Source organism: Bufo bufo, chromosome 1, assembly GCF_905171765.1.
Source record: "Bufo bufo chromosome 1, aBufBuf1.1, whole genome shotgun sequence".
Classification (NCBI taxonomy): Eukaryota; Metazoa; Chordata; class Amphibia; order Anura; family Bufonidae; genus Bufo; species Bufo bufo.
The window spans coordinates 83,249,772-83,393,950 of record NC_053389.1 but is presented as its reverse complement, the minus strand read 5'-3'; the positions used below and the strand labels follow the sequence as shown (position 1 = coordinate 83,393,950).

The following is a 144,179-nucleotide window of genomic DNA, read 5'->3' as shown; positions in this document are numbered from 1 at the left end:
CTATTCGGGCCATCTCTAATAACGACATGGAGTCCTCTATGTAGATGGTCATGTTGGTACCCAGGGTAGGATTGCCAGAGTGGTGTAGAGTGGCCTACAATCTCTGTAGTTGTTGTATACACGTGTCACGGTGTTCCTAGCTGGATATCCTTGGATCCCAAACGTGAAGTGGTCCGAAGCAGTGCAAAAAGGGGTAGTTGAACTTGGAAGGTGGATGAGTAGAATAAATGGAGTCCAGACTTTGTAGTAACGTTGAACACAGCTTTACTTGGCATAAACGGCAATCCAAACAGTTTCCAAACTGTATCTTGGTCATCAGCAGGTATTGGCTTAATCTGGCAGGCAAATACTTCTCTGCTACTATCTCAGCTCTGCTATGCTAGCTGGAGTAAATAGGAACTTTTTCTCTTCTGCTGGAACTTAGTTTAGCTGTAGTCTGTCTCTTACTTTAATCCTAGGAACATCTTGTCCTGGCTTTGGAGTACCTCAAGCTCTAGCTTCAGCTTGGATGAAGGCAATGCAAGCCCAGGAGGGGATAGGCAACCATGTAGACTTCAGAGGCAGGGCCTATCGCTGCTCAGATTTGCTGCCACCTGCTGGTCAACCAGGCACATTACATGTTAACATAACATTTGCAAGGAAATATATATAACTAGACATTAAGCCCATTACAATAATGGGCGCTAGAACAGTAGTGCATAAACATTATGGTGGCTGTGGCTGGTGGCCAAGACTGTTGGCTGTGGCTGAGACTGCTGGCACTGTGACTGGTGGCACTGACTGGTGGCTGAGACTGCTGGCACTGACTGGTGGCTGAGACGGCTGGCACTGACTGGTGGTTCTGAGACTGCTGGCAGCGACTGGTGGCTGAGACTGCTGGCAGCGGCTGCTGACTGTGACTGGTGGCTGAGACTGCTCGCACTGTGACTGGTGGCTGAGACTTCTCGCACTGTGGCTGGTGGCACTTACTGATGGCTGAGACTGCTGGCACTGACTGGTGGCTGAGACGGCTGGCACTGACTGGTGGTTCTGAGACTGCTGGCAGCGACTGGTGGCTGAGACTGCTGGCAGCGGCTGCTGTCTGTGGCTGAGAGTGCTGGGACTGTGCGGCTGTGTGCACGAACAGTAATGGCGGCGCTCCGACGTGGAGAGCACACCATAACCTGCAATCGGCGGCGGTGATTGACCAACGCGCGGGGTGAGCGGTGCATGGTGCCCCGTGTGATAATTTGGCGGTGCGCTGGTGTGGGCGGCGTGTCGAGCGTCGTGTGTTGATTGGATGCCGCGCATGCGCAGTTCAATTATCGTCATGGACGCGCAGCCCTGAGCACTCACACAGGGCTTCTATATTATATACCTCCCTCCTTTCCCATAGTATATTATATATCCTTTCTGTTATATACCCCCTCCTTCTCTACAGTATATCATATAACCCTGTACCACCTCCTTCTCTACAGTATATCATATATCCCTGTATCCCTCTCTATAATATGATCATACATCCCTGTAACGCCTCCTTCTCTACAGTATATTATATACCTCTGTACCCCCCTCCCTCTATAATATATAACTGTATCCCCCCTCCCTTTCTATAATATATCATATATCCCTGTATACCCCTCCCTCTCTATAATATATTCCTGTATCTCCCTCCCTCTCTATAATATATCATATATTCCTGTATCCCCTCCCTGTCTACAGTATATCGCATACCTCCTCCCTCTCTATGGTATAATCATACATCCCTGAATCCCCCTCCATCTCTATAATATATCCCCTGTACCCCCCTCCCTAGCTCTCTCTAATGTCATGGCCAGAGTGTACAGATGTAGTCAGAGTAATGGGGGGGGGGGCAGGGAAGTTGCACTATTGTTTCCCCGCGTCAGCTGCCTGCAGCTCGGGATGACAGAGGGGTGGATGTGGCCTCTCACCTCTCACCGCCACTCACAAAGAGACTGCAGCGAGCAGGAGAGATCATTAGCTCCAGAGCTGGGTACTGGAGGATCCCTGACAGACTGTGCAGCCCTTTATTTCCAGACAGCTCTACACGCCGGGCGCTGTCCCCCTGTACAAGCCGAGCGTGCAGGTACGGGTGGTGCAGGCAGTGACCGTGCAATTGGCCGCCACATCGCTACTTAGGCTACTTTGCGACAAATTACTTGAAGTGCATTTCACTGTAAATAGCAGGCGCAATGGCGCCCCCCCATGTCATTGAACCCCTTAGGCATCTGAGAATAAAGCTACATTCACACGAACGGTGTGTTTTGCGGATCCACAAAACACGGATACCGACCCATGCGCGTTCCGCAATTTGCGGACCACACATGCCGCGGCTATCATAGGAAATGCCTATTCTTGTCCGCAATTGCGGACAAGAATAGGACATGTTCTATTTTTTTTTTGTGGGGCCTTTGCATGGAGCTGTCCGCATCTTTTGCGGCCCCATAGAAATAAATGGGTCCACACCAGTTCTGCAAAATTGCGGAACGGATGCAGACCCATTCATACGTTTGTGTGAATGTAGCCTAAGGCCGTATGTGTTTTGCGGTCCGCAAATTGTGGATGCGCCCAAAAAAACAGATGACATCCGTATGCCATTTTTTTTTTTTTTTGCGGATCCATTGTAACAATGCCTAAAACGGACAAGAATAGGACATCTTATATTTTTTTTGCGGGGCTACGGAACGGACATACGGATGCGGATAGCACACGGTGTGCTGTCTGCATTTTTTGCATCTGCATCCTATCCGCAATAAAAACAGAATGGACACGGAAACAAAATACATTTGTGTGCATGAGGGCTAATAGTAAAGGCTTTCAGGGGTTAAAAAAATAAAATAATACTCACCTCATCTGTTTGAGCATGAAGAGGCTTCTGCGGCCATATTTATTGAAAATCTTGCGAGATGTATGATGACGTCATCACGCTGGCCGGCCTAGTGACATCATACGTCACCGCGTTTGGGATCTTCAATCAATCAGTATGTATTTTTTTTACTGCCATTTCAGGGAAAATTGATTTGTTACCACGAAGCACGAGGAAATTCAAAATCAAATTTTCCCTGAAATTTGGATCGAAGTCCACTCCGGATACTTCGATTTGCTAAATGCTACTCCCTGGATTCTACCCGTGGCAGGGACATTTTATATGACCGCCTGTACCATCTCTTATGTGCCCCCATCAAACCCACCGTCTGCATCCCCTCACATGCAGGAGGCGAGTGGCGCAGAATAGCAATCGATTTATAACTGGCAATGTTTCCTGCATTCCTAATATCCTCCTGCCTAACAATGAGGATGGATGAGTGGAGGCTTACAGCGCTAATCCCCTATAAAGATGAATTTCCGAGAGCTCCCATTTATACCGCCTTTGTGTTTCTGAGCAGACAGATGGGAAATCTGCCACACAAAGCCATCCTGCACGAGTGGCGGCCAGATCCTCTCTCATCATACAAAGGGGCAAGTCACATTTTAAGGTGAAAAGATTAAGCGATGCAAGTGACTTTTGGCAGCTCGGGGACTACATTTCCCATGATGCTGAGTGGTAAAGTGAGAGAGCCCTGGTTGATGGATGGAATGGGATTTGTATTTTTCTGATACATCTATGGCTACCTTCACACTAGCGGCAGCCTCCGCCGGTGGGTGAACAGCCTGCCGGATGCGTGCTGTTGATAGCGCAGGCGTGCCAATGAGGGCGGGCCGGAGTTCCGGCGGCAGCGCAGCAAATATGCGAGAGGCGGCCACAAAGAAATATTGTGGCAAATGTTATTCTTTTCCTCAGCCCTAGGAGGCTCCACTATTGTACAGCACAGAATTTGAGTTCTGCTACTACTACACTCATCCGTCACCTCCCCTCCCCACCTGTTACTCTGAATTGCTGCAAAAAAACTGAAGAATTGTGGGGGTCATTTATTAAGACTGTCATGTCTTTTTTGTTTCTTATTCACCGTTGTTGCTGCCGCAAGATGCGCCTAGGATATGACAGGACTTGCACCTCATCATAAATTAGGCGCATCTTTGTTGTAGGCCTTGTGCCTGCCAGAAAATCTATACCAGCCCCTGGCCGGCGTCGTTTTTCAGCAATTTTTGCACCTTTTTTCCCATGTAAAATTAATAAATTCGCCCACCACTCCCTAGACACTCCTGTGTGTGTTGAATGTGGCCCATGCCACAAATATTGTCGCACAGATGTGCAATGAGCAGGACACTGGGTCAGTGGGGTTGCTATGCAGTGGGTCAGATTTAGGTGTGTATAAGTTCGTGACGCCAGTTGCAGCTTGCGCAGGTACTATAGCTGGGCCCTTTAAGATGGTATGAGCTCATGTACCAGGTGAGGAATGCCAGAGGGGGATATTGTCTCTGTATAGTGTCAACGGTGTCTCATACCTGTAGTACGGCTGGACTCATGTATCCTGGCTCACATGCAACAAAATTGAGTGCTGTTAATAGGAGTAATTCAGGAATAATGGGATTCCACACAGATAATAGGGTCCAACTTGTCTTTACTTGATGTTATAATATGCAGCTTTTGATCCATACAATGTACAGCAATAGTCTAGAGTCCCAGCAGGTATTGGCAATATGTGGCAGGAATTTACATATATTCTGCATCTGGTACATACGCCTATTAGAATCTGGCAGGTATCTATCTTCTGCTATGTCTGTGGTCTGCTTGATATGGGCCTGACTAGCTGTGGAGGTACTTATCTTCTCCTTGTCTTGTAATCTTTACTGTCTTGGAATCTTGCTCACAGGGAATGGTGGTTTCGTCCTGGAGATCTGATAGTTCTGTAGATGGCTGCTTCCTTGGTCACCAGCTGAGGTAAGGGACTCAGGCTGGGAAGGTTGATCTGGGGCCTCAGCAGAGGCTTGGATCCTTGGTTGGGGTCCCTGTTTCTGGGAGCTCCTATTCACACAGCCTACCCCAAAACGGGGTGGCTGGCACACCGCCTAGAACTTTCTTTCCTCCCTCTGAAGTAGGATGTGGGAACATTCCACTCCTCCTCAGATAGGGGGGAGCTAGCCTGGAATGGTCTATTCCAGTCTAGATCTATTAACTAGCTATGGTCCACTTACATATTGCTGCCATCTGCTGGTGTACATGGAGAATTACAGCAAATATATAAAATACAGTCATAGCAATACATAAGTTGATAATGCACAGCCATATTACACTAGTTGACAATACAGGGAGTGCAGAATTATTAGGCAAATGAGTATTTTGACCACATCATCCTCTTTATGCATGTTGTCTTACTCCAAGCTGTATAGGCTCAAAAGCCTACTACCAATTAAGCATATTAGGTGATGTGCATCTCTGTAATGAGAAGGGGTGTGGTCTAATGACATCAACACCCTATATTAGGTGTGCATAATTATAAGGCAACTTCCTTTCCTTTGGCAAAATGGGTCAAAAGAAGGACTTGACAGGCTCAGAAAAGTCAAAAATAGTGAGATATCTTGCAGAGGGATGCAGCACTCTTAAAATTGCAAAGCTTCTGAAGCGTGATCATCGAACAATCAAGCGTTTCATTCAAAATAGTCAACAGGGTCGCAAGAAGCGTGTGGAAAAACCAAGGCGCAAAATAACTGCCAATGAACTGAGAAAAGTCAAGCGGGCAGCTGCCAAGATGCCACTTGCCACCAGTTTGGCCATATTTCAGAGCTGCAACATCACTGGAGTGCCCAAAAGCACAAGGTGTGCAATACTCAGAGACATGGCCAAGGTAAGAAAGGCTGAAAGACGACCACCACTGAACAAGACACACAAGCTGAAACGTCAAGACTGGGCCAAGAAATATCTCAAGACTGATTTTTCTAAGGTTTTATGGACTGATGAAATGAGAGTGAGTCTTGATGGGCCAGATGGATGGGCCTGTGGCTGGATTGGTAAAGGGCAGAGAGCTCCAGTCCGACTCAGACGCCAGCAAGGTGGAGGTGGAGTACTGGTTTGGGCTGGTATCATCAAAGATGAGCTTGTGGGGCCTTTTCGGGTTGAGGATGGAGTCAAGCTCAACTCCCAGTCCTACTGACAGTTTCTGGAAGACACCTTCTTCAAGCAGTGGTACAGGAAGAAGTCTGCATCCTTCAAGAAAAACATGATTTTCATGCAGGACAATGCTCCATCACACGCGTCCAAGTACTCCACAGCGTGGCTGGCAAGAAAGGGTATAAAAGAAGAAAATCTAATGACATGGCCTCCTTGTTCTCCTGATCTAAACCCCATTGAGAACCTGTGGTCCATCATCAAATGTGAGATTTACAAGGAGGGAAAACAGTACACCTCTCTGAACAGTGTCTGGGAGGCTGTGGTTGCTGCTGCACGCAATGTTGATGGTGAACAGATCAAAACACTGACAGAATCCATGGATGGCAGGCTTTTGAGTGTCCTTGCAAAGAAAGGTGGCTATATTGGTCACTGATTTGTTTTTGTTTTGTTTTTGAATGTCAGAAATGTATATTTGTGAATGTTGAGATGTTATATTGGTTTCACTGGTAAAAATAAATAATTGAAATGGGTATATATTTGTTTTTTGTTAAGTTGCCTAATAATTATGCACAGTAATACTCACCTGCACACACAGATATCCCCCTAAAATAGCTAAAACTAAAAACAAACTAAAAACTACTTCCAAAAATATTCAGCTTTGATATTAATGAGTTTTTTGGGTTCATTGAGAACATGGTTGTTGTTCAATAATAAAACGAATCCTCAAAAATACAACTTGCCTAATAATTCTGCACTCCCTGGCATTAACACTTGACATTATTGTAGCAGGGATACAGAGGTTTAGTGACATAGTTCAGGATGTTACAGATGTTTAAAAAGTCCCAAAAATGGGTTGTGTTACAATTCTATGCCAAAAAGAGGCATAAAACTGTTAGTAAATGACCTCTGTAAGTTATCTCATAACTGTTTGGGGTTAGTTCACACAGGTTAGGAATTGCAACCGCTGCCTCCCCTAGGGCCCTCTATATATAGAACGCGCGTCCCAGATGTAGGAATGCCGAGTGGTATAGAGCGGCCTAAAATGTCTCTTTATGTATGTCATGGTGCTTCTACCTGGATACCGCTGGACCCTAGACCTTCGCTCCAAAGCAATAAATAGGGGGAATAATTGAGGCATAATAGAATAACTTGAGTCCAGACTTTGTTTGTAGTTGAATAGCAGCTTTACTTTGCATAAATGTTCTCAAAACAATCTTCAAGCTTTGTCTTGGTCCCAGCAGGCTTGGTCCCAACTCAACTCTGCTACATTTGTTTCTCTCTGGCTCTGCTGTACGCTGTACTTACAAGCTGGCTATATAACTTTTCTTCTTCTTGTATGCTGCACTTAACTTTGTAGTGTCTGTCTCTAGATTAGGCCAGGGAACTTTCCTCCTGGCTCCTAAGGCTCTAAGCTTTGGCCTCCATGGCCAGGAGAGCTGAGGGTGCTCTGGTTGGCTTGGGCACGTCCAGCAGAGATGTGCCTCTGCACACCTGTCCCCTAGCACGGGATAAGCTAGACTCGACCTAACTGGAACTTCTGCCCCACCCTTCCTGCAGGAAATAGGACTCGCCCACTTCTCTTCAGAGGGGGGTTAGAATGGAATGGAAGGTTCCATTCTATCTAAGATAGTTCTGCCATATTTGCTGCTACCTGCTGGTCAACCAGGCACATTATATGAACATAACAGTTGCAAACAGATTAGGAATGCACAGTGTATAGGACCTGGAATAAATACACAAGATGACATGAGGTTAGACCAATAAAGACAGTAGCAAGCTGCAGAAGTGGTAACACCACTCTGGGGTGTTACAGAATCGTGCACACAGTAGGTATGGATCCACGTGTGGATTCCTAATACAATATTGTACCTTCACATACAGTGGCATGAAAAAGTTTGGACACCCCTGGTCCAAATTACTGTTACTGTGAACAGTTAAGCAAGGCTTGTTCACAATCATCGTTAGGAAAGGCCAGGTGATGCAAACTTAAAAGCTTTATAAATAACCAGACGACTCTAACCTAGTTCCAAAAAACATCAGCCATGGGTTCTTCTAAGCAGCTGAAAATGGTTGAGGCCCACAAACCAGAAGAAGGCTATTAGAAGATAACAAAGCGTTTTCAGGTTGCTATTTCCTCAGTTTAAAATGTAATTTAACCGCCTCCGGACCGCCTAATGCAGGATTGCGTTCCGGAGGCGGTCGATTCATTGCTCCTGGACGCGCCGGCGCGTCATCTCGCGAGACGCGAGATTTCCTGTGAACACGCGCACACAGGAGCGAGCGTTCACAGGAGCCGAAGGTAAACTAGTGGAACTGCAGCCTGCCAGCGGCGATCGTTCGCTGGCAGGCTGGAGATGCGATTTTTTTAACCCCTTAAAGGTATATTAGACGCTGTTTTGATAACAGCGTCTAATATACCTGCTACCTGGTCCTCTGGTGGTCCCTTTTGCTTGGATCGACCACCAGAGGACACAGGCAGCTCTGTAAGTAGCACCAATCACCACTACACTACACCCCCCCACTGTCACTTATTAACCCCTTATTAACCCCTGATCACCCCATATAGACTCCCTGATCACCACCCTGTCATTGATCACCCCCCTGTAAGGCTCCATTCAGACGTCAGTATGTGTTTTGCGGGTCCGCGGACCACGGATCCGCGGATCCATGGATCCGTGGATCCGCAAAACACTTACGGACGTCTGAATGGAGTCTTACAGGGGGGTGATCAATGACAGGGGGGTGATCACCCCATATTAGACTCCCTGATCACCGCCCTGTAAGGCTCCATTCAGACGTCAGTATGTGTTTTGCGGATCCGCAAAACACATACGGACGTCTGAATGGAGACTTACAGGGGGGTGATCACCCCATATAGACTCCATGATCACCCCCTGTCATTGATCACCCCCCTGTAAGGCTCCATTCAGACGTCAGTATGTGTTTTGCGGATCCGCGGATCCACAAAACACATACGGACGTCTGAATGGAGCCTTACAGGGGGGTCATCACCCCATATAGACTCCCTGATCACCCCCCTGTAAGGCTCCATTCAGACGTCTGTATGTGTTTTGCGGATCCACGGATCCGCAAAACACGGACACCGGCAATGTGCTTTCTGCATTTTGCGGATCCGCACATTGCCAGAACTATATAGAAAATGCCTTTTCTTGTCCGCAATTGCGGACAAGAATAGGACATGTTCTATAGGCTCAACAAAAAACCCAGTGTTCGCCCGATCAGGCCTGATCTTGTGCGCACACTTGCGTTCAGTCCGCCCCACAGCAGTGACAGAATTTTTTTTTTCTGATCACTGCAAAAACACAGTAAAATCGCTGCGGCGCTATAAGAAGATCACTTTTGAGGGGCATGGCGAGTTCATAGAAGATTTTTTTTTTTTGTCACAAGTTAGCGGAAATTTTTTTTTTTTTTTTCTTACAAAGTCTCATATTGCACTTACTTGTGACAAAAAATAAAATCTCACATGAACTCACCATACCCCTCATGGAATTTAAATGCGTAAAATTTTTGTGAGGGGCATGGCGAGTTCATGTAAAATTTTATTTTTTGTCACAAGTTAGTGGAATATGAGACTTTGTAAGAGAAAAAAAAAAAAAATAAATTTCCGCTAACTTGTGCTAAAAAAAAAAATATATTCTAGGAATTTGCCATGCCCCTCACGGAATACCTTGGGGTGTCTTCTTTCCAAAATGGGGTCTTTTGTGGAGTATTTATACTGCCCTGGCACTTTAGGGGACCTAAAGCGTGAGAAGTAGTTTGGAATCCAAATGCGTAAAAAATGCCCTGTGAAATCGTAAAGATTCTCATTGGAATTTTGGCCCCTTTGCACACCTAGGCTGCAAAAAAGTGTCACACATGTGGTATCGCCGTACTCAGGAGAAGTAGGGCAATGTGTGTTGGGGTGTATTTTTACATATACCCATGCTGGGTGAGAGGAATATCTCTGTAAATTGACAACTTTGTATAATTTTTTTTTAAAGTTGTCATTTACAGAGATATTTCTCTCACCCAGAATGGGTATATGTAAAAATACACACCAAAACACATTGCCCTACTTCTCCTGAGTACGGCGATACCACATGTGTGACACTTTTTTGCAGCCTAGGTGCGTAAAGGGGCCGAAAGTCCAACGAGTACCTTTAGGCTTTACAGGGTTGCTTACAATTTAGCCTTGCCCAAAATGCCAGAACAGTAAACACACCCCACAAATGACCCCATTTCGGAAAGAAGACACCCCAAGGTATTCGCTGAGGGGCATATTGAGTCCATGAAAGATTGAACTTTTTGTCACAAGTTAGCGGAAAGGGAGACTTTGTGTGAAAAAAAAATAAAAAATCAATTTCCGCTAACTTGTGCCAAAAAAAATAATTTATATGAACTCGCCATGCCCCTCACAGAATACCTTGGGGTGTCTTCTTTCCAAAATGGGGTCACATGTTGGGTATTTATACTGCCCTGGCATTTTAGGGGCCCTAAAGCGTGAGAAGAAGTCTGGAATCCAAATGTCTAAAAATGCCCTCCTAAAAGGAATTTGGGCCCCTTTGCGCACCTAGGCTGCAAAAAAGTGTCACACATGTGGTATCGCCGTACTCAGGAGAAGTAGGGCAATGTGTTTTGGGGTGTCTTTTTACATATACCCATGCTGGGTGAGATAAATATCTCTGTCAAATGACAACCATGTATAAAAAAATTGGAAAAGTTGTCTTTTAGAGAGATATTTCTCTCACCCAGCATGGGTATATGTAAAAAGACACCCCAAAACACATTGCCCAACTTCTCCTGAGTACGGCAATACCACATGTGTGACACTTTTTTGCAGCCTAGGTGGGCAAAGGGGCCCAAATTCTAAAGAGCACCTTTAGGATTTCACAGGACATTATTTACACATTTGAATTTCAAACTACTTCTCACGCATTAGGGCCCCTAAAATAACAGGGCAGTATAACTACCCCACAAGTGACCCCATTTTGGAAAGAAGACACCCCAAGGTATTTCGTGATGGGCATAGTGAGTTCATGGAAGTTTTTATTTTTTGTCACAAGTTAGTGGAATATGAGACTTTGTAAGGAAAAAAAATAAATAAATAAAAATCATAATTTTCCGCTAACTTGCGCCAAAAAAAAATAATTCTAGGAACTCGCCATGCCCCTCACGGAATACCTTGGGGTGTCTTCTTTCCAAAATGGGGTCACTTGTGGGGTAGTTATACTGCCCTGGCATTTTAGGGGCCCTAATGCGTGAGAAGTAGTTTGAAATCCAAATGTGTTAAAAATGCCCTGTGTATTTCGTGATGGGCATAGTGAGTTCATGGAAGTTTTTATTTCTTGTCACAAGTTAGTTTAATATGAGACTTTGTAAGAAAAAAAAAATTATCATTTTCCACTAACTTGTGACAAAAAATAAAAGTTCTATGAACTCACTATGCCCAACAGCGAATACCTTAGGGTGTCTACTTTCCGAAATGTGGTCATTTGTGGGGGTTTTCTACTGTCTGGGCATTGTAGAACCTCAGGAAACATGACAGGTGCTCAGAAAGTCAGAGCTGCTTCAAAATGCTGAAATTCACATTTTTGTACCATAGTTTGTAAACGCTATAACTTTTACCCAAACCAATAAATATACACTTATTGCATTTTTTTTTATCAAAGACATGTAGAACAATAAATTTAGAGAAAAATTTATATAGAAATGTATTTTTTTTGAAAAATGTTACAACTGAAAGTGAAAAATGTCATTTTTTTGCAAAAATTTAGGTAAATTTCAATTAATAACAAAAAAAGTAAAAATGTCAGCAGCAATAAAATACCACCAAATGAAAGCTCTATTAGTGAGAAGAAAAGGAGGTAAAATTCATTTGGGTGGTAAGTTGTATGACCGAGCAATAAACCGTGAAAGTAGTGTAGTGCAGAATTGTAAAAAGTGGTCTGGTCATTAAGGGTGTTTAAGCTAGGGGAGCTGAGGTGGTTAAGGGGTTGTCCCATGAAAAATATTGTACAGTTTTCAAAGCAGCATGTAGGTCTGAATACTTTTTTAATTGCATGTAATTAAAAATGGAGCATAGCCACTGAGTTATTCAATAAAATGTATCTGTATAGCTGCACCTGCTATTTGGTTTTTTTCTTATTTCTTTTTCTGGCTCACTGAGATGGCCGCACATGCTCAGTTTCATCCTTCAACTGCCTCCTGAGCTGTGATAGGGAGGCTGGGACACACCTCCTCAGTTGCAGCAGAAAAGACACTCCCCTCGAGCTGTCAGCTTGATATTAATGAATGTGGAAATCTCTGGATCCATGTAAGGTACAGGGTTGGTTCTAGCTTTGTTAGAAAGAGATTGTCATATACCATATGATGTCTGATTTTCATTTTTCACATTATTCACTGGATAGCCGCTTTAAGAAATGGCAGCTAACAGGAACAGTGGAGGTCAACAGAAGGTCTAGAAGGCCAAGAAAAACATAATAGACAGCAGCTCATAGGATAGATAGAAATGAAAATCAGAACCCCCACTTGACTGCAAAAGACCTTCAGGTAGAATTATCAGATTCTGAAATATTGGTACATTGTTCTTCTCTTCAGCAACACCTGCACAAATATGGCTTTTAAGGAAAAGTTATCAGAAGAAAACCTCTCCTGTGTCCTCACCACAAAATTCAGTGTCAGAAGTTTGCAAAAGAACATCTAAACAAGCCTGTGTATTTTGGAAACAAGTCCTATAAAACAGATGAGGTTAACCACCTCAGCCCCCATAGCTTAAAAACCCTTAATGACTAGGCCACTTTTTACACTTCTGCACTACACTACTTTCACTGTTTATTGCTCGGTCATGCAACTTACCACCCAAATGAATTTTACCTCTTTTTCTTCTCACTAATAGAGCTTTCATTTGGTGGTATTTCATAGCTGCTGACATTTTTACTTTTTTTGTTATTAATCGAAATTTAACCATTTTTTGGCAAAAAAATGACATTTTTCACTTTCAGTTGTAAAATTTTGCAAAAAAAACGACATCCATATATAAATTTTTCTCTAAATTTATTGTTCTACATGTCTTTGATAAAAAAAAAATGGGTAAAAAAAATGGTTTGGGTAAAAGTTATAGCGTTTACAAACTATGGTACAAAAATGTGAATTTCCGCTTTTTGAAGCAGCTCTGACTTTCTGAGCACCTGTCATGTTTCCTGAGGTTCTACAATGGGCAGACAGTACAAACACCCCACAAATGACCCCATTTCGGAAAGTAGACACCCTAAGGTATTCGCTGATGGGCATAGTGAGTTCATAGAACTTTTTATGTTTTGTCACAAGTTAGCGGAAAATGATGATTTTTTTTTTTTCTTACAAAGTCTCATATTCCACTAACTTGTGACAAAAAATAAAAACTTCCATGAACTCACTATGCCCATCACGAAATACCTTGGGGTGTCTTCTTTCCAAAATGGGGTCACTTGTGGGGTAGTTATACTGCCCTGGCATTTTAGGGGCCCAAATGCATGCGAAGTAGTTTGAAATCAAAATCTGTAAAAAATGGCCGATGAAATCAGAAAGGTGCTCTTTGGAATGTGGGCCCCTTTGCCCACCTAGGCTGCAAAAAAGTGTCACACATGTGGTATTGCCGTACTCAGGAGAAGTTGGGCAATGTTTTTTGGGGTGTCATTTTACATATACCCATGCTGGGTGAGAGAAATATCTTGGCAAAAGACAACTTTTCCCATTTTTTTTATACAAAGTTGGCATTTGACCAAGATATTTATCTCACCCAGCATGGGTATATGTAAAATGACACCCCAAAACACATTGCCCAACTTCTCCTGAGTACGGCAATACCACATGTGTGACACTTTTTTGCAGCCTAGGTGGGCAAAGGGGCCCACATTCCAAAGAGCACCTTTAGGATTTCACAAGTCATTTTTTACACATTTTGATTTCAAACTACTTACCACACATTAGGGCCCCTAGAATGCCAGGGCAGTATAACTACCCCACAAGTGACCCCATTTTGGAAAGAAGACACCCCAAGGTATTTCGTGAGGGGCATGGCGAGTTACTAGAATTTTTTAATTTTTGTCACAAGTTAGCGGAAAATTATGATTTTTTATTTTTTAATTTTTTTCTTACAAAGTCTCATATTCCACTAACAAAAAATAAAAACTTCCATGAACTCACTATGCCCATCACGAAATACCTGGGGGTGTCTTCTTTCCAAAATGGGGTCACTTGTGGGGTAGTTATACTGCCCTGGCATTTTAGGGGCCCGAATGCGTGAGAAGTAGTTTGAAATCAAAATCTGTAAAAAATGGCCGGTGAAATCCGAAAGGTGCTCTTTGGAATGTGGGCCCCTTTGCCCACCTAGGCTGCAAAAAAGTGTCACACATCTGGTATTGCCGTACTCAGGAGAAGTTGGGCAATGTGTTTTGGGGTGTCATTTTACATATACCCATGCTGGGTGAGATAAATATCTCGGTCAAATGCCAACTTTGTATAAAAAAATGGGAAAAGTTGTCTTTTGCCAAGATATTTCTCTCACCCAGCATGGGTATATGTAAAAAGACACCCCAAAACACATTGCCCAACTTCTCCTGAGTACGGTGATACCAGATGTATGACACTTTTTTGCAGCCTAGATGGGCAAAGGGGCCCACATTCCAAAGAGCACCTTTCCGATTTCACCGGAAATTTTTTACAGATTTTGATTCCAAACCACTTCTCACGCATTAGGGCCCCTAAAATGCCAGGGCAGTATAACTACCCCACAAGTGAACCCATTTTGGAAAGAAGACACCCCAAGGTATTTCGTGATGGGCATAGTGAGTTCATGGAAGTTTTTATTTTTTGTCACAAGTTAGTGGAATATGAGACTTTGTAAGAAAAAAAAAAAGAAAAAAATCATCATTTTCCGCTAACTTGTGACAAAAAATAAAAAATTCTAGGAACTCGCCATGCCCCTCACGGAATACCTTGGAGTGTCTTCTTTCCAAAATGGGGTCACTTGTGGGGTAGTTATACTGCCCTGGCATTCTAGGGGCCCTAATCTATGGTAAGTAGTTTGAAATCAAAATGTGTAAAAAATGACCTGTGAAATCCTAAAGGTGCTCTTTGGAATGTGGGCCCCTTTGCCCACCTAGGCTGCAAAAAAGTGTCACACATGTGGTATCGCCGTATACAGGAGAAGTTGGGCAATGTGTTTTGGGGTGTCTTTTTACATATACTCATGCTGGGTGAGAGAAATATCTCGGCAAAAGACAACTTTTCCCATTTTTTATACAAAGTTGGCATTTGACCAAGATATTTATCTCACCCAGTATGGGTATATGTAAAATGACAACCCAAAACACATTGCCCAACTTCTCCTGAGTACGGCGATACCAGATGTGTGACACTTTTTTGCAGCCTAGATGCGCAAAGGGGCCCACATTCCTTTTATGAGGGCATTTTTAGACATTTGGATCCCAGACTTCTTCTCACGCTTTAGGGCTCCTAAAATGCCAGGGCAGTATAAATACCCCACATGTGACCCAATTTTGGAAAGAAGACACCCCAAGGTATTCAATGAGGGGCATGGCGCGTTCATAGAATTTATTTATTTTTGGCACAAGTTAGCGGAAATAGATTTTTATTTATTTTTCTCACAAAGTCTCCCTTTCCGCTAACTTGGGACAAAGATTTCAATCTATCATGGACTCAATATGCCCCTCACGGAATACCTTGGGGTGTATTCTTTCCGAAATGGGGTCACATGTGGGGTATTTATACTGCCCTGGCATTCTAGGGGCCCTAAAGCATGAGAAGAAGTCTGGAATATAAATGTCTAAAAAAATTTATGCATTTGGATTCCGTGAGGGGTATGGTGAGTTCATGTGAGATTTTATTTTTTGACACAAGTTAGTGGAATATGAGACTTTGTAAGAAAAAAAAAAAAAAAATCCGCTAACTTGGGCCAAAAAAATGTCTGAATGGAGCCTTACAGGGGGTGATCAATAACAGGGGGGTGATCAGGGAGTCTGTATGGGGTGATCACCCCCCTGTCATTGATCACTCCCCTATAAGGCTCCATTCAGATGTCCGTATGTGTTTTGCGGATCCGATCCATGTATCCGTGGATCCGTAAAAAACATATGGACATCTGAATGGAGCCTTACAGGGGGGTGATCAATGACAGGGGGGTGATCAATGACAGGGGGGTGATCAGGGAGTCTATATGGAGTGATCACCCCCCTGTCATTGATCACCCCCCTATAAGGCTCCATTCAGATGTCCGTATGTGTTTTGCGGATCCGATCCATGTATCCGTGGATCCGTAAAAAACATACGGACATCTGAATGGAGCCTTACAGGGGGGTGATCAATGACAGGGGAGTGATCAATGACAGGGGGGTGATCAGGGAGTCTATATGGGGTGATCACCCCCCTGTCATTGATCACCCCCCTATAAGGCTCCATTCAGATGTCCGTATGTGTTTTGCGGATCCGATCCATGTATCCGTGGATCCGTAAAAAACATACGGACATCTGAATGCAGCCTTACAGGGGGGTGATCAATGACAGGGGGGTGATCAGGGAGTCTATATTGGGTGATCACCCCCCTGTCATTGATCACCCCCTATAAGGCTCCATTCAGATGTCCGTATGTGTTTTGCGGATCCGTAAAAAAAATACGGACATCTGAATGGAGCCTTACAGGGGGGTGATCAATTACAGGGGGGTGATCAGGGAGTCTATATGGGGTGATCACCCCCCTGTCATTGATCACCCTCCTATAAGGCTCCATTCAGATGTCCGTATGTGTTTTGCGGATCCGATCCATGTATCCGTGGATCCGTAAAAAACATACGGACATCTGAATGGAGCCTTACAGGGGGGTGATCAATGACAGGGGAGTGATCAATGACAGGGGGGTGATCAGGAAGTCTATATGGGGTGATCACCCCCCTGTCATTGATCACCCCCCTATAAGGCTCCATTCAGATGTCCGTATGTGTTTTGCGGATCCGATCCATGTATCCGTGGATCCGTAAAAAACATACAGACATCTGAATGCAGCCTTACAGGGGGGTGATCAATGACAGGGGGGTGATCAGGGAGTCTATATGGGGTGATCACCCCCCTGTCATTGATCACCCCCTATAAGGCTCCTTTCAGATGTCCGTATGTGTTTTGCGGATCCGTAAAAAAAATACGGACATCTGAATGCAGCCTTACAGGGGGGTGATCAATGACAGGGGGGTGATCAGGGAGTCTATATGGGGTGATCACCCCCCTGTCATTGATCACCCCCCTATAAGGCTCCATTCAGATGTCCGTATGTGTTTTGCGGATCCGATCCATGTATCCGTGGATCCGTAAAAAACATACGGACGTCTGAATGGAGCCTTACGGGGGGTGATCAATGACAGGGGGGTGATCAATGACAGGGGGGTGATTAGGGAGTCTATATGGGGTGATCACCCCCCTGTCATTGATCACCCCCCTGTAAGGCTCCATTCAGATGTCCGTATGTGTTTTGCGGATCCGATCCGTGGATCCGTAAAAATCTAAAATCATACGGACGTCTGAATGGAGCCTTACAAGGGGGTGATCAATGACAGGGGGTGATCAATGACAGGGGGGTGATCAGGGAGTCTATATGGGGTGATCAGGGGTTAATAAGAGGTTAATAAGTGACAGGGGGGGGTGTAGTGTAGTGGTGTTTGGTGCTACATATTACTGAGCTGCCTGTGTCCTCTGGTGGTCGATCCAAACAAAAGGGACCACCAGAGGACCAGGTAGCAGGTATATTAGACGCTGTTATCAAAACAGCGTCTAATATACCTGTTAGGGGTTAAAAAAATCGCATCTCCAGCCTGCCAGCGAACGATCGCCGCTGGCAGGCTGTAGATCCACTCGCTTACCTTCCGATCCTGTGAACGTGCGCTCCTGTGTGCGTGCGTTTACAGGAAATCTCGCGTCTCGCGAGATGACGCATATATGCGTGACTGTGCGCAGGGCTGCCGCCTCCGGAACGCGATCCTGCGTTAGGTGGTCCGGAGGCGGTTAAAGGGCTTCTGTCACCCCACTAAACTCATTTTTTTTTTTTGTACTTATAATCCCTATCCTGCCATATTGCCATACATTATGTTATTAATAATTTTCGTTCAGTAGATTTAGCAAAAAACGTACTTTTATGATATGCTAATTACCTGTCTACCAGCAAGTAGGGCGTCTACTTGCTGGTAGCAGCCGCAGAAAACCGCCCCCTCCTTCTGTTGATTGACAGGGCCAGCCGGGATCTCCTCCCCCGGCCAGCCCTGTCAGCATTTCAAAAATCGCGCGCCTGTGTTGATTCGGCGCAGGCGCTCTGAGATAAGGAGGCTCACCTCCTCAGCACTCCCTCAGTGCGCCTGCGCCGATGACATCACCGAAAGAGAAGACGTCATCGGCGCAGGCGCACGATTTTTGAAATGCTGACAGGGCTGGCCGGAGGAGGAGATCGCGGCTGGCCCTGTCAATCAACAGAAGGAGGGGGTGGTTTTCTGCGGCTGCTACCAGCAAGTAGACGCCCTACTTGCTGGTAGAAAGGTAATTAGCATATCATAAAAGTACGTTTTTTGCTAAATCTACTGAACGAAAATGATTAATAACATAATGTATGGCAATATGGCAAGATAGGGATTATAAGTACACATACAAAAAAAAAGAAGAGTTTAGTGGGGTGACAGAAGCCCTTTAAAGTAGAACTCTGAGGCCACAACAAACTTGGAGAAAAAAGGGCACAGAATTTCATAAAAAGAACACCTCTCCAACCATTAAGCATAGGGGTGGATCAATCATGCTTTGGGGTTTTGTTTCAGCCAATGGCATGGGGAACATTTCACGGGTAGAGGGAAGAATAAATTCAATGAAATTCCAGCAAATTTCAGAAGCAAACATAACACCAACTGTCAGGGCCGATCCTAGGGTCACAGGCGCCTGGGTGCAGAAATATTTCTGGCGCCCCCACATGGGCGTGGTTATCTTACTAACTCCTCCCCTTTACAATGTTTCTATGGCAACAACTTCAGCCCCCAACTTCAGCCCCACCAATTTGCTTTGACAATAACTTAGTCAACGGCTTTGACAAGTCAAAATAAATGTCATGTGCCAGTAGCCAGAGCCCCCCCATATCATGTGCCAGTAGCCAGAGCCCCCCATATCATGTGCCAGTAGCCCCCCTTATGTGCCAGTAGCCCCCCTTATCATGTGCCAGTAGACCCCCTTATCATGTGCCAGTAGCCCCCTTATCATGTGCCAGTAGCCCCCCTTATCATGTGCCAGTAGCCCCCCATATCATGTGCCAGTAGCCAGAGCCCCCCCCTTATCATGTGCAAGTAGCCAGAGCCCCCCCCCATATCATGTGCCAGTAGCCAGATCCCCCCCATTATCATGTGCCAGTAGCCAGAGTGCCCCCATATCATGTGCCAGTAGCCAGAGCCCCCCCCTTATCATGTGCCAGTAGCCAGAGCCCCCCCCCCATATCATGTGCCAGTAGCCAGATCCCCCCCATTATCATGTGCCAGTAGCCAGAGTGCCCCCATATCATGTGCCAGTAGCCAGAGTGCCCCCATATCATGTGCCAGTAGCCCCCTATATCATGTGCCAGTAGCCCCCCTTATCATGTGCCAGCCCAGTAGTCCCCCCTTATCATGTGCCAGCCCAGTAGTCCCCCCTTATCATGTGCCAGCCCAGTAGTCCCCCCTTATCATGTGCCAGCCCAGTAGTCCCCCCTTATCATGTGCCAGCCCAGTAGCCCCCCTTATCATGTGCCAGCCCAGTATTGTACCTATATAAAAAAATATAAAAAAATAATACACTTATACTTACCTCCAGCAATGCGATGCGATGCAGGCCGCCTCTTCCGTCTGTGTCCCTCGCTATACGGCTCAGGCGACGCGATGACGTCATCGCGCCGCCTGCACCGGCCTCTGATAGGCTGCCAGCACTAAGCCGGCAGCCTATCAGAGGAACAGGAGGGGACACACCTCTCCCTCCTCTGCCGCAGCACAGGCATCTGTATTGCCGTCCTGAGGACGGCAATACAGATGACTATGGAGATGAGCGCTTCCGCAATGGAAGCGCTCATCTCCTGCTCTGCCCTGCCGCCGGCCGCGGCCGCCCCCACTTGTCACCAGGGCCGCGGCCTTGCGGCACTCAGGCTTGCCGGCCCACCGGGAAATTTCCCGCTATCCCGGCAGGCCAGTCCGGCCCTGCGCTCGGCGCCTTTCGGGTGACAGCGCTGGGGTGCGGGGCACCCACTGCACCCCGTGTGGGATCGGCCCTGCCAACTGTAAAAAAGCTGAAGTTGAAAAGAGGATGACTTCTACAAATGGACAATGATCCTAAACACACCTCAAGATCCACAATAGACTCCCTCAAAAAGGGCAAACTGAAGGTTTTATCATGGCCCTCACCAGGCTCGGACTGGCCCACAGGGGTACAGGGGAATCCCCCGGTGGGTCCCTGAGCAAAGTGGGCCCCTAGACTCCCACCCCCTGCACAAGTGGCACATGACACAGTAGACTCACTGCACTACATACATATATTCAATGTACAGGACCTCAATCAGCCGATGTTTATATCAAAAACTTGTTAGATTATTTATTATATTTAAATGTATCCATATGGTCGCCCCCAAAATAAATTTTACTGGTGGGCCCTAGGTACAGTCCCCTGATCTGAACCTCAAAAGAGCAGTGTATGCAAGACAGCCCAAGAATCTCACAGAACTAGAAGATTTTCGCAAGGAAGAATGGAGGAAAATCCATCAAACAAGAATTGAAAGACTACAAAAATCGCTTACAAGCTGATACTTATCATAGGGGGTGCTACTTGGTACTAACCATGCAGGGTGCCCAAAGTTTTGCTTCAAACCCTTTTCCTTTTTTGTTTTGAAAATGTAAAAGATGAAAATAAAAAATTGTTTTTTGCTTAAAATACAAAGGGATAGTGTCATCTATAACTTTATGACTTTTGGAGACCATTTCATCTTCAACTTGCTTGACTGTTCACAATAACAGTAATTTTGACCAGGGGTACCCAAACATGCATGATTTGACATCACACGTGAGTTTTCTCACAGATTTTTATTTAAACTGATGAGAAATAGGTGGCATGCAACACCACGTGCCGTATTATAGAGGTATTAATCTCTACCTCAAGAAAGTATTTTCCTCAAGATCTGCACATTTTTACACGAGTAGTATTCTCTGCAAAACGTTTTTTTTAACATTTTATATCATTTTTGGATAGAGTAGATGGGGCTTAGTGGGATGGGCATGGCCTTCCACAACCTGAAACTGGCATAAAATATAGTGTAAATGTAGTGCCACCATACAGCGTGTTCATAAAACAGATCCATAGGGACTCCCTGTATAAATGTATAAAGTCTGTACTCACATCTTTAGTTCATCTTATATATATGTAGAGAAATAATTTTCTGACTTATGAGAAACTAAAATAATGAAAAAATAAATCAGACAATTCTTTAAAAACAGTAATGGACAATAATACCAGTGACCTGCTTTTCACACTTTGGCCACCAGATGGCAGCATTCTATCAGTTTCTATAGATGATGCATTAGAGACCAGTCTACCAGAAACTTTCTTTATGATGGACTTATGGAGCAGTTCTTGATAAATCAGTCATTCGGACATAAAATGCATTTCGTTTTCTGTCTCGGATATTCTGTTCTGTGAAACAGAAGAATTGATGTGCGGCCTGATTCCTTGTCAGTTTATATTGTCCATAGGAAAAAAGTATAAGCGATTTTTGGTTAGATACATAAAATACTGATACGGATACTTTGGAAATGAAATGAGGCCTAATAACAAGCAATGATTATTACGGTGGAGGCCATACTAGACAGTTGTCCTGGAATCTGTATCATTAGATCACTTCATAGAGGTTGATGGTTATGGCGGATTTACACAGCACAACTGTTGGGCAGAATATCGCCAATGAACACTCGTTCCCGATAATCTGCACTTGTAAATGTGCCGCCGATCACCCGATGAACCAGCAGAGCGCTCATTTATCTGGTGAAATGACTTTTTGTGCAGCACATTAAATCAATCGCCCTGTCTATACTGCGATCTGCTGCCCAGAAACGATATTTTGGGTATCTGCACGAACGGCAGGATCACCCAGTGAACGAGCGTTTCTCGGCTTCGTTAGTGAGGCACGAAGTTGAGTCCGAGATAATAATTTAGTACAGTAATTGATGCGAATAAACAACGTGACACGTGATAGAGGCGAGACGAAGTTAGTCTTGCAATTTCTGCTGAAACTTCGGAAAGACCACCGCGGAGACCATACATTTTACAGTAGGATGGAGCCCATGTTATTACCAACGTTTTTAAAAGTATCCGAACCCGGTTCGCTCAACCCTATTTATTGATACTCACCTAGTGTACCCTGATGTACTTCCGGTGTCATGATTGTGACATCAGTCCACGTGGGTATAAAGGTTTGGGTATCACTGAAGAAGGCTAAGGCGTAAGCGAAATGTGGCATGTACTTGGAGTGCCATTATATGGATTAAAAGAACAGAACGCTCCCATTTGCACCCATTTCCCTTTCTGGATTTTCAAAGGGGTGCTGTATTTAGTTATCCTTGTCACTCAAGGGTGAGGGATGGAAATAATAACAAACGTGGCTTTTGGTGCAAAAGTGACGCCCTTGTTGCACCGAGCAGTTAATTTGCGTATCAGAAAAACAAGAATTTCTCTGGAATGAGGGAAATAATTGGGATATGCAAAAGAGCGTTTTACTCAGTGTTTTACTCACATCTATAAGTTCATCTTGACTGATAGGCAGGTGCGCGGTCAGAGATTACCTTTAAAGGTGTATTTCCATCACAATGATCACTGTTAAATATCTTAATGATTTGACAGTGATCATTTTTCTAAATACATTTTATTACCCAATTCCCACCCTTTTTGAGAAAATAAGTCCCCTCTTACCTGATTGTTGTCTTTCGTCTCCCCTGGTTACGGCCACCTCTCCTGTCAAATCCCGCCGGGCCGCGCTTGTGCAGAAGACTGAAGATTCTCTCTTGTCCGGGCAATGTCCTGAACACGCACGCGCCATGATGACTTCTTCCTGGCCAGTATAGTATAGAGCCTGTACTATACAGGCCAGGAATAAGTCACCATGGCGCGTGCGCGTTCAGGACATTGCGCGGCTCGGCCGGGAGAAAAACTTCAGTCTTCTGCGCAAGCGCGGCCTGGCCGGGAGAAAACATCAATCAAGCACCGCCGAATCCAGGAAGTGAACGTTGCGCTGGACGAAGGTAAGTATGAAAACTGAAGATGGGAATACCCCTTTAATGATTTATTGGCTCTCCAGTACTTCACTATTTTCTCCTGACTACAGGTAAGGCCTCATGCACACGACCGTATTTTTTCACGGTCTGCAAAACGGGGTTCCGTTGATCTGTGACCGTTTTTTCGTCCGTGGGTCTTCCTTGATTTTTGGAGGATCCACGGACATGAAAAAACTGTCGTTTTGGTGTCCGCCTGGCCGTGCGGAGCCAAACGGATCCGTCCTGAATTACAATGCAAGTCAATGGGAACAGATCCGTTTGACGTTGACACAATATGGTGCAATTTCAAACGGATCCGTCCCCTATTGACTTTCAATGTAAAGTCAGGAGTTAATATACCATAGGATCAGAGTTTTCTCCAAGCCGATGGTATATTTTAACTTGAAGCGCCCCCATCACCATGGGAACGCCTCTATGTTAGAATATACCATCGGATTTGAGTTCGATCGTGAAACTCAGATCCGACAGTATATTCTTACACAGAGGCGTTAATTGTGCATATCATAGCCCCCTATAAGAGATCAGGGGCTGCCAGGCAGCAGGGGGCAGACCCCCCCCCCCTCCCTCCCTAGTTTTAATTTCATTGGTGGGCAGTGTGCGCCCCCCCCTCTATTGTATTAATATCATTGGTGGCCAGTGTGCGGCCTCCCCCCCCCCTTTCCCCCCCGATCATTGGGCCGCACTGGCCACCAATGAAATTAAAACTGGGGAGGGAGGGGGGTCTGCCCCCTGCTGCCTGGCAGCCCCGGATCTCTTATAGGGGGCTATGATATGCACAATTAACCCCTTCGGGTGCAGCACCTGAGGGGTTAATTGTGCGGATCACAGCCCCCTGTAAGAGATCGGGTGCTGCCAGGCAGCAGGGGGCAGTCATGTACACAGTTCGTAGTATATTCTAACTAGAAGCGTCCCCATCACTATGGGAACGCCTCTGTGTTAGAATATACTGTCGGATTTGAGTTTCCACGAAGTGAAAACTCATCTCTGAAAAAGCTTTTATGCAGACGGATCTTCGGATCCGTCTGTATGAAAGTAACCTACGGCCACGGATCACGGACGCGGATGCCAATCTTGTGTGCATCCGTGTTCTTTCACGGACCCATTGACTTGAATGGGTCCGTGAACCGTTGTCCGTCAAAAAAATAGGACAGGTCTTATTTTTTTGACGGACAGGAAACACGGATCACGGATGCGGCTGCAAAACGGTGCATTTTCCGATTTTTCCACGGACCCATTGAAAGTCAATGGGTCCGCGAAAAAAAAATGGAAAACGGCTATGGACAACGGTAGTGTGCATGAGGCCTAAGTCTGAGAGTCTGAGAAAAAATGTCAGCATGTACAGTGTATACTGCTGTAGATATTGACCGGACAACTGTTTTAAAGGGGTTGTCTAGGATTCCTTCTATCTCCCGTCTATCCGTACACTGCATACTGACCCACCACCTGCCACTCGGTTCCGGCTCCCTGGGCTGGCCAACCTGCGGCTCTCCAGCTGTTGCAAAACTACAATTCACACCATGCCCTGCTATAGGCTGATAGCTGTAAGCAGTCTAGGCATGCTGGGAGTTCTAATTTTGCAACAGCTGGAGAGCCGCAGGTTGGCCATCTCACATGTAAACCTCTGGAATGGACGGAGTCCCATTTGCGGCTTCAGCCAATGTCTGGCCACAAGGCTGATGTTTCCTTCCAGGGGCGTACATAGAAATCACTGGGCTCCATAGCAAGAATATGAATTGGGCCCCCAAACTCTGCCCACTGGGGGGCGGCAGTATTAAAGGGGATCCTTGTGCCACAACAAATATTCAACTTTTTTTTTTAAACTAGCACCTGAATCTGAATACTTTTGTATTCAGCCACTGAGTTATTCAACACCTGTATAGCGCCACCTGTTGTCTTTTATTTTCCTTACCTCTCCGTCTACCTCAATAACATTCCTGAGGTGGTCGCACATGCTCAATTCCATCCTTCAACTGCCATCAGCCCATACATCACAGTTTCTACTGTTAGAAGCTGTGACAGTTACAGGGAGAGTGCTGCAGCAGAAAGGACACACACCCTTAAGCCTCATGCACACGTCCGTGGAACACGGACCGTGAGATACCGGCCTAGATTCCAGCTGACCACAGGAGCGCACGGCGTCATTGGTTGCTATGACGCCGTGCGCTCGCTGCTGTACAGTAATACACTCATATTATCTATACGAGTATATTACTGTACAGCAGCGGCGGCACGAAGTGCACAGCGTCATAGCAACCAATGATTGCGTGTGCTCCTGTGGTCAGCAGGAATCCAGGCCGGTATCTCACGGTCCGTGTTCCACGGACGTCTGCAAGAGGCTTTAGCTGTGATAGGGAGAGAGCATCAGCAGAAAGCGCACACCCCCTGAGCTGTGATAGGGAGGGAGCATCAGCAGAACGCGCACACCCCCTGAGCTGTGATAGAGAGAGAGCATCAGCAGAACGCGCACACCCCCTGAGCTGTGATAGGGAGAGAGCATCAGCAGAACGCGCACACCCCCTGAGCTGTGATAGGGAGAGAGCATCAGCAGAAAGCGCACACCCCCTGAGCTGTGATAGGGAGGGAGCATCAGCAGAAAGCACACACCCCCTGAGCTGTGATAGGGAGAGAGCATCAGCAGAACGCGCACACCCCCTGAGCTGTGATAGGGAGAGAGCATCAGCAGAACGCGCACACCCCCTGAGCTGTGATAGGGAGAGAGCATCAGCAGAAAGCGCACACCCCCTGAGCTGTGATAGGGAGGGAGCATCAGCAGAAAGCGCACACCCCCTGAGCTGTAATAGGGAGAGAGCATCAGCAGAAAGCACACACCCCCTGAGCTGTGATAGGGAGAGAGCATGAGCAGAACGCGCACACCCCCTGAGCTGTGATAGGGAGAGAGCATCAGCAGAAAGCGCACACCCCCTGAGCTGTGATAGAGAGCATCAGCAGAACGCGCACACCCCCTGAGCTGTGATAGGGAGAGAGCATCAGCAGAACGAGCACACCCCCTGAGCTGTGATAGGGAGAGAGCATCAGCAGAAAGCGCACACCCCCTGAGCTGTGATAGGGAGAGAGCATCAGCAGAACGCGCACACCCCCTGAGCTGTGATAGAGAGCATCAGCAGAACGCGCACACCCCCTGAGCTGTGATAGGGAGAGAGCATCAGCAGAACGTGCACACCCCCTGAGCTGTGATAGGGAGAGAGCATCAGCAGAACGCGCACACCCCCTGAGCTGTGATAGGGAGAGAGCATCAGCAAAACGCGCACACCCCCTGAGCTGTGATAGGGAGAGAGCATCAGCAGAAAGCGCACACCCCCTGAGCTGTGATAGGGAGGGAGCATCAGCAGAAAGCGCACACCCCCTGAGCTGTGATAGGGAGAGAGCATCAGCAGAAAGCACACACCCCCTGAGCTGTGATAGGGAGAGAGCATGAGCAGAACGCGCACACCCCCTGAGCTGTGATAGGGAGAGAGCATCAGCAGAAAGCGCACACCCCCTGAGCTGTGATAGAGAGCATCAGCAGAACGCGCACACCCCCTGAGCTGTGATAGGGAGAGAGCATCAGCAGAAAGCGCACACCCCCTGAGCTGTGATAGAGAGCATCAGCAGAAAGCACAGACCCCCTGAGCTGTGATAGGGAGAGAGCATCAGCAGAAGGCGCACACCCACTGAGCTGTGATAGGGAGAGAGCATCAGCAGAAAGCGCACACCCCCTGAGCTGTGATAGGGAGAGAGCATCAGCAGAAAGCGCACACCCCCTGAGCTGTGATAGGGAGAGAGCATCAGCAGAAAGCGCACACCCCATGAGCTGTGATAGGGAGGGAGCATCAGCAGAAAGCGCACACCCCCTGAGCTGTAATAGGGAGAGAGCATCAGCAGAAAGCACACACCCCCTGAGCTGTGATAGGGAGAGAGCATGAGCAGAACGCGCACACCCCCTGAGCTGTGATAGGGAGAGAGCATCAGCAGAAAGCGCACACCCCCTGAGCTGTGATAGGGAGAGAGCATCAGCAGAAAGCGCACACCCCCTGAGCTGTGATAGGGAGAGAGCATCAGCAGAAAGCGCACACCCCCTGAGCTGTGATAGGGAGAGAGCATCAGCAGAAAGCGCACACCCCCTGAGCTGTGATAGGGAGAGAGCATCAGCAGAAAGCGCACACCCCCTGAGCTGTGATAGAGAGCATCAGCAGAACGCGCACACCCCCTGAGCTGAGATAGGGAGAGAGCATCAGCAGAAAGCGCACACCCCCTGAGCTGTGATAGAGCGCATCAGCAGAAAGCACAGACCCCCTGAGCTGTGATAGGGAGAGAGCATCAGCAGAAAGCGCACACCCCCTGAGCTGTGATAGGGAGAGAGCATCAGCAGAAAGCGCACACCCACTGAGCTGTGATAGGGAGAGAGCATCAGCAGAAGGCGCACACCCCCTGAGCTGTGATAGGGAGAGAGCATCAGCAGAAAGCGCACACCCCCTGAGCTGTGATAGGGAGAGAGCATCAGCAGAAAGCGCACACCCCCTGAGCTGCCAGTTTAAATAGAATCTAGAAGAGCAATTGGATCAATAAATGAAGAGATCTCTGGATCCATGTGAGGTACAGGGCTGGTTCTAGCTTTGTTAGATTGTCATGCAGATGTAAAAATCTGAATGAGCCCTTAGATGAGAATACCACTGTGTGGGCAAATTCGAAGCAGATCCAGTATTATAGCCCTTTAAGCCCTGCACACTGCCACATGTGTTTCATTAAACTGTAATATGGTAATATTAAAGGGTTTATCCCATGACTAATGTCAAAAAATTAACATCAGACATCATATAGGACATGATTTTCATTTCTATCTATCCTATGAGCTGCTGTCTATTATGTTTTTCTTGGCCTTCTAGACCTTCCCTCCACTGTTCCTGTTAACTGCCATTTCTTAAAGCGGCTATCCTGTAAATAATGTGAAAAATGAAAATCAGACATCATATAGTAAATGACAATCTCTTTCTAAGGTCTCTTTCACACAATCGTTTTTTAATTCCGTTTATAGGCCGTTTTTTGCAGTCCGTATATGGAACCTTTCATTTCGATGGTTCCTCAAAAAAAAAACGGAATGTACTCCGTATGCATTCCGTTTCCATATTTCCATTCCGTTGAAAGATAGAACATGTCCTATTATTGCCCGCAAATCACGTTACGTGGCTCCATTCAAGTCAATGGGTACATGCATCCATATGTCTTCCGTATCCGTTCTGTTTTTGCGGAACCATCTATTGAAAATTTTATGCCCAGCCCAATTTTTTCTATGTAATTACTGTATATGCCATATGGAAAAACGGAACAGTAACGGAAACACAACGGAAACAAAAAAACTGAACAACGGATCCATGAAAAAATGGACCGCAAAACACAGAAAAAGCCATACGGTCGTGTGCAGGAGGCCTAAGGCTACTTTCACACTTGCATTTTGTGCGGATCCGTCTTGTATCTGCACAGACGGATCCGCACCAATAATGCAAATGCTTGTATCCATTCAGAACGGATCCGTTTGCATTATTCATAAAAAAAAAAGTCTAAGTCAAAACGGATCCGTTTTGACTTACATTGAAAGTCAATGGGGGACGGATCCGTTTTCAATTGAACCATATTGTGTCAGTGAAAAACGGATCCGTCCCTGCTGACTTACATTGTAAGTCTAGACGGATCCGTTTGGCTCCGCATAGTCAGACGGTCACCAAAACGCTGCAAGCTGCGCTTTAGTGACCGCCTAAAAAAACGCAACGGAGACCAAACGCAGCCAAACTGATGCATTCTGAACGGATCGTTATCCATTCAGAATGCATTGGGGCTGAACTGATCCGTTTTGGACCGCTTCTGAGAGCCCTGAAACGGATCTCACAAGGGGACCCAGAAACGCCAGTGTGAAAGTAGCCTAACAAAGCTAGAACCAGCCCTGTACATCACACGGATCCAGAGATCTCCACATTCATTGCTCTGCTAGATTTATATCAAGCTGGCAGCTCAAGGGGAGTGTCTTTTCTGCTGCAGCTCAGGGGGCGTGTCTCAGCTCTCCCTATCACAGCTCAGGGGGCGTGTCCATGCTCTCCCTATCACAGCTCATGGGGCAGTTGAAGGATGAAACTGAGCATGTGCGGCCATCTCAGTGAGTCAGACAAAGAAATAAGAAAGAAAACAAACAGCAGGTGGCGCTATACAGATACATTTTATTGAATAACTCAGTGGCTATGCAAAATTTTTTATTACTTGCAATTACAAAAGCATTCAGATCCAGGTGTTGGTTAGAGACCTGTAGAGTATTATTCATGAGACAACCACTTTAAGTTATACTATATAAAAAATATATATATAAAAAACACTGATTTCCACACTGAGGTCTGTGCGCCTGGCTTCTGTGTGTGCATAGACCCCAGGGCTGAGTAAAAGGATATTACAGGGCATGATGGGGCTGGTAGCCATACACAAGCTAGACTAGGACTACTACCTCATCTTCCTATCTGCTGAATTGTATTACTGGAAAGAATGGAGAAAAAGAATTGGGACTGTATTAGCGGCAAGTTGTTTAGTAACCTAGGAACGTGATTCCAGCAGACGTCGCCTCCTCGCACATACACACAATTTCATTTCAAATAACAGCAAAATAAATCTCCGAGCATTGTTTCAATTTGCATACGTTAACAGGCTGGGCTTTAATAGCACATTTTGCTTTTTTTATAGCTGAATTTGGTTTCTTTTATTCCCTGGGGGTTCTTTACTCATAAGGTGCTTGATAACTAAAAAGCTATTATTATTTTTATAATATACTGCTGTCACGAGTGATTTAACTCCGCGCAGGGACATAAACATTCCCATTAAACACGTCTTCTTCTGACTGGCAGGATTGGTTAATTCCTTCTGGCTGTGACTTGCTATAAGTAGAAGAAGCCGGGACTGAGTCACTACTCGTGTGAACGGATATTAAAAGGCTCTTTATGACTGCGGTGGTTGGAGGCGCTGCCTTACGATGTTAGGGTCACGAAGTATGAAATTAAAGGGGTTCTGTAGTTTGTCATAAATGGTGAAAAAACTGAGATCACTTAATGCGGAACTCCAGGTAAAAAAAAAAAAGTTACATTTTTTTTTTGCTTTTACTGAGCTCTAGGTACAATTCTGCTACTAAAATGGTCGGAAATGTGAAAAAATTGAATATAATAATATCTTTATATTAAAGGGGTTTTCCAGGATTACTGTGGTTTTTAACAGGTATACTCATGTACTTACTTACCTCCTGTACATCTTCCACATACTTTTTTAATTTGGACTCTCCTGACTCCTAATAACCATGTAAACCCAATCTCTCTGGTTTGTTACAATCCTGTATGTTCCTGTTGCTATATCCATCCAAACCCATGATGCACTTCTCCGTCACAGCTCCAGCACCGCCCCTAACAATTCTCAGGTACACTCCCCTATCACTGGCCCTAACTAGTTTATAGCTCCTCCCACCTAGCTATTTACATAGACACTTCCCCTAACAACGCCCAGCTAGTTTATAGCTCCTCTTACCCCACTAGTTATATAGACACTTTCCGATCACTCAGCTAGTTTATAGCTCCTCCTACCCCACTAATTATATAGACACTCCCCTATCACTCAGCTAGTTTATAGCTCCTCCCACCCAGTTAGTTTTATATAGACACTCCCCTATCACTCAGCTAGTTTATAGCTCCTCCTACCCCACTAGTTATATAGACACTCCCCTATCACTCAGCTAGTTTATAGCTCCTCCTACCCCACTAGTTATATAGACACTCCCCTATAACTGCCCCACCCATGGACAGGACATCACAGGAAATAAGAAAGAGCTGCAAGGACCAGTCCAGAATGGGAGATAGAAGCAATAAAGGTACAAAACTTCTGCTACCTTCTTAAATTATTACTTAGTTATGTTGATGCAAACTGGAATACCCCTTTAAGTAACCAAAAGCATGGGATCTCCATGGTAAAAATGTATGTTGTGATGTGGCAGCAGATTTCACCCACGATGTACATTTTCGTCATAGGGTGGCAATGAAAAACACATTAAATAGGAATGTGCGATAGGTGTCTGCAGCGGCAGATCTTGTGACATCTGAATGTGGATGTTTTGGCGGCAAGCAGATGGATTTCTGCAAGCCCTGTGCACATGAATGAAAGCGATTTTCAGTGAATACATCCTATGGGAGGAAAACAGAAACATCTGCGGGTGGAGAGTGCCTCATATACGCAGAAGGTCTAGTCCAAGCTATACTTGTCATGTCTTCCATGGGGGACGTAATTGGTGGCAGAAAAAGCCACGTCCACATTTTGCTGCAGATTTTGACCTGTGCTTTACAAAGGGTGAAATCCGTGGTATACCGAGGTCCTGAGGAGCCGCTGCAGAGGATGGGAGTGGTAGTGGCCCTAATCAGATGGTGTGTCACGGTGTACTCCCTCAGACCATGGCTGCCTGGGGATAGGTGCTGTGCAAAGGTGGTTAAAAGGAATAAGGCCAGAAATATAAAAGGCTCTTTCACCATGTGAAAAATAAGGGTGCATTCACACAACCGTGTTTTGCGGTCCGCACATGGCCAGCGCTATATAGAGAATATGCGGACAAGAATAGGACATGCTCTATCTTTTTTGCAGGGACATGGAATGGAACAACAGATGCAGACAGCACACGGTGTGTTGTCCGCATCTTTTGCGACCCCCATTGAAATGAATGGGTCCTCACCCGTGCCGAAAATTTGCGGAACGGATGCGGATCCATTTATACGGTCGTGTGAATGCACCGTAAGCGTTGTAGTACATCCAGCAGTAGTTTGTACAGAGTGCAATTTCTGGTTGGCAAAGGAGCAGATACAACAATGGCAAAAACTCCAGAATTCTGCATTTCTAAACTGCCAGAAAGAAAAAAAAAATGAAAATCACAAAAACACCAGTAACAAAAAAAAATGTGTGTCCTGTATTTCCCATAGATCTTCAGCTAACATCTGGAGCTGGCAAAAAAAAAAACTCCATTAAAAACCCATGTGAACCCACCATCATAAGTCATTATTATAATATTTTCTACTCCTCCTGAAGGTGCTGTTCTGCAGCAGGTGGGTGGCATCTCCGGCCTGGCTCCCCTGCCTTGTGTATATTTGTCACCACTAGGTGGCCTCAGAAGCTCAACCAAATTATCTTAGATCACCATGGAACTGAAAAAATTGTAGTTTCAAAGCGATTACCAGAAAATCATGTTTGATTAAAAATGTTGAGTGTCATCACTGAGCATAACAGGACACAATTAACGGATTTAGGTGGTAAGCTGAAATTTACCCAAATATGACCATCTCAATCTTAAAAGTCTACCCCACCCAAATGCATCATTTTACTATAATTTACCATGGCAACACTGACCTGATAGGATCAGAGGAACATGGGATCCATTCAGATTCCACTATGTTAATGGTACCAGTCATGTTAGTCCAGTATATTAAGGGAATGTGTTGACTAATTAAATCCATGTAGCGGCACGTATCCTTTTTTTTTTTTAATTATCTAATCTGTTCTTATTTTCTGATCATAGATTTTTTAATTCTATGTCCTGAACATGATTATGGGGGAGCCCATCTTGCTTGAACGGTTCTTAAGAGCATTTAGAGACACGCTTTACAGCGGCTACCCTGGACAGGAGGGGACCCCATTGGCTTCTATGGGTGAGTTTACTAGGCATGCCCTGTGGCCTGGGCCGAGGTCAGGAGTAGATAAAGCTTTGACCATTACCTATTGCAGCAACCTTCAGCACTCCAGCTGCTGTAAAACTACAACTCCCAGCATTGCATACTTAGGGCTCATTCACATAACTGTATGAATGAGACAGCATCTGTTCGGCAATTTTGCGCCTTGGAGGCGGACCCATTCATTTCAATGGGTCGCAAAAGATGCGGACAGCACACCGTGTACTGTCGGTATCCGCTGCCCCGCAAAAAATATAGAGCATGTCCTATTCTTGTCCGCAATCGCCATCTGTCTTGCTAAATCTGTGCTTGTCACCAGTTTCTAATGAGGTTTGTAGTTTCTCAATAAGTGTTTTTATGTTATGCAAATTACCCTCTTGGTGCAACAAGGGCATTACTGTTGCACCCAGCTGCTCCACTCAGTTTTCTCTGCTGGCACACCCCCACCCAGCGATCTCCATCCTTTCCTTTTTTTTTACTTCGCAGCATTTTCCCCACACCCGCCTGTAACTTTTGCACAGTACTGTTAGAGACGTACATAGAAAACATATCATATTCTTTCCAGGTAGACACATTCCAACAGACCAGGAGAACGATGAATTGTATGTGGCGTGCACATCCGTGTACAGAATACAGACTGCTGAATGTTACCTGTGGAGCCAGCTAAAAGCAGCATAAAACAGACAGTGTTTGGCCAGGCAGAAGGATTACACATATGCTTTTTGGTCCATCAGTCGATAATGGAGGCAGCTGTGGGGCATAATGCATCAATGCCTTGCAGTTTTACAGGTGTATACACACAGCCATATTTTTCTGTCAAATATTTATTAGGAAAAAAAGGAACAGAAGAGAATTTTTTTTTAAAAAAATAACCTTTTTCCTGCCGTGGTCAAATTCTGAATGAACTGCAGACCGGCATTAATGCCATGTATAAAATGATGTGAAGAACGGCGCAGTATGTCAGAAGATTTGTAGGATGAGCGCCAATTATCGGTGGCATCCACGGCCTCTATGTAAATGCAGCTCCTAAGTCCATACTTAGAATCTCTACAACTTACATATATTAAATGGATAATTTCCCATAACTGTGATGAAGTGGCTGTAATATAAAAAAAACATGGAATGGAATGTCCCAATATACTTAGGGCCTCGAATACAGATGTAGTAGAGTTAACACTTTATGAGACGTGTTATCTAAACTAAATGCGTTACGCAAACACCTTCAGTTGCTTTTCAATGGCTTTTGTTTCAAGATAACTCAAATTTCTTAACTCGTCGCGTTAAGAATTTGTGTGTTACCCCTGCTCCATCTGTAAATGGATAGCTAAGGCTACTTTCACACCTGCGTTAGGAGCGGATCCGTCTGGTGTCTGTACAAACGGATCCGCTCCTATAATGCAAACGCTTGTATCCGTTCAGAACGGATCCGTCTGCATAACTGTTTTTTTCAGCACTGGCCACCAATGAGGTAAATATAGTTAAATATAGGGGAGGGAGGGGGGGCCGGCCGCACTGGCCACCAATGAGTTAAATACAGGTGGGGGGGGGGGAGAGGGTCTAATGCTTCCTGGCAGCAGGGGGCAGTCATGTACACAGTTCTTTTAGTATATTCTAACTTGAAGCGTCCCCATCACTAACAGAGGCGTTCCCATGGTGATGGGGACGCTTCAAGTTAAAATATACCATCGGATTGGAGAAAACTCCGATCTGATGGTATATTAATAGGGACTCCAGACTTTACATTGAAAGTCAATGGGGGACGGATCCGTTTGCAATTGCACCATATTGTGTCAACGTCAAACGGATCCGTCCCCATTGACTTGCATTGTAAATCTGGACGGATCCGTTTGCCTCCGCACGGCCAGGCGGACACCAAAACGCTGCAAGTTGCGTTCGGGTGTCCGCCTGCTGAGCGGAACGGAGGCCAAACGGTGCCAGACTAATGCATTCTGAGCGGATCCGCATCCACTCAGAATGCATTGGGGCTGTACAGATCCGTTCGGGGCCGCTTGTGAGAGCCTTCAAACGGAGCTCACAAGTGGAACCCCGAACGCTAGTGTGAAAGTAGCCTTAACGCATAGACGCCCTGAACCTGTCTCACTGGGGGGTAGCGACACTACGTCTGAACCTGTGACAGGATAGCTTTCTTTATCCCTGGAGAAGAGCTACTCTTGTAGAATTTTCTGTCCCAGGAAGCATTGCCTATCCTATAAAACTCTATAGACCATCTTCACAGTCTCCACAAGCAGAACCATTATGTCCCCAAAGTCCTCTCACCTATCCAACCAAATACCTTCTTCTGCACTGATGAGGGACAAAACCTCCCCAAAAAACAGCTGTCTGCAGATGGATCTCTTTTCCTCATGTAGAAGATTCTGGTTTGATGGATTTCCTTCATCAGGCCTTTCAACATGACTATGGGTTGGGCAATAACATATAAGGAAGCTACCCCAAATAGATGGCACTAGATACCACTTTCCCGGGAAGCATTGCCTGGACTAAATCTAAGTTGGGGGTCTCCTAAAGAGAAACAGTCCACCTTCAGACCTATAAGGTAGAGGGATAGGATGTGGGAGAAAGAGAGGGGCGGGGGGATAGAATGAGACAGAGAAGGGGAGAGAGAGAGAGAAGTGGAGACAGAAAGAGGGATAGAGAGGGAGACAGAGAGATCAATACGTGAGATACAGATAGGAGAGAGCGATATAAACCGATATAAGAGACAGATTTTGCGGCACATACCAAACACTCTAACATAAAAACAAATATTTTATTGCACATAAAAAACACAATAAAGGACTGAACTTATTGCTAAATGTAAAAATGTCACACAAAAGTCAGGAGAAAACGTCACCCGTATGTGGAGTAACAGAGGAAGAGTGGCATGCAGCTCACACGTGCGCATTTCACAATGGGTTTTGGCACAGCTGGCAGCAACATTGGCAATGACACATGAGCTTTTTTTTTTCCAGGCACATCAATACTGGTTTACATATTTAATGGAAAAGGAAGCCACGTCTCTAAAAACAGAAATGGAAGGAGCAATTAAAGGCACAGAAAAAGTCCCGGTTTTATTTTTTGCCCCCGGTAATGGGTGAACATTGTTCAGATGCCAGTTTAAAATTTCCCTGATATTCTCTTGTTCTTTCAGTTTCCAGGAGAAGAGAGCCAAGAGCCCTTACTTGCCAGATCCCAATGGGGTTTGGCGCCTTACACTAGTCTTTCCTTCCACCCGCTGGATCCTGCTGAAATGGAATTGTGCAGCTGCTTGTGTGATTGTTGAGAAGAACCCACACCCACAGGCTAAAAATTCTCGATTACCCAGTCAGCTTCTGTCAGCTACTTGGCAAGAGATATGGATGTTGGATTTATTTAAAGCAAAGCAATCTGAAAGGTGCACTCGCCTGTGAGCTCTTCTTTATCTGTCAAAAGCCAGGACTCCTCGGTAATGCCCTCCAGTAGCGCTATGGCTTCGCGGTATCAACTCACGTCCGTACATCACGTCCACAAATAATGTGAGCAGACTTGATATCAGGAGCTGGGGGGAGACGTATACTTGTCCGTACACAGACGTCTATAGAGACCACCTATATAGGCACACGGCATCGTCCCTCGAATCTCCTGTCATGTTTACTGACCTGTTTCTCAATAACGGTGCCCGTCTTTATGGACATTATAAGGCAACAAATGGACAATTAGAGAAAAATAATACTAAAAAGTGCAGAATGCCGTCTAATTTCTGCTGGAGCTCCTACAGACAGCAGGCTATATGAACACTAACACCTACAAGTCCAGTGTGGCACTAAACAGGTTAATTCAAGGATGCCCAACCTGCAGCCCTCCAGATGTTGCAAAACTACAACTCCCAGCATGCCCAGACAGCCTACAGCAGCGCATGGTGGGAGTTGTAGTCTGAGCATCCCTGGGTTAATTCATACTCGCAGGCTGTGGAGCATTCACATCTTCCAGGCAGCGGTGACAATACATACAGGCTTCTCGTACAGTCCAGAAATCATTTATTCCCAACTCTTCCTCTGCCACCGGCGAGGAACCCGCATAAGGAGTCGGTGGTTTCTTCCTATGGCCGCTCTGTGTATAACACAGGGACAGGGCGCTGTGGTAGAGGTGACCATGTCTGTCAGCGTGTAGAGGTGGTCTGTTTGATGATGTTTCTGTTCCTAGCTCACCCTAACTGTGGACGCCCCGTGTATGGCCTCCATGATGGCTGCAAAGCGATTGCACAGGTCATATGGGGAGTGAGGTCGGATCTTCGGCGGCTCCTTTAACACGATGACGTCGCTGGAACAGTCCAGAAGCCGCGGAAGAAACTGCCCGAGCTTCTGCTGTAGATTATCTGTCACATCAGAAGAGGAATAGACATAGTTATAGTCATGACCACGACAGAGGATTCCAAAACGAGCGTCATTAACATTACACACATTCAGGCCTCATGCACGGGACCATATTTTTAATGAACGGATCCGCACAAAATGCGGACACCACACAGATGTCATCCGTGCGCTGTCCACATATGTGCAGTCGTGCCGCATATTCTAGAACATGTCCTATTCTTGTTCTTTGTGGACAAGAGTAGACATTTCTACAATGGGGCCCACGAAAAGTGCAGGATGCACACAGACCGCCGCCGTATCTTGCGGATCCGAGATTTGGTCGGGTGCAGGAGGCTTCACTCTATTATGGTGACTCATTCACTGCAGGAAGGCAGCACCTGATCCCTTTATGGCAGATGGCAGGCATTTAGGGCTGAGTAGTGGGGTACAACTGTACCAATCAACTCTTCGTCCATTCGGACATCCTATAGAGACACGTACCCTTTAAGGTGCACACCCTCAAATAAAGAGGTTGACCAGAATTAAAGGATCAAACCACTTCTAGGAAAAAAATAAAAACGTCACAGTCCTCGTGTGCAGCCCGTGTGCGATGTCTTCCCATTCCTAGCTCAGCTGCTTTTGCTGTAGACCCCCTTCTTCCCACTTCACTAACAGGAGGCTGATAACATTGTCTACAATGGCGACACATCTCGAAATGGCATGTGACATGCCGCTTGTGGATACGTCACCACTGAGGCCAGTCATTGGCAGGGATCGGGGGAGTATTGTACAAGGTCAAACATGTTAAGGGAGCTGAGTAAAAACCGAAGAAATAGTGGATTATCCCTTTAAGGTCACGGTCCAAAATGGACAGGTCCAGTTTGGGTTTATTTCATCTTAAAAATGATCTCAAGTTCTGATGCCGATTGGACATCGTAAAGCCAGCAGCCTCACTGCATGAAAAGTGCGAGTCCATTCAGCCCCCAGTTACCTGGACTAGAGCGCCACCGATCATATTCTACATTGAGCCAAATTGGACCTTGGACAGGAAAGAATGACTAGTTCGTCTTTGCTCTGGGTCCACATGGCAAGGTAATCGTGAGATGCGGTTTGTTCTAACAAAACAAATTTCCACTTAAAAAATGATTTAGCTGCGGTGCTGGTCCATAAACATGCAGGTGTACCCGGGTGGATTGTGCGCGGGTGCCGAGGATGTGGCTGGCATAGTGCGACAATAAAATAATACATACGAATTCTTCACTGTCTAATAAGTACTGCTCAGTGCTAATTTGTATCCTACCCGGCGTGCCTGAGACTCTTATGTCTGGAATTCATTGCCGGCAGAGACAGATTTCTGACAGCCCATTAATCTCGCTTCGCACGGGCTTGGAGGGACAATGTGTATTCTAATGTGCCATAAACTGAAATCGTTATGCTTTAATCTTCCTTAGGAAGAGAGGAGTGGGGGCCGTCAGTCAATAAATATGCAGGGATGTTAAAAGTGACACGGGTTATTACTGCGTCAACTGCTCGTGCAGCTCCAAAAAGGGGGCGATGGTGGAGGGGGGTAAAGCCGCGTGAAAGTCAAACAAGCAAAGGTCAAAGTTTTGTCTCCGCCGGCTCGCTCTTTTTTTGTACGCTGGTTTCTTAGATTTTAACAAGTGATCATACAGGAGACCGTCTATTACCAGGTTATCTCCTGGACAGTCACTTCAAGATTTAGCTCTAAGATACAAGGAGGATAGTCCTTTGTGTCTATATTAAAATATTCATGAATTAAAGTCTGTCCAGTTTTAACTGCTGAACACGGAGAGAAAAATGTCCAGCACCGGTATATCTTCCGAAAGGGCTATTTATTAGCATCCATTAAAATGACAGATCCATGAGTGATGCCGGCAAAGGGACAACTTATTTCTTAATTATGTCCATCGTCATTTTTCGACAGGACTGGCCCATAACCAGATGTGTTTGAGGAGCTTCACATGTCAGGGGGAGAAGGAGACAAGTCACTGCCAGGTGTCTGATGGCGTCTTTGTCTTCTCTCCCCACTCAAAACACATACACGATTGAGGGGCGATTGCACGGAGTGTGTATGGGGGAGCTGATTGACCAATCAGATACGAGCTATTAAAGGTGTATGGGTAAGGCTACTTTCACACTGACGTTTTGGTTTCCGTTTGGGAGATCCGTTCAGGGCTCTCACAAGCGGTTCAGAACGGATCAGTTTGGTTGTTCAATTATTTTATTTAGGCATAAAAATGTAACAACATGAATCAGTACACTGCGAGAAACACATCATATTTAAAATGACATCAGTAGGTTACATAAACATGAAACGAGACAAACGGGGGAGACAAACACAGACATCACAGATAGACACAAAAGGAAAAAGACAAACTACTAGGTATCTTCCATATAAGCAAACACCTACAGTCTTATACAACCGGAGACACACTGTACCGATTCAGCCATTCAGAAAATCCCTGAGACCCTTTAAACAAAATCCATGGCATCCACACTTTCAAGTATTTCTGGTCTAGTCCCGCATCTTCTGCAATCAATTCCTCCATTCTACGTAAGTTCTCAAACGTCTCTAGCCATTCTGACATCTTAGGAGCGTCCTGTGACTTACAATGTCTAGGCAACACCAAACGAGCCGCCTGCATGAAAAATCTCAGGAGGCCTCTTTTGACTACCAGAGTGGGACCGGCAAACATTGATAACAAAGCTTCCTCTGGAGTCCAAACGAACGGATCAGTTTTGCCCCAATGCATTCGGAAAGGAAAAGGATCCGCTCAGAATGCCTCCGATCAGTCACCATTCCGCTTTGGAGGCGGACACCAAAACACTGCATGACGAAACTGAGCCAAACGGATCCGTTCTGACACACAATGTAAGTCAATTGGGTCGGAACCGTTTTCTAGGACACAATCTGGCACAATAAAAAACGGATCCGTCCCCCATTGACTTTCAATGGCGTTCAAGACGGATCCGTTTTGGCCATGTTAACCACCTCAGCCCCCAGTGCTTAAACACCCTGAAAGACCAGGCCACTTTTTACACTTCTGACCTACACTACTTTCACCATTTATTGCTCGGTCATGCAACTTACCACCCAAATGAATTTTACCTCCTTTTCTTCTCACTAATAGAGCTTTCATTTGGTGGTATTTCATTGCTGCTGACATTTTTACTTTTTTTGTTATTAATCGAAATTTAACGATTTTTTTGCAAAAAAATGACATTTTTCACTTTCAGTTGTAAAATTTTGCAAAAAAAACGACATCCATATATAAATTTTGCTCTAAATTTATTGTTCTACATGTCTTTGATAAAAAAAAAATGTTTGGGTAAAAAAAAAATGGTTTGGGTAAAAGTTATAGCGTTTACAAACTATGGTACAAAAATGTGAATTTCCGCTTTTTGAAGCAGCTCTGACTTTCTGAGCACCTGTCATGTTTCCTGAGGTTCTACAATGCCCAGACAGTACAAACACCCCACAAATGACCCCATTTCGGAAAGTACACACCCTAAGGTATTCGCTGATGGGCATAGTGAGTTCATAGAACTTTTTATTTTTTGTCACAAGCTAGCGGAAAATGATGATTTTTTTTTTTCTTTTTTTTTTCTTACAAAGTCTCATATTCCACTAACTTGTGACAAAAAATAAAAACTTCCATGAACTCACTATGCCCATCACGAAATACCTTGGGGTCTCTTCTTTCCAAAATGGGGTCACTTGTGGGGTAGTTATACTGCTCTGGCATTCTAGGGGCCCAAATGTGTGGTAAGGAGTTTGAAATCAAATTCTGTAAAAAATGACGAGTGAAATCCGAAAGGTGCTCTTTGGAATGTGGGCCCCTTTGCCCACCTAGGCTGCAAAAAAGTGTCACACATCTGGTATCTCCGTATTCAGTAGAAGTTGGGGAATGTGTTTTGGGGTGTCATTTTACATATACCCATGCTGGGTGAGATAAATATCTTGGTCAAATGCCAACTTTGTATAAAAAAAATGGGAAAAGTTGTCTTTTGCCAAGATATTTCTCTCACCCAGCATGGGTATATGTAAAAAGACACCCCAAAACACATTCCCCAACTTCTCCTGAATACGGAGATACCAGATGTGTGACACTTTTTTGCAGCCTAGGTGGGCAAAGGGGCCCATATTCCAAAGAGCACCTTTCGGATTTCACTCGTCATTTTTTACAGAATTTGATTTCAAACTCCTTACCACACATTTGGGCCCCTAGAATGCCAGGGCAGTATAACTACCCCACAAGTGACCCCATTTTGGAAAGAAGAGACCCCAAGGTATTCGCTGATGGGCACAGTGAGTTCATGGAAGTTTTTATTTTTTGTCACAAGTTAGTGGAATATGAGACTTTGTATGAAAAAAAAAAAAAAAAAAAAAAATCATAATTTTCCACTAACTTGTGACAAAAAATAAAAAATTCTAGGAACTCGCCATGCCCCTCACGGAATACCTTGGGGTGTCTTCTTTCCAAAATGGGGTCACTTGTGGGGTAGTTATACTGCCCTGGCATTTTCCAGGGGCCCTAATGTGTGGTAAGTAGGTAAATGACCAGTGAAATCCAAAAGGTGCTCTTTGGAATATGGGCCCCTTTGCCCACCTAGGCTGCAAAAAAGTGCCACACATGTGGTATCTCCGTACTCAGGAGAAGTTGGGGAATGTGTTTTGGGGTGTCTTTTTACATATACCCATGCTGGGTGAGAGAAATATCTTGGCAAAAGACAACTTTTCCCATTTTTTTTATACAAAGTTGGCATTTGACCAAGATATTTATCTCACCCAGCATGGGTATATGTAAAATGACACCCCAAAACACATTCTCCACCTTCTCCTGAGTACGGAGATACCAGATGTGTGACACTTTTTTGCAGCCTAGGTGGGCAAAGGGGCCCATATTCCAAAGAGCACCTTTCGGATTTCACTCGTCATTTTTTACAGAATTTGATTTCAAACTCCTTACCACACATTTGGGCCCCTAAAATACCAGGGCATTATACCTACCCAACAAGTGACCCCATTTTGGAAAGAATAGACCCCAAGGTATTCGCTGATGGGCATAGTGAGTTCATGGAAGTTTTTATTTTTTGTCACAAGTTAGTGGAATATGAGACTTTGTATGAAAAAATAAAAAAATAAAAAAAAATCATCATTTTCCACTAACTTGTGACAAAAAATAAAAAATTCTAGGAACTCGCCATGCCCCTCACGGAATACCTTGGGGTGTCTTCTTTCCAAAATGGGGTCACTTGTGGGGTAGTTATACTGCCCTGGCATTTTCCAGGGGCCCTAATGTGTGGTAAGTAGGTAAATGACCAGTGAAATCCGAAAGGTGCTCTTTGGAATATGGGCCCCTTTGCCCACCTAGGCTGCAAAAAAGTGTCACACATCTGGTATCTCCGTACTCGGGAGAAGTTGGGGAATGTGTTTTGGGGTGTCTTTTTACATATACCCATGCTGGGTGAGAGAAATATCTTGGCAAAAGACAACTTTTCCCATTTTTTTATACAAAGTTGGCATTTGACCAAGATATTTATCTCACCCAGCATGGGTATATGTAAAATGACACCCCAAAACACATTCCCCAACTTCTCCTGAGTACGGCGATACCAGATGTGTGACACTTTTTTGCAGCCTAGATGCGCAAAGGGGCCCAAATTCCTTTTAGGAGGGCATTTTTAGACATTTGGATACCAGACTTCTTCTCACGCTTTGGGGCCCCTAGAATGCCAGGGCAGTATAAATACCCCACATGTGACCCCATTTTGGAAAGAAGACACCCCAAGGTATTCAATGAGGGGCATGGCGAGTTCATAGAATTTTTTTTTTTTTGGCACAAGTTAGCGGAAATTGATATTTTTTATTTTTTTCCTCACAAAGTCTCCCGTTCCGCTAACTTGGGACAAAATTTCAATCTTTCATGGACTCAATATGCCCCTCACGGAATACCTGGGGGTGTCTTCTTTCCGAAATGGGGTCACATGTGGGGTATTTATACTGCCCTGGCATTCTAGGGGCCCTAAAGCGTGAGAAGAAGTCTGGAATATAAATGTCTAAAAAATTTTACGCATTTGGATTCCGTGAGGGGTATGGTGAGTTCATGTAAGATTTAATTTTTTGTCACAAGTTAGTGGAATATGAGACTTTGTAAGAAAAAAAAATAATAATTCCGCTAACTTGGGCCAAAAAAATGTCTGAATGGAGCCTTACAGGGGGGTGATCAATGACAGGGGGGTTGATCAATGACAGGGGGTTGATCAATGACAGGGGGGGTGATCAATGACAGGGGGGGTGATCAATGACAGGGGGGGTGATCAATGACAGGGGGGGTGATCAATGACAGGGGGGGTGATCAATGACAGGGGGGGTGATCAATGACAGGGGGGGTGATCAATGACAGGGGGGGTGATCAATGACAGGGGGGGTGATCAATGACAGGGGGGGTGATCAATGACAGGGGGGGTGATCAATGACAGGGGGGGTGATCAATGACAGGGGGGGTGATCAATGACAGGGGGGGTGATCAATGACAGGGGGGGTGATCAATGACAGGGGGGGGTGATCAATGACAGGGGGGGTGATCAATGACAGGGGTGGTGATCAATGACAGGGGGGTGATCAATGACAGGGGGGTGATCAGGGAGTCTATATGGGGTGATAACCACAGTCATTGATCACGCCCGTGTAAGGCTTCATTCAGACGTCCGTATGCGTTTTGCGGATCCGATCCATCTATCAGTGGATCCGTAAAAATCATGCGGACGTCTGAATGGAGCTTTACAGGGGGGTGATCAATGACAGGGGGGTGATCAATGACAGGGGGGTGATCAATGACAGGGGGGTGATCAGGGAGTCTATATGGGGTGATAACCACAGTCATTGATCACGCCCGTGTAAGGCTTCATTCAGACGTCCGTATGCGTTTTGCGGATCCGATCCATCTATCAGTGGATCCGTAAAAATCATGCGGACGTCTGAATGGAGCTTTACAGGGGGGTAATCAATGACAGGGGGGTGATCAGGGAGTCTATATGGGGTGATAACCACAGTCATTGATCATGCCCCTGTAAGGCTTCATTCAGACGTCCGGATGCGTTTTGCGGATCCGATCCATCTATCAGTGGATCCGTAAAAATCATGCGGACATCTGAATGGAGCTTTACAGGGGGGTGATCAGGGAGTCTATATGGGGTGATCACCACAGTCATTGATCATGCCCCTGTAAGGCTTCATTCAGACGTCCGGATGCGTTTTGCGGATCCGATCCATCTATCAGTGGATCCGTAAAAATCATGCGGACGTCTGAATGGAGCTTTACAGGGGGGTAATCAATGACAGGGGGGTGATCAATGACAGGGGGGTGATCAGGGAGTCTATATGGGGTGATAACCACAGTCATTGATCATGCCCCTGTAAGGCTTCATTCAGACGTCCGGATGCGTTTTGCGGATCCGATCCATCTATCAGTGGATCCGTAAAAATCATGCGGACATCTGAATGGAGCTTTACAGGGGGGTGATCAGGGAGTCTATATGGGGTGATCACCACAGTCATTGATCATGCCCCTGTAAGGCTTCATTCAGACGTCCGGATGCGTTTTGCGGATCCGATCCATCTATCAGTGGATCCGTAAAAATCATGCGGACGTCTGAATGGAGCTTTACAGGGGGGTAATCAATGACAGGGGGGTGATCAGGGAGTCTATATGGGGTGATAACCACAGTCATTGATCATGCCCCTGTAAGGCTTCATTCAGACGTCCGGATGCGTTTTGCGGATCCGATCCATCTATCAGTGGATCCGTAAAAATCATGCGGACATCTGAATGGAGCTTTACAGGGGTGTGATCAATGACAGGGGGGTAATCAATGACAGGGGGGTGATCAGTGAGTCTATATGGGGTGATCAGGGGTGATCAAGGGTGATCAAGGGTGATCAAGGGGTTAATAAGTGACAGGGAAGGGGGGTGTAGTGTAGTGGTGCTTGGTGCAATATATTACTGAGCTGCCTGTGTCCTCTGGTGGTCGATCCAAACAAAGGGGACCACCAGAGGACCAGGTAGCAGGTATATTAGACGCTGTTATCAAAACAGCGTCTAATATACCTGTTAGGGGTTAAAAAAAATGGATTTTTTGTACTCACCGTAAAATCCTTTTCTCGTAGTAGGCATTGGGGGACACAGCACCATGGGTATATGCCCAGCTGCCACTAGGAGGCTGACACTAGTAACAAAAAAGTGTTGGCTCCGCCCAGGTGGGCTATACCCCTCTGCAAGAGCCGAGATACACCAGTCGGTACAAAAGCAGTAGGAACGCCATACACCTGAACAAACAGAAAACTGAACGCCAACAAGTCTTCAACTGGGGAAACCCAACGACCACAAATCGCCGGGACCACAACAAGAAGAAACTCAGTAAGAAAATGGGAGGGATCTGTGTCCCCCAATGCCTACTACGAGAAAAGGATTTTACGGTGAGTACAAAAAATCCATTTTTCTCGTGCATGGCATTGGGGGACACAGCACCATGGGACGTCCCAAAGCAGTCCCTGAGGGAGGGAAGAAGAACGCCATGTCGCCAATCTAAAGCACAGCTGCTTGCAGAACCTTGCGCCCCAGGCTAGCGTCAGCGGAAGCCAGGGAATGAATGTGATAAAACTTAGAGAAAGTGTGAACTGACGCCCAGGTGGCGGCCCGGCAGACCTGGGAAGCAGATGCCTGATGACGCACCGCCCAGGAAGCCCCAACTGCCCTAGTCGAATGAGCGGTCAACCTGGAAGGGGGAGCACGGCCCTTTGCGATATAGGCCTCCTTGACAGCCGACCGAACCCAGCGAGAGATGGTGGCCTTGGAGGCGGGCAAACCCCTACGAGGACCCGCCGGGACCACGAAAAGGGAATCCGAACGACGGAAAGGTTCCGTGAGGCGAAGGTACAGGCGAAGGGCCCGAACAACGTCAAGGCAATGGAGGGATTTCTCCCTAGGGTGAGAAGGATTAGGGCAGAAAGAGGGAAGGACGATCTCTTCATTGATATGAAACGAGGAGACCACCTTTGGAAAGAAAGAGGGAACGGGACGCAACACCACCTTGTCCTGATGGAAAACCAGGAAAGGCGAACGGCAAGAAAGCGCCGCCAGTTCGGAAAACCCGGCGGATGGAGGTGACTGCCACTAAGAAGGCCACCTTGAACGAGACAAACGACAGAGATATCCCTGCCAAAGGCTCGAAGGGAGAAGACTGAAGGGCGCCAAGGACGAGATTCAGGTCCCACGGCTCCACTGGAAAACGAAAGGGGGGGGCTCGACGAGCGACACCCTGTAGGAAAGTCCTAACCTGAGCCCGCGAGGCCACAGGACGTTGGAAAAGGACTGAGAGGGCCGAAATCTGTCCTCTGAGAGAAGCCAGGCGAAGACCCTTCTCAAAACCGGCCTGAAGGAAGGCCAGAACGTTAGGGACGGAGAAATGAAGAGGGCGGAAGCGCCCAGACTCGCACCAGGCAAAATACGCTCTCCAGGTCCGGTAGTAAATACGGGCTGACTGGGGTTTGCGAGCGTGAAGCATCGTCTGAATGACAGAATCCGAGAGGCCACGGGACTTCAAAACCGCGGTCTCAACGGCCACGCCGTCAAACGAAGCTGAAGTAAATTCGGGTGGTACAGAGGACCCTGAGAAAGGAGATCGTGGCGCAGAGGAAGTCGCCACGGCGCGTCGGCGAGCAGAAACACTAGATCTGCGTACCACGCCCTGCGGGGCCAATCTGGAGCCACCAGGATTGCCGAAACCCGGGCTGCCTTGAGACGCTTGAGCACTCGGGGCAGGAGGGGAATGGGGGGGAACAGGTAAAGAAGGTTGAACTGAGACCAAGGCAGAACTAGGGCGTCTACCGCGAAAGCCTGAGGGTCTCTGGACCGCGCGACATAGCGCGGAATCCTGTGGTTGAGACGTGACGCGAAAAGATCCACGTCCGGAGTTCCCCATCGGTGACAAAGTTGGAGGAACACCTCTGGGTGAAGAGACCATTCGCCCGGGTCGACTAGCTGACGACTGAGGAAGTCTGCCGCCCAGTTGTCGACCCCGGGAATGTGCACCGCGGAGAGGACGGGAACGTGGTTTTCCGCCCAGCGCAGGATATGGGAGGCTTCCTGCAAGGCCATCACGCTCCTGGTGCCCCCTTGGTGGTTCAGATAAGCCACGGCGGTGGAATTGTCTGTTTGAACCCGGACCGGGAGACCGCGAAGACGTGGGGTCCAGTGAGACAGTGCCAGGAAAATTGCCCTGAGCTCGAGTACATTTATCTGCAGGGAGGACTCCTGAGCAGACCAAAGACCCTGGACTGTGAGAGAGTCGAGGACAGCTCCCCAACCCGAGAGGCTGGCGTCCGTCGTGATCACCCGCCAACTGGGGGGAAGAAAAGAACGGCCCAGGGACACCGTCCGAGGAAGCAGCCACCAGGAGAGGTCCTGGCGAAGCTGGAGAGGGAGACGAACCAGGCGATCGAGACCTGCCTGGGACTTGTCCCACCTGGATAGGAGAAACAACTGAAGGTCCCGGGAGTGGAATTGGGAATAGGGAATGGCTTCGAAGGAAGCCACCATCCTCCCCAGGACGCGCATACACGTCCTGATAGTCAAGGTGGACGGACCGCGGAGAAGAGTCACCCCCGCCTGAAGGGAGGCAATCTTCTCTGGGGGGAGAAACACCCGCCCGAGGCGAGTGTCGAAAATCATGCCCAGGAAAGGCATCCTCTGGCATGGGACGAGGGAGGACTTGGAGTGGTTGATGAGCCACCCGAACTGAGCAAGAGCTGAGAGGGTGATGTGCAGGCTGGACAGGTTGTCCTCCAACGACGGGGCCCGAATCAGAAGGTCGTCCAGGTAAGGTACCAAAGCGACCCCCCTGGTACGTAGAAGGGCCATGAGAGGCGCCAACACCTTGGTGAAGACCCTCGGAGCAGAGGCCAGGCCGAAGGGCAGGGCTACGAATTGGAAATGAAGAGAACCTACCGCGAAGCGAAGGAACCTTTGGTGGGAGAGGGCAATGGGTACGTGGAGATAGGCGTCCTGAATGTCGATGGACGACAGGAACTCGTCCGACTCCAAGGAGGCGATCACCGACCGGAGGGATTCCATACGAAAGTGGCGGACCCGGACAAAGTGATTCAGCGCCTTCAGGTCCAGGATAGGACGGAGCGAACCGTCCTTCTTGGGAACCGTGAACAGATTCGAATAGAACCCCCGAAAACGTTCTGATTCTGGAACCGGAACGATGACCCCTAGAGAGCGAAGGGAACGAATGGCCTGAAAAAAACCTTCTGCCCTGGAGGGGGACCTGGGGGGCGACGTCAGGAAGAACCGTCCCGGCGGAAGATCGGAAAACTCGATCCTGTATCCGGAGGAGACTACCTCCAGAACCCAAGCGTCTTCTACGCTTGCTCGCCAGACGTCCTGAAAGGCGAGCAGACGCCCTCCCACCTTGACAGAGTCATGCGGAAGGAGGTTTAGTGGGCTGAGGGCGAGCAGGTTTGGACTTGGCATGCCAGGAGGGCTTGGCCTTAAAGGAAGGCCTGGAGGACTTCTTGTCAGTTCGGGCAGCGGGGGCCCGAAAGGACCGAAAGGACTGCGCCCGAGAGGACGACCCAGGAAAGCGACGGCGGCGAGGCTGATTCTGGGGAAGAAGAGAGCTCTTACCGCCAGTGGCCTCCGAAATGAGCTCCTCCAAACGCTTCCCAAAGAGCTTCCCACCGAGAAAGGGAAGGGAAATCAGAGCCTTCTTGGAGGCGGAATCTGCCGCCCAAGAACGAAGCCAGATGGTGCGGCGAATGGCCACAGAGTTAGCGGCCGCACGGCCGGATCGGCGGGCCGATTCCATAGAGGCATCGCAAAGAAATTTGGACGCCTGGTAAATTTGAGAGGCAAGCACTGCCAGTTCCCCTTGATCAGAGTCTGGGGGTAAGGCGCGAACAAGCTGTTTTGCCCAGATAGCGCAGGCCTTAGCCACCCAGGAGGCGGCAAACGCAGGGCGGATGGCGGCACCCGCTGCGACGAAAACAGACTTGGCCAAAGAGTCGACCCGTTTGTCAGCGGGATCCGACAAGGAAGCCGCGTCAGCCAGGGGAAGGGTAGTAGCCTTCGCCAGGCGAGCAACCTGAGGGTCCACCTGAGGAGGAACCGTCCAGGTGTTGACAGACTCCTCAGAAAAGGGATAGGGGACGTCAGAGGCCCTGGTAAGATGAAGGCGCCGATCAGGATGACGCCACTCCTTAGCCAGAAGCGCGTCCAGATCCTCGTGATTCGGGAAGACCACAGTGGAACGTCTAGCCCGGCGGAAGGACACCGACTCCAGGGAGGAGGAGGAGGGAACGTCCTGCACATGGAGCGCGTCACGGACGGCTTTGATGAGGTCCTGAATGGCTGCAGACATCGCCGAGCACCGCTCTGATTCAGAATCAGAAGCGGAGGAGTCCCCAGGAACGGCGGAAGCGGCTGAAGAAGAAATTTCGCCCGACTCAGACCTAACCGGGGAGTGATCCGGGGTAGCTGAGGAAGAATGGGACCCGGCCGAGGCTGTGCGAGGTCGCTTGCTGGACCTTGTACCAGAGCGGGAACGGACTTCCCCGGCGGGGGGGTCCCTGCCCGAGGCGGCCGCAATCTGAGCGGGCAAGCGGTCCAAGGACTGCGCTAGGGATTGGGAGAGGCTGGCAAGGTTACCTATAGCCTGGGATAGGGTAGCAGCCCATTCCGGAAGGACCGACAAGGAGGAGGCCGCAGGGGCGGACTGGGTGGGCCCGGGGGGAAGGCACTGCACACAGAGAGAGGAAGACTGACCACATGGGAACTTCCTACTACACACAGAACAGGCGTAATGAGTAGAAATGGTGGCAGGGGGAGTGGGGGCCCGACCAGAAGAAGACATGAGGGCGGTATGGAGGAGCCTGCAAAGCAAAAAAGAGGAGTCAGCCAGAGGCTGCCTACCAGACCCAAGGTGCTGTGTCCCACAGAAGCACGTCCAGAGAGACGAGTCGCAGGAGAAGCTGCAGGCAGGACAGGAGCCGGTAGTAGAGGAAGCCACACCCCCCCAGCAGCCCGCGCTGGGATAAGAAAAAAGCGCGCCTCCCAGGGCGCCACCCACAGAGGGGAGGGAAAGGCGAAAAGCCCGGGAAGGCAGGAGGCGGAGCGGAGCTCCGCCCCACGTGACCTGCGGCCTAGGCTGAAGAAAAGCCGGGGCCTAAAGTAGAAAAAACTGCCGGAAACGGACGCCCGCGATCGCGGTAACGCCCGGAGGCAGCAGCAGGAGCGGAGAAGCAGCGCCGAGTCCCCGGCGGGGTGCGGGGGCCCGGAAGGCCAGGTAGGAGCAGGGGAAAAACCGTAAGTACGGGAAGGAGCCGAAAAAACAGAACCGGCCGTCTTAAAGGGCCAGACCCTAGAAACGAGGGTGCCCCAAAAGGTTTTGCCCCACGCAGAAAAGAACCCCAGGAAAGCGTGCAGTGCCCCCTAAGTTGGAGGAACTCCTCCGGACCCAAGTGCTAGGCTAAAAAGGGGGCCAGGACACAAGGAGACACAGGGTGGAGGGGGAGGGGGAGACACTGCCATACTCACCTTCTGACGTTTTCAGGCGCAGCAATGACCACCCCCTCGGCGGACTCAACACGGGAGCCGTGGGTCCGCCGGAATTCCTCTGCGGAAGCAGATAAGTGGGGACTAGGTGGCTGCCGGGTACCTGAGTACGCGCCCGCAGGGGGGCAACTAAAGTGGAACACGATGGAGCCACCCCTGCATCAGGAAGAACCTGTAGAAAAAAAAAAAAGAGAAAAAATAGAACAAAATAAAAAATAAATTCAGCAGGATGACCTGCAAGACAGGTCATGTCTGCCTCCTACGGACACTAGAACTAGACTGGTGTATCTCGGCTCTTGCAGAGGGGTATAGCCCACCTGGGCGGAGCCAACACTTTTTTGTTTCTAGTGTCAGCCTCCTAGTGGCAGCTGGGCATATACCCATGGTGCTGTGTCCCCCAATGCCATGCACGAGAAAAACACATCTCCAGCCTGCCAGCGAACGATCGCCGCTGGCAGGCTGGAGATCAACTCTCTTACCTTCCGTTCCTGTGAGCACGCGTTCACAGGAAATCTCGCGTCTCGCGAGATGACGCGTATATGCGTCCACTCGGAATGAATCAACCACCTCCAGGACGCGTCTGTGCGTACAGCGGTCCGGAGGTGGTTAAAGATAATCCAAACGGATCCGTTCTGAGCGGATGCAGACGGTTGTATTATCTGAACGGATCCGTCTGTGCAGATCCATGATGGATCCGCACCAAACGCGAGTGTGAAAGTAGCCTTACTTCAGAGTTAGCACGCTGGGTTATGAAATTGGGACAAAGCTCATACAATGGGAGGATGGAGTTATATCTGGCTCCGGGATCCTCTCACAAAGTAGATGTCCTGCAAAGAGTGTTCAATTAAATATCACACAGTCACACAATACCCTAAATACAACGGTGATGTGACTGTAATAGGATCCAACTGAGCACTAGCCTGTGTGACTGCACCGCTGTGTGTGGGTCACATCTTCTACCACCTTATTATTGGCTCGGGCAGAGATAGTTATCATCCTGTTTTGGACAATTTGAAGCATATGTCCATACAATATTCTTGCTAATTGTTAATGACCACAATTATATTCTCAGTATATACATACATTCTTTAAATGTTAAGGACAAAACCAGACAAATTGATTGTAATAAACACATAGCAAAATAAAGAAGCCAAAAAAAGCCCATTAGGGGATGATGAACACACATCTCCTGGTTATGCAGGTCTGAATGACTGACAGTCTCACAACCTTCCAGGGTTTCACTCACCAAGTGGTTCTTGGATCAGTCGTTCAAAACCTTAAGTGACCTTAGAGCACTGAGGGAATACTAATGAGTAGGTGGCGGGAGCACGTGACGAGGGTCTCTGCATTAATATCAGCCTGGAGCATTCAGAGTGACAAGCAAATTGGAGGGAGGAGAATCCTGAGGTGTCAAATGGCAAGGGGCGGCCGTTTATACCTGCACTGGATAATGCGTCATGCTGGTCATACACACCATATAGCCGGGGATTCACACGATTCAACCATAAACCTGCATGCTCAGACTAGTAAAGTGTAAATGTTTAATTCTAAAAGGATGGGGAGTGACAACCATATAACTTTGGCACCATACACTGATTGTAACCATGGTTACAGACCACCCTGCAATCCATCAGTGGTGGTCGTGCTTGCACAATATAGGAAAAAGAACTAGCCAAATGTGCCTTCCTATGGTCCCGGCCACCAGAGAGGCTGACGCTTTATCCTATAGTGTGCAAGCAGGGCCACCGCTGATGGATTGCAGGGTGGTCTGTAACCATGGAAACGAGCAGTGTATAATGTGATGGAAAAATGAATCCAGTCAGCAAAGCAAGCAATATGCACAATAACAATACATTAGTAAGAGACTTGTATTAACTTCCTCTACATGTGAGACAACCCCTTTAAAAGGGGTTGTCGGGTTCAGAGGTGAACCCGGACATATCCCCTTTTTCCCCCACTCAGCCTTTTCTGGAGATCTGGTGATGTACCGGCCTCTCCATGGGTAAGCTAGGCGGAGGCTTCCACCTAGCAGTGAGCCCGGTGACATCACCGGCATTAACGAACGGGCTTTAGCGGGCGCTAGCCTGTAAAATGGTTTGGGGGATCGCTAAAGCACGCCCATCACAGCCGGTGACATCACCAGCAACACTGCTAGGCGGAAGCCTCCGCCTAGCAGTGTAAAAATGTGAACAAACAGCCCTTGCCCTGCGCTATGTCCCATGTCAGAGGGGCTGAGTGGGGGAAGAAGGCATATGTCCGGGTTCACCTCTGAACCCGGACAACCCCTTTAATGCATGTGAACTTTAGACCCACTTTATAAACTCAAATGGCATCTGTCAGCAGATTTGTACCTATGACACTGGCTGACCTTTTGCCTGTGCGCTTTGCAGCTGAAGACATCTGTGTTGGTTCCATGTTCATATGTGTCCGTATTGCTTAGAAAAATGATGTTTTAATATATGCAAATGAGCCTCTAGGAGCAACGGGGGCGTTGCTGTTACACCTAGAAGCTTTGCTCTCTTTGCAATTGACATGCCCTGTGCACGCAGCAGTTGCAGAGAGAGCTGAGCCTCCTGGTGTAATGGCAACGCCCCCGTTGCCCTAGAGGCACATTTTCATATATTAAAGCTTCATTTTCTCAGCAATGTGGACACATATGAACATGGGACTAACACAGATGCCTTCAGCTGCCAAGAGCACATGTAACAGGTCAGCCAGTTTCATAGGTACAAATCTGCTGACAGATGCCTGTTAAATGTGAATATTTTTTTGATGGTCACATATAAGAGCACTCGGGACTCACCATCTATATCTTGGCCAAGGTATGAGCACCAACGACTCCGCATTTCCTCGATAGCGCCCAGGTCTTCCTCTGAGATCTTATTGTTGAAGATGAGATGCATGCAAGGGATGATCAGGTCATTCATGATGACGATGCCTTCAGAGATCTGCTCTTCTACACGACTCTCAAACATCCTGGCAGCCATATCATTTAAGTCCTTTTATAAAGGAGGGGAAAAATGTGGCAAGAGAGCTTGTTAACCAAAGACAAGTATCGTAAAAAAAGAATGCAAGCTACACAGGCATGTGCCTGGGGTGGCAAATGTAAGCTGGAGAAATGCTGCCCGTCTCATCCTGTAGAATCACTGCATATTACAAGTAAGGGCTTTTTCAGATCTGTGTTGGAAGCTCTGTTGTAGACTACCTAACTCTTATCTGCTTAAAAAAAAATAAAAAAATATTACGAAAGCAAGCTCAACGGACTTCATTGTATGCAGTACTAATGGAGCAGAACAACGAAAATCTATAGCAGTGATGTGAGCTCACCCTTACTATTCTCAGTTATTAACAATTTATGCCATTAAGATGACGCACATAAGCAGACGGAGAGGGCGATCTGATACAAAATAGACTGGGATGGGGGAAATTCAGACCTGTAGATCCTATGTTCTGCTGGGTTTGTACATTACAGTATGCACACACCATTGCAGGCACATGCACAAAACTTGAGCAAAGCAGTTTCAGGGATGACTTATTTCCATTTCCTTAGGCCAAGGGAGAGTGTCCTAAATCTCGTCTGACCACAAAAGCCCTCTTCCCAATTGACGCCCACCCCTCATTGTTACAAATAACAACCCTTTCATCTGCCTATGGGGGAAATTGTATTCTCTCCTAGAATGAGAGAGCAGGGGTCACCATCCAGCGACAGCAGATGTTACAGTATTAAATAAAAGCATGGCTGACACTATCCTAGGGCTAAAACCAAATCCTAGATACTGCAACTTACCAGAAGATATAAAATCTCTTTCTATGGGGTTCTTTGTACTTGGCTGAATGGGGGAAGCTAGAACAGCTATGAGGCCAGTTAAACTTCTATGAAGACATGAAAGGTCCTCTTTAAGACTCTATTCATACTTGTTTTTTTTGGATTTAAAATTAGGGTTGCACTGGGTATCGAATTATCGATACCCAATCAATACTTTTGTACCCGGATCGATTAGATACCGGGATTTGCCTTTTACCGTTACCGCGCAGCCTAGTATCAGAGGACATGGCGCGCACTGCTCTCAGCAGGCTCCATGTTCTCCTCAGCAGCACAGTGGAGAAGGAGGGAGTCTCTCCCCACTGCCAACAATGAGCGGAGAGAGGGGCGGAGGAGGGGAGGGACTTTGGCCACTGAGCCATCAATGAAGATAACTAACATTTAATACAAATATAGGTTGCAGGTGCCGGCAGCAGAATCACATAGCCGGCACCCGACCTCTATGACAAGGCGCTGCGATCCGCGGCAGTTATCCCTCAGGTGTATTTGTATTAAAAGGTTGGTGGCGCAGTGTGCCCCGCCCCCCCCCCCCCAATATTAAAGTCATAGTTGGCAGTAACCACAGGGTCTCCTCCCCTCCTTCTCAGTTGGTGGCAGTTCCGATCGGAGCCCCAGCAGTGAAATCGCGGGGCTCCAATCTGTTACCATGGCAGCCAGGATGCTACTAAAGCCTTCCATGGCTGCCATGGTAAGCTCCCAGGGTAGCAGGGACAGTGTGAAGTCCTTTTCACTCTGACAGAGCTCTATTAGGGTGAACAGGACAAGGGATTAAAAGATCCCAGGTTCTAGCCCCTAAGGGGACTAATAGTTATTAAATAAAAAGTAAAAAAAAAAAAAAAAAACACACCAGAATATCAAGTTAAAATCACCCCTTTCCCAATTTTATATATAAACAATAAATAAACATATTAGATATCGCCACCTCCGAAAAGTCCAAACTATTAAAATATATTTAAAAAAATAATATCTCCTATGTGGTGAATGCCGTAACAGAATTTTTTTTTATAAAAACCACGCGATTCGCCATTTTTTAGTCACCTTGTCCCCCCAAAAAATAAGATAGGACTGTTCGATTATGGGCTGGACGTTCCATAAAATGCGGAATGCATGCTGCTTTTTTGGTGTTTTTTTTTCGCGTAGTATCGAGTATCGCAATACTTTTTTATGCTATCGAAATCAAATCAAAATTTTGGCATCGTGACAACTCTACTTCAAATGAATCCCTTCTAATTTATGTTTAATGCATTGAAGATCAACGGATGAATAAACTGATGTGAATGAAGACAAGCAGGTCATCCGATACTGAACAGATAATGGGTAACTTACAGGTCGGGACATTCCAGGTACTGCATTAATACATGTACATGGTAGACCGTTTGGCCATGTGAATCATACAAACATAACACCTGCCCATAAGCCATGTGGACATCATAGATGAGAGAAGCCTGCTCAGGACAACACTGTATGAGCCGGAACGGAGAGCTGCTCTGTAATACATGGACGGACATACATCTGAACGCTGCAGAGGTCTCCGATAAGATAACCTCTAAGTTTCTTAGCTCATTCAGGAGTGTAAGACAAAATTATGTAAGGAATACACTAATACATACCAGGAGGCACTTCCGTCTGTAAAGCTCAAGCAGTTTTTCTTCCACCCCGCGATTGGCTCCTATGCTGAGAAGGGCGCTATTACTTTGATAGGCATATACCAGGTACGTGAGGGCTTCCTGACATCTGACAAGAATAAGAGAAATTGTTACTGCAGCTCTGATCCGACCAGTATATATTTATCACAGATTCCTAGCCTTGGTTTATGAGACTATGTGGTATGTAAATGTCTCCTACCTACAACCTGGGACATCTAGTCAGGAGACTTTGCAGGTACATGTGACCTTCAAAGGGAGTCCGTGAACCCCTGTCCATTTGTGCAGGCAGGGGTTAAACAAAAAGACTCACCTGTTACCTGTGCTCCAGTTCCCGCGCTGAGCTCCCTTGCTTCATACTTCTGGTCAGTGAAGTAGAAGTGACGTGCCATCAGTGGTAACATGCAATGCTGGCACATGTCAGAGTTGAGACTACTGATTGGCCAGTACTGGTGCCATGTGCATAGACTGCATGTCACATTCCAGTACAGCAGGGATTGGAAGAAGAGAAGAAAGGAGCTCAGTGCTGGAACCTTGCCTGCCCATATGAAAAGGGGCTCCCTTCCACCGCTCCTGACATTCCTGTTTTAATAGTTTCATGTATTCACCATGTAAAAACAATTCTGGAACATCTATTCTTATGGCTCTATGTTGTTCCATTCCTTTATTATTTCTACTAGAAGTTATAGATGAAATGCTAGCAGTCTGCAGTAAGGGTACAGAGGGGCGGTAACCAGTTGGGGGTGTGTAGCTGCACAGCACTGATTGGATAGAGTCAGACTGTGCAAGTACACGCCCCCAACTGGTTACCTCCCCTCTGTACCCTTACTGAAGGCTAATAGCAATTCATTCATAACTTCTAGTAGAAATAATAAAGGAATGGCAGAACATAGAGCCATAAGAATAGATGTTCCGGAATTGTTATTACATGGGGAATTCAGGAAGCTATTAAAACAGACATGTCAGGAGCGGTGGAAGGTCCTCTTTATTGTTAAAACTTGGAAACATAACTTTAATAGACGTGTAAAAACAAAACATTACAGAGAAGGTTAAATAACTCCATTCACAGAACTTAAATTTAGCAACTGATTTCAAAATTAAGAGTGGCAAGAATCCCGGAAATCAGAGGCAGCCATCTAGACAGCACCATAATACCAGTCTACTTGGTGCGTTGTGTGTTCACACCTCTTCAGTAGTAGATCTGCTGAGCGTAAAAGTGTCCATGAACATTAGAAAGCTGCCTATGTCTCCTGACCCCTTCCCATACACCTGCTCATAGGGCCGAGTGTGCATGTGTCCCGAGTGTGGAAAGGGGGAGAACGTCATACACTTCTGGCGGTGGCTTATCTCCTACGAGAACAAAGCGATTGGGCAGTTCAAATCCGACTGCCCAATCCTTATCTCCCCAATATCTGTCATCAGGGGAGGGTCAGCCGGCATTTATGTAACGTGTAAGGCCAGCTTAACTCAAGAACGTAATCTAGTAATTAAATAGTGGAGTTCATTTACTAATTAGAGCCGAGTGACCTCCGCTGGTCCGGCTTTAGAGGCCCTGGTGATGAACCATTATCAACAAAAAAAGTGCTCTGAAAGAGATCCAGTGCAGGGTAGTGGCTGGGATTGTAGAGGCTCTCTTCTCTGGTCTACAAATGGAGGTCCCAAGAGGGGGACCAGTTTTATAAAGTCCATACGGCCAATCAGGACATGTAGACATGGGATGACTTAGTACACATTTCATAGATTTTTACTTCAGTGCTTTTTACAATGTCTTTTTATATAAAAGCATGCATGGACTTGGGTCTCCGCACCTTTTGCTCATTCAGCCATCTATCTCTTAAAGGCTGTGATCACAATTTTTCTTTTATCATTGCATTTTACTCATTGAGGGCTAAAAATCATGTTTTTCAATTGGTCTTTATTAAAATGTTCAACAGTTCCTGTTCCACGGCTTTCCCTTTCAGGGACTCTGTAAACTACTTTGTAGAGACTCCGTCAGGCAACTGCTCTGATGGTTGTATGTGTAGCCCTTATCTCTGAACTCCTGACAACACTTAAGTCATGTACATGTACAGCACCGGTCTTGAAGGGGTTAAAATACTGAATTTATCAGAAAACTGTGCTCGAGTTTAGAGGAGCATCTGGTAAGCTCAGGAATCAAGAAGCAAACGAGAATCACCAAGCAGGATCCCAACAGCACAAACTGCTCCTGGCCGGCGTTTTCCCATGAGACCTCTGACCTGACTGGCCGATTTACACAGCATCTTTAGTATGGACTGGAAATCATGCTTTCTGTTCATTGCTATGGGACGGACTACGATTCTCTGATAGGAATACACAGACAGTCTGATCTCCAGTACAGTGTAAAGATGCTGTGTAAATCAGAGTGGGAGTCATGTCAGGCGACGGGGTAGGGAACAGCACCCGGTCAGCGCAATCATTGCACCATGTCTTATGTGGTAGCCAAACGAGGATAGCAATAAAAACAGGAGTTGTTACACAAGGTGTACGGCCAACAAGGGGGCACTTACTTTCCATTCTGGTACAACTCGAGCCCACTCAGAAGGTAAACAGACACCTTGCGAAACTGGCTGTAATCCTCGTGCCACTTCTGTAGGAGGAAGAAAAATAAAACCTCATTTATTTTAGATCTTATGTAAAAACTATGGAGGTTGTGAGCGTCTGATCTAACCTGACCTCTCTGCCTAACCACAGGGGCTGTTACCAATAAAAAACTGTTAAAAAGAAGTGGAGGCGACAGAATGGACATAAAACATACTGTACATGTACAACATACATACACACATAAATTCAACCCTATATGAGGCAGTACACTTTCCATTAAAGGGGTATTCCAGTTATAACAAGTTATTCCCTATGTCCCAGCACTAGCACCCCCACTGATCACGAGAACAGGGTCCCCCGTCCCCGCTGCTTTGGATCAGCTGGTTGGAAAAGCGCCCCACCACTCCATTCATTTCTATGGGAGCACCGGAGATAGCCAAGACTTGTACTCCGCTACCTCCGGCACTCCCAAAAAAAACTAATGAAGAGGCGGTGTGCATTTCCGACCAGCGTGGGGGTCCCAGCGGTAGGACCCCAACCAAACTGATAGTTATCCCCTATTCTATACCCCTTTAAAGTATAGTTCTACTATTTTAGATGAGATCAAGAAACCTAACCTGATATTCTTTCATATCCATGTCGTTGGGCCCAATCTCTCTCAGTTTGGCTCGAGCCACCTTCATAATGCTTATCGAGCTGAAAGAGTCACACAGAATAGTAACCATAAGATGCAGAATAGGTAGATTAGGGCTTATGACGCAAGGCCCAAAAATGAAAAGGACATCTGACACATTTCTGTACCCATCGTTTGGCATCAGTTACGTTAACACCAGGAACATTAATGCCCAGTGAGCTTGATTCCATCACGCATCTGTAATTTTCTTCCTCCCCTAACCCTGGATGCCTATACATTCCCACAGTAAAGATGCTCATACACAAAAGAGGACTGCCAGCCAAACATCTAAGGCTATGTTCTCTTCTGCATTTGGGCCTTCATAGCAGATTCTCTTAAAACATATAGAACCAAAAAGTCCTGCATGCAGGGAAATTTTGTCCAGAAGAATGATGGAACCCCCCAAACAGAAACCAGACAGACCCCATTATAGTCAATGGCCAGAACTTCTGTTATTTTTGCTGTTCTTCTCCTATAATGGAGCAGAAAGACGGAAATCGCTAGCGGTGATGTGGACACTGCCTAATGTGTAGGGCCTTCCGACTCTACGTAAACAGCAGTTGTCAGGGGCAGATGGATTTGAACACCCAATCTTTTTATTCTCCAGCAGGATGACCCGCAGCGAGAGGTGTGTCTGGCAGCATTGAGAATACACACACTCAGCTGGGCGAAGGCATGTGTATAGGGGGCTGGAAGAAATGGCTGCTCTCCCGACAGCCACCTGATGCGTATGGCCAGTTTAAGACTCTGCCTGTAGATCTAGCTCAGCCATTAGGCAGTTCATCTCTAACAGTAGGCCCAGCAATAACAGCCGCTTAGCAATGATCTGAGAATGGAAGCAGCTTGGGATTTCCCTGGGAATCCTACAAATTCAGAAGGATCACAGCACATTCCCTCAACACAATGTCTTATAGAGCTGCACACTCTTTGGCTGGAATTCTATCAGATTGCACCTCATACATATTTGGTGTAAATCCCCATAAAATGCAGTGTAATCAGCAGGAAGTATGTTATAGAGCAGGAGGAGCTGAGCAGATTGATACATAGTGATTGGGAAAAGATTCAGTAAAACGTGTTATTCCTTTACATCTCTGCTCTTTCTGAGCTCAGTTGTACAGAGTCTATATGACAAGTGTGATTGATAGCATTCCCTGTCCATGTGTGTATACACAGAAGCTGTCAGTCACTGATAGTTGTGCACGAGGTGGGTCTCTCTGTATACACACATACAAGGAATGCTATTAATCTTTTCCCCAGAACAGCTGTATATTCATGCGCTCATGTTCTTCTGCTACCTTGTGGTGACAGGTTCTCTTGAAATGGTCACTGTTGTTTCAATAAACTTTGCATAAATCAATAGTACACATGACTATAACTTTGTAATAAATCTCATCAGAGTACAATAAGTTCCCCCTTCCTAAACTATCGGATAGATTGCTGTCAGCTCACTGAAGGGTCAGATTACAGGCTGCCCATAGAAGACTATGGAACGGGGAGGGCGAGGAGTGAGCTGCAGTAAGAGAGACAGAGGTAAAAAAAGAGCTTATTTAAAGAAACAGACACACATGCTGCCCAGAGACGTCTATGGAGGGAGGGGGATGGAGAATGAGCTGCTAGAGGCATGGACAGCATTTCTTATGTTCAACCTGTACTATTCATTTATGCAGAAATAGATGAAACAAGTGACCATGTAAGAGTAACAATTAACCCTTGTACCTCACCGTTCATCATAGCTGAGATTTCTATCCGCAAACTGCTCCAATAACGTTCTTTCTATTATACGTTCGGGGGCTTTGTTCTGAAAGAAGTAGATCAACACATGCTGCAGACGGGGGTCGTTGGATGGAGACGTTTGCTCCTTAGAAAGCTGGTAGAGTCGGGTGTACTCCTCTCGGAAAGCCTACAGGGAAGACAAACTGTTAACAAAGCTTCATCATAAGAACTGGAAAAGTACAGGAGGGGATAGGACAAATTGCACAACCAAGTCCTCCTTAAGGGCTCGTTCACACGATCCACAATACACGGGCACCGTTCCGTGGGCATTCTGCATCACGGATGCGGACCCATTCACTTCAATGGGTCCGCAAATCCGGGGATGCGGAACGGAACACTACGGAAGCACTATAGAGTGCTTCCTGGGGATGCGTTCCGTGCAAAAAGATAGAACATGCTCTATTTTTTTTTGGGGAACGGAGGGTTCGCAGACCCATGCAATTTGTGGTCCACAGCACGGGCTTCACACGTTCGTGTGAAAGAGCCCTAAAAGATTTATTAAAGATATTGATCGCCTAGGATAGGCTACACATTGCGAATAGCCGACTGCCATGAGAGCAGTATTCCAGAAGGGGCTGTCTCTGAGGACACATCGTCTTTAAAATCGTTGCTGCCGACAGTCACTGGATGTCACTGCAACACCTATTCAACAGGCAGCGTTCAATGGTGTAAGAAATGTGGTTCACTCAGTGGCATTAGTCTTATTCAAGAGGTTATTCATGGGGTATAAATAAAACTCACTCTTTTGAAGCTTTCCTTGTAATTTTTCTGTCCTTTTATTCATATAAATAAATCGCTATAACGCATAGTAATCCTGAGAGCGCTGAACTGATTGCTGCCGCGTGACGTCTCGGGGGTCAGGCCCCTCCTGCATTTCCAGATATCGTCCAATATTAGATTTATGTTTGTTTAATCGTACCTTTATTCCTCTTTTTGTCCGTCCGATGTACCATAAACTACATGGACATCGAATGACGTAAACGACATTTTTTTGTCATACAATGGAATTGCAGTTAATACGGGATAAACATGGCAAGGTTCCTTTCTTCCTTGCAGCTAAAAAATTCTAGGTTTTTCTTTAAATAAAGATATTGATGCAGGACGCCAGTCTGGACAACTGCATGATCGCCTTCCTGATGACATTTATTGGAGTTCATCCTTACAAAAAATGATTTTAGATTTCATGAAGAACCCTACTTGCAGCCGCAGGGGACTTCAATGGGGTCCTCCGCTGCGCCAAGTTTTGCAAATATTTTCATGGCGGCATTTGAGAATGAGCATATTTTCAATAATGGAAAATTAGAAACATCGTCCACATGGCTACGCTATGTGGATGATATATTTCTGCTGTGGAAGGGTACGGAACAGTCACTGATGGAATTCATCGATTATCTCAATTCCTGCCATGAAACTATAACATTTCACCCTAATACTATACAGTCCCTAGATGTAGAGATTAAGAAAGGAGACAATGGGAAATTTAATACTACACTATATGCCAAGCCAACTGATCGAAACAATATACTGCTATATTCCAGCTATCACGTATTCAAAAATATACCAAAAGAGCAATTTATTAGAGCAAAACGCATCACTAATTAGTCAGAAAAGAAAAAAACAAGGCCAAGGATAATCGCTGCTTGTATATAGGGACTTATGATAGACACGTGACTCTCATAAAAAAATGCTATAAATAAAATATTGGGGATTATTAAAATACAATAAAAAATATTTCAATTTATTTACACACACACACGAGAGGTAGAACTGATCAGAGGCGACATCAGAACCAAAAAGACAAATAAACAGACTTTTTGGCTGCAAGGAAGAAAGGAACCTTCCCATGTTTATCCCGTACTAACTGCAATTCCATTTTAAAAGGAGATTCGATATATATCACCAAAGACAGGGATGCGCCATTCTTCTACATGTATGACAAAAAATGTCGTTTACGGCATTCGATGTCCATGTAGTTTATCGGACAGACAAAAAGAGAAATAAAAGGTACAAATAAAACGAACATAAATCTAATATTGGACGATATCTGGAAATGCAGGAGGTGAATGCAGGTGAAGCAAAGGAAAGCGAGCATAGCGCAACTACATTGTTGCAACACGGTTATGAAATGAAACATAAATGGCATGATTTAAAATGGCGAGTGCTGGATTGCATTAATGAAGGTACTACTCTGGCAGAAAATAAACCGATTGCTACAATATGAGACTAGATGGATACTGAAAATGGAGACACTATGGAGACTAAAGGGTTAAATTAAATTTGCAATTTTAAGGTATTTCTATGATCAGTATCTCAGTAACTGGTTTTAAATGCAACATAAATATTTTATGTATATCTGTGAAAACTGAAGTTATTAATGAATATATGTAAATGTGAAATGATGAGGATGGGAAGAGATTGTATGTAAAGCGCATGGTTACAACCCACAGGCCGCACGATTAAGGGGGCGTGACCCCCGAGACGTCACGCGGCAGCAATCAGTTCAGCGCTCTCAGGATTACTATACGTTATAGCGATTTATTTATATGAATAAGGCCTCATGCACACAGCCGTTGTTTTGGTCCGCATCCGAGCCGCCATGCGGACCCATTCACTTCAATGGGGGCGCAAAAGATGCGGACAGCACTCCGTGCATCTGCTCCATGGTCCGCAAAAAAATATATAACCTGTCCTATTCTTGTCCGCGTTTTGCGGACAAGAATAGGCGGTTATATTAATGGCTGTGCGTGCCATTCCGCAAATCACGGAATGCACACGGACGCCATCCGTGTTTTGCGAATCCGCGATTTGCGGACCGCAAAACACACAACGGCCGTATGCATGAGGCCTAAAAGGACTGAAAAATACAAGCAAAGCTTCAAAAGAGGGAGTATTATTTTACACCTGACGAATAACCACTTGAATAAGACTGATAGGAGTGGATTCCGTGGATATAACTGTGGAGCCTGAGTGAGGTTCTGAATCCGGTCGTGGTATACTACAGGGGGAGCAACAGGTGATGATTGAAGTAAGAAATTTGGACTATAGATCATACAAAGTTGGATATATCCTTTGTAAATATATACATCACTATAATGGGATCCAGCCACTTTCTGCCATCTATTAGCTGGACAAAAAATGCTGCGTGTTATATATGTTGTCCGTCCAAAAGCCGGTATATACGACGGTATATCAGAGTTCCGGATATCACAACGCAGACCTGATCCTGGCCTTATTTGAGGTCATCTGACAGCGCTGACATCTCGGTTTAGGAGCATAATGATCTGCCAGAGGGATAAACCAAGGTCTCTCAGCTCAAGGATTCTGTCCCCCTCAGTTTGTGACAAGTGGCGATGACTTGATCTCATTTTTCAGGTTTCATGTGGCTAAAAAACTTTTCTTTCAATCTGGCTTTTATGCCTCTCCCATGTCACATATTGGAGTTAGAGGTTTAAAACTCTGATCATCTGCAGATCTTAGTGCTGATTCCTCCCCTTCCATAACCTTACAGCTCGTCCTTCAATATTGAGGACTGCAGTTTTGCAGGAAAAGGCTAGCCATATATTCACTTAAAGGGATTTTCCAGGAGCTCAATACTTATGGCTTATCCTCAGGATAGGTCATTAATATCTCACTTGTGGGGGACCAGCTCCCACACCCCATGACGAAGCTGTATGAAGAGGCCACAGCCTATTCACTTAAAGGGATTGGGGCTGAGTGGGATCCCATCCATAGGATAGGTCATCAGTATTAGGCCTTATGCACACAAACGTATTTTGTTTCCGCGTCCGTTCCTTTTTTTTTTGTGGATCGGATGCAGACCCATTCATTTCAATGGGTCCGCAAAAAATGCAGGCAGCACACTGTGTGCTTTCCGCATCAGTATGTCCGTTCCGTAGCCCCGCAAAAAAAAAAATAATAGAACATATCCTATTCTTGTCCGTTTTAGGCATTGTTACAATGGACCCGCAAAAAAAAAAAGAAAAAAAAAAAAGATGGTTTACGGTTCTCATCCGTTTTTTTTTTTTTTTGCGGATCCGCAATTTGCAGACCGCAAAACACATACGGTCGTGTGCATGTAACCTAAATATCACAGAAAACCCTTTTAACACCCTGAGAACAACCTAAGTGAATAAATGACAGGTTCTACGGGCTCTTTTACTGCTAAAATATATCAATCTGCTCAGCTGACGGCAGGACTGCATTTTCAACATGACAAGCTCCCTTTATAGCCCAATAGAGAAATATAATTGAAAGTCTTTTATTTAGCATTTATTTTATAGCACTGATTCCAGGACCACCTCGGACAGTCAGAATGGACAGCACGAACAATGGCAGTAACTAACCAGCCTCTAATCTACCAACGGATGCCATCGCTGTCCTTCCCTGCTGTCCACAAATGCCTGAGTGACGCATTAATAGAAGATGTGCGCAGGCAGCACACGAGCCAAGCGCTGTGCACTTCAGTGTCTTTAGCTTCGAGGTGTAGCTACTTAATTACCACGAGCTGGGAATGAATATGTCTGTTTGAAAACCGATTTTGAACCTCAAAGTGATAGCTTCTTTGAAAAAGCTACAGACATCATCTGCTACCTTTTCAGCACTGAAAACCAATTTACGTCAAGCGCAGGATGATTCTGCATGGTACAGCCTAAAATTATCTTGTTGGAACCCAAGCGGCTCTCTGCATATGCATGTGGAGACAAAAATAGATGTTCCACAAGCTCCAAAACAAATTTGCATGTTTTTGCAGATGGAACAATAGTGGCGCTGACAGTGCTTTTCACAGAACAAGAGCAGCTAAAAATGCCTAGCAAATGTAATCGCTTAAAAGTGGCATAAAGCCCACACATGTGCCAGTCTGCAAAACCGTACTCTTCTACCACCCTACGGAAGCTGAAAAACTCGCACACTGGGTGCCCCCCTCCTGTCATCTAGGCAGAGCTAGATTTCGGCTCGGTTGGAGCAAAGCTATTAGGCTAGGGCTACACGACGACCTGTGTCGCGCGACACATAGGGCACAACTACACTGCAACATGTGTCGCGCGACAATTTTTATAATGATAGTCTATGGCGTCGCACTGCAACATGCTGCGACTGCAACGCGACAGTCGCAGAAAAATCCATCTTTTGCTACCGTTGTGTAGCAGTTGCAGCGCGACACCATAGACCATCATAAAAATTGTCGTGCGACAAAATGTTGCGTGACACATGTCGTGTAGCCCTGGCCTTAGACGCTGGTTGGCATCTGTAAGAAGTTAATCACTCAACCAATAAACTAAAAAGTAAAGAAAATTACTTTAATAAATGTCTTACCAATTTGTACGATTGTACCCCATTACTTCTATCAGCAACTGCTCTGTACTTTACTAAATGTCTCCCTAACTTTTATTATTGCACCCCACTTTGTTTCATTTGATCCGATCCTGTCCCTAGTTATTTACAGTCATCTGAGTGGAGACTCGAGTAGGAACATTTATTGCTGGCGGTCTTTCTGAAGGGTCTATACACCTTTCCGCCACTGACCTATAATCCTCAGCATTTCATAACCTGGTTCTCGCCAAGCATGGTCAACACCAGAGTATTATTTTACACCACTTGTTCCCGCCTTATAACGGTGCGGTGGAAGCGGTCGTGCAGATCATGCTTAGACGCACCATTCATCTACATTCAGCATACAGATCAGGATGCATTTATCACAGCATCTGCTCAGATGTTCACTTCCTAAGAGGTAACATAAAGGGGTTGTCCAAGATATTTTAAGATTTGTTAGAGAACAGGAAGCTGTATGAAATGAAGAAAGAACCCATACTGCTTTGTCTGCAGTAGTCAAGTGATCATTGTTCACGTGACCGCTGCAGCCAATCATTGGTCTCAGCAGTTATGTGTGCTGGAAAGGCATGTGAATGCTGAGGCCACTGGTTGGCTGCGGTGATCACATGAATGATGAATGTGTAACATCCCAGAGTATGTCACTAAACTCTTTCTCCCCGCTACAACATGTTAGGTGTATGTGTATTGTCATCTGGTGTAATCTAACATTGCATTCCTAATTATATGTATTTTCTAGGCCTGTTTTATATATTATGCTGTAATTTCCATGTACACCAGCAGGTGGCAGCAGTATGTAGCAGGACCTTAGCCAGGTTAGTGTTTCTGGACTGGAATAGTGCATTCCAGTCTAGCACCCCCCTCTTTGAGCAGAAGTGGGCTGGCCCATGTCCTGTCTCATAGGGAGGAAGGAAAGTTCTAGTTCGTGTACCAGCCACCCCGGCTAGGGGGAGGCTGTGTTGGTAGGAGCTCCCAGAAATAGGGATCCCAGACCAGGATCTGTCTCGGCTGAGACCAAAGATCACCCTCCCCAGACTGAGCCCTCAGCCTCAGCTGGTTGACAAGCAAGCAGCACCTCCAGAACTACAGATCTCCAGGACGAACCATTCCCTGCGAGCAGTCCTGTGAGTAACTTATCCAGAGACCAGGAGAAGCCAAATTCCTCCTCAGCTAGTCAGGCCCATATCAAGCAGAAGACAGACAGAGCAGAAGACAGATACCTGCCAGATTCTCCAGGCATATGATAAGAAGCTCATTTTATTGCAAGTGAGCCAGGATCCAGGAGTCCAGCCGTACCAAGGTAGGAGACACCGTTGACACTACATAGAGACATTATCCCCACTCTGGCATTCCTTACCCGGTACGTGAGTTACAACATCTTAAAGGGCCCTGCAACAGTACCCTGCGCAAGCTGCAATTGGCGTCACAAACAAACCATAGACTTTTATACACCTATCCTGACCCACTGCATAATTGGCCACCGTACCACGGTCCTGCTCATTGCAAATGGCCTTTGACTGCTGAGGCCAGTGACTAGCTGCAGGGGTCACATAAATGATATGTGAGCTTTTTTTTTCTCCATATAGCCCTCTGCTCTGACACTTAAAAAAAAAAAAATAATAATAATAATAATCCTGGACAACCCCAATAAGCACATTTTCCTTTTTCTCTGGATATACACCTTAGATCATTTTCACACATTATTTTTACGTCCGTAGTACAGCCAAGTGTCCCTGCTCACCGGCAGGTGTAATGACCCAAACTGACAGCATTGTAGGGATCAGTACAGGCCACTAAGCCTGCGGTGGGGTCGGGGTACTGAAGTAGTGTGTACTGTAGATCCAAGATCGCACTCATCTTATCCTCAGAGACTATCGCTGTGTGCAATTGTATAGAATAAAGTGTTAACTACTAAACACTGCCCCTGTAGATTAGTGAACTGTGAAGGCCGAAACCTGTGGTGCCCCAACGTTATTCACTATAACTTAGTATTGTGGCTTATGTAAGTTCTCCTTTTTAGTCTGTCTCGTTTTTCAGCTGGCTCAACCATAACATGAATGGCCAAGTACGCAAATGCAATGAACCAAATGTCCTGCAGCTTCCGACTGGGGCTACCAACGTGCTGGAGAATGGGAGGACCCTCGGTGTCCTAAACACGGCCAACACATTAAACTATGCCAGCTCATATGTAGCTTTATATATGTCTGGAGATTGTTTGGTAGATTAATGATCTGAAGCATCCAAGGATGTCCACCTGACCACACTGGACACCAGCCATAACTGATCAAGGCTGTTTCCATAAATGCCATTCAGATCCTCAAATGTTTAGACCCCATTAGGGCACATAACAGAAGCTGATCAAAATCGAGAATATGTGAACTGTAAATGTAGATAAGAGACTAATTGGGCTTTACACATTGGGGGAGATTCATCAAAATGGGTGCAGGGTTCACAGGTGAGGAAGCTGCCACTAGCACCCAATAGATTTTACCCTTCAGATTGGCTGCATAGGAAATGGCTCCAGTTTCACATGCACTAGTTTTAGCAAATCTTCCATATTAGATTCCTAACCTCATCACAATACTAATAAAAATATATATATATACACACACACACACACTTGTCCAAGCCAAGAGTCAATCGTGGTTAGATAGCAGTAACATACTGAGGACAGGACACATTAGTATTCACAGCAACGTGTTAGGATCTGTTCACATCGCGTTTTACGGCCTGCATTTAACATAATGGCCATAACCTATATTTCAAACAGATACCTGGAATACATGCCTATACAGTTGTAATCCATCAGCCACAGGTTCCAATGTAATCAAACTTATACCATATGGTATAAGTTTTTACTGGATACCATTACATATAATAGCACTGACATCGCCCATGACAGCCAGACAGAGGGAAAAAAAAAAACAGCTTTTTGACCTTTGTCGGGCTAATGTATCTCTATGGACATGTTTAGCATCTACATTGGGATCTCTCCCAGCATATACTGTAGCCATGAGAAAAACAAACAACAACACCCTCTTTGAATTGTATGGTTTTACGTATCAGGGCAGTCACAATATAAAAAATATATATATATATATATATATATATATATATATATTATATATAGTGGTCCTTAGGAATTTAGTAAATTCAACTTCAGATGAACAACCACCACCCATAACAGATTACATCGGTCATTATATAGTTAACAAAAAAAAAAAACTAGAAGAAAAAAAAAAAAAGGCAGAAGCTGCGTGTGAAAAATTAAGTACACCCTTAGGGTACAGCCACAGTTGTGCGGCACTATACCGTGCAGCCATATGGGCCAGCACAGTGGGCTAATGAAGACCACACTGTTCATGGTTGGGTATTGGAGGGGCTGCACAGACATTAACAATACAAGCCGATTAAACAGTGTGGTCTTTATTTTAATTAGTGCCCTGCACCCGAACCCAGCAGAGCCCCGTCACAAGTGCCACACAACCGAACCCTCACTGCTTCCATATGAATTAAAACGGTAAGTAGCAGCCAGGTGCTGCTAATCAAATGTGGAAGCGGCCGGACAAAAACTACAGCATGCTGCGTTTTTTTGTCCGGCCGCCTCTCGGCTTGTTTGCCGTGCTGCGGCCAGACCTCTGGCCCGCCCCCATTATAGTGAATAGGGCCGGAGCGGACGATGGGCTAGCGTTAGCAATGATCCGGCAGGCTGTTCCCTCGCCGAACCCTGGTACCTCAAGTGTGAAAGTAGCCTTAGAAATGCAATTAATGTGGCCAATCAGAAAGGGTTATAAGGTCGCTTCCAAACAATCTGAGGTCCATCATTCTACACTGAGAAAGATTTTTCATAAGTGTCAACTGTCTTGAAGGTTTACTAAACGTCCTAGGAGAGGTTATCGCAGCAAATTCATCAGACTGTACAATACACAGAGAAATTGCAAAAAACCCAAGAGCTACAACTAAGGCCAGACACACACAAGCAAACTGAATGCAAGGAACTGGCAGAGACCGTGACGGGTCCTGTTCTGGCCTCCACTCCTCTGACAGGATCACACAGCATTATACCGATTTGCAGTGCTGGGTAACCCTGAGAGTCCTGGAATCTATTGTATTATATTGACAGCATTAAGTCAGTGTAATTCAATAGATTCCAGGACTCTTAGGCCCCTTTCACACGGGCGAGTATTCACCTCACGCATCACATCCGCGCGGAGCGCATTGCACCCGCACTGAATACCGACCCATTCATTTCTATGGGGCTGTTCACATGAGCGGTGATTTTCACGCATCACTTGTGCGTTGCGTGAAAATCGCAGCATGCTCTATATTCTGCGTTTTTCACGCAACGCAGGCCCCATAGAAGTGAATGGGGTTGCGTGAAAATCGCAAGCATCCGCAAGCAAGTGCGGATGCGGTGCGATTTTCACGCACGGTTGCTAGGAGACGATCGGGATGGAGACCCGATCATTATTATTTTCCCTTATAACATGGTTATAAGGGAAAATAATAGCATTCTGAATACAGAATGCATAGTAAAACAGCGCTGGAGGGGTTAAAAAATAAAAATAAAAAATTTAACTCACTTTAGTCCACTTGATCGCGTAGCCGGCATCTCCTTCTGACTCCTTTGTTGAATAGGACCTGTGGTGAGCATTAATTACAGGAACAGGACCTTTGATGACGTCACTCCGGTCATCACATGATCTTTTACCATGGTGATGGATCATGTGATGACCGGAGTGACGTCATCAAAGGTCCTGTTCCTGTAATTTATGCTTACCACAGGTCCTATTCAACAAAGGAGACAGAAAGAGATGCCGGGCTACGCGATCAAGTGGACTAAGGTGAGTTAAATTTTCTGTGAAGAAGTTCGGGTTTGGGTACCAAACATGCACGATTTTTCTCACGCGAGTGCAAAACGCATTACAATGTTTTGCACTCGCGCGGAAAACTCGCGGGTGTTCCCGTAACGCACCCGCACATTTTCCCGCAACGCCCGTGTGAACCCAGCCTTAGGGTTACATAGCATTATAAATCAGAATAATGCTGTGCGATCCTGTCAGAGGAGCAGAGACCAGAACAGGACCTGTCACTGACAAGCTGCATTCACTTTACTCGTGGGTGTCTGGCCTAAGACTACAGACCTCAGCAAGTTAAATGTTCACGTTCATGACAGTACAATTGGAAAGAGACTGAATAAGTATGGCTTGTTTGGAAGCGTTGTCAGGAGAAAGCCTCTGAACAAGTTCCATCTGAACAAACCACAAGACTTCTGGAACAATGTTCTTTGGACAGAGAAGACCAAAGTGAAGATGTTTGGCCATAATGGTTTTCGCCAGAAGTGGCGCTGTGCAAACACAACATATCAGCACAAACACCTCATACCAGCTGTCAAGCATAGTGGTGGAGGGGTGATGATTCGGGTTTGTTTTTCAGCTGAAGAACCTGGGCATCTTGTAGTCCTTGAGATAACCGTGAACTCTTTACCAAAGTATTCTAGAGTCAAACACAAGGCCATCTATTCAACAGCTAAGGACTGGCTAAAACTGTCATTCTACAGGACAATGATCCCAAACAGACCAACAGAGAGGCTGAAAAAGAAAGTCAAGGTGTTTCAATGGCCTAGCCAGATTTTATATGTGAATAAAATACCCACTTGGTTGAGTCCCGACCTCAACCCAATTGAAATGGTGTGGTAGGACCTTAAGAGATTTGTGTGGAAACTAATGCTTACAAACTTTAATGAACTGACGCAACATTGTAAAGTGTGGGTCAAAATTCCTCCAGAATGATGTGAGAGACCGATAGTCATACAGAAAACAATCACAGTATTTTTTGCCCCATAAGAAGGACTTTTTTCCCCACAAAAGCGAGGGGAAAATGTCAGTGCATCTTATAGGGCGAACACTAATGAGTTCTTCTATACTTACATGCACTATGTCCTGACGATGTGTCAGGAGGACAGTGCAGCGTGGTGCGGGCCGGAAGGTGACCACTCCCACTCCGTGGTCACATGACACAAACGTATCCTCGAGGATTTTTTGTGTCGAACTACTCGATTCAATCGAGTAATCATTGTTCACAGCACAGCGGGGCAGGAAGAGCACTGGATTTCGGGAGCAGTGGCAGCATCTGGGACAGGAGAGTGGTTTTATTTATTTATTTTTGTCTGATCTGAGGTCTGATTAACGTTGGGGGTCTGATCTAAGGTCCAATTGGATTAGAGGTCTGAGCTGGGGTGTAATTAAAATTGAGGGTATGATCTAAGGTCTGATTAGGGTTCTGAGCTGGGGTCTGATCTGAGGTATGCTTGGGGGTCCGATTAACAACAGGTTTAATTAACGTAAGAAGTCTGAGCTGAGGTCTAAGATTGGGGGCCTGATCTGAGGTCTGATGAAAAATATTTTTACTTATTTTTCACCTGAAAAAACCTAGATGTGTCTTATGGGCAGGTAAGTCTTATAGGACAAAAATACGGTACTTCACGTTATTGCTGCTAAAGGTGGTTTACAAGCTACTGATTCATGGGGTGTACTTGGTTTTTCAAACACGGCATTTCCATTTTGGCTTCACTGTGAAATCTGCTGTGTGGTGGTGTACATCTGAGGGTGTACTTGCTTAAGTCTATGACCTTCTAAAAAACGGTCCTGAAACATAAAACCATAGAATTCAAAGAGGGTTTAGGGCTTAGTTTTTTTCATGACTGTATATTCTAAACATATCACAAACATGATGTGACCAAAACCTTATTGCATCTAAAATTTGAACTTCCAGGTTGTTAGCACACAGCAAACCTTGGAATACCTTCACAAGCCCTGCTTCAGGTCCATCACGATCAAAGACCTGGCGGGCTTTCAGTATGGCCAGGATGACGCCTTGCATGGCAGGGCACAGCATTGTCTAGCACCGCAGATGAATAAAAGAAGAAGATAAAATAAGATATCACAGAGAGAAAGAAAAAGTAGAAAGAAAGCCATCAGAGAAAGCAGGACGAGTTAGTGCAGGGTTAGTTTCCCAAACCAGCAGCTTATGTCACTAAATTAAAGATGTATTGTGTGCTCTCAGGCAACACTGCACTAAAGACAGGATGGTGAATTAAATAAGTATCATCATTATCCATTACAGAACGTATGTGGCAAGCAATCACGTGTTAAAAAGCTGACCCTACTGTGTGACAGATGATTGGAGTCTGAGCTCTCATGCTCTGTACCTCCTCATTATAGCCATCAGCATCGGATCTAACAAGTATCTTTCCCACAGTGGGAATCTCCACTTCGGAAAGCTGGGAGCTGGGCGGCTGCTCCTTCTCCCCTGGCTGATTAGAGAGGATGGGATCGGGTTGACTGGCCTCCTCTGGCTCAGGATTTGTCGGCTGTGACAGCAGCGAAGACAAGTATAAAAAGAACAAGCAGGAAAGATGGTTAAGAATATAGATCAGTACAGAGATACAAGAAGAGAACAGGTGAAGGTGAACATCATTGAGCCATCGCTGACAGCCGGTCCCCCATATCTCCACCACATCATACACACTTAGAAGAACACATAATACACACTTAGGAGAAAACTTGAAGAATCCATAATTGGACACAATGCATCCGAGGACCTCAATTAACCCTTTCAGGGGTTTTCCATGGTTTTTATACTGAAGGCCAATCCTTAGGATAGGTCGTCATTATCTAGTCGGTGGGGGTATGCTTCCTGGAACATCTAACAATCACCTGTTTTTCAGTAGCTTAGGTGCTGGAAACAGGCACAGACACCACACAGCTCTGCTTGGGCAGTATACAGTGCTAATTCTTGCAGTGCTGCCTCCATTGACCCCCAGCTTCACACACGGTAGTTCCCATGATTATGAGCACAGGTGGCAGGAATTGGACCCCAACCAGTCAGATATTTATCATCCTAAGGATAGGCCATTAATATAAAACCCAAAAGGAAAACCTCTAGTGATTGCGGCTCTATTCAATCAAACAGGGGCCCTAGGACAGTCAAAATGTACAGTACAAAGTTTCATGAACACCGCCACTAACTAACCAGCCTCTAAATTACCAACGGATGTCATCATTTCCTTCCCTACTGCCCACAGTTGGTGGAGTGATGCAATACTGTAGAAGATATGCAGCAGGCAGCACATGATCAATTGGAAGTTCTACAAAAAAAATCCAACATTTACCTCTTCTAGTGCAGCTTCCACTCCGTTTTTTGCATAGGACTCGGCAGTTTTGGTTATAGCAAGGGCGGTCTGTTCTTTGGTGATCATGGCATGTTCTGATGACAAGGATCTATTGAAGTCCCCACAACACAGAGCGGTGCCTGCAAGGGTGGTGAAAGCAGACCATGTTCCAAGATAAGACGGACAACATTTAAGAGACCAGTGGATTAGGGATCTAAAGATGTGCATAGATTTTTAGGGATGAAGAGGATCTGAGGAAATAACCAGTCATGACGTTATTTGTGCCCAATAATCTAAATCCACAGTTCACACCGCTCTACCATGTTCTATGAAATGATAATCGCACCAGCAACAAGCCAATAACTTTATACACGTATATGGAGTGAATGTAAAATTGTGTTATAAAATGAAGGTACTAATGAAATACAGAGCAAACCTTCAAAGATCAGGTCTACTGCCATTATACTTGGAGAGTCCAAGAAAGCCACTATTTACCATTAGGCAAGACCTCCTCTTCTGAAGTGACCACAGGCTCCATTTGTGGGATCTTGCATGAATGAGCCTCCTCCCATTCTTCCACGTCGTGATCAAACCTTTGGTTGTTCTCTCTAATACACTGTACAAAACCTGGTGGAAGACTGCTGATTTTATCTTCCAGTTGTCCCGTTTCATGGTCTAAAGAATTATTTTTGAGAAAAAAAAAAATTATATATATAGAATTACAAGTATTCCCTGTTAAGCTGCTCAGATACATTAGATACAAATGAGGCTGAACCTGACAATTTTCCCAAGATTGGCCAGCTATCTAATGTGTATAGGTGTGTCCTGACTCTACTCAGACAGCAAATGTTGGGAGAAAGAAATCCATTACGCCAAAAGGCATTACCCATGGTGCCTGGCAGCAGCGTATTTCCCTCTTCCCATTGACATACAGTACTGTACAAAAGTTTTAGTTTACATGTGGAAAAATGTTGCAAAGTAAGGTAACTTTCACACCTGCGCTTTCCCTTTCGCGCTACTGAGATCCGTCATAGGATCTCAATACCGGAGGAAAACACTTCAGTTTTGTCCCCATTGTCAATGGAGACAAAACTGAACTGAAGGGAACGGAGTCACCAGAATGCATTCCGTTCCGTTCCGTTGCATTCCCATGATGCACACAAAAGCGCTGCAAGTCAAATGGTGAGAGATCCGTTATCTCGGACACAAAAGAAAACAGATCCGGCGCCCACTGACTTACAATGGCTTTAAAGACGGATCCGTCATGGCTATTTTAGAGATAATACAACTGGATCTGTTCATAACGGATGCAGACGGTTGTATTATCATGACAGAAGCGTTTTTACCGATCCATGACGGATCCAACAAAAATGCAGATGTGAAAGTAGCTTAAGAATGCATTTCCCTTGTCATATTCCAAGGCTTGCTAAAAACTCTGATTTTGACTCGCAGGGAGCCACGTCCACAAGGAGGCACTAGTGAGATGGCTCTCTGCATAAAAGCTGAAGTGTTGATAGTTTATTTTTATCAATTAACAAAATGCAAAGTGAACAAACAAAAGAAAAATCTAAATCAAGTCGTTATTTGGTGTGACCACACCTTGCCTTTAAAACCACATCAATTCTTCTAGATCCACTTGGACACAGTTTTTGAAGGTACTCAGCAGGGAGTTTATTCCAAACATCTTGGAGAACTAACCACAGATCTTCTGTGGATGTAGGCTTGCTAAAATCTGTCTGTCTCTTCATGTAATCCCAGACTCAAGGATTGTGAGATCAGGGCTCTGTGGGGCCAATGTCGTCATTTCCAGGACTCCTTGTTCTTCTTTACGCTGAAGATGGTTCCTAATGACATTGCCTGTATGCTTGGGATCATTGTCCTGCTGCAGAATACATTTGGAGCCAATCAAACACCTCCCAGATAGTACTGCATGATGGCTAATTATCTGCCTGTATTTGTTTGCATTTAGGACACCATTAATCCTGACCAAATCCCCAACTCTATTTGCTGAAATGCAGCCCTAAACATGCAACAACACTCCACCATGCTTCACTGTTGCCTGCAGACACTCATTATTGTACTGCTCTTCACTTAGCCTTGTTTCCTTGTTGAAGGTATAGCTTTTTGGCTGCAATTCTTCCATGAAGACCACTTCTGGCCAGACGTCATTGAGCAGCAATTTGGTGTATCTGGGTCCCACTAATTTCTGCCAGTTATGAGCTGATGGCACTGCTGGATATCTTCCAATTTCAAACATCAGTAAGCATGAAGTGTCTCTCAGCTGCTGCATTAAGTTTTCAGCAAAAGGAGTTGGGGATTTGGTCAGGATTAATGGGGTCCTGAGTGCTGTGAAATAAGGGCAGATACTTAACCATCAAGCAATAGCAACAGGGAGGCATCCGATTGGCTACAGATTTATTCTGCAGCAGGACAACGGCCCCAAGCATACAGCCAATGTAGTGAAGTCCTGGAAGTGATGAAATGGTCCCACAGAGTCCTGATCTCACCATCATCGAGTCTGTTTGGGATTACATGAAGAGACAGAAGGATTTGAGAAAGCCTACCTCCACAGAAGTTCTGCTAGATGTTTGGAACAACCTCCCTGCTGAGTGCCTTCAAAAACTGTGTGTAAGTGTATCTAGAAGAATTGATGTGGTCACACCAAATATTGATATAATTTAGATTTCTCTCTTGTTCTTTCACTTTGCATGTTGTTAATTGATAAACAAACTATTAACACTTCTATTTTTGAAAGTAAAGTATTCTTACTTTGCAGCATTTTTTTCCACACCTGCCTAAAACTAAGGCTAAGACTAGTTTTACACCTGTGGCGTGTATTCCGGCAGATTGTTACAGCAGACAATGGCGGCAAACAGCAGCGGTTTCTGTCCAAACGGTTTTCCGCACTGTCTACCCGAATGCGGCCAGATCTCTTCCGGACCCCATTATACTTAATGAGGCTGGCGGACACTCTGTCTGTGTTCGACAGTGCCAGATGTGGTGAATTCTGACAGGGTGTTTTCTGCCGAAATTCACACTGTAGGTGTGAAACAAGCCCAAGCTGAGCCGAGCATGCCTGTTTTTGGGAGAAAATCTGTGAAATAAATTAGCTAAGGCTACTTTCACACTGGCGTTTTGCTTTCTGTTTGTGAGATCCGTTCAGGGCTCTCACAAGCGGTCCAAAACCGATCAGTTTTGCCCTTAATGCATTCTGAATGGATAAGGATCCGCTCAGAATGCATCTGTTTGGCTCCGTTTCGCTTTGGAGGCAGACACCAAAACGCTGCTTGCAGCGTTTTGGTGTCCGTCTGACGAAACTGAGCCAAACGGATCCGTCCTGGCACACAATGTAAGTCAATGGGGACGGATCAGTTTTTACTGACACAATCTGGCACAATAGAAAACGGATCCGTCCTCAATTGACTTTCAATGGTGTTCAAGACGGATCCGTTTTGGCTATGTTACAGATAATACAAACTAGGGATCGACCGATTATCGGTTTTACCGATATTATCGGCCGATATTCAGGATTTTGACAGTTATCGGTATCGGCATCTATTTTGCCGATATACCGATAACGTATTGGGAACACAGATCGCGCTGCTCTCAGCGCTCTCCGTGTTCCCTCAGCAACACAAGGGAGAAGGAAGCAGTGTCTCCCTCTCCCCTGTGCTGCCACCAATTAGAGAAGAGGGGACAAAAGAAGGGGAGGGGCTGTGGCCGCCGCTCCACCAATGAAGATAAGTCTTTCTTTAATTCATATACAGGAGGCGGGAGCTGGCTGCAGAATCACATAGCCGGCTCCCGAACTCTATGAGCGGTAGCTGCGATCTGCGGTAGTTAACCCCTTAGGTGCCGCGGATCGCAGCTACCGCTCATAGGGGTCAGAAGGCGGCTATGTGATTCTGCAGCCAGCTCCCGCCTCCTGTATATGAATTAATGAGAGATTTCTCTTCATTGGTGGCGCAGTGCTCCCCCCAAGCCCCCCAGTATTAATCATTGGTGGCGCAGTGCGCCCCCCACCCCAGTATTAAAAACATTGGTGGCGCAGTGCGCCCCCTGCCCAAGCCCCCCCCCCCCCCAGTATTAATCATTGGTGGCAGTGGCCACAGGATCCCCTCTCCCCTGCTCCTCCGATCGGAGCCCCAGCTGTGTAATCCTGGGGCTCCGATCGGTTACCATGGCAGCCAGGACGCTATTGAAGCCCTGGCTGCCATGATAAGCTCCATGCTGCTGTGTGCACAAAGCACAGAGCAGCAGGGACAGTGTGAGCTCCTCTTCACCCTGATAGAGATCTATCAGGGTGAATAGGACAAGGGTTCTAGTCCCTAAGGGGGCTCAAAGTTTGTAAAAAAAAATAATAATATTAAGTATAAATGAAAAAGAAAGATTTACAAAAAAAAAAAAATACACGTTAACAATAAACATATTAATTTTTAGCCGATTTGTGTAGGATTTTTTTTTTCAAAAATGAAAATTCCCAGAGTATCGGTATAAATTATCGGCTATCGGCCTGAAAGTTCACAAATTATCGGTATCGGCCCTAAAAAAATCAATATCGGTCGATCCCTAATACAAACGCATCCGTTCTGAACGGATGCATGCGGTTGTATTATCTGAACGGATGCATTATGTGCAGATCCATGACGGATCCGCGTGAATATAGCCTAAGTTTTTTGGGCAGCCTCGTGTTTAGAAGCCGATATATCTAAAGTAGCTTAAAAGCAATGCATGAAATAAATAGATAAATAAAGATAAAGAAAACCTACTCATCACTTCTTACCCTCAATAAGATACGGCAGCTTGTCATTTATGTACATGAGGCAGTACGCGCTGGCATTTCTCACACCTCCATAGGAGTCTCTTTCCAGCTCTTCCCAGGTGGCTTCTGTCACGGATACATCATTGTACTTCATCCAGCACTGTCTGGTGTGGCTGTATGTATATGCCCAGTAGTGGCCGGCATTAGCCTGGCCTTCGTGAACCAGCACTGCATGAAGCCTGTACGGAACCTAAAAAAGGATTATGCATTAATGTGTTATCTCTGCATTAGTCTATCAACCCCAAAAAAAACAACTTACATCTGTATGTACTGAGGTGGCTATGAGAAGGGCAAAAGCAGTGGCACCGACACAAAATGCTGGCATGTGCTTTCCCCAATAATTCATAAAAAATGTAGAAAATACACAAGACTGAAGTATATACGCAGAATTACAATGGATGTGGCAGTAGATCATACAAGATCTCCATCTGGCTGTAAGGCAGCTGGCAGCACGAGCCCTCCTCCACTGCCTTGTCTGTTACAGGAGCCCACACCTTTCAGCCAGAAATACAAGGGATCTGTAGGAATTTAACACTTCTAATTTACTATTATTTCTCCAAAAGCACACAAGAAATCCCTTTCTATAAAACAGTCCCCCCCCCCTCCCCCAACCTGTGGTTCTCCAACAGTTGCAAACGTGTAACTTGCAGCCTGCACAGCATGCTGGGAGCAGTTGTACTGAAATAGCTGTAGAGACGCAGGTTGGGACTCTGGATGCCATTTGCAGAGGGGAACCTGCTGCTCATTATTAGGGATGTACAACAATTACTTGATAGAAATCAGCACAGTCACTACTTTCACATCTAAGAGTGATCCATTAGGGATGTAAACCAGCATTACTTTGTAATTAAACATGTAAAATAGCTACGGAGCTATTCAGTAAAATGTAATTGTATAGCGCCACCTGCGGTTTGTTTATTATTTTTTTTGTCCGTCTCACTTGAGCTGGTCGCACATGCTCAGTTTAAATCTTCAACCCCCACCAGCCCCATGTTCTGTTATAAGCTGTGGCAGTTCTAGAGAGAGATCGCAGCAGAAAGGACGCGCCCCCTGAGCTGCCAGGCTGAAGATAATCTAGCAGAGGAATTAGAGCAATGACTGGGGAGATCCCTGGATCCATGTGAGGTACAGGGCTGGCTCTAGCTGTGTTAGAAAGGCATCATCATGTATTATATCCATTTTTTACAATCAAGACAATGACATTTCCTGCAGCCAGACGCCTGCTGTTCCCTGTGCCTGCCGTACTGAGGGTGTCACACAGACTGCCATAAACAGCTTCCTCTCCGTCTGCTCATAGATTTGCAAGGCACTGGAAGTCCCAATCTATTACGGAACTAGAAATGTATTAAGGAATTGACATATATGCAGCTGCCCTATGTTTCCCCCGGGCGATGGAGATGTGAATAGGATATTATTTTGGGACAGAAAGGATCTGAATGACAGGTCATGACATCAGTGACACAGCAGGGTAAGATGATGGCATGTAATTAGAAGCCTTCACGTAACGGGGTCCTCGGAACGGTTAGTCATGCTTGTGCGCACTGAACTGCGTATGCGGTATATTTTCCAGATCTATATATAAAAATAGTGCCTCAGATTTAGCCCTCTCCTCACCGACGCATGTCCCCGTCTTACGCAGACAGAATTCTCAGCTGTTGACACCAGGCCAGACTTCATTCACGTTTTCCTGAAGCCAACACGTCCTCCTGTGCTACAGTCATTGGCCGCGTGTCCAAACTCCTGAACCATGACACAGTACACTCACACCTGGTCACAAGGGTTAAATCCGCTCCCCTAGTGCTCACTCAGGCCCCGCTATTTTAGGAAATCCTACTGCAAACCCACGCATTGATAAGAAACTCATTCCAACTGGTGTATAAGGCGTCTTGTCAAACTGCATCTCTACTGCAACACTGACCAAATGATTACTCAGTTAAAGGGGTTATCCGAGACTAAAAAATGCTCCGGTCTCAGGTGGGAGCAGTCCCCCCCGACACCGGATGTTTTCAACCGCACACGAGGAGAGGCAGCTGCGGCGGTGTGGGGACCAGGAGCGGCACAGGGAGCGGGGAGCCAGGTAAGTAGATCCAGTGTGAGGGGCCCGGCATATAGGGGAGCATTTTTTAGTCTTGGATAACCCCTTTATGTAAATGCCTGGTGTGCACAGACCACAGTGCAAATGTATATAGGGTCCACTGTTCCTCAAAAGGTCCTACACCTCTCTAAAGGGACTCTGTCAGCTACAAAACACCCCTCAAACTAGAGGAAGTGGTGTATAGTGTAAGTGACGCAGAGTTCAGTTATGTAATCTTTATACTCACTTGCTTTCCGATACCGTGCTTCCACAAACCAGCAGTAAAATGCATTGGGAGGACTCCTCTGAGTCCTCTCCATTATTTGCAGGAGCTTGGGAGTCCTCGCAATGGACTTTTCTGCTGGTTTTTAGGAGCACAACGCCAGGATGCGAGTATGAAGATGACAAATTACATGACTGGACTCCCTTTAACACTGCACCAAAAAAAATGGGCCAGGAAATTAACTCACTCAGGCCCTTACACGCCATCTAATAGACATTGTGAAGATGATCTTAAAGGGTATGTTTTCATAAAATAAAATATTTTTTTTTTTAGCATATGTTACTGATGCAGCAGCATTATGCATGAAGCAATCTTTAGTTTCTTCACATACCACAGTTTTCCTTGAGTTTTTCCCTTAGTTACAGCTGTTTAAACATTCACAATATGAGGACCTTATCAAGATGGCTCCTCTGCCAGTTCTATGAAGCCAAAACTGCTTTCCCTCACTCCCCATACACACTTGCTGTAGCCAGCAGCTCCCTGCCAGCCAATCAGATTGGATTACTGAGAGACACGCCTCCTCACTCTGAAGCCTAATGCAGGCATGCAGTGTGAAGGACCGCCCCTCCGTCTTCCTGTCTTCATAGCCAGAGACAGACAAGCCATAGCAACTGTCTTTTAAGGGAGCAGTGGAAAGGGACAGAGGACATTAATGAAAGCTGTTATTATAAGGTATTTACAGATCTTTTGACAATAATTGACATAATAACTCAGGTATACATGCCTAGCTCTAATAAACTAGCAAATAAATAAAAAATATGACAGTTACCCTTTAAGGTGCAGTGGCCCCCTCGGCTCTGGGAAGATGGTATGTCCACCCCCCAATATAACCATTAGCCTCTGTCAGGGCGGAGAAGTAGTGATGTCAGCATGCTGATTATTTTGTTCTCCAGACATAATCCATCACCAGAGATGTCTGGCAGCAGCTGACTGCCCCCCCCCCCCCTCCCATTTAGAACACATGCACACTCAGCTGAACCAAGTGTGCATGTGTATTGGAGAACCAGGATGAGCAGCTGTCAGACATAGGACTGTGTGGACCACACCTATTTAATGGGTTATGTATAGCTTTTTTTTTATCAGTTCTACCACTGAATCTAAACTATAATAATTACTGTAATATCAGGTTATATACTAATAGTCAAATATTGCAGCTACAGAGACAGCTTGTGTGTTAGTACAATACTGGCCTTCATGACCTGCCTTTTATAGGAGTCCTTCATTTTGGGGGTTTTCTTAAAAGAAAAATCAAAATTAAAATGTTTACCTGCAATAGATGCGGATCATTGTATATATCGTCAACTGTTTTCCTGATGTGGGCAGTTGAATTCTTCAAGTCTGAAGGAAGAAAATAGTAGCAATCATCAGCATCATTATAAGAGCAGACATCCAGGAAGTCATTCAGAACCGCCTATTAATCAGCTTTTTCCTTTTTTTACCTGATTCTTCCCTTTGCGTCACTAGGTCACAACTCTGATCACTGACTGTTGCAGAGCCGCACGGTGTAATGGGAGCCAGAAGGTGGTCAACAGCCCACCGTTACATAAAACACCAGAAACTGACTCAATAAAGAGTATAATGGGGCGGGTTTAATTGTGTCAATAAAAATATATTAGAAGGATGGTCAAAAGTAAAAAAATTTACATACAGCAAAAGATGGAAAGAAACATTCTTCAAAATAATACATAAAGCATATCTAGGATTTAACATCACAAAAAATAATAAAAAAAATAAACTGTCCTAGATGTAACTCCTCAAACACAGCCCTATGGCATGGATTATGGACGTGTAACAACAACATTCAAAACTTCTGGCAAAACATCCAACAATGTATAGAGGCACACTGGACCCGATATCATATATATTTCACTACAAAGAACAAGACGGGAAAAATCAAACATCACAACTCCACAAATAACTAATGCCGTACTATTAGTAGCTAAAAGATGTATCATGAAATCCTGGATACACCAGACAACCCCCAAAACTTCAGAAGTGATATCCCAAATGAAATACATGATGTATGGAGAGGATGAACACATTAAATAACAAAGAAAAAAAAAACCACATCATTTCTTTAAAAAAATGGAAATCTGTTATTGAGACGTACTTGCAAACTCACAAAATAGGAAATCTGATGACTCCATTCCAACACACAGAATTGTACAATGTAGAAAAATAAAAAAAACACCCCAGGGAAACTAAATATTTAAAACATTTATAAAATATGTGCATTTATAAAATATGATACACCTGTGTCTTAATATTAATGTTAAAAGCTATATATTTATATACCACATTAGCACCGGAGGATCGGGAAGCGGTGAAGGCTCTGTACTCACCGCCTCCTGGTCCTCGGCTGTCAGCTATGAAGGCTGCGCACAGCGCGAGGGCGCTCTGTGACCCCACGCTGTGTGCGCCAGTTCATAGCACAGCCGACAGAGGAGAAGGAAGATCGCGGGCGGTGAGGAGCGGCGGCGTCCAAGCGCAGGAGAGGCAAGTGCTTTATTTATTTTGTGATCCGAAGCTGGGGGCTGCTGCATTACGGCTGGGGGCTGCTGCATTATGGCTGGGGGCTGCTGCATTATATATGGCTGGGGGCTGATATGATGCATGAAGGACTGATATGAGGCATGGGGGTCTCATCTGAGGTCTGACTAGGGGTCTTCTTTATATTGGGCTCTATTAAAAATATTGAGCTGTTCAGTCACAAAGGGTTAAAGGGATTGTCTCATGGACAATGGAGGCATATATTTAGGATGGGACCCGCACCTATATCGAGAACGGAGCCCCGCAAGTGAAGTCGCCCTCTATCCATTTTCTATGGGGCCGGCGAAAATAGCCGAGTGCTGGCTCGGCTATTTCCGTCGGCCCAATAGAAATGAATGGAAGAGGGGGCTGCACATGCGCAGTACGCTCCCATTCACTTCTATGGGGAGCCATCTTGGTGGTGGCCGGACCGGAGTCCTCCAGCCACCACCTTGCGGGGCTCTGTTCTCGATAAAGGTGTGGGTCCCAGCGGTGGGACCCGCACCTATAAGACAATAGGGGCATATCCTAGCGATATGCCCCCATTGTCCATGATTAGACAACCCCTTTAACTGTTTTTCTAACTGTGTGACTGGTACTTTCACTTTGTGCCTAATTACCCTTATTTCTAAACTACTGAGAGGTCAGAAACACTTATTTAAGCCACATTCTTATCAGTAAGATGAGGATTGAGCTTTAATGAGCGTTTATGATGTGAGAGAGCAGAGATAAGAAGTCCATCTGCTCCTCAGATGACGGAAAAGACAGGACTAGGCAGCTCGTAGAGCAGGTCAACTCTGTACAGAAAAAAAGGATTCCATATTGTTGTTAAATGATTTTTAGCTCCAAATAAGTATAATGCAATAAATAAAAATCAAATGTCCACAAAGGTGTACATAGCCTTTAAGACTGTATGGACTTGGCATTATAGTGCAGTTCCATAATATAATGAAGTGACCCAATTGCATCACTTATGCTGCTTTTTCATACAATAGTTTGTTATTGTATGTAATTATGACGTTTACATTGTATGTCATTTTAATATTTTATTGAAAAAATAAAATTGCCACATTATACTCCTCTTTGTCGAGTCAGGTTCTGATGTTTTAAATATTCACATTTTAATAAGCTTCAGGGTTAGCTTGTTACTGACGCCATAGTTTGAGACTTTCTCCGCTATCAGTTGACTGTATATTTAGGACTACAAAAGACCACCCCGGGTCTCTTCAGAGTGTCATGCTTTACACTGCAGCTGTGCTGGCGGCTTTGTGTTAGAAAAAACCCCACAGTGATTATGAATTACAAACTCAGCAATAAGAAAAGAAAATTCTAAAAATGAATTGCACTCATATGCAGGGGCAAATAAGAGGGGACTGTGTGTGTCCTGCTTCAAGGCCGTCAATAGATCTCCATTTTCTACTCATCATCATTTCCATGACTTCCAAAATATGGAAAAATAATTTTCCAGCAGAAAATAGCAGTAAAACCTCCTCTCCAAAAGGTGCCCCTACTAGGGATCGACCGATTATCGGTTTTACCGATATTATCGGCCGATATTCAGGATTTTTAGCGTTATCGGCATCTATTTTGCTGATATACCGATAACGAATCAGGAATACGGATCGCGCTGCTGACAGCGCTCTCCGTGTTCCCTCAGCAGCACAGGGGAGAAGGAAGCAGTGTCTCCCTCCTCTCATTGGTGGAAGCGGCACAGGGGGGAGGGAGGAGAAGAGGGGCTGTGGCCACTGCGCCACCAATTAAGAAACCTCTCTCATTAATTCATATACAGGAGGCAGGAGCTGGCTGCAGAATATACAGGAGGCGGGAGCTGGCTGCAGAATCACATAGCCGGCTCCCGACCTCTGAGCGGTAGCTGCGATCTGCGGTAGTTAACCCCTCAGGTGCCGCGGATCGCAGCTACCACTCAGAGGTCGGGAGCCGGCCATGCGATTCTGCAGCCAGCACCCACCTCCTGTATATGAATTAATGAGAGAGGTGTCTTAATTGGTGGCGCAGTGCGCCCCCCCCCCCCCCCCCCCCCACCCCCAGTATTGATCATTGGTGGTCCAGTGCGCCCCCTTCCCCCGCAAACCCACTAATAATCATTGGTGGCGCACTGCGCCCCCCCACCCAAGCCCCCCAGTATTAATCATTGGTGGCAGTGGCCACAGGGTCCCCTCTCCCCTCCTCCTCAGTGGCAGTTCCGATTGGAGCCCCAGCAGTGTAATCCTGGGGCTCTGATCGGTTACCATGGCAGCCAGGACACTATTGAAGCCCTGGCTGCCATGATAAGCTCCATGCTGCTGTGTGCACAAAGCACAGAGCAGCAGGGAGAGTGTGAGGTCCTATTCACCCTAATAGAGATCTATCAGGGTGAATAGGACAAGGGTTCTAGTCCCTAAGGGGGTTAAGTTTTTAGTAAAAAACAAAAAAATATTAATTATAAAATGAAAAATAAAGATTTACAACAAAAAAAACCTACACGTTAACAATAAACATTCATTTTCAGCAGATCTGTGTAGGAATTTTTTTTTTTTTCCTTTTCAAAAAATGAAAATTCACAGAATATCAGTATAAATTATTGGCTATCGGCCTGAAAGTTCACAGATTATCGGTATCGGCCCTAAAAAAATCAATATCGGTCGATCCCTAGCCCCTACACCCTGAAAAACTGTGGGCCGAACACCCACTCAGCCAACAGCTATGCCTCCCGACTCCCTCATACACAAGCTGCTCTGTTTGGCTGTGTTGTCGGTGAGGGGAGGGAGTAGTCCGATGGTCGAAGAATCTAAGGACAAAAGGACTAGGCACTGAAATTCAACAGCCCGACATCATGTCAGAACATTTGGCTGGGTGAACTTTCCCTAGTAGATAGATTTCAGTCGGCAGGATTTCCCAAAATAAAATCTGGGGGACATGCATTTAACGGATTTGTTAGGCCCCTTTCACACGAGCGAGTTTTTCCACGCAGGTGCAATGCAATGCAATACGTGAACGCATAGCACTGAATCCTGACCCATTCATTCCAATGGGGCTGTGTACATGAGCGGTTTTTCATGCCTCGGTTCTGCGTTGCGTGAAAAATCGCAGCATGTTCTATATTCTGCATTTTTCACGCAGCCCTGGCCCCATACAAATGATTGGGACTGTGTGAATAACACATTGCATCCGCAAGCAGGTGATGGTTGCTAGGAGATGTTATTTGTAAACCTTCAGTTTTTTTATCACGTGCGTGAAAAACGCATCAAAACGCATTGCACCTGCGCGGAAAAAACTGAACAACTGAATGCAATTGCAGACAAAACTGACTGAATTTGCTTGAAAAATGGTACGAGTTTCACAGAACGCACCCGGACCTAATCCACCATGCTCGTGTGAAAGAGGCCCATAAATGCCTTAGTAAAAAATTAATAAATAAATATAGATATATCTCTTTTTGCTTTTTTATTGGAAATCTATATACAATGGTGCAGTCTGCTGTGTGTCGGTGAAAGGTATGTGCCAAGCGCTTTCCTGGTGCATATGGTAAACATACATCTCAGATGCAGTGTGAGTAGACCCTAAATGGCTAAAGGAAACCCCAACTCACCTTGAATGTCCTGCTCCACCTCGGCTCTCCACCTCAGCAAACAGGCCTCCACAGAGCGGAGTTCTTCCTGAGTAACAGTTCGGGGAGATGGAGCGTCAGAAACCATTAAGTGGCTTTGCAGAGAAGGTGTTGAGGAGAAGCTTTCTAAGGACTGGCTAGAAAGTGTTGGTTCATCACCCTCCAAAAGTTCATTGCATCCATTAGCTACAAAACTGGACAAAACAGAACCAAAATGATCAGGTTGCTCCACTTTAAAGAATCTAATTAGCTACATAGTACAAGTCAGGAGATCGAAAATCCCCAGCAGATGCATGGGGTCAGATATCAAATTGCATGGGGTCAGATATCTGTGACCTCATGCTGTGTGCGTCTGGTCACAGCACAGCCGACAGCAGGAGGAAGAAGATCACGCTGGCGGTGAGGAGCGGCGGTGTCCGGAGCAGGAGAGGTAAGTGTTTTTTTTATTTTATGTAATCTGAGGCTTGGGGGCTGATCAAAAGAGGCAATGGGGGTTGATGAGAGGCATGGGGGCTGATGAGAGGCATATGGGGCTCTTATCTGAGGTCTGATTGGGGGTCATTCACACATTCACATTGGGGTCTGAGCTGAGGTCTGATTGGGGATCTGATCTGAGGTCTTATTAACATTGGGGGTCTGACCTGAGGTCTAATGAATTTTATTTTTTCTTATTGTCCTTCTCTAAAACCTAGGTGCGTCTTATGGGCTGATGCGTCTTATATATGTATAATATGGTATATTTTAGAGTAGGTATTTTACTCAGTGATTTCCAGATTAAAAGGTAATACAATATATCTGTGAAAGTTAATGCAGTGAAAAAACATGGATGCGCCTATCCCACTGTCATACACGAGCAGGGCAGGTTTTACTACTGGAGAAGCATTTCAGAGAATGTAACTACTATCTTGGCCTATTAAAGTAACACAAGAAAAAAAAAACACATAAAACAAAAATAGAGAACAAACAAAGATAAGGCTTTGTAATCCGCATCAAATAACATCCAGCAAATTGCTTTTGGCTGTGCAGCACTTCATTTACAAGGTTAGCTAGAACATCTATTTTATAGGTTTGCATTTTACCATAAATGAAATTACCCATTTTCCTGTGGTTGCGTACTGGAGGAACCGGAGTCATCTGCTGAAAGCACCGAAATATCTGTCACATCCACAGCATGGCTTCCTGCTGCACACTTTGTGTTCGCAAACTCCAGCACATACTGAAGCATGTCAGGAAGGGGACATCGGTTGGCACCAGAACCGTACTTTAGGTACCTGATCAGATCAATGATACAATGAAAATTACTGGCTGGACCTGGGCATGGCTAAAGTCATCTACTGGATGATGAAGAGGATAACAGTTTTCAATAAACTCCGCTCCCACCGTAAAATGATGAATACAAGTTCTAAACCTTTACTGTTCATTTTTGTGGTTGCTGTGTAATAGTAAGTGAAAACAAGCCTAGAAGCTTGATATTACACAACCGAGAAATCAAACGCACGGGGGATATATAGTAAGGCTGGAGATCCATACATCAGTCGTAGGTGTTATTCACACAGCCATGTCCGAGTTTTGGATTCTCAACGGCGGTCTTTATCGAGTCCAAAACAGGTACAAACGCAGGATTACAGACACACATAAAAGCAGCCAACGGCCATTTCCCATACACAGACAATTTTTCGAGGCCTTTAGAAAGCACCTGTGTACACGAAACGGCCAGTGGCGACATTACGCGTGTCTTTAATCCCGTGTTTTTACCTGTTTTGGAGCCGATAAAGACTTCTATTCATGGAACCGAATAGATAAAAGATAACGACAGTTACCCCCATAACAGTGACCTCTACAGTACCTGCCCCTTTAACATTGACCTCCACAGTGACCGTCCCTTTTGCATTGACCACCCCTTTAACAGAGACCTCCACAGTGACCGCCCCTTTAAAAGTGACCGCCCCTTTAAAAAGAGTGTTGTCACTTCTCTTCACATTGATTGCCTTCTTATTTTTTTTTCCCAACAGTAATTTTTATTGGTTTTTGATGCATTTTAAAGTTAAAGTTATTTTCATTCATGTGAAAAATATCTCATATATATAAAAATTTGTTTCTGTCTGTCTGTCTAGACGTTCTTAATGCGCGACCAAACGACTGGACCAATCTTCACCAAATTTGGCACACAGGTACATCAGGTGTCCGGGAAGGTTTTAGATCTGGTCTCCGCTCTCTAGGATGTACCGTTCCAGAGATATTCCCAAAAAATGACCCACATTAGCCAATACAAGCCTGCAAGTCTTTCTCTTCAAATCCCAAGTGCCATAAACACAGTTTTAATCCAGGTTTCCATAACAACTTAGCCATTTTTCTTTACTGGTGAAAGGGGCGGTCACTGTGAAAGGGGCGGTCACTGTGAAAGGGGCGGTCACTGTGAAAGGGGCGGTCACTGTGAAAGGGGCGGTCACTGTGAAAGGGGCGGTCACTGTGGAGGTCTCTGTTAAAGGGGTGGTCAATGCAAAAGGGACGGTCACTGTGGAGGTCAATGTTAAAGGGGCAGGTACTGTAGAGGTCACTGTTATGGGGGTAACTGTCGTTATCTTTTTACGACACACGGAAACATAAAATGAAATAGATTAAATATACCCGCTGCTAGTATATTAATAAACATAACTTTTACATCCGTTTCATTGGTTTGTTAGTTATGAATTTGAATAGATAATAAAAGGGGTTGGACATGCAGATATGTTAGTAAAATTGGTTTTGAATAATATATATAAATAAACTAAACATGTACTTAAACATTAATCATCATCACTATGTAGCATTTTGAGTATGTGTGACGTCAGCCAACATCTCATACCTATAAGGATAACTTTGCTATTCATGGAAATGGCTATAGGACAGGTTGGTTTTGAACCTACCAACTAACATACCCACAGATATGGACATTTCTGCAGGGGAGTTGGCCATGGCCCAAAGGTTTAACCACATAGTAACCAGCAAAGGCAACGTATGACATATTCCTGTGAGGAAATCCTTCTTTTACAGGAAAAACCCATATTCCGATCTATTGTACACTTTCACAAAGTTTAGTCCATGAAATAGTTATTGACCTTAGTTTACCTTTCCAGCTTCTGATGGAGAACGTCAATGTCTTTATTCAGTCTCTTGATCTGCTCCCGCTTCTTCCTAATAAGCTCTTTATTTCTGTAAAGAAACCTAAAATAAAAAAAATTGGGGCTCAATCTCCAAACCTCACCAGTGTGAACACAAAGAGGAGAAGTTGTGCTTAGAGAACCCTTATATACCAAAATCCAATACTACTTCTCCCTTGAATCTGCCTTCAGGGGAAAGGCAGAATACCCCATACACATTAGATGGTCAGCCAGGTTCCCCCTACATTAACATAATGGGGGTCATTCACTAAGTGTTTCACACGTCAATCTTAGGCTCATAGGATCTCAATAGCAGGAGGAAAACGCTTCAGTTCTGTCCCCATTCATTGTCAATGGGGACAAAACTGAACTGAAGGGAACGGAGTGCACCAGAATGCATTCCGTTCCCGGAGTTTTTGAGTGCGTCCTGGGATGTGGAACAAGATGGATCAGTCATGAAACGCAATGTAATTCAATGGTGACAGATCCGTTTTCTCTGACACAAAAATAGCAGTGACGGTCCCCATCGTCATCCACATAAGGGAGTGTTCTAGTGATCAGCTGCGGACAAAATATCGGCGCCTGGACTTACCCTCTACAAGCACCGCTTGAATTCAGTGCGCCTGCGTGTGAACTTAGAGACTGGAGACGAGCGCAGGGCCGAAATACGGCTGCACCTACACTTTGAAGAGAAGCAGATGATGGAGGCTAAGTGTAGGCCCTGACCTCGTCTCCAGTCTCTAAGTTCACACGCAGGCGCACTGAATTCAAGCGGCGCTCGTAGAGGGTAAGTCCAGGCGCCGATATTTTGTGCGCAGCTGATCACTAGAACACTCCCTTTTGTGGATGACGATGGGGACCGCCACTGCTATTTCGTTAATTTTTATAGGTAACTCCGTTCAGTTGCGTTCATTCTTTGGTGGTATTGGCTCTCCCCTCTGCACACAAGGGGGTGGGAGCCTTTATAAACTTTGCTTCAGCGTCCAGCATTCAAGTCTGCCCGATACCCCTGATGAAGCCAGATTAGCTGGCGAAACATGTTGGGGGGCAGTTGTTAGGTTTTAGACTCTGAACTCTATAGACAGTGCTAGTAGTAGTGTGCCAGTTGCAATACAGTACTCAAGGTCATATGTACTCAGTGAGGACAGTGATCGCCTCATAGAAACCCTTCACAACCGGCTGTTTGAATACAGTGGGGTACTGAAAAGACATCAGCTAGTAGAGCAAGTGGTTCCAAGGAAAGGCCGCACGGGGTAGGGCACCCCCGCCTGCACTCCTGTGGTTATACCATGGAAATATAGCACCTACAGGGTTTCAGATAGTTTAAATCTTTCAGTTTTCTCACTTTTTCCTATTAATCTTAAACCAATTAATTAATTAAAAAGGTATGTTTTAGTGCCTGGGACAAGAGTGGTAACTAGCCTAATTGGGCTTTTTGATTGTTAATATATTTCTTGCATATTCGGATCTCTGCTCGCTAGAACCCAAATCCTCCTGGCTGGAGTAGATTTCTGGTATAATCTCCATCAGTCTTCTGGCGTTGTTAAAGGATTTGGGCCACGGCCTCCTCCCACTCACACCTTGTCAACCTTTTATAAAAGTGGCGAGGGTATCAGAGAAAGCCAAACAGTTGCAAAGTGTGTTGTAAACCAGCACGTGCAACAAGTTTTGCTAATCTGCGCAAAAAAACTGTGTTAGAGACGTAATAAACGCCCCCCAATGTGTACATTCTATGTGCTACGTACAACTAAGCGAGACTGTTTTTACAATTCTGATGCCTCTCTATCAACAGCCCTTTCAGTATCACCTGCATTTCTGGAGATGTAGGACCACAGTATCCAGCGGTAAGCACGTACCTGTCCATATAAATAATCTCCGGTAATTCAAGCTTATTGTGAATCTTTTCTGGCTGCCCCAAGGATTGATTATATTCAAACCGCGACAGTTCAAAGGTCAACACCGGGGGAAGTTTAGTAAACCAGCGCTGCAAAGAGGAGGAGACACAAACCGGTCAAGTGGTTACGTCACATTAAAGCAAATAATCACATGTGGCTATCATCTGTGCCTCGTGTTCTGTTCTATTTTACATGAAAATAAAAAATAAAATGTAAAAAAAATTGTAATATAACATGTTCTATAAGGCCTCCTGCACACGACCGTTGTGTGCACCCGTGGCCGTTGTGCCGTTTTCCATTTTTTTCGCGGACCCATTGACTTTCAATGGGTCCGTGGAAAAAACGGAAAATGCACCGTTTTGTAGCCGCATCCGTGATCCGTGTTTCATGGCCGTGAAAAAAATATGACCTGTCCTATTTTTTTCACGGCCAACGGTTCACGGACCCATTCAAGTCAATGGGTCCGTGAAAGAACACGGATGCACACAAGATTGGCATCCGTGTCCGTGATCCGTGGCCGTAGGTTAGTTTTTATACAGACGGATCCGAAGATCCGTCTGCATAAAGCTTTTTCAAAGCTGAGTTTTCACTTCGTGAAAACTCAGAACCGACAGTATATTCTAACACAGAAGCGTTCCCATGGTGATGGGGACGCTTCTAGTTAGAATACACTACAAACTGTGTACAAGACTGCCCCCTGCTGCCTGGCAGCACCCGATCTCTTACAGGGGGCCGTGATCAGCACAATTAACCCCTTCAGGTGCGGCACCTGAAAGGGTTAATTGTACTATCATATCCCCCTGTAAGAGATCAGGGCTGCCAGGCAGCAGGGGGCAGACCCCCCCCCCCCCCCTCCCCAGTTTAAATATCATTGATGGCCAGTGCGGCCCCCCCCCCCCTCTATTGTAATTATTCGTTGGTGGCACGTTACTGTCGGAAATGAGGTTTCACGATCTAACTCATATCCGACAGTATATTCTAACAGAGGCGTTCCCATGGTGATGGGGACGCTTCAAGTTAAAATATACCATCGGATTGGAGAAAACTCAGATCCAATGGTATAAAAGGGACTCCAGACTTTACATTGAAAGTCAATGGGGGACGGATCCGTTTGAAATGGCACCATATTGTGTCAACGTCAAACGGATCCGTCCCTATTGACTTGCATTGTAATTCAGGACGGATCCGTTTGGCTCCGCACGGCCAGGCGGACACCAAAACGACTTTTTTTTCATGTCCGTGGATCCTCCAAAAATCAAGGAAGACCCACGGACGAAAAAACGGTCACGGATCACGGAAAAACGGGACCCGTTTTTGCGGACCGCAAAAAACAACGGTCGTGTGCAGGAGGCCTAATAATGTGGCACAATAGGGGTCACGCCCATGGTCACGTGACATCCCAATATATTTGTTTCATATTTTACCCACCCACCCATCCATTAGAGCACAAAGAGGCCGGTGTCAGCACAGTGTCTTCAATCAAGATGGCCTCGGGGGCGTCTTCACGCTCAAATGGATAAGGTGACTTTTTTCTTTTTTTACCGGTTTAACCCCTGAAAGCCCTCACTATTCTCAGATGCCGTGATCAGTGATGAATGCGGCATTAGAGGGGTTCAATGACAGGGGCCAGTGCAAACGCCGTTCCTTATCGTTGCGCCCACTATGTACAAAGAAATGCACTTCGTAATGAGGTAATTCGGCACAAAGCGAATTTCTTTGTGAAATTCGGAGAAGCAGCCAAACAGTAATGATGAGATCTGGACCGGTCCCTTAATGTGTGACAAAAAACCCATCTCAGAATCTCTTGGATATGTGAAAGTGCTGCAAAGTTATTACCACAAAGTTTTGAAAAGGTTACTGCTGACTATGATATGTTATGTCATGTTTTGAGTCAAAGTCAGACTTTTTAACAAGGTTTGGGACAGGACATGGGAAAATAGCTGTTTTGAGGGTTTTTTCCCCCTCTTCAGTATGGAGTAGGATTCTGTCTGGTTGAGTTTTTGATGAGAAAGAGCTGGTACCCTGCCTAAGCCGACTACGATAGAAAGGTGTGAGATCACACAGTGCATTGCAGCTTGCTGTACAGGGACTGAATAGCCCAGACTAGTCAAAGTGTCCCTGCTGACCCATGTCATCACCAAAGCATCTACAGTGGGCATGTAATTAGAAGCGGACCATGGGAAAATGGAAGAAGGTGGCCTGCTCCAATTACCCTGTCTCCTTTAATATCATGTGGATGGCTGGGTGTGTGCGCCTGGCTTACCTAGGGTAAAGATAGCACCAGGATGCACTATAGGAAGAAGACAAGCTGGCAGAGGACGTGTGATGACAACGTTCTGCTGGGAAACCTTGGGTATCGACATTCACCTGGATGCATACCAAGTTTTGCAGCAATCTGACATTTCTATCTGGGTGCGTTATTTTTTTTTGTCAATGAGTGTATTATTCAGGAATGGTTTGAGGAACATGGCAAAGAGTTCAAAGTGTTGAAATTTTCCACATCTTAATCCAATTGAGGATCTTTGGGATGTGCTAGAAGACCAAGTCCGATCCATTGACGTCTCACCTCACAAGGATCAAAGTTTTGGGGTTATGGGGAAGGGTTGGTCAGAGGATCTCATAAATACTTCAATGTTATGGCTGCTTGGTGTCTATTACTGCTGAGTGTGGTCACCTGATGTTCATGCCATGAAATATATCAGCAGGAGAAAACATGGATGTGGATAATCCTATTACTAAATAATAAACACAAACCACGAAGGCACAACATAACCGTACCTACCTCTTGTCTGTACTGCATGGTTTTGCCGTTCTGAGTGTGCTCAATCTCTCCCTCTGACATAGCTCCTTCCAGGCATTCATTTAAGTTGCTGAACCCATTTACTTGAAGAGGATATTGCCCAAAGGTTTCAACATTGGAGAACGTTTTATCTGTTATGATACAAATGTCACAGATAAATCACGCGTCTGTTGGGCGTACTGTAGGCTTAGGACCAGTAAAACCAGGTAAAATGGATGAAAACCAATTCTAATATCCTTATTTTTTTAATTCATCTGGGTTCTCTAACAAGGTCTAATCTCAAAGCTGGCAATACATAATAGCTGAATGTTTGCTGTACCTGCCAATTCTGGTGGGACCAGAGGACCATCTTATGGTGTGCTCACATTTGAGATGGATGCCCCATTAGAAGCCTTCATCAGAAATGCTGTACAAAATAGTGCAGCATGATTCTCTATGTTGACCAAAATAATGGTCACCATAATGGAAACACAAGGGACCCCATAATAGTCAGTAGGTTCTGTTGGGTGCCATTGGTGCTCGTCATGAGACAATCCAGTATTTCTATAATTTTTGTTATTCAGAGAAATGATTAGATGTGAAGAAGCACTAATGTGTATGGTTTGGGTCAGGCATTATTGTTGTGAAGATAAACCACCACTAGAGGTATCTGGCACCAGCCAAGGACTTGAAGGGGTCTCAGCAACACAGTTATTATAGAAAATGAAAGTGTACCACATATGAAGAAAAACATACCTTCCAGATATCTCTCACTTAGAAATGTACCATAAAAGAGCTGCACCATTGGGTTTTCATTCTTGTCTCCGGGACTCCTGTACACAATGATGGAGAACACACAAAATCTTATACTCACGGATTATTCTCGATCATATACTTTATACAAGGCAAATCGGTATTAGACATTTCTGGCATATGCACAGTATAGGCCATAGATCTGTGATAGGTCTTGATCCCAGAGGCAAGACAACATTCTGCTTCTGGAACAGGAATTCTCCAACATGCCTGGTAAAGTGGACATCAACTGCCGCATCCAGGTCAATAATGAATGAAGAGCTGGCTCTATGGCTCGCTCTATTCAATTATACAGAATTACCGAAACAGCCAAGCAAGTGTGCATGAACCGTTTTCTTGAGTCTCAAAGAAGTGAATGACGAGAGACATGGACATGTGTGGACAATTTGCCACTTACTCTCTGAACGTGGCTGGTTGAGGGTTTGGAGACCTCCAACCTGGAGATGGGAAGAGGACTTAGTGGCGAGACCCACATCTATCAGCATATCTTGTGGTGACCTAATCACCGAAGGAAGCTACAGTATCCACCATGAAATGCTTAAAACCAAGGAGCTTTGTTAGTTACTGATTCTTGCCAGTGCAACAATTCAATTCATTTCAGAGCTTGAAAATGGCTCTCAGACAAAACTTTGCACGAGGGGAAAAAAAATATCAGAAAGCAATAGAAACTCTATGGATTTTGGCATCTCCTGCTGCTTCTCTCTGATTGTTAGGAGGTGGATAAAAGATCTGGAGTCATCACTCAAAGCTCTGTCCTATATCATTACATTGTGTTCACTGCTAAAGGTAGTAATTTGCAAATTGGTAATTTTCTAATGTTGTTGTGCAATTGCTATTTTACACAAATCAATAAAAGAAACTTAAAGAGGACCTTCCACCGCTCCTGACATGTCTGTTTTAATAGCTTCATGCATTCCCCCCATGTAATAACAATTCTGGAGCATCTATTCTTATGGCTCTATGTTGTGCCATTCCTTTATTATTTCCACTAGAAGTTATGAATGAATTGCTAGCAGTCTGCAGTAAGGGTACAGAGGGGCGGTAACCGGTTGGGGGGGGTGTACCTACACAGTCTAAAAATGGCAGCACTGATTGGATAGAGCGAGTCTGTGTAGGTACACACCCCTCTGTACCCTTACTGAAGGCTAATAGCAATTCATTCATAACTTCTAATAGAAATAATAAAGGAATGGCACAACATAGAGCCATAAGAATAGATGCTCCAGAATTGTTATTACATGGGGAATGCATGAATCTATTAAAACAGACCTGTCAGGAGCGGTGATAGGTTCTCTCTAAGGTGAAACTAAAGAGGTTCTATGAGGTTAGAGGAACATTGGCTCCTTTATCCTAGTCATGTGAATGGTAGCATGCTGCACTACCAAACACAGCCAAGTGTAGAAACATCATCAGATATCAATACAAGAGGTCTCTGTGTGCTCATCCAAGGTGTACACAACCTGATGATAGTTTATTAGTAGAGCGTCCATCTTTTCAAACAGACGACATGCCAAGGCTCTTGAATTCCTATTGTGACCACGCTAAACAAAGACCACAAATGGAGTAGGAATAACTTACTCGCCATTAACAGCCAGTTGAAAGGCATCTTCTAGCCAGTCCAGTAACTTGTGGGAAAACTCACTGACATCTTGCTAACAATGAGAAACACGTGGTTAGTTTATATCATGTTAAAACATACTTTGGTGCCATCTATTACAATGCTGAGATTTGTGAACAGTTTTATATCTACTGATTAGCACTAGGACCGTGTATAACATCACAGGTCTCGCCAATCGACTCAGAGTTGAGCCTCATGCAGACGTCCGTGAGATGCCGGCCTGGCATCCTGATGAGAGCAGGAGCGCACGGCGTCATTGGTTGTTATGACGCTGTGCGCCTCGTGCTGCCGCTGCTGTACAGTAATAAGGAGACTTTTGTATTACTTACCAGTAAAGTCTCTTTCTCGCTCTTCCTTGGGGGACACAGGAAACCATGGGTATAGCTCTGCTCCCTAGGAGGCGTGACACTAAGTGAAAGCTGTAAGCCCCTCCTCCATCAGCTATACCCTTCAGCCTGGAGAAGAGACTGCCAGTTGCGTGTCCAAGTAGTGAAAGATAACCACCAACCGGAAAAAGAACCGTCAAGCCCCAACGGGGGCAACCAAGCCGGAACCACAACTGTAAACCCAAATGAAGGGCGGGTGCTGTGTCCCCCAAGGAAGAGCGAGAAAGAGACTTTACTGGTAAGTAATACAAAAGTCTCCTTTTCTCGCCCATATTCCTTGGGGGACACAGGAAACCATGGGACGTTCCAGAGCAGTCCCAGAAGGGAGGGACCAGAACAAACTAGACCAACACCGGAGGCATCAATCAACTGCCGCCTGCAACACCAGACGGCCTAAAGCAGCGTCAGCCGACGCATGAGTATGCACCCTGTAGAACTTGGTGAAGGTGTGCAAGGAGGACCAAGTGGCCGCCTTGCAAATCTGCTCCGTAGAAGCCCGATTTCTCTGAGCCCAGGAAGCCCCGACCGCTCTAGTGGAATGAGCGGTAACACCGAGGGGCGGAACCTTGCCCTTGGCGAGATAAGCCTCAGTAACAGCCATCTTGACAAAACGGGCGATAGCGACTTTGGATGCCGCCAACCCTCTGCGCGACCCCTCCGGAACCACAAAGAGCGAGTCAGTACGCCTGAAAGAGCCGGTTACCTCCAGGTAAGCCTTGAGCGCCCTGACAACGTCCAGGCGATGAAGTTCCCTCTCCCTAGGGTGGGAAGGGGAAGGACACAAAGAGGGGAGAACGATGTCCTCGTTCAGATGAAAGGCGGAGACCACCTTAGGAAGGAAGGAAGGGACCGGACGAAGAACTACCTTGTCCTGGTGGAACACTAGGAAAGGTTCCAGACAGGAGAGTGCAGCCAATTCGGACACCCTCCGAAGAGAGGTGACTGCTACAAGGAAAATAACCTTGCAGGACAGAAGTCGCAAGGAAACCGTCCGCAGAGGCTCGAAAGGAGAAGCCTGGAGCGCTGAGAGAACCAGGTTCAGGTCCCAGGGCGGTACCGGAGGCCGGTACGGGGGAACCGCGTGAGCCACGCCCTGAAGGAAGGTCTTGACAGGACCAAGGGGGGCCAGTGGGCGCTGAAACAAAATGGACAGCGCAGACACCTGACCCTTCAAAGAACTAAGACCCAGACCTTGGGCAAGTCCGCTCTGCAGGAAGGACAAAACGGTGGGGAGAGAAAAGCGGAGCGGAGGAATCCCTAGATCGGCACAGAACCCCAAATAGGTCCTCCAGGTCCTATAATAGATCCTAGAAGAGGACGGCTTACGGGCGCGGATCATGGTGCGGACGACGTCCGCAGAAAAACCCCTACGTGTCAGGACGGTGGTCTCAACAACCACGCCGTCAAACGTAGGGACCTTAAACGCGGGTGGAAGATCGGTCCCTGAGAGAGAAGATCTTCCCTGGCGGGCAGCGGCCAGGGCGCGTCTGCCAGGAGCAGCATGAGGTCGGCATACCAAGACCGGCGGGGCCAGTCCGGAGCGACCAGAATCACCGAGACGCCTTCCGCCGCGATCTTCCGAAGGACCTTGGGCAGGAGTGGGATGGGAGGGAATATGTATGGACGCGCGAAGCCTCGCCAAGGAAGAACGAGGGCGTCGGCTCCGCAAGCTCCCGGATCCCTGGCCCTGGACAGATAGGCGGGGACCTTGTGATTGAACTTGGAGGCCATGAGGTCCACGTCCGGTATGCCCCAACGAAGGCAAATGGCCTCGAATACCTCCGGGTGAAGAGACCACTCGCCGGGGTCGACAGTGGTGCGACTGAGGAAGTCCGCCGCCCAATTGTCCACCCCTGGAATAAAAATTGCCGATAGGGCCGGGACGTGGGCTTCCGCCCAACGGAGAATGCTGGAGACCTCCCTCATTGCAGCAGCGCTGCGAGTGCCCCCCTGGTGGTTTATGTACGCCACAGCCGTGGCGTTGTCCGATTGTACACGAACTGGATGACCCTTCAACAGATGAGTCCAGTGTCGTAGAGACAAAAGGGCCGCTCTCAGCTCCAGGACATTGATCGAGAGTTTGGACTCCAATGGAGACCAAATGCCCTGGACGGATCGGGGAGGAAACACGCCTCCCCAGCCCAAGAGACTGGCATCGGTTGTAACCACCAACCAGTTGAGTGGCAGAAAAGACCTGCCCAGAAGAGGGGACTGTAACCACCAGCGGAGAGATGACCTCACCGGAGGCGATAGATGGAAGGGATGATCCAGAGACTGCGGCGATTTGTCCCAGGAGGAGAGGATCGCCCGTTGGAGAGGGCGGGAGTGAAACTGCGCAAACGGGATCGCCTCGAAGCAGGCAACCATCTGCCCCAAGACCCGCATGCAGAAGCGGAAGGACGGTCGACGGTGGAGAAGGAGACCCCGAACCGCCCCACGGAGGATCAGACGTTTTTCCGAGGGAAGACGTACTTCCGCCGCTCCCGTGTCTAAAAGCATTCCCAGGAAGACCAGTTGTCTGGAGGGGGGAAGGGAGGACTTGGGGAAGTTGATGACCCAACCGAACCTCGTCAGAGTCTCTAGAGTGAGATCCACGCTGGCAACCGCTTGAGAAAGGGACGGAGCCTTGATGAGGATATCGTCCAAGTACGGTAGCAGAAAAACACCCCTGGAACGGAGTAAGGCCAAAACCGGGGCCAGGACCTTGGTGAACACCCGGGGGGCTGTTGCCAGCCCAAAGGGAAGGGCGACAAACTGGAAGTGGAGGTCCCCCACGGCGAACCGGAGGAAGCGATGGTGACACCGGGCTACCGGAACATGGAGGTAGGCATCCTGTATATCGATGGAAGACATGAAATCTCCCTGCTCCAGGGAAGCCACCGCGGAACGGAGGGACTCCATCCGAAACCGTCGAAGGAGGAGAAAACGGTTGAGCTTTTTGAGGTCCAAAATGGGCCGCATGGAACCTCCCTTCTTGGGAACTACAAAGAGGTTCGAGTAGAACCCTTGGAACCTTTCCTCTAGAGGAACGGGGGTAATCACCCCCCTGTCCAGTAAGGCTTGAACGGCCGCGGAGAACGCAACCGCGCGTTTCGGGTCCCGTGGCAGGCGGGAGCGAAAGAACCGATCTGGAGGGAAGGATGCAAATTCGATTTTGTATCCGGAGCACACAATTTCGAGGGCCCAGGCGTCGGAGACGTGAGCCAACCAGACGTCCCTGAAAAGGAGGAGCCGGCCCCCCACCCGGGTGGGTGGGGGCGCGCCTTCAGGCAGAGGATTGCTTTGCTGCGGGTGTGCGGGCAGCCTGCGGCTTGCGCCAGGAGGGCTGCGCCCGAAAAAACGGCTTCCTATGCTTATCCTGGGGAGGAGCCGAAGCGGCAGCTGTGGTGGGAGCCCCAGAGGCCCTGCGGGAGGACCGAAAACGAGACGCACCAGGGCGTCCGCGGGGGGCGCCCCTGGCTTGGGGTTGAGGAAGATGGGTGCTTTTACCACCCGTGGCCTCCGAAATAAGTTCGTCTAGGCGGACCCCGAAAAGGCGGGAACCCGCAAACGGTAGCCCCGCCAAGGAACGTTTGGAGGCAGCGTCCGCTTTCCAAACCTTCAGCCAGAGCTCCCTCCTGACGGAAACTGCCAGGGCGGAGGAGCGTGCAATAAGGGCTCCCGCATCAAGGGAGGCCTCACAAACAAAATTCCCGGCCCGAACAATAAGCTGGGCCAAGGAACGCAGGTCCTGGATAGGGACGTCCGAGTCCAACTCCTGTTCCAGCTGCGCACCCCAAGCGGAGATTGCTTTCCCTGCCCAAGCAGAGGCAAAAACCGGTCTGAGAGCAGAACCGGAGGCAGCAAAAATGCCCTTAGAAAGGGTCTCCATGCGACGGTCCTCCGCTGACTGAAGAGAGGACCCGTCGGGAACAGGGATGGCCGTGTTCTTCGACAGCCGGGCCACAGGGGGGTCCACCTTGGGTGGGGAAGACCATGTGGCCACGACATCTGCTGGAAAAGGATAGCAAATGTCCAGCTTCTTGGGGTTGACAAAACGGGCGTCCGGTCGAGCCCAAGCCTTAGACACCACAGAGGAGAAATCAGAGTGGATTGGGAAGACTTTTGAGACCTGCCTGGGTCTGATAAATGAGACGCTAGCTGCGTCCGAGCTAGGGGGATCATCCTGCACCTTAAAGGTGTCACGAATATCAGAGATGAGTTGACCCATCGCTGAGGCTAGCTTGGACGGCAGGGCCGAGTCCATTTCCAAATCTGAAACCGCCAATTCACCTTCAGAGAGCGAATCCTTTGGGGAGGAGAGGCTCGTCTGGGTGCGCACGCGTGGCGGGGAGAGGGAGGCATCCGAGGAGGAGGCTCGCTCTACTCTAATACGCTTCTGAGAGTGCCTAGCTCGGGAGGGGTCACTAAAGGAGAGTGAACCCGCTGCAGCGGCAGAAGCGGTGGACCCGGAGGGCGCGACAGTAAGAGTGGCGTCCTGCGGGGTAGGTGGCCTGTCTATTAGGCGGCCCACGACATGAGTGAGGCTTTCCACGGCCTGGGACAGGGATCTAGCCCAGTCAGGCGGGTCAGAGGCAGCAGGGAGCGACACAGCGGGCGACTGAGGCTGCGGTGGAGCCCGACATGCAGTACAGTGCGGATCAGACTGCCCCCGGGGAAAGGGTTCCCTACAAGCAGTACAGGCATGGTACCAAGGCTTGGCGGCTGCGGAAGGGTCTGACATGGTGGAACAAAGATGTTGCACTTAAAGTGGGAGACCCCAAGGAAAGAAACGGGGATAACACCCAAGCGACAGTACTGTGGCACGGAGGGGGTTAAAAGTCCTACCAGACCCGGATGATGCAAGCGGCAGCGGTAAGGGGGAACAGACTGAGGAGGCTGTGGAGGAGAGGCAGCAGCACCGGCTTCGGATCGCACTCGATGAACCCGGAAGTAGCGGAGCGCATGTAGGAAGCTCCGCCCCCTCCCTGCCGCTCTGAAGCAGAGCCGCGCGCGCGCGGCAAAATGAACTTAACCCCCAAGGATAATGAAGTGCCGGCCTGAAATGGCGCCGTTCACGCCAAGAAAGCGGCCCCCTCCGCGCCTGGATGTGGCAGAAGGCAGCGTCCCTGCCAAGGACTTGCCCAGATAAACTCCCCTGCCCGGTAACGGTCCGATATCGGGGGGGGGGGGGGGGGGGGTGGGCGCACGATGTAGCAGTGGCCATGTAGTAACAGTGGCCATGGGAGCCCAGGAGGCCTGTAGCAGCGGTGGGAGGGAGGAAGGGGAGGCTGGAGCAGCCTGTCTCACCATGCGCTGTCTTCACCCTCAATCCGTCCAGCGGGGTCGCCCCTTCAGCTCCTGGCACCGCAGTGGCAGGAAGCCGGGGGAGGGACTTGGCGTGCGGGCGACCCTGAGCTGGCGGGACGCAGGGGAGCGAGGCTGCCCTGGTCCACCTTGTCTTCTGTGGGGGAGGCGGCAGTGCGGAATTACCGGCACTGGCGCAACTCAACCCCGGGAGAAACAGAGGGGTCTAATGCGCCTCTGTTGTCCCTGTAAGTAGAAAAAAACCGAATTAAAAACAACAAATAACGTAAAAATAAAAAATCATAGGAAAACAACCCTGCATAAGCAGGGGGTGTCTTGCCTCCTTGGACACTAAGCAAAAAACTGGCAGTCTCTTCTCCAGGCTGAAGGGTATAGCTGATGGAGGAGGGGCTTACAGCTTTCACTTAGTGTCACGCCTCCTAGGGAGCAGAGCTATACCCATGGTTTCCTGTGTCCCCCAAGGAATATGGGCGAGAAACACTGGTATGATCTATACGAGTGTATTACTGTACAGCAGCGGCGGCACTAAGTGCACGGCGTCATAACAACCAATGATTGCGTGTGCTCCTGCACTCAGCAGGATGCCAGGCCGGTATCTCACGGACGTCTGCATGAGGCTTTATGCCTCATTCACACATCAGTGTTTGGTCAGTGATTTCCATCAGTGATTTAGAGCCAAAATCAGGTGTGGCTCTAAACAAACAGGTGCAGATCTTTCCCGTATACCTGATGTCTGTGGAGGCTCCAGACCTGGTTTTGTTTCACAATCACTGATGGAAATCCCTGACCAAAACACTGACGCGTGAATGAGTCTTTATAATGGGAAGTAAGAGAGAACAGATGTCTCAGTGCTGTCTAAAATAACATGCGTGACCTCATCTAAACATAGTAAAAGTTTGCACAGCTGAAAAAAGGCCAGTCCAACCTATCATCCTGCCATGTTAATCCAGAGGGAAAAAAAAACCTTCATAAGGCAGCGGACAATCTCTATGTAGAGAAACGATCTCCCGACTCCAGACGCTGCAATCAGAATAACTCCCTGGATATCCAGGAATCTCCAGAAATAACTTGAAATATTATTACATCCAGATATATTTAGTGAGTCCACCATCACCACCTCCTCAGGCAGAGAGTTCCATAGTCTCACTGCTCTTACCGTAAAGAATCCTCTTCTATGTTTATGTAGAAACCTTCTTTCCTCCAGACGCAGAGAATGTCCCCAATTATATTTCAGGTTTGTAAATATTAAGACCCTGATCTTTTACCATTTCTCTCTGCACATCCCCTATCGTGGCCTAGAGAGTCCCGTTAATATGGATTACCCTTTTATGCGAGCTGCTAAACAGAGTTATTGGCCCTGTACGGCCCCCCTTATGTCTGTCAATATCAGTATTCAGAAGAGGAATGGTTGGCACGCCACATGTCCCAGTGCTCAGTGGTAGGGAAGTTTGCCAAAATAATAATATAAAAAGTACCACGGCACTTAGAGAGGGGTAGGATTGCATTTAGGTTTTTATTCCATTCAAAACGGTTATAATGACTAGGCCAACGTTCCGGTCCCACCCGGTCCTGGACGCCATCCATCTCCTACACTGCCACCAGACTGGGTGGGACCGAAACATTGGCCTTGTCATTATAACAATTTTGGATGGCATAAAAACCTAAATGCAATTCAGTGCTGCAGTAGTGAGCTCTGTTCACTACCTAATGTACAGAGCTGTGTACTTCCAGCGCTGGAAATACGGGGCGTCCGACGACCCCAATCAGATATTGATGGCCTATCCTGAGGATAGGCCATGGATAGTATAAAAGCGGACTACCCCTTTAAATAAAATAGTGTAGTGCAGAATGTATTGTTTTCTTACCAGTGACCTATAAAAGGAGTTTCAAGCCTGCACTCAGTAACACAAGAACAGCGCTGAGCGTTTCCTTACCTGCTGGGCTTCCTCCGACATGAAGGCATCCTTCAACAGCTCCAGGGCAGCAGAAGGGTCAACAAATTTTCTGTTGGATCCGACCATCAGGGCAAAGAGATACTGGAGTTCTTGCATAAAAGCAATGTTTCTCTTTTCCTGAAATGATACGAGACTTGGAATGATCACCTGCGACCAGACACTGCGTACACAATGCCCATTCATTTTCAACGGGGCCGGAATGTGCTGTCCACATCCGCATTTGCGGATCCGCATCCGCACTTCCGTTTCCGCCAAAAAATAGAACATGTCCTATTCTTGTCTGCAATTGCGGAGAAGATTAGGCATTTTCTATTAAACAAAAACAGAGACCAGGAACAAATCCTTCCATTATACCTTATCTATGTGCAGGCTCCACTCCTGCTTTTGGCTCACAATCACTGACCAAACACTGACTGTGTGAAAGTTACCTTAGGTCCATTCCTCTTACTATAAGGGCTCATTCACACAACCGTACGAATGGGTCCGCATCTGTTTGCACACTGTGAGCTGTCCGCATCCGTAGTTCTGATCCGCAGCCCCGCATAAAATATAGAGCATGTCCTATTCTGTCCCGTGGCAGGACGAGGGAGAGAGCAGCCAACCAATGAGGAGAGAGGGGGTAGGACTACCTCAGACTCCCTTTAGGCTCTGTAGCTCTGCCCTACTGGAGCCGAGGAAAGTAAATAGCAGGTGATCGCCCCCTGCAGGCCCTGACTTGCATTTCACGTTTAATCCCTGCACTGAGAATTGCCAGGTCAGGGCAGAGCACAGCTGCAAATGTACGTACAGCTGTTCACACCGACACGGAAACATTAACAGGGAAAGTGTCATCAGAGCCGTTCGTACATTTAGACTATTTTCTACGCCTAAAACAGGCGTAGAAAATGATGAATGAGACAGGCCTGACGGACACCCCCTTCCCCGCCTACGCCCACTTTTCTTTAGACCTGGCGTGAGCGGGAAAAAGTTGCAGACTGCGGCGCAAAAAACCTTTGCACCACAATCTGTGCCAGAAATATGCCCGATATAGATGTCTTTCTGAATAGTAAATGTCCCCCTAAGTTTTTACATTAAAGGGAACCTGTCACCAGGATTTTGTGCATAGAGCTGGGGACATGGGCTGCTAGATGGCCGCTAGCACATCCACAATACCCAGTCCCCACAGCTCTCTGCGCTTTTATTGTGATAAAAAACCTTTTTGATCAATATACAAATGAACCTGATATGTGTCCTGTGTCCAGAGATGAGTCCAGCGGAAAGGAGCCCAGCACCGCCCCGCGTCCTCCGAATCTCCTCCTTGCCGGCTGACGTCACAGAGCTGGAGCGCCGAAATCTCGCGATGCGCGAGCTAGCGCATGCGCAGTGTCGGCATCATGTTAATTCCCTGTGCTGGCATCAGCACAGGGAACGAACTACGCATGCGCTAGCGCATCGCGAGATTTCGGCGCTCCAGCTCTGTGACGTCAGCCAGCAAGGAGGAGATTCGGAGGACCCGGGGCGGTGCTGGGCTCCTTTCCGGACACAGGACTCATATCAGGTAATTTGCATATTGATCAAAAAGGTTTTTTAACACAATAAAAGTGCAGAGAGCTGTGGGGACTGGGTATTGTGGATGTGCTAGCGGCCATCTAGCAGCCCATGTCCCCAGCTCTGTGCACAAAATCCTGGTGACAGGTTCCCTTTAACCATATTTTTCTGACTTTCTGGTGATTTTTTTTGTAATGTTCCCATCTATGTTTTAAAAAAAAAAATCCTAAAATCCTGCAGTTTTCGCACTTGGCACTAGGCCTAAAATATGTCAAGACTCCATGTTCCTTGAGAGCAGCCACTTCTATGGGAGATGCATCTAGGCATGCTCTGTGACCTGCGCAGAGGTCAGGAGGGAGGAGCGGTGATATCACCTATTGTGAATCGTGGATCCTGGGTTATTACTGAGGTGTTATCCTTCATGGTCATCCTGCCTGTGATGATAATGGCATGGTTACTGAAAAGTTACAGAACAAAGTCTCTAAATATTATTAGGCCTAGTGGCCAGTGTGAAAACTGCATGCTTCTAGGTAATTTTGTTTAATTTAAAATAATTTCCTGATGATACATTCCCTTTAAAAGGTGTCTTGGGATAAAATTGACTTTTATTAAATTACATTTTCTTAAAAGATACTTACACTACGACTTCGACACCTCTCAATCATACTTTGGGAAATACTGTAGCTGTGGACTAGTCTCCGGAATTCGGGCAGGTGAAAGAGCGACTGATAAAACAGATATTATATTACAATACACATAATAAACAACAAAGGAAAAGATATCAAGTGATCAGTGAGATCTCAGCAAGGAAGAGGTTACTGCACTCATCTTTAAAGTGACCTAAACTCTCAAATAAACTTTATTTTATTTAAACCTTTTTGAAATGTGATTAAATGAATTTTTGTAATTCACAGAAAAAATAAAAATAAAAATATGTGTATGGGTCCACATCTGCGGCTTGGATGCGAACCCAAACAACGGTCATGTACATGAGCCCTAAAAGATGTGCTGTGGCAGGCTTCAGTGGATCGAGCGCAGGCAGGAGCAGCCATGTGCTAGGCAGAGCTCCTGTCTGCGCTCGATTCTCTCCGCTAAAAGCCTCGCATATCGCATTGGTGAAGGCTTTTAGCAGAGCGGAGCGAGCGTGGGCAGGAGCTCTGCCTAGCACATGGCTGCTCCTGCCTGCGCTCGATCCACTGAAGCCTGCCACAGCACATCTTTTAGGGCTCATGTACATGACCGTTGTTTGGGTTCGCATCCAAGCCGCAGATGTGAACCTATTCACTTCAAAGGGTCAGCAAAAGATGCGGACAGCACTCCTGTGTGCTGTCCGCATCCGTTGCGTGGCCCCTAAAAAATAAAAATATAGAACATGTTTTGCAGACAAGAATAGACATTTCTATAATGGGCCGTCCGTTCCACAATTTGCAGTACTCACATGGCCGGCATCCTTGTTTTGCGGATCTGCAATTTGCGGACCACAGAACACGGCGCGGTTGTGTGCACGAGCCCTTATCGAGCAGGGCTGGTACAGGCAGGGGCGACGATGTGTGCGCTGCCTGAACAGAATCCGTACACCACTGACACAGCGAACGGATTCCAAAGCGCTAGAGGCACCTGAACTTAAAATAATAAATATAAATTAAAAAGTATAATATAAAAAAATTATTACATTGAGAACAAGTTGTAGTAAAGTTTATTTGAAAGTTTCAGTACACATTAACCGTTGAAGCAGCGCAGGCCGCATTGAACGGGGCAGCCTTTTCTTGTTGCTCAGGCTTTAAGTAAACCTCACCATTTTAAATAAAGAATACAAGCGTTCGTTTTAATTGGTAGTTTAGGTTTCCACATTATTGCAGCTCTGAAAGGCGCTCGGTGGAGTACTCAGCTGGGAACCAATCAAACTGAAGGGGTTATTTCTATCTTTGAGTCACGCTAATAAACAGCAAGAAACCAATCAAGTTGCAGACCGTATATCTAACTATGGCTTATTCTCATCACGCACACCCGGGAAACCTAGTAAAATGCCTGTTTTTAATTGAGCACCACTAACGCCAACCAACCAGCTTAACACAGTCTTTCAATTTAAGAAGCAAACTGGAGAGCTCAGTGCCAATCCCCAGTCACTCAGCACCCCCACACTGCGGCGCTCCCTCGCTTTTCCGTTTAGCAATCAAATAGTGGAAACACAACAATTGAACAGCCAGCGTTGAGAATTCAATCTCCGAGGAATTAGAAAAATAGTGCTGAACCTAAAGTTTAAATGTTCACTGCCTTCCTTCGGTTAATGTCCCACTCCAACTAAGTAACGTAATTAGCAATTAGGAGTGGCGTACATTTTACGGGATCTTTAATAGTCACAACTGTAGACACTGAGCTGATCTCAACAACAAAAAGGGAAATATAAAAAAAATAAAAATAAAAATACACCGTTCCACTTGCAGGGATTCACAAGGTTCACAACTAGGCGATACATTTCATTGTAATCCTGCCTGTGATAATAATGAGATGACTGCTGAGAAATGATCTCTGCAGAACAGGAAGTGTTGGTGTATTATGAGGCTCAGTGAATAGAGTAAAAACTGCAGGGTTTATAATTTTTATATGACATGGAAAATTATGAGTCACCAAAAATTCGTAAAAATTATGTTTAAAGGGCATCTGTCGGCCGATTTGTACCTATGAAATTGACCTGTTGCATGTGCACTTGGAAGCTGAAGGCAACAGAAGGCTCTGCTCTCTCTGCAACTGCAGCACCCTCTCCACTTTGATTGACAAGTCCAGTCGTGATGACGTTTTCACTACCTGGCCTTATCAATCAAAGTGTAGAGGCCATAGCAGTTGCAGAGAGAGCATAGCCTTTAGGTGTAACTGCAACACCCCCATTGCTCCTAGAGGCTCACTGGTCTATATTAAATCATTTTTCTCAGCGATGCGGGCACATATGAACATGGGACCATCCAGATGCCTTTAGCTGCCAAGTGCACATGCAGCAGGTCAGCCAGTGCCATAGGTACAGATCTGCTGACAGATGCCCTTTAACTTGGATTACTTTCTGACACATCTTTAAAAGTGGATTCCTGTCACTCTTAATCCCATATATGTACCGTATTTTTCGCCCTATAAGACGAAACCGGCCCATAAGATGCACCTAGGTTTTTGGGGAGGACAATAAGAAAAAAAAATTTTTTTAACCAAAAGGTGTGCTTTTGGTGGGTTTGGAACTAATGGTGGTCTGTGGATGACGGACACTTATGGGGGGGATCTGTGGATGACGGACACTTATGGGGGGGATCTGTGGATGACGGACACTTATGGGGGGGATCTGTGGATGACGGACACTTATGGGGGGGGATCTGTGGATGACGGACACTTATGGGGGGGGGATCTGTGGATGACGGACACTTATGGGGGGGGGATCTGTGGATGACGGACACTTATGGGGGGGGGATCTGTGGATGACGGACACTTATGGGGGGGATCTGTGGATGACGGACACTTATGGGGGGGATCTGTGGATGACGGACACTTATGGGGGGGGGATCTGTGGATGACGGACACTTATGGGGGGGGATCTGTGGATGACGGACACTTATGGGGGGGGATCTGTGGATGACGGACACACGGACACTTATATGGGGGGGATCTGTGGATGACGGACACTTATGGGGGGATCTGTGGATGACGGACACTTATGGGGGGATCTGTGGATGACGGACACTGTTACGGGGGGGGGGGGATCTGTGGCTGGCAGTGTTACAGGGGGGGGGGGGATCTGTGGATGGCACTGTTACGGGGGGGGGGGGGGGGAATCTGTGGATGACACTGTTACGGGGGGGGGGGGGGAAATCTGTGGATGACACTGTTACGGGGGGGGGGGGGGAATCTGTGGATGTCACTGTTATATATGTGCCATCCACAGCCCCCCCCCCACCACATAACAGTGCCATCCACAAAACCCCCCCCCCCAGCCCATAACAAAGCCATCCACAGACCCCCACCCCTTAACTGTGCCATCCACAGATTCCGTGTGACGCCCCCCCCCCCCCGCCGCCGCCCCCCCCCCCCCCCAGTATACAAATATAAAATGTATTATTGAATTAAAAGTTATTAAACATGCCCCCCTCACTCCTAATAGTACCGTATATCCTAATTGCTTCTGTATAATGCCGGCAGGTGGGCCGGCGCGTCATTCACTGACGTCACTTGCCTGCGCTGCCTGCTTCATTCATAAAGGAGGCGGCGCAGGCACGTGACATCAGGGAGTTACGCTGCCGCCCGCCCGGCCTGCCGGCATTATACAGAAGCAATTAGGATATACGGTACTATTAGGAGTGAGGGGGGCATGTTTAATAACTTTTAATTCAATAATACATTTTATATTAGAATACCGAAGCGGTGACCGCACCGCCCCGCCCCGCCGCTATTGCCGGCCCCCAGCTCCTCCTCCCAGTCCCTCCCCCGGCCCCCGCTCCGTACATCGCATCCAGCGATGTTAAAACTGTCAGCATTCGCCCCATAAGACACAGGGGCATTTTCCTCCCATTTTTGGGGAGGAAAAAGTGCGTCTTATGGGGCGAAAAATACGGTAATCAGTTGAATGACCATACATACTTCATATGTGTAAAATAAAACACAAAGAACCCGAACAGTCAGAGCTGTCACACCTGTATTACTGCACTGAACCAGCAGGTGTTCCCAATGTTTTTCAGTCCTACGGGCCAGTCACCGCTCCTTCTCAGGTCGTTAGGGTTCGGAACATCTCCCCAAGCCTCACAGCGTTTCCTCTTGGGGCGGCTTTTACTCTCCTGAGTGTGGAGGTCGCTGGATCTAAAATGAATGCACAAGTTAAACAGGCCTTCGATAAAGTGCTGCGTCACAGTACTAAAGTATGTACGGTATGTATAACGGTTGATTGTAATTTTCAATAAAGTAGAAGTCTACAAAGAAGGGAGGCTGGACAAGTATACAGCCAAAAAGTCTGCTCCATCTCTCTCCCAAAGTCTGCCAACCACCATAACTTGTTGTGCGATTCTCCAACAAAAAAAGCTAATGAGAGAGATTTATCAAAACTGATGCAAAGGAAAATGTAGTATAGACTGACACTAGCGCTTAGTATCCGGCAGTATGTGGCCAGACGGAGGTGTTCAAGTATCCGGCAATGAAGCAATGCAGAGAGATCCGGTAGGCTGTTCCGGAAGGGATACTAAGCGCTAGTGTGAAACTAGCTTAATTTCCACATCATTTATTTTTTTTGCAAAAAATATTTAATCCTTAAAGGGGTTCTACAGTTTTTTTTTTTTTTAAACTGATAATCTATCCTCTGGATAGATCATCAGCATCTGATCGGCGGGGGTCTGACACTCGGGACCCCTGCCGTACAGCTGTTTGAGAAGGCAGCGGCGCTGGCAGTAGCGCCACGGCCTTCTCGCTGTTTATCGCAGGCTCAGTGACGTCACGACTAGTATCAATGGCCTGGGCAGGGCTAAGCTCTGTTCACTTGAATGGAGCTTAGCCCCGCCCAGGCCAGTGATACTAGTCGTGACGTCACTGAGGCTGCGGTAAACAGCGAGAAGGCGGTGCTACTGCCTTCTCAAACAGCTGATCGGCAGGGGTCCCAGGTGTCAGACCCCCGCCAATCAGATGCTGCTGATCTATCCAGAGGATAGATCATCAGTTTAAAAAAACTTTAGAACCCCTTTAAAGGGGTATACCGGTTGGTTACAGTTATCCCCTATCCATAGGGGATAACTTTCAGGATGGTGGGGGTCCTACTGCTGGGACCGCCACCAATCATGAGAACGGGGGCCCCGTACCCCTTGCAGCCCCCCTTAAATGAACAAAGCAGATTGTCACACATGCACGGGATAGCAGTGCACTGTACTCGGCTATCTCCGGAACTCCCATACAAACGAATAGAGAGGTCACGCGGTAGGATTGGAAGCCCACCAATCTGATAGTTATCCCCTATCCTGTGGATAGGGGTTAACTTTAACCAACCAGAATACCCTTTAAGGCCTCTTTCACACTTGCGTTGTCCGGATCCGGCGTGTACTCCACTTGCCGGAATTACACGCCGGATCCGGAAAAACGCAAGTGTACTGAAAGCATTTGAAGACGGAGCCGTCTTCAAAATGCATTCAGTGTTACTATGGCAGCCAGGACGCTATTAAAGTCCTGGCTGCCATAGTAGTAGTGGGGAGCGGGAGAGCAGTATACTTACCGTCCGTGCGGCTCCTGGGGAGCTCCAGAATGACGTCAGAGCGCCCCATGCGCATGGATGACGTGATCCATGCGATCACATGATCCATGCGCTTGGGGCGCCCTGACATCACTCTGGAGCGCCCAGGGAGCCGCACGGACGGTAAGTACACTGCTCCCCCGCTCCCCACTACACTTACCATGGCTGCCAGGACTTTAGCATCCCGGCAGCCATGGTAACCATTCAGAAAAAGCTAAACGTCGGGTCCGGCAATGCGCCGAAATGACGTTTAGCTTAAGGCCGGATCCGGATCAATGCCTTTCAATGGGCATTAATTCCGGATCCGGCCTTGCGGCAAGTCTTCAGGATTTTTGGCCGGAGCAAAAAGCGCAGCATGCTGCGGTATTTTCTCCGGCCAAAAAACGTTCCGTTCCGGAACTGAAGACATCCTGATGCATCCTGAACGGATTTCTCTCCATTCAGAATGCATTAGGATGAAACTGATCAGGATTCTTCCGGCATAGAGCCCAGACGACGGAACTCTATGCCGGAAGAAAAGAACGCAGGTGTGAAAGAGCCCTTAATGATGTACATGTATGTCATCAGTGGGTTGTGTAGTTCCCCCAGAATGCTGCATCGCACAACTACAACCCATGCGACCACTGAGGGACTGACAGCCAGGCTCCCACTGTAATGGCTGGTATTGGAGCTCGCTCTGATTCTGGCCACTTAAGCCCTTAGCTGTCACAGTCAACAACCGAACCCAAGAGGGGAGTTCGAAGGCTCTCTCTGTAAGCTCACTGCCCATCCCAAAACAGGACTGCAGGGTGCCGATAGACTGCTATGACAAGTCTGCCACCTTATAGGCGCTGCCAGGCATAATAAAATGCAATAAGAAGCATTTCAGTGTATTATATCAGGAATCACAAAACTATTTTGTCTCCTAGGGGAAAAGAGACAAATTGTTTATGTCAAAATATACAAAAAAGATAAATATATATATCAATAATTGTAATGACCCCAATTATACAACCCCAATAGAAGACATATCAGATGATGAAAGTGAGACATTTTACAGTTTCATAAAAAAATTCCCGTAACTCATTTAGAACTTGATGGCAGCAATGCATCTCAAAAAAGTGTCTCTGCTTCAATAATCTTCCTCTGAGCAGAAACCTAACAGACCCCATTATAGGCTCCGTTCAGCTCGGTTATGTGCAGAATCCGTCCTTTCCGTTCTTCTGTTTCTATAATGGAGCAGGAGAACGGAAAGGCTGAAAACGCTGATGTGAACTCAGCCTTAGTTTGCACTAAAAATAACTTTTTTTCTTTATTTTTCTGTTCTGATGATGTGTACTTCGCCTTAAAGAGGCAGAGTCTCTCAGAAGCCAAGATTGACGGAGGTTCAACAATCTGAAAAAAACAGCGCCTAAAAATTTTGGAACAATTTCAGAAAAAATGTTCAACAGAAAATTGTGAAGACTAAATATCTACAGTACATAATATCATCAAAAGATTCAGGGAATCGGGATAAATCCATGTGCACAGAGTCAATATTGGACGCTCATGATCTACGGGACCTCAAGAGGCACTTCAAGGGAACGTTGAACATGGTGTCTAAGATGAGGCAATATATCAGAGCAGGAGGAGCGGAGCAAATTTATATAGAGTTTTGTGGGAAAAGATTCAGTAAAACTTGTATTCTGATGCTGGGTTCACACCTGAGTGTTTTACAGCGCGTACGAACGCGCTGTAAAAAACGCCCTACGCCCCAAGAAGTTCAGGAGCTTCTTTGGGGCGTATGGTCGCGCATTCCCGTACATAGACTTCCGGGAACGCGCGACAATGGGCGTTTGCTTGTTGCCGGAGCCGCGTCTGTACGCCCGATAAAATCGCGCATACTGAGTGCTCCTTCGGTACGCTCATGTGAGAACTCAGCGGGATTCTGTCACCTATTAAACTATTAGTACTGGCCAGCAGATCGTTGCACATGTATTCCAGACATACCTTTGTGTCATATGACAATGTTTGGATTGTCCTAAAAAAGCAATTTTAGGCTACTTCTGCACATCCAGTGTGAATTCCGGCAGAGAACAGTCTGAATCCACTGGATCCGTCACTGCCATACACATTCCAGCAGAGAACCGGCCGGACACAAACTGTTGCATGCTGCGGTTTGTGTCCGGCCGATTCTCCGCCGGAACGGCCACACTGGAGTTTCACACCGCAGGTGTGAAACTAGCCTTAATCCTCCAGATAACAGCTCCAAAGTCCCCACGGAAAGTGCCCAAGCCGGCCGCCCTTTCCCACACTGTGTCACGCCCCTAAGATGAAAAGGTTTACTCCCATCACCAACAACGACACCATGCTTATGCAGCACTTTACCCCGTTTAATCCCCTGCAGGATTAAAACTGCTTTTTCAGGACAATCCAAACATTGTCAAATGACACAAAGGTATGTCTGGAATGCATTTCCAAGGATCTGCTGGCCAGTACTAATGGTGTCATAGGTGAAAATGAGGGGACAGACTCCCTTTAAATTCCTGCTTATTCTGGGCTTTGAAGCCAAGGAGGCGATCCCATCAGTGATTGACAGCCTTCCCCCTATGGCTGTGTATACAGAGATATCTTTAAACCACTCATAGGACCGCCACATTGGCTTCAAAGCCTAGGATAAGCAGGAACTTTAATGAACTTCCCACAAAACTATAAAATCTGCTCAGCTCCTGCTGCATAGTGACAGGTTCCCTTTAAAAACAGGCATGATCCTGTCCTGGAAATCACTGCGTGGGCTCAGGGACACTTCCAGAAATCTTTGTCTGTGAACACAGTTTGCCCGTGCAATCCACAAATGCAAGTTAACATTGTATCATGCAAAGAGTAAACCATGTCAACACGATCCAGAAATGCCGCCAAAGCTCATTACAAATGGACTGAGGCAAAATGGAAAACTATTCTGTGGTCAGATGAATCAAAATTTGAAATTCTTTTTGGAAACCACAGACGCCATGTCCTGCGGACTCAAGGGGAGAGGGACCATCCAGCTTGCTAACACAGCACAGTTTAAAAGCACGCATCTCTGATGCTATGAGGTTGTGCCTATGCAGCTTACACATCTGGAAAGACGCTATCAATGCCGAACAGTATAGAGGGGTTTAAGAACACATGCCCCCGCCCAAACAATGGCTCTTTCAGGGAAGGCAGGGCTCCAGATGGCGACCAAAATGGTCGCCAATGCGACTTAGAATTTACAAATGGCGACAAGACTTTTTAGTCTTGTCGCCATTTGCGACTAGACCCGCCGCCGCAGCTCTGCTCAATACAGCAGCAGCGCAGGAGGAGTCTCTCCCTCCCCCCTGTGCTGCTGCTGCCGCCGCCTCTGCCAATAAGAAGAGACGGGAGGAGGAGGAGGAGGGGAGGGGCTGTGGCCACTGCGCCACCAATGAAGAAAACTGACCTGTCATACAAATACAGGAGGCGGGTGCCGGAATCAAATAGCCGGCACCCGACCTCTGTGACAGGGAGCTGCGATCAGCTGCAGTTGAGTTAACCCTTTAGGTGCGGTACCTGAGGGGTTAATTGTAGCTGATCGCAGCCCCCTGTCACAAAGGTCGGGTGCCGGCTATTTGATACCGGCACCCGCCTCCTGTATTTGTATAAGAAACGTTGGTGGCACAGTGCGCCCCCCCCCCCCCTTCCCCAGTATAAGAAACGTTGGTGGCACAGTGCCCCCCCCCCCAATATAATAAACATTGGTGGCTCAGTGGGAAGTGCCAATGAGGGTTAAAAATAATAAAAGAAAATTTACTCACCTCCTCCAGTTGATCCGTAGCTGCCGGTCTCCTGTACTTACTTCTTTCTTCAGGACCTGTGGTGACGTCACTGAGCTCATCACATGGCCCATTACCATGGTGATGGATCATGTGATGAGCACAGTGACGTCACCACAGGTCCTGAAGAAAGAAGTAAGAACAGGAGACCGGCAGCTACGGATCAACTGGAGGTGAGTAAATTTTCTTTTATTATTTTTAACCCTCATTGGCACTTCCCACTGAGCCACCAATGTTTATTATATTGGGGGGGGGGGGGGGGGCACACTGCGCCACCAATGTTTATTATATTGGGGTGATGGGGGGGCACACTGCGCCACCAATGTTTATTATATTGGGGTGATGGGGGGGCACACTGCGCCACCAATGTTTATTATATGGGGGGGGGGGGCGCACTGCGCCACCAATGTTTATTATATTGAGGGGGGGCGCACTGCGCCACCAATGTTTATTATATTGGGGTGATGGGGGGGCACACTGCGCCACCAATGTTTATTATATGGGGGGGGCGCACTGCGCCACCAATGTTTATTATATTGAGGGGGGGCGCACTGCGCCACCAACGTTTATTATATTGGGGTGATGGGGGGGCACACTGCGCCACCAATGTTTATTATATGGGGGGGGCGCACTGCGCCAATGTTTATTATATTGGGGTGATGGGGGGGCACACTGCGCCACCAATGTTTATTATCTTGACCTTCTACTATGCAGTCTGTATTCAGAATGCTATTATTTCCCCTTATAACCATGTTATAAGGGAAAATAATAATCATCGGGTCTCCATCCCGATTGTCACCTAGCAACCGTGCGTGAAAATCGCACCGCATCCGCACTTGCTTGCGATTTTCACGCAGCCCCATTAACTTCTATGGGGCCTGCGTTGCGTGAAAAACGCAGAATATAGAGCATGCTGCGATTCTCACGCAACGCACAAGTGATGTGTGAAAATCACCGCTCATGTGCACAGCCCCATAGAAGTGAATGGGTCCGGATTTAGTGCGGGTGCATTCCGGTATTCTGAATGACGGATCCGGCACTAATACATTCCTATGGGGAAAAATGCCGGATCCGGCATTCAGGCAAGTCTTCAGTTTTTTTCGCCGGAGATAAAACCGTAGCATGCTGTGGTTTTATCTTTTGCCTGATCAGTCAAAATGACTGAACTGAAGACGTCCTGATGCATCCTGAACGGATTACTCTCCATTCAGAATGCATGGGGATATGCCCGATCAGTTCTTTTCCGGTATAGAGCCCCTGTGACGGAACTCAGTGCCGGAAAAGAAAAACGCTAGTGTGAAAGTACCCTAAAATATTAAGTTTAAATCCCCCCTTTCCCAATTTTACATATAAAATATATAAACAATAAATAAATAAACATATTACATAGCGCTGCGTCCGAAAAGTATTAAATTAAAACTATTAAATTATAAAAAAATATCTCCTCTGCAGTGAGCATTCGCCATTTTTTGGTCACCTTGTCACCCCAAAAAATAGCATAGGACTGTTCTATTATGGGCCGAACGTTTCATAAAATGCTAAATGCACGCAGCTTTTTTTGGTGTTTTTTTTTTTTTTTTTGGCGCGGTATTGAGTATCAAAATACTTTTTTATGGTGACGAAAGCGAATCAAAATTTTGGTTTCAAAACAACCCTACGCCGATCTGATCAGCGTACCGTTGTCACGATAGTAAAATTTTGATTCAGTTTCGATTTGGCGACTAAATTTTTCAGTTCAGGAGCCAATGGCTACTAGGTATTTTTTTTAGTCTGGAGCACTGGAAGGCCTTGCATATTGCAGCAAGACAATGCTAAACCACATACTGCATCCATCACACCAGCATGGCTTCTAAGAAGAAGAGTCCAGGTGCTGAAGTGGCTGCCTGTGGTCCAGACCTTTCACCAACAGAAAACATTTGGTGTATCATGAAAAAAAAAAAAAAAAGCAAAGAATACAACATTCCTCTCCCAAAGCTCCAGTAATTGGTCTCCTCAATTCCCAGATGTTTACACACTGTTAAAAGAAGAGGGGACGCCACACAATGGTAGACATGGCGCTGTCCCAACTTTTTTGAGATGTGTTGCTGCCATGAAGAGGTTTGCAAATTGTGTTCTATGATCTAGAGCAAGGATGCTCTTGCAAAACTACAACTCCCAGTAGGCCTGGACAGCCTACAGCTATTAGAGCACGCTGAGAGTTGTACTTTGGCAACAGCTGGAGTCGCAGCCTTGATCTAGAGTGGATAAAACCAGGCTCTATGAGATTTGCAAATCACTGAATTCTGTTTTTATTTCCATTTTACAGAGTCCCAACTTTTTTGGAATTGGGGTCGTAAAATTAACCTGCAGTCATATAGATATATAAAAAAAATGCTGGAATTTCTGCTGTCATTCATCCTTTCAATAGGCAGAACAAAAAGCAATCAGTAAGCTGTATCTATCCCAAAATGGTACCAAGGATAACATCACTCATCCTCCAAAACATAGAACCCTCACACAGCTCCGCAGACAAATACAAAGAAGAAATCTCCTGTTTTGATCTTCCAAGTGGTTGCTCATACAACGCTAATGGGGTTTCCAGGGAGAATGTTTTTGCAAGAAAATGGGTCAGAAGGGGGTTTAAAAAAAAAAAAAGTCATTACTAATCTCCCCCAATCCCCCACTGCTGCATCGATCCTCGCTGCTCTTCACCTTCTGCTTCCAGCTGATCATGCCAGGAAAGGACAGCTCAGTCAATTTCTGGCCTTAGCCTGTGATGAGCCGAGCAGTCCCTTCTTAGCATTTTCGGCATGTTGAACCAGGACAAGAGCAGCATCGGAAAGTGGTCGGAATGGATTTTTTTATTTTTTTTAAAATCCCTTCTGATCTTTCCAGTGGAAATTTCTCCCTGGAAAACCCCTTTAAGGTGTCCACTTGCTCCTTATTGGCAAGCATAAAGATACGTTGGCTTCCTTATGGCTCTGCTTGTCTATATATGAACTCAAAAGAGCTCTCTTCTAGCTTGGGGTGTCAAATGCTGATATATTCAGCTACCGTGTTTGGCAAATAGAATGTATATTCAGGGCGGTTGTAATCTAAAAGTCCTTTTACATGGGGACGAGAATCGCAGAGATTATCGCTAACAAACGTTCATGGTAATGCTCGTTAGCGACGATTGGGCAGTGTAAATGTAATGTTGATAACCCGATTACCTCGGGTAATCCGATCGTTTGTGCGAACACAAAAATCCTCTTTTCCCCACAGCAGATCATGCTGTGTAAACACGATCTACTGTCGGGAAACAATGAGCCAGCATGGGGAAGAGCAATGGCATTAGTGATCACTTCTCTCCATACTGTGGAGGAGATCGCTGCATGTAAATGCAGTGGTCTCCTCCACCGGCGATCAGCAGACAATCTCGACAATCTGCTGTGATATCGGCCCGTGTAAACGGACCTTTAGGTTGCCCTATTTTTTAGATACATTCCACTTTTCCTTATGCTACAAGATGATATCTTCGGCAACCAATCACATCCTAGCTTAATTTCTGAGCGCAGATTAGAAGATAAAAGCAGCGACCAGATTGGTTTCTAAGGGCAACTCTTTACGAGGTCTAATGTCCGCAGAGGGACTAATGTTAAGGTGGATTTACACTGCCGGATAATCGGGCAGATTATCGGGAACAACAATCTGCCCATCTAAATGTACCGCCGATCACCCGATAAATGAGCGAAATGCTTGTTTATCTGGTGATCCTGTTGTTCGTGCAGGAGGACGCTTCTGTGCGGTATAAACACTGTTAAACTGCCCAGAAACAATGCGGCTGTATGGGGATGAATGATCTCTCGTCCTCATACTGTGGAGGAGATCACTGCATCTAATAGCAGCAGTTTCCTTCACTGAACGCTTCCTTCCTGACAATCGGCTGTAACATCGCGCAGTGTAAACCCGTCTTTACACACAAAACACAAATTGCATCCACTGTGCTACAAGACTGACATACCTCTGCTATCAGTGAGGAACCTATGTAATTCCAGGTATCACCTTGTGCCCTATCAGTCTCTGTTTACTTTGTATTACTGGGACATTCCTACAGCTTTACTTTGTTGGATCCTTTAACCTTTCAACTGAGGAGCAGGAGATGTTCCCCTCCTTATAAATACGACATAAAAGCTTTCAATAAATTGCTACGTGAAGCCAAAAAACTAGTAAACTTGCATTAAACAATTTGTAGGTTGCGGTAAGAAAATGAACCTTCATACCTGGAGTCTCTGGCCTCCCGCTGATGATTTGTGGCCTCTTGTAAACTGAGAGCAATGGCTGCCTGAAGGTCATCTTTATCATGCATTGGGTCAACCAGACCTGGAAAACAAAACCGAGACTATTCCAGGAACACGTAAACCACAAATAAGATAACACAACGGCTCCATCTTTAGAGCTTGTCGTAATAAAATATTAGGAAATTACTGTTATTTTATGCAGGCCTATAGGAAATTTCCGTGCTTGCCTCAGAATGTATACCGCCTATAGTCCGCCATTATAAAACAACGTACAATAGCTAGTGGCTCTGCAGTGCCATGACAAGTAATCAAAATCCAGCAACTCCGCAATATATTAACCCAATGCAGCTGCAGAAATTCCCTAATGTGTGAACGCTCACATAGAATGAAAGATGATTCGGCTGAATGCAGAAAACTGCAGTGACCACCACAATACATACAACATTGCATACAGCCAGAGGTAACAGATCAGAACACACCATTTGTTTCTCGAAGAACCGCAGCACTTTCCTCAGAAGAAGGCGGCTCAGTAGCTAGCATGCTGCTGTCTGTCTCCTTGGCACACTCATCGGTGAGAAGGCTGACGGCTTGTGTAATGTCATTATTACTGGCCTGTCGTAGAGAAGGGGAAAAGGTGGTTTTAGTAAGGAAGCAATTTGTCGCATGATATTTAATGTAAACCTGCATTAAAGATGAATAGAAGGATCAGTACAGAGAGAGAGAGGGAGGGAGCGAGCAAGAGAGACAGACAGAGAGAGGGAGCGAGCAAGAGAGACAGACAGACAGACAGAGAGAGGGAGCGAGCAAGAGAGACAGACAGACAGACAGAGAGAGGGAGCGAGCAAGAGACAGACAGACAGAGAGAGGGAGCGAGCAAGAGAGACAGACAGACAGAGAGAGGGAGCGAGCAAGAGAGACAGACAGACAGACAGAGAGAGGGAGCGAGCAAGAGAGACAGACAGACAGACAGAGAGAGGGAGCGAGCAAGAGAGACAGACAGACAGAGAGAGGGAGCGAGCAAGAGAGACAGACAGACAGAGAGAGGGAGCGAGCAAGAGAGACAGACAGACAGACAGAGGGAGCGAGCAAGAGAGACAGACAGACAGACAGAGGGAGCGAGCAAGAGAGACAGACAGACAGACAGAGGGAGCGAGCAAGAGAGACAGACAGACAGAGAGAGGGAGCGAGCAAGAGAGACAGACAGACAGAGAGAGGGAGCGAGCAAGAGAGACAGACAGACAGACAGAGGGAGCGAGCAAGAGAGACAGACAGACAGACAGAGAGAGGGAGCGAGCAAGAGAGACAGACAGACAGAGAGAGGGAGCGAGCAAGAGAGACAGACAGACAGACAGAGAGAGGGAGCGAGCAAGAGAGACAGACAGACAGACAGAGAGAGGGAGCGAGCAAGAGAGACAGACAGACAGACAGAGAGAGGGAGCGAGCAAGAGAGACAGACAGACAGACAGAGAGAGGGAGCGAGCAAGAGAGACAGACAGACAGACAGAGAGAGGGAGCGAGCAAGAGAGACAGACAGACAGACAGAGAGAGGGAGCGAGCAAGAGAGACAGACAGACAGAGAGGGAGCGAGCAAGAGAGACAGACAGACAGACAGAGAGAGGGAGCGAGCAAGAGAGACAGACAGACAGAGAGAGGGAGCGAGCAAGAGAGACAGACAGACAGAGAGAGGGAGCGAGCAAGAGAGACAGACAGACAGAGAGAGGGAGCGAGCAAGAGAGACAGACAGACAGAGAGAGGGAGCGAGCAAGAGAGACAGACAGACAGAGAGAGGGAGCGAGCAAGAGAGACAGACAGACAGAGAGAGGGAGCGAGCAAGAGAGACAGACAGACAGAGAGAGGGAGCGAGCAAGAGAGACAGACAGACAGAGAGAGGGAGCGAGCAAGAGAGACAGACAGACAGAGAGAGGGAGCGAGCAAGAGAGACAGACAGACAGAGAGAGGGAGCGAGCAAGAGAGACAGACAGACAGAGAGAGGGAGCGAGCAAGAGAGACAGACAGACAGAGAGAGGGAGCGAGCAAGAGAGACAGACAGAGGGAGCGAGCAAGAGAGACAGACAGACAGAGAGAGGGAGCGAGCAAGAGAGACAGACAGACAGAGAGAGGGAGCGAGCAAGAGAGACAGATAGACAGAGAGAGGGAGCGCGAGCAAGAGAGACAGACAGAGAGAGGGAGCGAGCAAGAGAGACAGACAGACAGAGAGAGGGAGCGAGCAAGAGAGACAGACAGAGAGAGGGAGCGAGCAAGAGAGACAGACAGACAGAGAGAGGGAGCGAGCAAGAGAGACAGACAGACAGAGAGAGGGAGCGAGCAAGAGAGACAGACAGACAGAGAGAGGGAGCGAGCAAGAGAGACAGACAGACAGAGAGAGGGAGCGAGCAAGAGAGACAGACAGAGAGAGGGAGCGAGCAAGAGAGACAGACAGAGAGAGGGAGCGAGCAAGAGAGAGACAGACAGAGAGAGGGAGCATACCCCTGTATATGGTACATCCGGCTGCTAAATTAACGTAAATCGGGGTTAGAAGTAACACTTTTTGACACTTATTTTCAGCTTTTTTCTGCTGTAGGTCCAGAGAAAACGGCAAAATATAAAAGCACTGCACATGATGCTTTTCAGCTTGTGGCAGTTTTCTTCCGTTTCTGGCTCCGTTGTCAGCCATGCTCCCTTAGCATTTCAATAATGCATGTTAAAAATGTCCTAGATTTAAAAAAAATCTGTAGAAGTGACAATGTTGCTGAATTGGTAATAAAAAAAACCATATAAAACATACCTTAAGCGCTTCGGTCAGGAAGGTTGTGTCCTGAATCCCTGTGATCTCCTTTAGTTGGTTAATCAGCATCTGACTGTCCTGGAGAAGACGGAGAACGACATGTCAGAGTAATAGTCGCAGGGCTAGACGAGATTAAGTATACCAACAGATAAAACATTATATAATAAAAAAGAAAATCTGCAAACCAGCAGATGCAGTAGGAAGAAGAGATTATATTCTTATTCGCTATATCTACAGATCCACATTTTTTTATTTTGAAGACATGAGGGGCATTAGTTACAATACGAGTTGTATTTGTACTGGTGACAGCATGACATTGCACTGGTATTGGACAAGCATCCCAGCAGGGCGCTCTGAGCAGACAGAATGGCTTTTGAGGATCTGGTGGCTACGTGCACTGGGACATATAAGGAGGCGAGGGAATGCAGAGGAGCTATTTTGAGGTGGGCTACACATGCCACTTGTCATTCCTCCTGCACAATGAGGTGCCAGCCTCTCACCAGCCAGGCCGCACCAATGATACTGAGCAGAAGTCACCCGTCGTCTTCCGGGTGGACAGCTGCACCCCCCTGCTGCTCGTTCTTATATAGATGGCCTGGAAGGCTTGTGGAACTGTGCAATATGGGAATCCAATGTAAAAAGGCGATAAAATACAGAAACCCCCCTGAAAGAATATAAACATGAAATATACCATCTAAACACAATGTAAGAGAAGACGTGGAGGCTTACAGCACTTCAGCAAATGGCATTTATCATGTAGAGAAAGTTAATACAAGGCAGTTACTAATGTACTGTGATTGTCCATATTGCCTCCTTTGCTGGCTTCATTCATTTTTCCATCACATTATACACTGCTTGTTTCCGTGGTTACGACCAGCCTGCAATCCATCAGTGGTGGTCGTGCTTGCACACTATAGGAAAAAGCAGCGGCCTCTCTGGTGGCCGTGGCCGGGGTACTGCACATAGGCTAGTGCTTTGTGCTTTTTCCTATAGTAAGCAAGCACGGCCACCGCTGATGGATTGAAGGATGGTCATAACCATGGAAACAAGCAGTGTATAATGTGATGGAAAAATTAATCCAGCCATGAAAGGAGGCAATATGGACAATCACCATACATTAGTATTGTGGGATCCAGGAATAAGATACTGTTGATCTATCCTCAGGTGGGGGACTGTTGGGGGTGTCGGGGTTGATGATCTGTCTCGAAGACAGGCAATAACTATAGAAATTTCGAAAAAGCACTTTAAAGAATAACGTCCGAATGCGGCCATAGAAATCCAGATTACAGACGACTAAAAGAAAAGATGAAACATCAGATCTGTCCCAGACTTTATCCTTTCTTGTTTTCACATTTTGGCTCACAATTAGGGCTCATGCACACGACCGCTGTTTTTGTCCGCATTATTTGCGGGCCAGATGCGGACCGTTCACTTTAATGGGGCTGCAAAAGATGTGGACAGCACTCCGTGTACTATCTGCACCCGTAAGTCTGCTCTGCCGCACCCGCAAATAAATAGAACATGTCCCATCTACAGAGGGCAGGATGTTCCGCTCCGCAAAATGCAGAAACCGCACGGCCGCTATCCGTGTTTTGCAGATCTGCAATTTGCAGACCGCAAAAACAGCTGCAGCTAGCTGTGTGTATGAGCCCTTAGAGTAAGGTTTCATGTAATGTTTGCCAATAGCGACGCAATGCGATTTCAACGCAACAGCATCAAAAAGTCCAAACATGTTTGGTTTTGTGTCGCACGCCGCGCGTGACTTTAATGTAAGTCAAGCACGACACACGACTCACCTGCAACTTCGCTGTGTTGCAGACAAGTCACACGTTTTTGTGTCGCTATGTAGCTGTTCTCTAACAGTAAAAATGACAACCTAAAAATTCTGCACCAAAATCCACAATGAAATCCGCACACTACAGGCCGTTTGGTGCAGAATTAGGCCTGGTTCACATTTAGGGTGAGGATACATGGGAAAGTGCCACGCGACAATAATATGTGCAACTCATCTGCCACGTGCTGTCGCGCAACTATTTTAGAACTGTGATTTGGCTGTAGATACTCAGTAAAGTTACACAAAAGTCATTAAAACAATGACGTTAAAGGGGTTCTGCAGTTCTTTTAAACTGATGAGCTATCCTCTACATAGATCATCAGCATCTGATTTGCGGGGGTCAGACACCCGGGACCCCTGCCGATCAGCTGCTTGAGAAGGCAGTGGCACTCCAGCAGCGCTGCGGCCTTCTCTCGGTTTCTCTCAGGCCCAGTGATGTCATGACCAGTATCACTGGCCTGGGCGCGGCTAAGCTCTGCTCCCTTGAATGGAGCTTAGCTGCGCCCAGGGCAGTGATACTAGTCGTGACGTCCCTGGGCCTGTGGTAAGTCGTGCGTCCTGGAGCGCCGCTGCCTTCTCAAACAGCTGATCGGCAGGGGTCTCGGGCCTCCGCCGATCAGATGCTGATGATCTATCCAGAGTCTGCAAATCATAGGCACCAGCCGTGTGCACTCCGCATCGTGGTGCGGACCGCTGCATTCAATGGGTCCGAGATCCGCAAGATACGGCGAAAGATGGGACATGTTCTTTCTTTTGCAGCACAGAGGCATGGACATAGGATTTCATCTTGCGAATCTCAGATCCATTGAATGCAGCCGTCCACAACACAGGCACTGTGGCCACACAGTCGTGTGAATGGAGCCTTAGGAAAACGTGGCCAGTGACCTATGTGGATCGCAAAATACGTATAGTCGTGTGCATGAGACCTAATAAATGTACTAATAAAACACCTACGTCCGAACCTTTCAGCCACAATCACACAGTGGTATTTGGTTAACACTCTAGTCCCCATATAACTGAAGTCTCTATGGGACTGCTGGAGATGGTAGAGTACAGGGACATGGGAGCCAGTTCTGATCGGAGGGAGTCCCAGTTATAGGACCCTCGCTGATCAGATACTGATTCCCTACCCTGAAGATAGGGGATACGTTTCAAACTTGACACAACCCCTTTAAAGTGAATCTGTCAGCAGTTTAGACCGTTGACGGCATTAGGACAAAAACAAAACGTATGTATTATCATCAGGTGCAGTTTGGATATGAATATTTATTCTGCCAAATACTACTCAAGTGTCAAGTGTCCAGGAGGCGGAGCTTTACTGTGAAGTGCTCCCTGCACTGAGCTGCTTCACAACTCCACCTCTGTAGTGATCCCCTGGCAGCTCGATGGAGAAGACACAACACAATGAAGCTCTGCCTCCTGGGCACTTGGTTTCTCATCTTCTCTCCAGTGCCAGGGCTTTCTACTTCTTGTGTGGGAGGGACTCTCCAACGTGACTGACGGTACAGGCAAGGGCCACTATGATGACATCATCGCACTGCTTGACTGTACGAGCATTAGTGCTCATCAGCAGGATCGGCCTGTGCTCTGCATCGCTGGATGGACCAGCTCCAGGGCGACTAGACATTAAATACTATGATAAGGCAGAGAGCTGCTGCACATGCTCAAAACAAGCAAAGCACACTGCGCAAGTGCGACCACTGCTGCAGGATCACAATGGTGGTCGAAATCCCTGACAAGAGCAGTAAACAAAGAAACAGCGGAGGAATGAAACCAAAAAGGCAGCGGCACTTCTGGAAAAGACATCTACTTGGTGATGCAAAAGACTGAAGCAGAACCTGGCAGAATATAAATTCATATTCACACTACTCCTGATAATAAAAGCTTCACAAATGGAATGCTGGTACTGTTCTCCCCAGCCCCTACCCAGTGCTGTCAGCAGTTTAGCATGGTCAAAACTACTGGCCGACTCCCTTTAAAGGATCAGCGAAGACATTCATAAAATAGTCCACATGGCATATAGCACATAAATAATAAACCACAACAAGGTCATAATGTTTGCATCTTATTCATTTGTGTGGCACACAAGGGCGATCGACGCGATCCCTCGCACCCTCCAAACTGGAACGAGGAATAGGTCAGGAAATTACGGTAAGGCCTCTTACACACGACCGTATTTTTTTTCAATTTACGGGCTTTTTTTTGCGTTCTGTATACGGAACCATTCATTTCAATGTGTCCCCAAAAAAAAACTGAATGTACTCCGTATGCATTCTGTTTCCGTATTTCCGTTTTTCTGTTCCGTTGAAAGATAGAACATGTCCTATTTATTGACCGCAAATCACGTTTTGTGGCTCCATTCAAGTCAATGGGTCCGCAAAGAAAAAAATGGAACACATACGGAAATGCATCCGTATATCTTCCGTATCCGTTCCGTTTTTGCTGAACCATCTATTGAAAATGTTATACCCAGCCCAATTTTTTCTATGTAATTACTGTATACTGTATATGGCATAAGGAAATACGGAACGGAAAAACATAACAAACGGAAACACAACGGAAACAAAAAAACGGAACAACGGATCCGTGAAAAACAGACCGCAAAACACTGAAAAAGCCATACGGTCGTGTGCAGTAGGCCTAAGGCCTCTTTCAGACGGGCGTTGCGGGAAAATGTGCGGGTGCGTTGCGGGAACACGCGCGATTTTTCCGCGCGAGTGCAAAACATTGTAATGCATTTTGCACTCGCGTGAGAAAAATCGTGCATGTTTGGTACCCAAACCCGAACTTCTTCACAGAAGTTCGGGCTTGGGATCGGTGTTCTGTAGATTGTATTTTCCCTTATAACATGGTTATAAGGGAAAATAATAGCATTCTGAATACAGAATGCATAGTAAAATAGCGCTGGAGGGGTTAAAAAAAAAAAAAAAAAGATTTAATTCCCTTTAATCCACTTGCTCGCGCTGCCGGCATCTCGTCTGTCTCCTTCTTTGCTGAACAGGACCTGTGGTGAGCATTCATTGCAGGAACAGGACCTGTGGTGACGTCACTTCGGTCATCACATGACCCATCACCATGGTAAAAGATCATGTGATGACCGGAGTGACGTCACCACAGGTCCTGTTCCTGCAATGAATGCTCACCACAGGTCCTGTTCAGCAAAGAAGGAGACAGACTAGATGCCGGCAGCGCGAGCAAGTGGATTAAGGGGAATTAAATTTATTTATTTTTTTAACCCCTTCAGCGCTATTTTACTATGCATTCTGTATTCAGAATGCTATTATTTTCCCTTATAACCATGTTATAAGGGAAAATAATAATGATCGGGTCTCCATCCCGATAGTCTCCTAGCAACCGTGCGTGAAAATCGCACCGCATCCGCACTTGCTTGTGGATGCTTGCGATTTTCACGCAACCCCAGTCACTTCCATGGGGCCTGCGTTGCGTGAAAAACACAGAATATAGAGCATGCTGCGATTTTCACGCAACGCACAAGTGATGCGTGAAAATCACCGCTCATGTGAACAGCCCCATAGAAATGAATGGGTCAGGATTCAGTGCGGGTGCAATGCGTTCAGCTCACGCATCGCATCCGCGCGGAAAACTCGCCCGTGTGAAAGGGGCCTAAAGCACATTTTTTTGCTAGAGGGAATCAACGGCATCAAACTATTTTGGACTGTTTGGGAACAAGCTCCACACACAATGGCACACAGGGACGCTGAGACCCCCACTGATCACAAGAACTGGGATCCCGTACCCCTGCAGATCCCCGAAATGAATGGAGCAGCCAGTCAGCCATGCCTTTCTACGGGAGTTCCTGGCCTGTTCCTGTGGATAGGGGGATGACTTCATTTACCCAGAATAACCCTTTAATGTTCAGTGTAAAATCTGAAGTAAAAACACTGATGAACCAGCTCACTGTATCAACTCAAATTAGTCAACGGGCAGATAAAGGGCTCGTGCACGTCTCCGTCATTTTTCCGCTTGCCCATGGTTAGAGGACAAACAAGGGTGTGTGAACAAGCACATTAAAGTCAATGGATACGTGTGCTGTCTGTAGAGAAGCCTTGCCCATTAGATCCCCGCCAAGCTTTATTTCGGGGACCTACATGGCTGCTAAAGGACTGTGTATTGAGCAGAGGGCGGTGGAACCCCGATGCAGGGGGCGCGGAGGTGTTCAGTGTGCTACTACCTAGAGCAGTCCAGCTGTTGTGAAACTACAACTCCCAGCATAAATGCCTTCACTGCTGTTCTAGGAACTCTCATAGAAATGTACGGAGCATGCTGGGAGTTGTAGTTTCACAACAGCTGGAGGTTGCAGACACCTGGGTTAGAGCATTAGGGGTATGTCTACAAGGCAATTTTGGGCATGACTCGTGTTGAGCGCATGTGTAGCAGGGCAGCCATAAGAATGAATGGGGTCACAGTGTGACCGCGACACACACAGAAAAAAAACAACACTGTGTCGCGGTCAGAGAAAACGCGAGTCGCGCTGTGACCCCATTCATTTCTATGGCAGCACCTGTCACTGTGTAGATGTACACTAAGACAGTATGTGACGCACTGACATCCAACACTCCATAAAGGGGGCTTCCAGGACTTACATATCAATAATCTACCCACAGAACAGGTAATCAAGGAGATTGGTGGGGGTCTGACACCTGGCATCTCCAACGATCAGCTGTTAACAAGTAGAAACTAGGTTGTCAGAGTCCGGCCTTATTCACCATCAGGGTTTGTGAGCCAAAACCAGGTGCAGGTCAGAAACACAGAACAGGCGCAGATCTTTCCCTTACCTCTGTGGAGGTTCCGCTCCTGGTTTTGGCTCACAATCACTGATCAAACACTGAGGCCTCATGCACACGAGCGTATGTATTTTGCGGTCCGCAAAAAAATACGGATGACATCCGTGTACATTCCGTATTTTGCAGAACGAAGCAGAATAGAACAGTCCTATCCTTGTCCGTAATGCGGACAATAGGACATATTCTATTTTATTGCGGAAATACGGACATACGGAAACGGAATGCACACGGAGTACCTTCCGTTTTTTTTGCGGACCCTTTAAAGTGAATGGTTCCGTATATGGTCCGCAAAAAAAAAAACACGGAACGGACACAGAATGAAAATACGTTCATGTGCATGAGGCCTGACGGTGTGAATAAGGTCTTAGGGTTCGTGCACACGGCCGTAGTTTCTATCAGCATTTTTGGTGGATCGGACGCGGATCCATTAATTTCAATGGGGCCACAAAAGATGCGGACAGCACACGTCCGTTCTGTGGCCCCGCAAAATAAAAATAAAAAGACAGAACATGTCCTATTCTAGTCAGTTTTACAGACATGACATTTCTACAAAAGTTAAAAAAATAAATGGTGGCACGCAGACTGCAGAACACTTATGGCCGTGTGCATGAGCCCTTAAAATGGAAATTGCCAAGTGGTAGGAAAAGGGTTAAAATAATAAAACAAGCTATTACCGGTTCAAACCCCCTCTGCTCCAGTGTTGCTGCTCCGATCCATCCAACCCACCATCGCAGCGACAATCACCTGCGAAGGGCTGTCCCCTGACGAAGCGCCCACCTGCCACATGAGTGACAGGGCCGGAGATCTCGCCCAGCCCTGACAGTCTCTGTTCTGAGCAGAGGCGCAAGCGCAGAGGCCACTTCCAGAGCAGCGACCGTTCATATTTACTTTGCGAGATGTCCCTGTCAATAAAGCGACTGCTGGGGGCTTCTTCAGGGGTCAGCCCCTTGCTCATCTCTAAAAGCACAAGGCCACTGAGGCCACTGATTGGCTGCAGAGGACAAGTGTGACAGGCACGTTACTGTTGCAGCCATGTAACAAAGAAAACCTGGTCAGGGGGGACCGTAGCAGTGGCGCTGTACTGGAAGGGGTCCGAAATATAACGTGTTTTCTCATTTTAACCTCTTCCCTGCCATTCAGCAATGTTTACTTTAAGTCCTGGGCTACACTGCAGGGCCAGCCATGACACCGTGTAACACAGAGCTTCAATCTGAGGGGGCACCTGACGGCAGTCACATCAGCTCCGGGGTTCCCCAGTGCCAAATATAGGGGGGGGGGGGGGGGGGGGGGGGGAGACATGTATGTACAGCTCAAAGGAAATAGCAGGAGGCTGCGGGTGTTTTTAATGTATTTTTTTTAACTTTCTAAACAAATATATAAAGTATAAGGCCTCTTTCACACTTGCGTTGTCCGGATCCGGCGTGTACTCCATTTGCCGGAGGTGCCCGTCGGATCCGTAACACCGCAAGTGAACTGAAAGCATTTGAAGACGGATCCGTCTTCAAAATGCTTTCAGTGTTACTATGGCAGCCAGGACGCTATTAAAGTCCTGGTTGCCATAGTAGGAGCGGGGGAGTGGTATACTTACAGTCCGTGCGGCTCCCGGGGCGCTCCAGAATGACGTCAGAGCGCCCCATGCGCATGGATGACGTGATCCATGCGATCACATGATCCATGCGCTTGGGGCGCCCTGACGTCACTCTGGAGCGCCCGGGGAGCCGCACGGACGGTAAGTATACTGCTCCCCCGCTCCCCACTACACTTTACCATGGCTGCAAGGACTTTAGCGTCCCGGCAGCCATGGTAACCATTCAGAAAAAGCTAAACATCGACGTTTAGCTTAAGGCCGGATCCGGATTAATGCCTTCCAATGGGCATTAATTCCGGATCCGTCGATGCGGCAAGTCTTCAGGATTTTTGACCGAAGCAAAAAGCGCAGCATGCTGCGGTATTTTCTCCGGCCAAAAAAACGTTCCGTTCCGGAACTGAAGACATCCTGATGCATCCTGAACGGATTTCTCTCCATTCAGAATGCATTAGGATAATCCTGATCAGGATTCTTCCGGCATAGAGCCCCGACGACGGAACTCTATGCCGGAAGAAAAGAACGCAAGTGTGAAAGAGCCCTTACATTGTTGCCGCTGTGTGTACTTTGTTGCCACAGGCTTTTACATTGTTACTAGGAATGAGCAAATTTCACATTATGAAATTCGTTCACGCTTCGTTTGGTGGTAAAAGGTGAATTGCGTTATGGATTCAGTTACCACGGACCATAACGCAATTCTATGACGGAATGTATAACGGAAAGCGGACAGATCGGTTCTGCAGCCCATAGACTTCTATATCACCTTTTACCACCAAACGAATTTCAGAACTTGAAATTCGCTCATCTCTAATTGTTACCATTGAGTGTCTCCTGTTACTGCCCCACCACCGGCTGTGTACATTGTTACCGCCGGTTGTATACACACTGTGTACATTGTTACCGCCAACTGTACATTGTTGCCGCTGGTTGTATACACACTGATTGTGTATATAGTTACGCCGGCTGTGTACGTTGTTGTTGCTGGTTGTGTACATTGTTACCGCCGGTTGTATACACACTGTGTATATAGTTACCGCCGACTGTACATTGTTGCCGCCATTTGTTTACGTTGTTGTTGTTGCCGCCGGTTGTGTACGTTGTTGTTGCCGCCGGTTGTGTACGTTGTTGTTGTTGCCGCCGGTTGTGTACACACTGATTGTGTATATAGTTGCCGCTGGTTGTGTACATTGTTACCGCCGGTTGTATACACACTGTGTATAGATAGTTACCGCCGACTGTACATTGTTGCCGCTGATTGTGTACACACTGATTGTGTATATAGTTACCGCCGGTTGTGTACATTGTCGTTGCCGCCGGCTGTGTACACACTGATTGTGTATATAGTTGCCGCTGGTTGTGTACATTGTTGCCGCCGGTTGTATACACACTGTGTACATTGTTACCGCCAACTGTACATTGTTGCCGCTGATTGTGTACACACTGATTGTGTATATAGTTACCGCCGGTTGTGTACGTTGTTGTTGCCGCCGGTTGTGTACGTTGTTGTTGCCGCCGGTTGTGTACGTTGTTGTTGCCGCCGGCTGTGTACACACTGATTGTGTATATAGTTGCCGCTGGTTGTGTACATTGTTACCGCCGGTTGTATACACACTGTGTATAGATAGTTACCGCCGACTGTACATTGTTGCCGCTGATTGTGTACACACTGATTGTGTATATAGTTACCGCCGGTTGTGTACATTGTCGTTGCCGCCGGCTGTGTACACACTGATTGTGTATATAGTTGCCGCTGGTTGTGTACATTGTTGCCGCCGGTTGTATACACACTGTGTACATTGTTACCGCCAACTGTACATTGTTGCCGCTGATTGTGTACACACTGATTGTGTATATAGTTACCGCCGGTTGTGTACGTTGTTGTTGCCGCCGGTTGTGTACGTTGTTGTTGCCGCCGGTTGTGTACGTTGTTGTTGCCGCCGGCTGTGTACACACTGATTGTGTATATAGTTGCCGCTGGTTGTGTACATTGTTACCGCCGGTTGTATACACACTGTGTATAGATAGTTACCGCCGACTGTACATTGTTGCCGCTGATTGTGTACACACTGATTGTGTATATAGTTACCGCCGGTTGTGTACATTGTCGTTGCCGCCGGCTGTGTACACACTGATTGTGTATATAGTTGCCGCTGGTTGTGTACATTGTTGCCGCCGGTTGTATACACACTGTGTACATTGTTACCGCCAACTGTACATTGTTGCCGCTGATTGTGTACACACTGATTGTGTATATAGTTACCGCCGGTTGTGTACGTTGTTGTTGCCGCCGGTTGTGTACGTTGTTGTTGCCGCCGGTTGTGTACGTTGTTGTTGCCGCCGGCTGTGTACACACTGATTGTGTATATAGTTGCCGCTGGTTGTGTACATTGTTACCGCCGGTTGTATACACACTGTGTATAGATAGTTACCGCCGACTGTACATTGTTGCCGCTGATTGTGTACACACTGATTGTGTATATAGTTACCGCCGGTTGTGTACATTGTCGTTGCCGCCGGCTGTGTACACACTGATTGTGTATATAGTTACCGCCGGTTGTGTACATTGTTGCCGCCGGTTGTGTACATTGTTGTTGCCGCCGGTTGTGTACATTGTTGTTGCCGCCGGTCGTGCACGTTGCTGCCGCACACAGCACGGCTCCGCGCTGTTACTCGCGCACATGTTCACACTATAGTCCAGGCCCGGCTCGGACTAATACAGCGGCTCAGTCAGTGCACGCTGGGAGTCGTAGTCCGCAGACACGCTGTAGCGGTTACAGGGCGCCGGTCACATGTGCGGCCGCGGCCCCCTGCCCTCCCTCACCGTGCAGCCAGGACATCGGCTCTCCCCTTCCTCCTCCTCCTCTTCTTCTTCTTCCTCGTCCGGCTGTCGCTCCGCCGTCCCGTTATTACCGGTCATTATCACTCCCGCGACACCGCGTGTCCCCGTCTTCACTGACATCTCCCGGGCTCTCGCCGGACAGGCACGCCCCCGGCACAGAACCCCGCCCACCAGCTCGTGCGACCCCGCCTTCCAATAGACTTGTGACGTCATGAGGCCTCGAGCTGCCCTGAGGGGAACTCCTGAAAATGACGCTGACGTCACCTGTGTATACTGTGTCCAGAGAGGAGAGAGCGATTGCTGTATATCTACTGACAGCCTGGGGGACCTGTCTCCCTCCAGCAAGTGGCACTTACTAATGTATTGTGATTGTCCAGATTGTCTCCTTTGCTGGTTTGATCAGTTTTTCTGCCTCATTATACACACACATGCCCAGCAGTCCATGGCCTCCTCCCATCTGCGCTGAGGCGGTGGCTGTAACCATGGAAACGAGCAGTATATAATGGGATAGAAAACGGAATCCAACCAGCAAAGGAGGCAATATGGACATCACAATACATTAGTAAGGGCAGAGGTCATGTTCCAGGACAACGGCTGCTGTCTCTCTATAGAAATGTCCGCGCTTTGTGGAATTGGGAATATTAGCCGCCATCAGCTATTTACAATACACAGAATCCCCAGGACAAACCAACGTGGGGGTCGCTTTGCGTGTTGCCCACTGCCCTACTTTCGTAGACACCGGCTTGGGCAGCAGGAGCCGCTAAACATGGAGAAGAAAAGGAACTGCTCATGATCCTAAGCATACCACCTCATCAGTGAAGCATGGTGGTGGTAGTGTCATGGCGTGGGCATGTATGGCTGCCAATGGAACTGGTTCTCTTGTATTTATTGATGATGTTACTGCTGACAAAAGCAGCAGGATAAATTCTGAAGTGTTTCGGGCAATAATATCTGCTCATATTCAGCCAAATGCTTCAGAACTCATTGGACGGCGCTTCACAGGGCAGATGGACAATGACCCAAAGCATACTGCAACAGCAACCAAAGAGTTTTTTAACAGAAGGGAAAATGCCCCAAGAACAAGCAGGAACTGAAGACAGTTGCAGTAGAGGCCTGGCAGAGCATCACCAGGTATGAAACCCAGCGTCTGGTGATGTCTATGCGTTCCAGACTTCAGGCTGTAACTGACTGAAAAGGATTTGCAACCAAGTATTAAAAAGTGAAAGTTTGATTTATGATTAGTATTCTGTCCCATTACTTTTGGTCCTTAACAAGTGGGAGGCACATAAGCAAACTGTTGTAATTCCTACACCGTTCACCTGATGTGGATGTAAATACCCTCAAATTAAAGCTGACAGTCTGCAGGTAAGGCACATCTGTGTATAGAGCCAAAAATGTTAGAATTGTGTCGATATCCCAATATTTATGGACCTGACTGTATATGTGCAACTTGAGTTCTAGTTCAATGGGGTGCCGAGTCCATGGACCTGTCAGGTTCTGACCCAAGGATTCAGCTCCCTATTTAAATCCCCTGCTGACCATACACCTTTGGCAGTGATAGTTCAGACTCCTGTGCTCCTGGTTCTGTGTGCATGTGGATTGCTATTATTGTTATTGACCTCTGCTTGCCTTTGACCACTCTCTGTCTCGTGTTTTGTTACTGCGTTTCCAGTTTGGTTCTTTGGCCTGGCTTTGTGTCTACCACCTGTCTTGGTATTGTGTACTGATTTGTATTCCCTGTTCTGACCCATTCCCTTATGGAGACGTCTCTGTCTTGTTCTGTCTCTGTCTTGCACAGTTGCAGCGTAGGGAACGTTGACCAGTTGCGGACTTGCCACCCTGGGGTACTATTTGAGATTGTACAGAGTCTCATGACGCCAGTTGCAGCGTTCTCCGCGACCCAGGGCCCTCTTTTCAAGGCAATGGTGGTTGGTACCCAGGTGTAGGAATGGCTGAATAGTATAGGGTGGCCTACAATGTCCCTTTTAGTAATGTGGTGTCACGGTGCTCCTACCTGGATACGACTGGACCCCAGGCGTTGGCTTAGAAGCAGAAAAAGTGGAAAAGTTAACTTGGGGATGAAGAATAAATTGAGTCCAGACCTTGTGATGAAGTTATAAAGCAGCTTTACTATGCATAAATGTTTCTACAAACGGTTTACAGGCTTTATCTTGGTTCCAGCAGGCTTTGGCATTAAAACTCTGGCAGGCAAACTCGTCTCTGCTACATTGGTTGCTCTCTAACTCTGCTGTACTGACAGGCTTAAATAGAATCTTTGCTTCTTCTCTGTGCTGCAACTTCTCTCTGTAGTCTGACTCTAGATTATACCAGGGAACTTTTCCTCCTGGCTCCTGAGGCTCTAAGCTGTGGCCTCCATATCCAGCAGAGCTGAAGGTTCTCTAGCTGGCGTGGCTTGGGCGTGGGCATGTCCAGCAGCGACGTGCCCAGCACTTGCTTCCTTTCCCTAGCAGGGGGTAAGCTAGACTGCTCTAGCAACAAGTCCCCACCCTTCCGTCAGGAAGTGGGACTCGCCCACTCCTCCACAGAGGGGGGGGGGGGGAAAGGGGGGGGGGTTAGAATGGAATGGAAAGCTCCATTCTCTCTAACTGTAGCACTGCCATTTACACTGCCACCTGCTGGTGAACCAGGCACATTACACTTGAACATAACAGTTGCAAAATAGGAAATGCACAGTGTAGATACACATGATGACATGAGGTTAACCAGTAAAGAGAGTAGCGGGGTGCAAAGGTGGCAATGCCACTCTGGGACATTACACAAGTAGGGAGGTAAAGTGGGCGAGATCCAGTTAGGGCTCACTGTCCATGTCTTCCTGGCTACTGGTTACAGATTTTTAGGCTAAAAGCAGAGTAAAATGCATTCATAAAAAAAATTGCCTCCGTGGGTGGACATAGTCTTTAAAGCATTCTTATTACCAGAACTGGTACTGCGTGTGGGGGACTGTTTTCTAAGCTTTAAATGTGAGTAAAAAAGAGAAAAAAGCAAAAATTTAACCGGACATCAGAATTGTTTTGCATTGATGGTTTGCAATGCTCCAGATATTTTTTCTTTGTGGGATAACCCTTTAAGTAATACCTCTGGTCACACATTGCCTAAATAACTGTGCTCAGGTCCTTTGCACCAAGCCTACGAGATATGTCCTGAGAGGGTCTGGTGAATGTTCCTGGATGGTGGTAGTTTCACCTTCTGCTCTTCCAATAATTCAGCAAGACTTCATCTGATTGGATAACGGTTTCTAAGGGTCCATTCACACGTCCGCAATTTCGTTCCGCATTTTGCGGAATGGAATTGCGGACCCATTCATTCCTATGGGGCAGCACAATGTGCTGCCCGGACACGGAATTGCGGACCCGCACTTCCAGGTCCGCAATTCCGTTCCTGAAAAAAATAGAACATGTCCTACTCTTGTCCGCAATTGCGGACAAGAATAGGCATATTCTATAGTGCCGGCAATGTGTGGTCCGCAAAATGCGGAACGCATATTGCCGCTGTCCGTGTTTTGCGGCTCTGTGGATCTGCAAAACACGTTGCGGACATGTGAATGGAGCCTAAACCTGCTTCGGTTCTGCAGTACACAAACCTCTACGACAGCGATGTGAACAGCGCGCGCAAACTACGGAACATCACAGAACCACATATTCCATTCAGTTATCCATTTGTATTACTGAATATTGAATTGTCGGGGGAGGGTAAGAACCTGTAATGAGGGAGAAGCTGAATGGGGCTCGTCTCCTGGAACGTTTAGTGCATGGCGTTCTGAGTTACAGTATTTCCATCGCTTTTCTCATGGGGAGAAATTGTTTCCGTCGAACAGATTTATTTTGTAACACTTGTAACGAGCTGAGGAAGAATACATCATTACATGTACCTGATTATCTATGCCGCGTCTCCTCCACCTAATGGCCATATGCTCGGGTTTCCTGCAGAAACCACCAAATGATGGAAATATTTATCAGCATAACATGAATATATGAAGGATGTATTTATGACATACGCATTACTGGCGTTTTACTGAATATAGACATGCAATATCTCCAGACAGCCAAATATGTGTCCAGACAGCCGTCAAAAACTGAAAAAAGTAGAAAAACATGCAGCAGTTTTCGCATATACTTTGCAAATAACATCTCAAAATTTTTTCGAGTACTTTTACACTAGCGGCAGGGGAGTCCGGCAGGCTGTTCCGGCGGGTGAACAGCCTGTCGGATCCGTCCTGCCGCTAGTTCACGTGCGCCCCCGGACTGCTTAACTATAATGGGGGAGGGGGCGGAGTTCCAGCGGCAGCACAGCAGCGCAACCGGACTAAAAGTACTGCATGCAGGACGGATCCGACAGGCTGTTCACCCGCCGGACTCCCCTGCCGCTAGTCTGAAACTGAGAGAAATTCTATGGCACACCAATTTTGACTGATATTACAGTGTAGTTTTATTCATTCTTTTTAAATGCGATTATGTACAGTTGTCCCGACGTTTCGGTCACTAATGACCTTTATCAGGGGATCTGTAATCCATGCGCCCAGGAGGAAAGGGATGTGTACACAGATCCCCTGATAAAGGTCATTAGTGACCGAAACGTCGGGACAGCTGTACATAATCGCATGCTATGCCTTGAATAATTTTGGATGTAATGTGACACAAAGTGTTCAAAAAGAATGAATAAAACTACACTGTAATTACACTGCGTGCAGAATTATTAGGCAAATGAGTATTTTGACCACATCATCCTCTTTATGCATGTTGTCTTACTCCAAGCTGTATAGGCTCGAAAGCCTACTACCAATTAAGCATATTAGGTGATGTGCATCTCTGTAATGAGAAGGGGTGTGGTCTAATGACATCAACACCCTATATTAGGTGTGCAGAATTATTAGGCAACTTCCTTTCCTTTGGCAAAATGGGTCAAAAGAAGGACTTGACAGGCTCAGAAAAGTCAAAAATAGTGAGATATCTTGCAGAGGGATGCAGCACTCTTAAAATTGCAAAGCTTCTGAAGCGTGATCATCGAACAATCAAGCGTTTCATTCAAAATAGTCAACAGGGTCGCAAGAAGCGTGTGGAAAAACCAAGGCGCAAAATAACTGCACATGAACTGAGAAAAGTCAAGCGTGCAGCTGCCAAGATGCCACTTGCCACCAGTTTGGCCATATTTCAGAGCTGCAACATCACTGGAGTGCCCAAAAGCACAAGGTGTGCAATACTCAGAGACATGGCCAAGGTGAGAAAGGCTGAAAGACGACCACCACTGAACAAGACACACAAGCTGAAACCTCAAGACTGGGCCAAGAAATATCTCAAGACTGATTTTTCTAAGGTTTTATGGACTGATGAAATGAGAGTGAGTCTTTATGGGCCAGATGGATGGGCCCGTGGCTGGATTGGTAAAGGGCAGAGAGCTCCAGTCCGACTCAGATGCCAGCAAGGTGGAGGTGGAGTACTGGTTTGGGCTGGTATCATCAAAGATGAGCTTGTGGGGCCTTTTCGGGTTGAGGATGGAGTCAAGCTCAACTCCCAGTCCTACTGCCAGTTTCTGGAAGACACCTTCTTCAAGCAGTGGTACAGGAAGAAGTCTGCATCCTTCAAGAATAACATGATTTTCATGCAGGACAATGCTCCATCACATGCGTCCAAGTACTCCACAGCGTGGCTGGCAAGAAAGGGTATAAAAGAAGAAAATCTAATGACATGGCCTCCTTGTTCACCTGATCTGAACCCCATTGAGAACCTGTGGTCCATCATCAAATGTGAGATTTACAAGGAGGGAAAACAGTACACCTCTCTGAACAGTGTCTGGGAGGCTGTGGTTGCTGCTGCACGCAATGTTGATGGTGAACAGATCAAAACACTGACAGAATCCATGGATGGCAGGCTTTTGAGTGTCCTTGCAAAGAAAGGTGGCTATATTGGTCACTGATTTGTTTTTTTTTGTTTTTTTAATGTCAGAAATGTATATTTGTGAATGTTGAGATGTTATATTGGTTTCACTGGTAAAAATAAATTATTGAAATGGGTATATATTTGTTTTTTGTTAAGTTGCCTAATAATTATGCACAGTAATAGTCACCTGCACACACAGATATCCCCCTAAAATAGCTAAAACTAAAAACTACTTCCAAAAATATTCAGCTTTGATATTAATGAGTTTTTTGGGTTCATTGAGAACATGGTTGTTGTTCAATAATAAAATTAATCCTCAAAAATACAACTTGCCTAATAATTCTGCACTCCCTGTAATATCAGTCAAAATTGGTGTGCCATAGAATTTCTCTCAGATATCTACTTATCCCTCTGTGAGCACCCACCTTCAAGAAGGTGTGCAGATCTCAATTACCAAAGCTAGTGTGAAACTAACCTTAGATATTTAATCAGCTTTCCCCAATTTTGATACCAACAAGAAATAGTCCGACCCATCCCTCGAGTTACAATATTAATTGGTTCCAGGACGACCATTGTGTGTTGAAACCGTTGTAAGTTGAGTAATTGGTCCCAAATAGGGCGGAAACGATCACTTGATTGAATCGAGTAATTCCACATAAAAAAATCCTTGATGCAATTTATTTTGCATCGAAGATTCGTTTGTGTCACGTGACCACGGAGCGGGAGAGAAGCGCTTGCTATTACTCCCGCTCCATGGTCTCCCGCTGGCCTGCAATACTCACCTTTCCAGCAGGGGGCCTCCGGACACAGCACATCCATGGTCCCGCACTGCACTGACGTACGCACGACGTGACGTCAGACGCAGAGCAGCGCGGAACGACAGAGTGTCGGCGGCGCCCCTGCTGGAAAGGTAAGTTGGTGCCACATCATCACAAGTTCTTTTCTGTCAGTTGAATGCCTAATTTTTGGGGCCTGTACTCCACTGGCCTACAGTAAAATTGTTATCCACTGACCATCTAATATACCTCCAGCCAGGGGCGTAGCTATAGGGGGTGCAGAGGTAGCAGTCGCTACCGGGCTCAGGAGGCTGAGGGGGCCCAAAGACCCTTGTGCTGTATAAGAAGACACTGGTATAATAGAAGATGGGCTGGCTCGGTTATAGATTTTGCACTGGGGCCCAGAATCTTCAAGTTACACCTTCAAGCTGAACCCTTGCACCAGGGCCCATGAGCCTTTAGCTATGCCCCTGCCTCCAGCCACATAATCACTTGTTCTTTTCTGTCAGGTGAATGCCTAATTTTTGGGGCCTGTACTCCACTGGCCTACAGTAAAATTGTTATCCACTGACCATCTAATATACCTCCAGCCAGGGGCGTAGCTATAGGGGGTGCAGAGGTAGCAGTCGCTACCGGGCTCAGGAGGCTGAGGGGGCCCAAAGACCCTTGTGCTGTATAAGAAGACACTGGTATAATAGAAGATGGGCTGGCTCGGTTATAGATTTTGCACTGGGGCCCAGAATCTTCAAGTTACACCTTCAAGCTGAACCCTTGCACCAGGGCCCAAGAGCCTTTAGCTATGCCCCTGCCTCCAGCCACATAATCACTTGTTCTTTTCTGTCAGGTGAATGCCTAATTTTTGGGGACTGTACTCCCGTGGTCTAAAATAACATTTTTCTAGGCTCCAGCAGGGCACATTTTTTAGAGTTTTCCTTTAAGACGCATGAAAATGGCCCCCGATTAAAATACATATTTTTTGTGGGAATTTTTGCCATTGATCCCCCTCTGGTATGTCACTGTCCATGTTGTGGGACTATTTGTGCACTTCTAGTAAGTATTTGGTGGCTGCAAATATGACCTGAAGGTTTGATTGCGAACGCGCGTTCGCGAAACGTCCCGGCCGATGTTTGTCCGTCACTAATGCCCAGTCATGCACATTTGGCATCAGTGTTTTTTCCGTCTAAAATAACGGATCTCAGATGGAAATGGCTAAAGCGGGTGCATAACTGAGCATAACTGATGCTAAAAATATAGGATCCATTTTTTTCTTTATTTTGCTGACGGATCAGGAGAATGGAAAAATAAATGGTGATGTGAACCCAGCCTCATCCTCTCTCTATGTAATATCCACTTGTATCCAATAATAACATAACAGCCTGGATAGGATAGGATTTGTAGTTCTCTCCACCAGTGTCGGACTGGGGTGCCCAGGGCCCACCAGTAAAATATATTTTGGGGGCCCACCATACGTATACATTCAAATATTCTGCAAGATGCTACCAGATGAGTGAATATGGGGGTCCCTGCAGCAAAGTTGAAAAGGTAGGTCCTGGGGAGAAGAGGACACTGGCAGCTTTCCTCTATACCTAGAAGTCATCTCAGCTCTGATCGAGTCTATAATAATAAA

The 144,179-nt window shown here is 46.6% G+C and overlaps 1 protein-coding gene across 5 annotated transcripts; it reads right to left on the bottom strand.

The window, feature by feature from the left end:
- Nucleotides 1–35,819: 35,819 nt before the first annotated feature.
- Nucleotides 35,820–136,025, bottom strand: USP28 (ubiquitin specific peptidase 28). 5 transcript variants are annotated; one of them, XM_040426799.1, is made up of 26 exons: nucleotides 135,865–136,025; nucleotides 124,820–124,897; nucleotides 122,514–122,646; nucleotides 122,017–122,116; nucleotides 112,411–112,573; nucleotides 108,382–108,468; nucleotides 106,196–106,333; nucleotides 98,529–98,602; nucleotides 96,894–96,970; nucleotides 96,141–96,289; nucleotides 93,320–93,447; nucleotides 91,432–91,527; nucleotides 89,418–89,594; nucleotides 88,306–88,517; nucleotides 83,455–83,525; nucleotides 79,792–80,020; nucleotides 75,504–75,683; nucleotides 75,009–75,148; nucleotides 74,046–74,207; nucleotides 73,640–73,735; nucleotides 61,456–61,634; nucleotides 59,679–59,757; nucleotides 59,028–59,107; nucleotides 56,467–56,590; nucleotides 53,837–54,032; nucleotides 35,820–37,416 (listed from the first exon to the last, which is right to left on the bottom strand). In XM_040426799.1, exons 1-26 carry the CDS (start codon nucleotides 136,000–136,002, stop codon nucleotides 37,241–37,243), a joined length of 3,462 nt encoding a protein of 1,153 aa, XP_040282733.1. In that variant the 5' UTR covers nucleotides 136,003–136,025; the 3' UTR covers nucleotides 35,820–37,240. The 5 variants fall into 5 exon arrangements, with proteins under 5 accessions (XP_040282733.1, XP_040282745.1, XP_040282740.1 ...); XM_040426811.1 differs by lacking the exon at nucleotides 135,865–136,025 and adding an exon at nucleotides 125,005–125,072; XM_040426806.1 differs by lacking the exon at nucleotides 73,640–73,735.
- Between the last annotated feature and the right edge of the window lie 8,154 nt (nucleotides 136,026–144,179).

Coding starts and splice junctions, on each gene's coding strand:
- USP28 (XM_040426799.1), bottom strand. CDS start 136,002: ATGTCAGTGAAGACGGGGACACGCGGTGTCGCGGGAGTGATAATGACC. Junction 122,647..124,819: donor TCCTGACCGAAGCGCTTAAG/GTATGTTTTATA, acceptor TCTCTACGACAG/GCCAGTAATAATGACATTAC. Junction 98,603..106,195: donor TGTCGGAGGAAGCCCAGCAG/GTAAGGAAACGC, acceptor TCTCATTGTTAG/CAAGATGTCAGTGAGTTTTC.